The 144,179-nt window shown below is 45.2% G+C and overlaps 1 protein-coding gene across 4 annotated transcripts; it reads right to left on the reverse strand.

The window, feature by feature from the left end:
• Positions 1–1,327: 1,327 nt before the first annotated feature.
• ENPP6 (ectonucleotide pyrophosphatase/phosphodiesterase 6) lies at positions 1,328–96,191 on the reverse strand. Of its 4 annotated transcripts, XR_011072163.1 has the most exons (9): positions 95,863–96,191; positions 52,138–52,317; positions 31,478–31,589; positions 26,790–26,931; positions 25,462–25,641; positions 22,738–22,875; positions 7,985–8,108; positions 5,634–6,048; positions 3,394–3,422 (listed from the first exon to the last, which is right to left on the reverse strand). XR_011072163.1 is itself a non-coding variant. In XM_068532257.1 (8 exons), the coding sequence occupies exons 1-8, from the start codon at positions 96,101–96,103 to the stop codon at positions 3,217–3,219; spliced, it is 1,323 nt and encodes a 440-aa protein (XP_068388358.1). In that variant the 5' UTR covers positions 96,104–96,191; the 3' UTR covers positions 1,328–3,216. The 4 variants fall into 4 exon arrangements, 3 of the variants coding, with proteins under 3 accessions (XP_068388358.1, XP_068388360.1, XP_068388359.1); XM_068532257.1 differs by lacking the exon at positions 5,634–6,048 and having other exon boundaries at positions 1,328–3,422; XM_068532258.1 differs by lacking the exons at positions 3,394–3,422; positions 5,634–6,048 and adding an exon at positions 7,411–7,679.
• Between the last annotated feature and the right edge of the window lie 47,988 nt (positions 96,192–144,179).

Raw genomic sequence — 144,179 nt, forward strand, 5'->3', positions numbered from 1 at the left:
CAGACAAAGAGAGAGAGTATCTGCTGTGTAAGCAAGTCTCCTCAGTGATATTCATTCTTTTTCTCCTTCAACACATATTTATGGGACATTCATGAAACATTTGAGGTACTGCACTAGGTGCTATTTTATGATTTCGAAGCAACACACAAGCATAACTTCCACAGCAGAGCCCTGAGACCAAGTTTCCCATGTTTTATAACCAGGCTGTCAAGGCTACCATCTCTCTTCCTCCTAGTAAGTAGTTTACAAGAGCTGACTTTGGTCTATCACAGATTGCTTACAAAGATTAAACACACTATCACATTTGGAAATCTCTCGATATTTACAGGAATGTAAAACACTTTCACAGAAAATTCATAAAAGAGCTGTGTGTCTTGAACAGCGAGTTTGTCTGATAGCACCGTTGGGGATCTTAGACTCACAGGGACTTGGGTGTGGAGAAGCCTCTCCATCACTGGGGCTTACAGACCCGCTTTGGTTTAAGAAGGGCGGGAATCTGACCCAGCTGGGATCAGTAGCCAATGCCAGCCTGATGGCTCCTGAAAAAACTGGCAGGTTATGAAGTTGCTGTCAGGAGACTCAGGTCTACCAAGGTCAGATCAGAACCCATCTCTCCTGAGAGCAAACCCAGACCTTAGAGTCATGTGACTTAAAAGTGTTGTCCACGCCAGATCCTCTGAACCTGCAGCTCTGGAAGACCACATGGAGCCTGCAGTCCCAGGAAGTTTGCAAACTGCTGTCTGTGGCTGAATTCAGACCTGCTGTGGATTTCCAAGAGCCCTTTAAAAGTAAAGAGAGTTGGGACTTGAGCCCAAGTCTGGGCTCTTGAAGGCTAGAAAGAATTTCCTGGGCCTGCTCTTATTTAAGTCTTCAGAAGTTAACTGAATTGGGTTCTGGCGATTAGGCCTATGGGCAGGGAAAGTAGCCATTCATCTTATCTTTAATTTAAAGATCATTCCTTTCATCTATCTTCGGTATTGGCAGGTCAGTCCAATTACCTTCCTCCTGGAATTAGCGATGAAGTAGTAAAATAATCCAGGAGAAAAGGCGTGTGTAATAGTCCTAGCAGATGTTATTCCGATGGAACAAAATGCGTTTAGAGAAAGTAGAATTTTCCTTGGGAAAATGACATAACTTTAAAACAAAAATCAAAAGAAAAAATTCTGGCCAAATAATTGAGCCACTAAAATACATGCATTGCTTTAGGTAAAAAGTTTTTTTTCTCGATTCAGTGTCTGAATTTTCTTTATTATTTACCAATAGTCATGATTCCAAAAGTATCTTATTCTCATTTATCTATGCAAGACTACTTATTGAGTAACTACACTTTGTCAGACAAATATCTGAAATTTTATTATGTAGCGTGAAGATGTTAAGGATGAGGGAGGGGAAAAATTGGTACAACAGAGCAGGAAGGACAAATCCAAGACCGTGTATGTGTTTGTACCCCTCTGGACTTGGATGATCCATTTTTAATTGAATCACTGGGTTTCTCTTAGGTCTCCTTCCTTCACAAGGGAGCACAGTGGGCTGCACTGGATTCATCAGAACCCAGTCCTTTAAGGAGAAAGAAAACTTTGAACAATAGATGCCTATTTCAACAACCGGCGCCAATGTTCTGAAAGCACTAATTGGCTTTCAGCCGGAGAACAAAGGCTGATTTGCCTTTCCAATTGATTCGATGGTCTGCTGGCACTTTAAAAACCCATTACATAACTCCTTAGAAATCTTTTGTGAAGATAAATTTGATATTTTTAAGCAGTGATCCTTTAGCTCTCATGATTCAAGGCCCAGGAACGGTTCCCAACCTTCATGAATCAGGGTGAGCATAGATTTTCATTTTTCAAGGTAAACAACACATGAGGGCTTCATCGTCCTGACGAGACCTGATCTTTTGCCTTTTCCCGACAAAAAGCCTCATTTGCAGATGTGCCTCGTTTACTGCAAACTCAGCTTTAATGCGATGATATATGTATATGACTCTGATCATATAGAAACGCAGTTATCCCTTGTTTTGCAACCAGAGCTCCTACAGCAAACTTAGAAGACTAAACTAAACACGTTTCGTCTCAGGCTCGGTGCCTCTTCTCCGGGGTTTCGTAAGGTCTCTGAGGTGGCCCTTTGACCAAACTGTTTCCTCATCCAGGGGCTAAGTGCTTAGTGATTGGGATCTGACGCCATCACGTTGCCTCCGTTCCCCGTGCCCCACCATTTTCCTTGGAATTCTGGGTCACTCAGGGGTCCACTCTGCTGTGGTGGTTAAATAAGCAGTATTCCGGGACGCTGGTGCGTCAAACTTACGCCTAATTGCATCACCATTTCAAGCAATGAAGTGAGATTTCTTTAAGTATGTCCACACCATCATCAGCCAGACACCCCTTTCCCCGCCCGTGATGATGTCAGGGGTCGCTAGTGTCTACACTCTGTATGGGGATCCAAAGGGAGGCAGCCTCTGAGTGAGCCTTCCCACAGGCAGACGGGCAGGCAGGCAATCCGACGCCTGCCGCGTGCATGTTCACAGCATGATACGCTACGAGGAGGCTCACGGAAGCCCGTATCTATTGTAAACTTTTCTGCTCCTTAAGGCAGGGAGAAACTTTCGTGCACTCAGACTCTGGGAAGGAACGCCTATCTTTCACTTTGTTCCATGAATCCTGCAGTTCCCATTGATTTTGATTGCTGGGTGGGCCAAGCTAAGATATGCCCTTCCTGGGACTTTGTATAAGGTGAAGAAACCCCACGAGCTGAGTTAGAAATAGCAGCTACCGCTTCACATGGGCCTTTGTCCCAGACGGCAGGAGCAGTACGGGATGGTGGCCGTAGACCCTGACAGTGGCTGCCGGGTTTAGACAGGGCACAGACAAGGGCCTGCTTTGTGCAGAGCAGGACAGAGAGGGGCCGGGGGTCCACGGAATACCCGCCCAAGGTCTGGTCGCTACAGGGGTAGGCCCTGCTTAGGTCATCTGAGTACATGGAAAGAAAGGAGAAAATAACCTATAGTTGAACAAATGAAAAGCTAGGAGTTTCCTTACTTCCTTAAAAAGCAAAGTGTTTTTGTTTTTGTTTTTGTTTTTTTAAGAAATAGGGACTTTTATGTATAGAACCATCCAAGACTAATATATTTACAATTGTACGGCCTCGATTGAATTGACGAAGCTATTAGTGAAATAGGAAACGGCAAGGCCTCCCCCGCGGAGCACACACTGCGCTAGGAGTTCAGGACAGCAGCGCCAGCAGGACCAAGGCCAACGTGCAGGCGCCCGGCCGCGCTGCCAGGGCCGAGCTGGCCGGGTCCTTCAGCATGCACGTCACCCGGGACCAGGACCCGTTGTTGGGCAGGGGGGCGACACCTGCCACGTTGCACATGACGTTGTAGACATCCACGGATCTGATGGGAGCGGCTCTGAAGTTGGATTTGAAATCTGAAAGGGAAAGGCAAGCAAAGGAGTTGTCACGGTCACTCCTGGGCAGGGCAGAGACAGGGATGGAGTCACAATGTGGAGGAATTACATTCAGCATCCAGGCATCTTGGGACTGGAAAATCCGCCTCGTCCGTGGGGCCTGGACAAGGGATTGTGAACCTGCAAGGAGATCTGGAAGGTTCTAAGTTATGATAGGAGGGTGCTTTCTATGGCTCGTGGAGATGTTTCTTTGAAAGACAGATCAGACAACAAACTCTCTCTGTGCATAACTGTGCTTCCCTTGTGACAACAGAGCTTTCCTTGGGGACCCAAGGGCCGTCTGAAGCTGCTCATTTCTGCAAGCACTGCGGAGCCGCTGTGGTCACAGAAGGTTGACTGTCCTGCCGGGCTCCCCAAACCCAATCCAGCTGCATACTCTTCTTCCAGGACACCTATCTGGCAGGGACTGGTTAGCCTAGGTGCTCCCCAGTTCAAGAATGTTTCCCATTTTCCTGCCACATGGAGGTCCCAGGACTGGATGGAACCTGAAATTATATAGTTTCCCCAGTGTGCCTAATTCACAAGCAAAAGCAACGGTCTCCTAAATATGTTTGGAAGATCAGTTGAACGTTCCTTGGGAGCCTTTCAGTGGCAGATAAAGTAACTTAGCTGTGGGGAAAATAAAGAAACTGGTAGTGGAGTTCGAGACCTGAGTGAAGGCTCAAGGGAGCTCATGGGGGAGAGGGCTGTGCCTCTACCCAAGGCTGTGCCAGACTGCACGGCGACACAGGCCCCCGAGGGCCTGGCTGGCTATTCACAGCTTAGCAAGTTAAGGGTGCTGAAGGAGGGACTTCAGTCCATAGTGGACCCTCTCTTTCTCCACAGGAGGCAGAAAAGATGCTGAATGAAAAGTGTTTGTTTAAAGAGTGAGTATGAGACTTTAGTAATATTCATACGCAGCTTCACTTTTAGGTTCCCAACCAGAGCTTCCAACAAAGTACCCAAAACTTAAGAAGCTGAATTCAGGAAGGAGTTTTATCCATCAATAAAGGCCCATGCATGTGACTTTTGTCCCTCTAAAAAAAATTTTTTTTAAACAGGTAGTTTGGGGGCTGTAAAGCCAAGTTTTCTATCTTAGAAAATAATCTTTATAATTGCTCTGCTAAAATGATCACATATACTTGATTTAAAAAGCAAACAAACACCAACAGCAACATAGCCCAGAAGTGTCCACACCAAATTCTACTCTTGTATTAACCCTGAAATTATAAATACAGAAGGAAGCTACACACTGAAAACTCTGCCACAGCGTATGTTAGACCCAGGGCAACTTCCCAAGTGGCGGGTTTTGCTTATTTTGAAGAATTAAAGTTGAATTCAGTATAAAGAGGTTCACGGGCTCTACAACCAGCCTGTAGCCACTTACTAGCTGGGTAACCTCAGGGGACAGGCATGGAGATGGCGCCTAAATCCTAGTTCCAGCCACACTGTATGTGCTCAGTAAATGGGAGCTGTTGTTAGTAATAGAATAAACGCCCAGCAGGGGAAAGTACGGATTGAGAACAGTCACCCTATAGGTTATTTGCAGGGTTCACTTTACTTTTAGGGCAGGGAGGGCAGGAGTCAGCATCACCTCAGGGTAAACACTTACTTTACAAAATCCAGACCTCCCTGGAAAGGAGAATGCAGAGGCTGCCCTGGAACGCCAACCCTCCCATATCAAGGACAACCCTACAATCAGAGAGGGTGGTGGCAACGCTTCCCCAGCGAACAGTCAGCTGCAGCTGAGAAATCGGTGGCAAGGTTGCCCCAGGGACGTGGGAGCGACTGCTCTCCCTCTGACTTGCCGTGGACCTGGATGTGAGATCATCCTGCCACATCACCCGGTGGCCATGTCCTGTCACACGGGAGGGTGGCAGACAATAGCATATCCAAGACAGCCGTCCCCAGCCTTTCAAACATCTCCTTCTTTAACATTTGGCAAGAAAATTTGAGATCAAGCTCTACTGACAAAAAAAAAAAAAAAAAAATGTTAGAAAAGATCATCTTTTTATGTTGAAAGTACAAAATCAAATCCGGTACACGTAAGCAGGAAGGAGGACTGGGGTTTCTTTCCCACTCCATCTGGTTCACGGCTTCCCGGTCTGCAGGGCTGGGATTTGGGGCCCAATGCAGAGATGATCCAAACTGGAATGAGAGCTTCTAGAAAATTCCTGAACAGCAAAACAATACCTGATCCAATTGGGAGAGGACAGCCAAGCCCTGTTAGCTCAAGATGGTGTCTGAACCTGGAATGGGAATCCAAGTTATTTCCATGGGCTTACATTCTTTGGATATTTAAACTGTTTCTCCGAAAGAGAGAAGGTTCTGGAGGCTCCCGCTGTGCCTGACCACCTTGGGCTGCTTTCCAAGTGAGGCTTGCTAGCTCGCTGGCAGCTCACTGAATCACACTCCTGCTGTCTTATCTCGAATGTGGAGTTCTCCACGGCAAGATTAGGTTGTTCAAATTAGAAACTGGGATGAACCAGAGAGAGGCTATCTTCCAGAATTACTTCCCTTTCTCTTAGCTGGACCAGACTTCCTGGCTTCTGAAGCTGTATCTGGGCGGCCGCAGCGGTGCTCAGCGTCCTCCATGAGCGAGAAGTACCTACAATTAATCAGGAGGGATGCACCTTTATCTCAAAGTGCAGCTAGATAGCTATGAAAGGCCTCGCTCTTAAATTTTCTTCTGAGTAAACAGTCAGTGTGTAAAGCTGTTCAGTCTTTCATGAGAATTAGAGCCAGAAACGTGATGGTTTGCGGGAGGCTCTCGAGGCTCTATCTGCCTGCAAACATTCTTGCAATTAGCCCAGTCCATTTTCACCAGGGGTCGTCTTTCTGTCTATAAAAGACTTAGGCTTTTAGTTTTAAAGGAACGGATGATGGGGGCCTTTGCTAATGGACAAAATCTCCCCCACTGAATTTAAGCTATTGCAGCTTTGGGTACTTTGTTTAAAGTTTTCGGTTTGACGCTAGATGTGCTTCTGCTTTAAAATCTGCCCGAGACTCTTACTCAGAAACACTCCAACTGACAACTGTTTTGCATTCATGACCTGATCCCTCTCTTCTGGGGAAGGAGAGGCAATGTCTTTGAATGAGCGCCCTGCTGGCTCATGTTCCCCCATATAAAGGCCGTGGCCCTGGAATGTCTCTAACCTGACGGAGCAGCTGTCACCTCAACAACATCCTCAAGGCTCCATCCTGAGTTCACTTGGCCTTTGAGCCGCGCAGCTCTAGCCCGGGGCTTGGCTAACAGGGAGGCCCTGTTAACTGTTATGGGTTGATGGCGTCATGCTGGGGCATCCTCTGACCTCGCTCTTAGGCCAATGTCATGACCCCAGTTGTGCTCTGTAAGTGTTTGCTGCTACTGGTGCTGCTGCTTACTCAAGGACATGGGAACCTGGATGACACGTGGGCAACGATTTGGACCGACATGTTCCCTAAGCTCGGGCTCCCAGAGGCACCCAAGGAGGCTGCAGAAGCTGACACCTTGTAGTTCTCAGCAGCTATTTTGTGGTAGGTAGAGTGGCCTGAGGCGGATGGAATGAAGGGGGCTGACGCTTTTCTCTGTCCTGTTACATCAAGGAGAAGGGCAGGGCTTCCAGGTGTGATCTCTAACCTGTAATTTGAAAGGAAAGCATGGACTTTCATGGGCTGAAACATTTTGATCAACATCCAGGAAAAGGAACTTGGAATATGGAGACTGGGGTAAGCTTATTATGTTTAATAAGGAGTGTGGACAGCAGGCAGGAAGATTAGTAGCTCACGAGCCAGTCCACTGATTGTTGATGGCTGTTGATGGCTTTTTACTCTATTGTTTTTAAAGGGGGTATTCAGATAGTAGTATGATCTTTAGAGTGTTTGATAAACTTTTCTAAAATGTGAATTTACAGTGCTGTGTTTATTAAAGCAAATAACCAAAGAGGCTCTCTCCACCTCCCCTCTCTTCCTGCCCTGGGAATGTAGGTCAAGGAAGGCACAGTAAATTTGCTTTCATCCAAGACATCCCGAGTCATTCTGGCTCATTCTCAAAGTCAGTTACAGAATCATTTCCTAGCCTGCCCTTGAGCACATCCTAGCTTCTGGTGGGCCCTAAACCAAATGACCTGCACAGGGGTGGGTGCTCTAGCCAGGGAGGAACTGTGGAAGAGTCAGACCCTGTGAAGCGATCGTGTCAACTTCAGGACGCGCAGCTGTCAGCAACCTGGTGCCTGATAAGCTTTCCTGGACATCAGATGGCTGTGAGAGAACATTTTGATGAATTAAGTAAAAAATGAATCATAAACACGTGGAACACTTTTTTCACTGCGCTCGAGATTTAAAACTTACAAGGAAAAGTATTTGGCCACGTTTGCCAAAACCAAGAAGCATTTGAAAGCCAGCCAGCCAAAGACACTTCATGGAGACCGGCTGGGTTTGCTCAGCTTTGCTCATAAAGAGGGTCCATAAAGAAATCACTCCAGCTTTACTAGTGCCGTCAGCCCCTGCTGGCTGACGCTTCCTTAGGGAGGGATGACTAAGAGAATTTGGTCATGTCTTCCTACCGGGTCCGAAGGCCAGGAAGATGCCCCTCATGTCCCTGAGCTCGTTGTCGTATCCGTGCCATCCGCGCTGCCAGCCTTCCCTCTTGCCAGTGCTGTTCATCCAGAATGGAAGCGTCTCTCGATTCTGAAATCAAGCCAGGCACTTACATCGCCCTGTGTCCAGACATCCGGATGAGTGAGCATCCGGTCCAAACTACCACCCAGCGGACTTCCTGCTCAGCGGTCTCAGTCAGGGTCATCCGACCTCAGCTGGATCACTTCCTACTCCAGGTAGCTCAGACCTTTGGAGACGGCCCATTAAATTGCCAAAGAGCTCTAGTTCTGAAGGTATCTTCTTATATCGGGCTGGGCTGTACCTCGTAAGCAGTTTTAGAGTCACTAAATATAGCAGGTCAGAGACAGAAGGGACGTGAAAGTCTACCTGTGGTATAATAAAAAATATAGTTGGCCTTTGTCCCGGGTTCCCTGGCCCAGGATGCCTAAGCCCTTGGGATGTCCTGAGTGACGGGAGTGTTTTGTTATTGGAAGTGCGCCCCGGGCTCCGATACCTGAGCTTATGCTAATGAGGTGGCTCGCTGGGGTAGGGAGCTACAGAGCTTCAGGCTAGCGACTGCTCACCTGAGGAACCAACCACAGGAGGAGAGGGTTAGAGCTTTCAGCCACATCCTCTGACCTCTGAGATTGAGTTCCGCCACGTGGCCATGCCATCGCAACGAAACCCCATATAAAACCCCGGGGACAGCGTGGTCCAGGGAGCTTCCGGATTAACGAACACACGGTTGTGACGGGAGGGTGGTGCACCCAGAGAGGGCCTGGGTTCTCTGCACCACTCACCCGCATACCTTGCCCTGTGCATCCCTTCCACTTGCCTGTCCCTGAGTAGCATCCTTTGTAATAAGATTGTAATCGTAAGTATGGCACCTTTCTGAGTGCTGTGATTCATCCCGGTGAGTTATCGAACCTGAAGGGGGGTTGTGAGAACCCTCAAATTTGCAGCCAAGTCGGACACAAGAGTGGGCAGCCTGAGGACCCAGGACTTGCGGCCAGAATTCAGATGTGCAGGCAGTCTTGTGGGACGGAACCCCTTAAAGTGTGTGTCTGCTCTAACTTGGGGTGATGTCAGAATTGAATCGAATGGTAGGACACCCAATTGCTATGCGAGAATTGTTGCTGGAAAACACAGCGTCTAATCGGATCACTTTGTTTCTTTAGTACAGCACGGAAGCCCCGAGGCAGCCGGCTCACCACAATCCCAGGGCGCCCATCGCAGGAACCACCCGTCCTGCTTTCTTCCAGCTCCACCCCGGGGGGGGGGAGGGGGGGTGTGTGACTCGGAGCATATTAGTCCCCTCCTCTCCATTTAGTCAACATTTGAAGATAGCACCCGTGTTCCTCTGCTCCAGGCCTTGTGTATCTTCACTTTCTTCGACCATTCTTCACTCAGGATGGCTTCCAGAACTTTCACTGCCCTGTCACCCTTTCTTTCCTGCAAAACTAAATTTTCTTAAGACTGCAGCTGCTTACTTGAGAGACAACAAGCTTAAAGAAGGTTTTGCAAATCCTAAGGAGGCTGCAGCCAGTTGGACACAACCTGAGCCCTTCTTGGCAGACTAAGCCTTCATTTCCGATATTCCAATCATCTTCTTGCTCAGCACAGGGTTTAATATTACAAGTTTTCCAAATGCAGGAGGTAGAACTGACTGGTCGTGATGACTGAGTGGAAGCAGAAGAGCTCAAGGACCAGGGGTTTACAGGTTGGCTCACAAGACTCGTAACAACACGTGTATTTTGTGTGCTGTACGGTTCACCAAGAGCCTCCCCCAACATCCACTTAATCATCACCACCTCCCACTGTGGACGGTATTATTTTTCCTACCTTGGCACAGAGAGGTTAAGTGACACTCTTAAAGTCACACAGCTGTTGAGAGGCAGGGCTGGGATTGGAATCCAGGTCGACAGTCTCCTGGTCCTCATGCGCCTTCCAGGACCCCATAGCCAGAGGTCGCTGCAGGGCTCCTGCCAGCACTGGACAGTGGGCTGTCCCTGTCCCTTGCCTCTTCACTCACTGAGTGGTGGCCAGTTACAGAGTATGGAGATGAGATTTTGGAATAGGATGTGGGTTAAATTCCACTTGGCCACTTTCCAGCTCTGTGATCCTGGGCGAGCTGCGTGACTTCTCCAAGCTGCAGCTTCCTTGCTGGATGTGATAATACCTGGCTCACAGAGATTCTGGAGGATAAGCTGGCTGTGCGCTAAGCCCGGAACACAGTAGGTGCTCCATAAATGGCTGGGGATGGCCACCAGATGCCACTGGCTGCGGGGCAAGGCGCTTGGGTCCTGTGCAGCAGGGTCGAACCCTCCTTTGCTTATTTAGCTGTCATATCGCATTGCACACCCAATCCAGTCTCACCCCATAAATCACTCCCTGGCATTACTGCTTTCCAAATCACACTGTTTCATTGACTCTCTGTTTCCTGAATTGCCGTCATCCCCTATCCCGCCTTCTCCAGCTGTAGCTTGTATTTTTCAATGGGAATATATTTATTAACTTACTGCATTTCTGACTTATTCTGTTTTTTGTTCTTTGTCTGGGTGATGATCACAACACGTCCCAATTTAATCTCACATGCTGCCCCCCCCTCCCCCAGTCTTTAGTGATTCCTGAAGAACTAGGTAGAACATATCACTAGTGCTGTCACTAACCATGAACCCCATGGGACATACGTGTCCCGTGACCAAGGGGCAGGTGGAAGAGAGATGAGGACTGACGGCCTGATTTTAAAATTCCAGCTTAATTCCACAGTTACACACACACAGCAACAACAAATCTCAGCCCTGAAGGTCACTGGGGGTCTGTCTGATCATAGGTCAATCCACTAGTTCTTATTAACACGACAGGTTGCTCCAGTGAAACAACTATTCTTACTGATTTTAAAAAGTAACAGTAAACTGGCTGGTTATGTGAGAAGCTAAGTGATTGAACGGATTACATGACACAATCTAATTACATTATGTAATTAACCTCAAGAAGGTGCAGGGATGATCTCCTTCCTTGTCCTCTCCTGGTGGCTTGCACCGTTTCGCTGGGTTCTGTATCCCCCTGCAGCGCAGGCCTGTGCAGCCGTTGACACACACCACACAGGGGCAGCCCTGCGGGTGAGGCGCCCCAGACCTCCCCGCTCCAGAGCACAGTCCCCAGGCTGGGGGTCCTCAAGCTACTGGCTGAGTCTCACCCCTCCTGACCCTACTAGGCCCAGGGACCACCACACAGCGCCACCTAGTGACATCCCGGGGAGGTGCCCGAACCCTCCAGGACGGCGAGCATAGAGGGGTCTGTGTGTGAGCGTGAGTGTGTGAGCGTGAGTCTGTGTGTGAGTCTGTGTGTGAGCGTGTGTGAGCGTGTGTGAGCGTCTGTGTGTGTGTGAGCGTGAGTCTGTGTGTGTGAGCGTGAGTCTGTGTGTGAGCATGTGTGTGTGAGCGTGTGTGTGAGCATGTGTGTGTGTGAGCATGAGTCTGTGTGTGTGTGTGAGCGTGAGTCTGTGTGTGTGTGAGCATGAGTCTGTGTGAGTGAGCGTGTGTGTGTGTGTGTGTGTGTGTGTGTGTGTGTGTGTGCGAGAGAGAGAGAGAGGAGCCACTATGAGGAGGCCACCAGAAGGCTCTAGCGCAGAGCGCGGGCAGCCCTGCGGCTCCCCAGTAGCGGCCCCCAGGGAGCTCTGAGCGGCGGAAGGGCTGGCACAGAGGAGGCCCTGCGAGGCCGGGGGACCTTGCGTAGTGACCGCACGTGGGGAGGGCGTGAGAAGAAAGCACCGTGAGGCTGGCGGAAGCAGTGAGGCGGTTTCTACCCGAGGTTGTGCCAGTCCCACAGGGTGACCGACTGTCCCGGTTTGTCGGGGACTGAGGGGGTCCAGGGATGCAAAACTTCCTGTTTTAAAACCGGGACAGGCCTAGGCGAACCAGGACAAGTTGGTCGCTCTGTAATGAACACTCTCTTGTCAATTCAAATAAAATCCTCACCAAGTCCATTTGTTCAGCACCTTCCAGTACCTTCCGGGACCCTCCTCTGTACCTGGGAGGACAGCAGTGCCGGGACGCCCCCCTTCAGGAGCCCCTAAACTAGTTCGTCATTTCCAACAGGAAGGACGCAGAAAGAGTTCACAGGAGGAACACCGTGAGGAATGGTTGTTATTACGTTTATAGACGTGGGTTCTTTTATTTGGTGCCTGCGTTGTATTTTAGTGCCTCACTCCACTACCAGCTCACCATGAAATGTCTACCGGAAGCTTGCTGAACTGGGGAAGCCAGGAGATTACTTACGAGATGAGAGTTGTAGTTTCTAGACTAGATCTTTGTCTCATTCATCCTTGGCATTAAAAAAAAAAAAAAAAGTAGCCTTCACTGTTTACCCCCAAATCAGCAAACCAGTTAACGAAGTTTGTTCAACAATTGCCTGGACCTCCTATCTCTTTGACTTGCCATGTTTGGATTCCTTTCTGCTGCTGAGCTGCGATGTCTCGGTAGCACAGTCAGAAACGGGGGTGGCACTGGGCACGAGGGTCGGGGTGGAAGCGGGGATGGAAGGCTGGCAAGAAGCAGAGGGTGGCCTGAACAGTCTGTAGTCATTACTGTCTGTCTGCACGTGGCAGAGGCACTTGCTTCCATAAACTGTCTGGTCATTTACCCGCTTTGTACTGTTGCATTTGGGGAATATATTAGCACGTATATTTCTCGCCGGCTCCTACCGATTTCCCCTCGGCGTAGATCAGAAAATGGTTACTAAGCCACAGAGAAGAATACTCCTGAGGGGGCAGGAAATGTTTTCCAGCTCCAGGAAAACATCTGGACTCCCGGTCTTGCCTTGCACCCCAAAATGGCTTCTCTTGGGGCGGCCAAGGAGGTGGTAATCCGTTCTTCGTGGGTTCCCTCCTAGGCCGGAGGTGCCGTTCGGGGTCTTGTCTGGGTCCCCCTGCTCCATCTGGGTGACCTCCTCTCCCGTCTTCCCCCTTGAAACTCACCGTCTACACTGCTGGATCCCAAGCCGGCTGTGCACACAGTGCCCTGAGCGTATCCCGGCTCCCACCTTGGGTATTCGGATTCAGCAGCTCTGTAAGGCAGGGACTCTGTCTATTTAATCATCGTCCCCCAGGTGACCGGGATGCCTCGTCTGACCTGGAAACCGCTGGGAGTCATTCCCCTGGCCCTGTCCTGCGCCGTGTTCAGTGAGTAGCCATCGTTTCCTGAGAACGCTTCGCGTTACGCTGGGCTACCGCGCCTGAGGTCAGAGGCCGTGCCTCAGGCCCCTTCGTGGGGTCCCACACAGCAACGCAGGGCCTCCCTCCCAGAGAGAGCACAGGCCCTCCCCGCGGCAGGCGCGGAGTCCAGCACGGAATCGCTCACACAGGCTGCTTTCCAAAGAGGAACCTGGGCGGCCAGCCGGCTTTTCCCACCTGCCATCTAGGCTCGTTGGCCAGCGCCAGGTTCACTGTTGGTTAAACATTTTGACCATCACCCCTCGTGTCAGCCACTAAAAGTGTAATTCCTGTCGAGGAGTAGGGTCAGGGGCCCGAGGGTCCCCTCCTCCTCTCTTGATGAGGCCTCTCACCCATCTCTAGGGCACTGGGGAACAAAGTTGAAATCTGGTCCGATTAAACTCAATAAATAAAATGTGAACACCTGTCTAAGGTGTGTGAGGGGCCTAATACGAATGAAATCTACGTTATTCCCCTAGGACAGGGTTATAATAGCGACTTCCCACGCCCTCCACGTTGCAATAGACTCACATCATCTCAGTCTGGAAAAGGCACCCGGTGATGTAGCAGAAGTGGCTTCGATTGGAACTCTTGTGGAAGGGAGCGCAGTCTGGCTGGCTCTGGGCTTTTGCTGCTAGGGTTAAGGTCGCGCTAGGCGTCTGTTACAAAGCACTGTGTCTCTGGTTTTGTGGCATCGTCATTTTAAACCCTCCTCCCTAGAGGCTTCCTGTGGGGACGACTCCTTGAAGCCCCCCAGGAATGGTGGTCATGAACCTTCAGGTGTGTGTTTGCCATGCACCACTGCAGAGACTTGTCCCCCAACGGTTTATCTTTCTCCGTCTTAGAAGGCTGCCTCTTTCTAGAACAGAATTTAATTGCTCAGGCCTCAGGCCCTGGTCTGACCCTGGCAAGCCAAGCCCGCTGCCACACGCAGCCTAATCCTGGAAATGGAAAATGCCAGACAGCAAAATCAGCAGGGACCAAGGGCGGCAGAATTCCTTGGAGTGGAGGGAAGTGTTGGAGGAGAGCACTGAGTGGACGGGCTTTCTTTTATTCTTTTCTCCCCCCGGACCACGTTTACTGAAGCGTGCCAACAGCGAGGAGGGCGTCTGTGTGCTCTCCGACATGCGTACCAATGACCCTAGTCACCCCGGAGAGCAAGCAGCTTCCAGCCCCCAACGCCAGCCTCCTGAAGCTCCACTACTTGGGCCTGGACAAAACCACTCCAGCTGCCACTGAAACCCAGAGGCCGCATTCTCCAGCTTGTCTTGATTTCCCCAAATATTTTGGGTTCAGGCCTAACTGCCATTCAACCCCGGGCCTTAGAATTGAGCCCGGCATTTCATATCCTTTGCCAGTTTTCAAAGTAAATCTTTCCTCTGGAGACAAATTCGGGCCTCCCTTGGAAGCTTGGGCCTGAATTTGCCGCATTTCCCTCCACTCAGACGAGAGTCCAGAAGATCAACAATGAAGCACCCTGTCTCACAATCTTTCGCCAGCTTCTGGCTGCACCTGGCTACCTTTTTGAGCACAGTGGCATGAAGTGGGCACTGCTCAGGAGAGGCCGCAGGAATTAGCCCCTGGAGCTGAGTAGGGACTGGGGAGAGCTGACGTATCTGCCCGCCCTTGGGCCCCAGTTGTGGGCTAACTGAAGCTAGGACAATTGCCATTAGTGGTTTCAACGCCTTTTTTTCTGTTGAAATCTCTTCTAGGGCTACTAATAATGAGCCAAAGTTAAAGGCCTGACTCAGCTTTCCTCTCTGTCTACTTGGTCACTGACTTACTAACCTACAAAATAAACAACCTGTCAACAAGTGATCAAGAACCAACTGTCTCAATATTTATGAATTCATCTCTTAATTCATATATAACAAACATGTACTGAGTTTCTGCCGGGTACTAGGTTCCACAGAGGAAAACGAAGGTCAAGACGCCACAGACCTGCCCTCAGGGAGCTTCCACCCCAGCAAGGAAGAGTTCAAAAGCAGACAAACAAAGGCAGCACCTGGGGAGTGATTCAGGGTTTTGTGAGATTCCAAAAGGGAGGAAATTTTCATGGAAGAGATGGTATTTGAGTTGGGCTTAAAAAACAGGCGGGAGTCAGGAAGGAGAAGGCACTCTGGATCCTACTGATGGTTTACTGGGCTACTGATGGTACCAGAGCCCAGCGAGTACAGGTGTGGAGAGCAGGTCAGGAGAGCATGAAGTATGTTGGGATCCAACCACTTGACACCCAACGCCTGAGCCCTGCATTAGAAAAATCATTTTCACAAATATGAAAATTCTGGTTCAAGCATGTGCAAATCTCACATGTTGGTGAGAGGAAAGGAGAGGGCTGGTTAGGAAGAGTTTTTTGCATTGTGACAAAAGCAAGAAAAAAATGAATGCCGATGTTAGAACTTTTGTGAAGGAGCTGAGACTTATCTCCAGACCCCACTAGGAATCAGAAGGGTGAGTCCATAATTCCAATCCACGAAATCAGAAATACCTTGAACATTTTAGTGGAAGATTTGAAGGCTCTTTGGAGAACTGGATGGACTTCGTGCTTAACGGTAACATCTGGGTTGTAATTCTTTGTCACTCCTAGCTCTGTGACCTTAGTCAAGACATTTAAAACTCTGAGCCTCACTTAACTCAGTAAAGTTGGGATAACATCCGCAATGCAGAAACAGTAAGCAGGGGACACTTAATTCAAGGTAGCTATTATTACTGTTGCTGCTGTTGTTGTTGACCAACATTTTTAAAAGACAATTTTCTAGATACATTTATTATCTGAAAAATGCACAACAACTGGATGCACGTGTCATTGAAACTTCTGGGGGCGGTAGTGGGGAGCGCATTCTAAAGGTTCTAACGATCCGTGATGAAGAAAGATCAATTTTACAGTGCTCGCTGTCACTAAGGAAAGGTGTATGAAAAAACACTGATAGGGCCTCCCTGGTAGCGCAGTGGTTGAGAATCTGCCTGCCAATGCAGGGGACACGGGTTCGAGCCCTGGTCTGGGAGGATCCCACAGGCCGCGGAGCAGCTGGGCCCGTGAGCCACAACTACTGAGCCTGCGCGTCTGGAGCCCGTGCTCCGCGGCAAGAGAGGCCGCGACAGTGAGAGGCCCGCGCGCCGCGATGAAGAGTGGCCCCCGGTCGCCGCCAACTAGAGAAAGCCCTCGCGCAGAAACGAAGACCCAACACAGCCAGAAATAAATAGATAAATAAATAAATAAATAAATAAATAAATAAAGTGTACAATTTAAAAAAACAAAAACGAAAAACACTGATGGTCTCTGTATTTAGTGGCTAGACATAAGAAGTATAAGAACTGGGGGGGACTGCTCACGGCCCCAGATGCTCGAACTCTGTTCTTCTTGTGAGCTGCGCGTTACAGCACCCCGAGGATTATGGAGCACGCCCCCGCCTTGCTGAAATTCCCGATGGTGTTCCCTTGCACTTAAGGTGGGATTCGAAGTCTTGCCCGTGGCTGGGCCTCCTCAGGCCCCGCCGCCCCGGACAGCCTCAGACGTGTCGCTGTCCCTCTCCTCACTCCCCACACGTGCCGCTGGGTCCATCCCTTCCGTTCCTCTAACGCTCAAGGCCCTTTCCTGCCTCAGATTCCTCCAGCACCCCGCTCCGTCGGCCAGGAGAGCAACCCCTTCTCCCTGCCCCATCGACGGCCACTCATCCTTCAAGTTCCAGCCTGGAGGTCGCTTTGTCAGAGACCTTCTGCCCCTCGTCTGAGTCAGGCTTCCTCTCCTCCCAGACCGTCTCTTTCATAGCCCTCTTTCTCCATTGTAACACAGTGCACTTTGTAACTGCATGCTTATTCCTTTGTATGGCATGCGTGCTTATTTCGTATTTGGCTCCTTCCCTGGGCTGTGAGCTCCATGAGGGCAGGAGCTCCCAGGGGCGCCTTACTCTCACTGGAGTTAGAACTTTGGTAGGTTACGTGGAGCAGGCACTCGGCAGATGTCTGTTGAATTTAGCAGATGAGTGATTTTTTTTAGGTATGTGGATTTTGGAAGAAATGTACCTGAGTTTGGCGGAAACTACCCACCGAATTTCTCCACTTTGCATCTTGCTCTGTTGTTCCTATCTATCCCATATGCCAAGGACATTTAGCATCACTGGACCAGCCTCCTGAGGGCCCGTGGACCACCCTAGACATTGTGACCACCTCAGTCTGCCCCGGCCCCTTTCCAAGTGCCCCCTGGTGGAGGGATGGGTGCAGAGCATGGGTGAGTGAAAAGGGCTGTGAGAAAACCACGTGGGCTGGGAGAGCGAGGCCACCTCGTGCTGGGCTCAGATGCTTCGGTGAAAAGCGTGACCCTCGCCCCCTGGCAAGGACAAGCAAAGAGAGGGTCTACAGAGGATGGCGACCAGGTCTCAGGGAGACAGAGGGGTGGGGCCTCCATTTAGGGAGCCCTGTTTCCATCCTTGAAGGAAGGAGCTCGGTAGGTGTGACAGGCTGGGGCCTAACCTAGGCAGGTGGCCTGTGTCTTTTGCCTCTTCATGGTTAGTCCTCTGGGAAGATGAACACCTTCAGGTTTCTGCCCCTGCAGCGGGGGAGGCCAGAGGAGGGACTGGCCGTAGTTGGAAATCTAGTCTGTACATTAAGCAGCACAGTGAGAAGCAAACTGGGGGAGCCACTGGGCAGGGAGCTTGCTTGTATGATGCCAGCCGTCACGCCGGATACTTGTGCAATTCCAGGTGACAAAGTCAACAGGTTTCCCTCTCTTTATCTTTTTCAGTGACAGCTCTCCAAGTGACCATTAAGAAAAGAAAAAAGAACTCAGTTGCATCTTCCTGTTAGAGCAGCTGCCGTAGAGTCCGCAAGACTTAAATCGGTGGCAAAAAGTTGGTGTTTATATGGGAATGGCATTTTTGCCAAGGAAGCCAAATCTTGTATGTTTACGGGATGGTGGTTGTAGGGAAAAAGGAAGGGCAGGTGGGATTCTATTTTATTGGCCCCAACCAGCATCGATTTGTCCTGACTCAGCTGTTTTCCTAATCATGTCAAAGGCAGAAAAAAAAAAAAAAAAAGACTCCTCTGCTATCCAAGCCTGGACCCAGAGAAGTCGCTTTCAGGGCTGAGAATTCGCCCTGCTGCAGATGCAAAGTGCAATCCAGGCCGTCCTCACCCGGGCTGTGCACTGGTGTTCCGGTTACAGAGCAAACACAATGTTCTTTTACCGTGTGCGGAGAGATTTCGCAAATAAGGATGTGGGAGATTAATAGTCCTGGCACAGTGCAGGAACAGGGAGCTAGAACGGCGTTCTCAATTCTCTATAGTCAAGTAGGTATAATAAACAACAGAGAGATGTAAAAGAAAAATGTCTAAGACAGCAGGGAAAGAATGGGCACTCGTGTTTAGGATTTTTCAGAAGATAAAGAGATAAAACCCCAATATTAAATCTAAGCTGGCTCAGAAATTATAATTTTCATATATGAATCTTAAAAATAAAAATCCGTAAATTTGAAGACGGGAGTAAAATGATCAAGGTATTCAGTCTAGGAAACTAAGGTACCACAAAAGATGGACTAAAAAAATACCTAAATTTCTCTCAGGACCAGGGACCGGCATGATTTTCTAAAGAAACATTTGTGTTTTTATGTTACAGACACTGTAAGTTACATTGATATAACTGATTGCACCTTCTTCCTTGAGTTGGCAGCTAGGAAGCTCAGAACCACCTTGTGTTCCATTCTACGTTATGGTAAGTGATTTTCAGGACTAACAATATCTACAATGCAGAGTCATGGAGAGAAACAGAAATCGTAACTAGGAGATACTTAATCCCAGGTGGCTATTATTATTGTTGCCGATGTTGCCAACCAACATTTTAAGGAGAAATTTTTCTTGACAGATTTTTTATATGTGCAAAAGGCAGAATAACTTTACATTCACTCCATTGAATCTCTGGGGGAGGAGTCATCCTATAGTATGTAATGAGCCAGGCACGATAAGGGAAGATTAGTCTTATAATACCCATTATTACTAATTAGAGCTATGTGAGGTGACATTGACAGTCTCTCCATTTAGGGGGTTAACACTAGTCCTTCAGAACTAATTTTATTTTTTCTCAACCTATTATCTTCCTTCTGATTTCTTTCTTTAAAAAAAATTTCTGCATCAAGTATTTTAAAATTACCTCAAATCTCCTTTTTGAAATAATTATATATTTTTAAAAAGCTCTTCAAGTCATTGTCGGTAGCTAGGCATTCTTCCTTTCCGTTCTTATGGCTTCTCTCTGCTTCTTAAGCCATAGGATGAAATAAACACCAGGTAGCCCTTGCTAACTGGTTGACTCTTGGTTCTGATTTACACAAACAAATGTGTGCGTGTGTGTATTTGTGCGATACATACAAAAGTGATGATATGACATGATATGATATGATATGATATGATATGGTATATATGATATATGTGATATGATATGATATAATATATAATATATAGTGTACAATTACCGTATCGCTTCACTCTCAACAGACAGTGGAATATGCCAGTTTCCTGCAGGGGAGCAGGTACTTGGACCTCAGCAGGTGGACGTTGGGAGGCGGGGCGGGTACGAGGGAAGTGGAGCCGGGGCAGGAGGCGGCATCGTCAGACTCATCACTGGGCTAAGCGGCCACCGCCACTCAGAACGTTAGCGACGGTGCCGTTTGTCCTCGCTCTCCTCTCCCCTCCTTTTCTCTGCTGATCTAAGTTTCAGCCACCTTGTCTGCCTGATTCCCAGCTGCTGTATCCCACTGGTCTTGCGACTGTGGTCCCCTGGCCTGCATCTCAGCACAGTAGCCTATCTTAGGACCAAAGCGGACTCAAGGCGGGAGTCTTCTAGCCACACTGGTGAGTTGAGTGATGAGACCTAAGGGGAAGCTTGCTGGTGGGTTCTGGGCTGAGGCGGATTTACGGTGCAGTTGCAGAAGCTTAAGCATCAGGACGTCTCACTTGCATGGGTTTCTTCCAAGTCCCTGTACCTAATGTTATATTCATGATTATTATTTTCTTAAGGAGAGACCTCCTCCCCCCAATTTTGTTATAATCGTGAGAGTCCCACAAAACTTCTCTCTGCCTCTGACTCTGGGATATGTTATTTTGCTCCCTAGTAAAAGTATGAGATGTACAAGAAGAAGCAACATCCCTGCTTTCCTGCTTTGGGATGAACTGAAGGATGTGATGCTTGGAGCTACAGCGGTTATCTTGTGCTCTGAAGGCAAAGCCAAAAGAACTGCAGAAGAACTGGCTCAGGGCCTTGATATCGAGTTGCTGGATGAAGCACCCTGGAACTTCTTAGCTCTAAACTTCTAGTTATGCGAGATAACGAATCTTTATTACTTACGCCATTTATTCAAGCGGCCTATGACTTACAACCGAGAGCATCTTGGCTGATACCCCAGGTTTCCCCATCACTGTGTTTTAACCACTCAATGGGAAAACGTGCGTCGTCCTGCCAGATGTGCTAATGCCAAGGTGCTGTATTGACACTTCAGATGCTTCCAGACTGAACCTTCTCTGACAGCACGTACGGCTGGAGCAACTTCCCTGGTGACTGTCCACCCCCTCCTGGAGGAACTGCGATCGCTCCTCGTGAGCTGTCCCCTGTCTTCACGACACCCTCCGGCTTGGCCACTCTCCCTACGGAAGCCCGTTGTGCCAGAAACTACCTCAAGTCACCTCTGTACCCCTGCAATCTCCCTCCCTGCCATGGACCAGCCTCTCAGTGTGGCTGATTTCAGCTAAAACGTGAGAAAGGAAACAGTAGAGGCACATAGTCCTACAGAGAAATGAGTGACAGTTAACTGTGGATTAACCCTCAGCATCTATTCGCTTCTGAAAACTTAAGACTCTAAATTGAAAAAGCTGCAAAACGTAAGCCCTTTCGTACGGCTTGGGAAGCTGGCTTTACGGAATACAGCTGAAGAGGCACCGGCAGTCAGGTGACCCACTTGACTGCACATGTGTTCAGTGCAAAGTCCTAAGGAAACCACTGTAGATGAAAACGCTGTGAGCCTAGAATAACCTCACTCCAGGTGAACTTCAAACAGCGTGATAAAGTGACCAGACGCATTAGGGCGCTTAGAGGAGAGAGCGTTAGGGGGCAGAGGGACCTTCTTGGAAACTTCCAAAATCACATGGCATAGGAAGCCAAAGCCTGCTGACCAGAAGGACCCAGCTTGGCCGCGGAACAGTGCAGCTGACATTTCTGACCAGTTCTGCTTTGCTTCCTCAGCGACCAGCGGCTTCTCTGGTCTGAGAGCACACAGGAACAACTCAGTCCCCTCCTGAACGACTGAGGTTTACGTCAGGGAATCCCCGTTTCCCACACGTGGGTCGCTAGATGTCCACCCGTTTTGCATGATCAGTATTTCTGCTGATCGCCACCTGCCCTCACTCTGGCAGACTGAATACCGCTCTTAGGCCTTATACAGTCGTCCCGCGGTATCCACAGGGGATTGTTTCCAGGACCCCCTCGGATACCAAAATCTGTGGATGCTCGAGTCCCTTATACAAAACAGCATAGTATTTGCATATAACTACACACATCCTCCTGCATATTTTAAATCATCTCTGGATTACTTATGATACCTAATAACAGTGAAATGCTAGGTAAATAGTTGTACATACAATGAAAATGTAATGTAAATGGTTGCCAACACCCAGCAAATTCAAGTTTTGCTTTTTGGAAATTTCTGGGATTTTTTTCCCTGAATATTTCTGATCAGTGTTGGTTGAATCTACAGAGGCGCAACCTCGAATTTGACCGTACTTTGTTGGCCTCGACCAACAGCTCTCACGTGCCAACATCTGCTACTCTCTTCTACCCTGTAGTCTGATCGGTTTGTAACCCAGCTTCACACTCATCCCGACAGTGACCCAGGCCCTGTCTGGGAACTGACTCTAAACAGGACATGACTGCGGATTCCCCTCTGGGGTGCCTTCCCAGCTGGCCGGGTATCAGAAGCTGACGCAAGGGCCTGGTCAGCTTGGAGTCCAGGCGGGCAAGGAGGAAGCTGCTGAAATCATCCGGGCACCAGGCAATTAGGGTTTGGGCCCAAAATGCAAGATAAGCTCTGTAAAATCAAGTGGGCAAACCAGAGACCTGGACCCGTGGACTTTTGTTTGCCAATCATTTCTCTTTAAGGTGAAAGCAAAGCCGAGCCTCTCCTGGCTTTTCGCTGCCCTAAAGCAATTGCTTTGGTTCACAGTAACTGTTCCACTTTAAACTGAATAGGTTACACTGTAAGCCTGGGTAACTGAGTTAAGGCCCATTTGTTAAAACACAGCAAGTCTGGAGCCATGAAGTCTAAGCCATGGCTCTGGGTCGGAGTCTCCAGTTTGCGTCTACAAAGTCACCTGACCAAGCCTTTGGATTCTCTAAATAAGGAAATAATACAACAAATGAGACTTAAGCAAAAACGAAATTTTTCAGGTGGAAAAGGTGAATAATTATTTACCTTTGGCTGTTTGATAGAATTTGTATAATGAATATCTTGTCATATGTTTTATATTTACCTCAGTTATGAACCATCCTTCATCGGCCACTAGGGTCAAAGGAGAGACAAATTTCCCTTTCTTGTAATAGAACCTGCTCGGGATGGCCTCCTTCTCGTAGACAGTCATGTGCTCCACTGTTCTCAATCTGTCATATATCTGCAAAGATAACCAAGAATGACCAGGTTTGCGTTCTCTCTCTTAAATGTATGTGAATATTTATTGGACCTGGGGGAGAGGGAGGACTTTATAAAAACTTATTTATGTCAAAAATACTATAGTAAAATAAAAAGGTGAATGAGAAATTGGTCTTCCTGATGTTAAATACCACCAAGATCAAAGAAAAGCATTTATTCTTTGACTAGACCTAGAGCATGTCCTATCTACACCTGATTTTTTTAAAAATAAATTTATTTATTTTATTTTTATTTATTTTTGGCTGCGTTGGGTCTTTGTTTCTGGGCGTGGGCTTTCTCTAGTTGCGGCGAGCGGGAGCTATTCTTCGTTGTGGTGTGCAGGCTTCTCATTGCGGTGGCTTCTCGTCGCGGAGCACGGGCTCTAGGCGCGCGGGCTTCAGCAGCTGTGGCACGCGGGCTCAGTAGTTGTGGCTCACGGGCTCCAGAGTGCAGGCTCAGTAGTTGTAGCGCACGGGCTTAGTTGCTCCGCAGCACGTGGGATCTTCCCAGACCAGGGCTCAAACCCGTGTCCCCTGCATTGGCAGGCGGATTCTTAACCACTGCGCCACCAGGGAAGCCCTACGCCTGATTTTAAAATACTAGTGACTGTTTGCCACTAATTACACTGCTAATTTTCTGATGAAGATGTAAACCCTGTACCTCTTTCCAATATTTAGCAGCAGCTTGAGTCTTTATGACTAAAATTAAAATCAACCGGCTGGTGTTGATTTGTTGGCCCTTAGCCAAAGCAGGCATATATTCCTGGGTAGAACTGAATATAAAATTGAGTTTATCAATTCAACTCTGGAAAATAATTAGTATTTAGGCTGTTTAGTAGAGAGTTTCTACTGGCCCCAGGAGTTATGATTTCCTACTTAAGAAAATCCATAATTCTTAAGGAAAGTAGGGTGCATTACTAGAAAGATTTTGGATAAGTGAAAACTCTGATGGCACATAACGGGTCTCACAAACTGTTGTGTCCATCACGTGACAAGCTGTCACCCAAACATAGCCCCAGTTCTGAATAATCTACCAACTGCTTTAGGCAGCTTGCAACTGCCTGATGTACACACCACATTGGAGGAAAGAAGCTCTTCCCAGCTCGTGAGCTGCTGATACTCTAGCATCCTGGAGACGCCATGTCCCTAGGTGCCAGATAGGAGATAACGGATGACGTTCCTTGCCAGGAAAACAGAACTTCTTTGCAAGAAGCCATTTACTGTGGGACCTGCCAACGTGTAAAATACTCTTCCCAGTTTCATGCTTAAGGAGTTCACGAGAACCCTGTGCAAACATATTCAGCACCTCCACTTGCTGGCCGTGGAGCCTGAGAAAAGGGGGCACCCGTCGGGGGAAGGAGACAAGGCTGGGGAGAAGCCGCATTGCGGGCACGGGGTTCCTCAACCCCAGACAGACAGATCTCAGACTCTCATGTGGGAGGGAGCGGCCAGGGCTGGGAGGAAGGTCTCTCTCTGGGCCAAAAGGGACGGACCCCAGCCTACACCAGTGCTCCATCAATACCAACCACGTCACTGCCGTGGGGAAGCAGGCCCAGCCGAGGCTGATTCCTAGCTCCCTGCGGATGCACCGCCCCTGGCAGCGGTAGAGGCCTCCCCCAAGGAGGAGAGCGGTTTTCTCCGGGCGCGGAGAAGGCCCAGAGCCTGTGCTGGGAGACGACCAGGCCACACGGGGCAAAGCAGGCCACCGGCGGTGCCACTTGCTCCTTCACCTTCTCAGCGTGGTTTACCCGCCACTCAGAGAGAAGGACTGTTCGGAGGGAGGGGTAAGTAGGGGCCTTGCCATCCGAGCGTGCCGAGTCCCCGGGAGCCCTGCCCCACGTCATCTGCACGCCGTGGGAACTCCGCCACACCCTCGTGGGGACGCCCCCCTCGGATGGTGATAATCGCCATAGGTGACACACACATCGTCCCTGCAGCGGGCCCGGCATGCTTCTCCGTGCTTCACGGCCGCCCGGGAGGGCAGCGACAATGTCGTCAGCACACACAGCAGAGAAGCGGCAGGAGGCCGGTTAGGGAGCCGCTCAGCTGCTGAGAGCTGGGGTCTGGACCCCGGCCGGCCGCGTTGCTCCGAGCTGAGGAGCCGACCCACGGCGCACGCGGCCTCAGCCTGTGTTCGTTCGTCACCTTCTTCTCTCCAGTCCCTGATGAGGACAGATCAGACTGGCGGCTTTCCTCCAGAGAAGGGCCTTCTGTGCAGGCTTCCGCTGTCCCAGCTGCGCAGGAGAAGTGCTGCATTTTGGCCAAGAATGAAACGGCCCTGTAAGGGGCTAAGCCCTGAACGTGCTGAGCACCGCACGCCCTCGTCTCGTTTCGGGTCCGCTAACGTTCAGTGCCCGTTTCAGAGAAGAGAAGACACAGGAGGAGGAACCGCTGGCCAGAGGCCACTCGGCGAGGAAGCGGGCAGGTGGGTCGTCTGCCTCCAGAGTCCCGGCTCCCGGGGCTGCTCTGTGCTTCCGCCTTAAAGCTACACGCAAAGACTCAGCAGAGTCATGGCCTCTGAGGGTGTGCTCTGCCCCCGTCCCCCCCCCACCCTGCTCCCCCCATCTTGCCTCAGAGTGCTTCCCGGGTGCCGGCCACAGGCTCACAACTGGCCCTCGGTCCTTCACCTGCTGTAGGTCATGGAGGCTGACGTACTTATCCAGCTCAATCACTTTGTCCATCCAGAAGATGTCAGTCATGCCGTGATCCGAGAAGATGATGACGTTGAGGTCGTCCTGCAGCTCCCGCTCCTGTGGGGAGACAGAGGCAGTCGGGACGGCGCCCGGAGGGGAGCCTCTTACACCGGCTGTCTGCCAAAGAGGTGTTTTCAACTACAGGTTATAGGAGGAAGCCTTCTTCCCCAGTTCTGAATTTAATCGTCTGCTTGTCTGCCCTGATAAGACACGGTTCAAAAGCATCGCAGAAGTGCCGCGGGGAAGGGACGGGAGAGCTCAGTGCCCAGCCGATTGGTGCCGCACGTAATGCAGACGAGGCGCCAGCCTTTTAAGACAGCCCTTCTGTGTTCACCCTCTTTGGGTCTCTCAACCAGCTTGTGTGGGAATACGACAACTGTCACTCGCCCGTTCTACACATGTGAAACATTAACCCCACCAAAGTTTAAAAAAATAACATTTTAAGTCAAAGACAAATATCATATGATATCACTTATATATGGAATCTAAAAAAATGATACAAATGAACTTATTTAAAAAACAGAAATAGACTCACAGACAGAAAACAAACTTATGGTTACCGAAGGGAAAGTGGCGGGAGAGGGATAAATTAGGAGTTTGAGATTAACATATACACACTACTTATATAAAATAAACAACAAGGACCTACTGTATGGCACAGGGAACCATATTCAATACCTTGTAATAGCCTAGAATGGAAAAGAACCATATATAATCTATCTATCTATCTATCTATCTGAATCACTTTGCTGTACACCTGAAACTAACACACTAACACAACACTGTAAATCAACTATACTTCAATAAAAAATAAAATTTTAAGAAGTTTAAAAATAATACTTTGCTTAAAGTCATTTAGTAAGGGTATGGCAGGAGCAGGGAGAGAACCCAGGCCTGGGTTCCACACCCACACCAATCTGGTTACCAGACTGAATGGTTTGGTAAAGCATCAGGCCATCTCGCCAGCTGAGCCAGGCGGTAATGCAGATCTGGGTCATCTCAGTGCCACTGGCCTGGCTGTAAGACAAGGGAGCTCGTGGTACCTGGGGAGGCGTCGTGTGAAGAAAAGAGACCCCTCAGACCCTTGAGCTGGCCCAGTCAGCTCTCAGCAGTAAGAAGGAAGACGTCGAGGGGTGTGACAGTCAAGGAGACGGAAGAAGAGCGACAGAGGGAAGGTTAGCCCCGTGGTCCTGGTTTTCGGTCACCTGGATCCACTTGGTCATGTACTTCAGGACGGTGTCCACAGCCCTCAGGGCTTCCTTCCTCTGCGGCGACGAGGGCCCGTAGTGGTGGCCTTCCACGTCGATGCGCTCGTAGTAGATGGCTACCAGGTCCGCCTGGCCACTCCTGCGGAGGGGGCGGGCAGGGTGAGAGCTGAGAGAGGCCCTGCCAGCTTTCTCCCCTCCCGCCCGGCGGTCCTGGCGGAGGCATGGGCGTCCTCCCGCCCCTGCCCTGTGGTCCAGGCACAGCTGATACCTTAAAAAGAACAAGGCGGTTCTCCAAGGGAGAGACAGGAATACTGCACCAAGACGTGCCAGTCCCGAGCACCCTGGTGACAAAAGTCAGAGAGCATGCTTATGGGTCACCTCCCCTCTCAGCTCATCATGGCCCAGGAGTCGGAAGAGGTGGCAACAGGCAGGGGACAGTTCTGATAACTCTCCTCACCACCGGCTGCCATCAGAAGATCAGAGAAAAGAGAAGCGATCATTCAAAAAACGTCTCCTCGGATACGGAGGGTGGGAGGGAGACGCAGGAGGGAGGAGATATGGGGATATATGTATATATATAGCTGATTCACTTTGTTATACAGCAGAAACTAACACACCATTGTAAAGCAATTATGCTCCAATAAAGATGTCAAAAAAAAAAGTCTCCTCCATTATTGCTGGTCTTCGAGGAAGCCTCTAAATAAAACACTAGACTGTAGGTTTCACTGACCCGCAAGAATAAGAACAAGCTTTACCAGGCAACCTTGCAGGAGGCAGACAGGTTTGTGTTTGTGTTCAGGGCCTGACGTCTCTGGGGACCCAGGAAGGGTCAGCTCCAGGGTGGGCACAGGGTGAATTCTAGCACTGACCACACTTTCCGCATCCCAGAAAAACGCCCCCCTCGGCCAGGGTACTGGTGGTAAAAATCCAACTATTTAACCCTCCGTGCGAAGCTGAGACTGAGTGGGAACTAGTGACAAACCTGGAGTAGGAGGCTGAGGGAGTCGGGGAGGCGAGAAAACACCGTGCGATGTGCCCCCTCCTCCGCACAGCGCACAGCTTCCCACTGTGACTGCCCTGCCCACAACGTCCCCCAGAGCACCTGAACAGAGCAACGACGCTGACGACGGTGATGGTGCGGGTAGCAGTAACAGCAACTGACAGAAGAGGAAGCAGTGGAAAAGGAATGAAGGCTAACTCCTCCGTGTGGACTTTAAGGGTTAATAACTAATCCTCTTGGCAGACGGCCTTATTTCTCTTGAAAAACTCTATTTAAACAAACACACAAGCGAGGCGGCCTGGTCTCTCCTGGGGTGGTCTCCCCCGACACTTGGACTGAGAGAACGTGTATCCTCAGCGCCTGTGGTGCCTTGGGCCTTGCAATGCACAGAAGAGGAAAAAGAACCTCACAGTAGCTCCAGAGCGTGGTTTGCACAACCCCGCCCATCCTTCCGGCCTCAGGAAGACGGTGCTTCTTCCAGGAAGCACCCCTGATGCCCGGGCTCAGCTGGGTGGCCCTCCGGGGCACTCCCACGGCTTTCCTGGTTCATCTCTGGGTTGTGATTTTTCACACTGTGCTGTAATTGCCCATTTATGTGTCCTTCCCTCCCCTCTAAATTGCGGCGTTTTTCACCCTGGGATGCATTCATTCTCCATCGTGTCTCAGCTCAGCCTAGGATCTGGCATACAGTAGGAGCTCTGTAACTGCCAGTTGAAGGTATAATAATAGTAAGTGCTCAATAAATGATAGTTATTCTAGGTCAGGCACTATGTTGAGGGCTTTCCATACATTATCCTAATTCATCCTCACAGCAACCCTATCAGGCAGGAATACATTAAACCCGGAGTTCAGCACTGGTGCCCACATCACACAGCTCGTGAGAAGTGGAGCCAGCACTGAGACCCAGGTGGAGCTCCAACACCCTGACCCAAATACTCTGAGAGAACTCAACAGCCCACACCAATGGGGAAACATTCTGCTAAACCCAAATGACCATGCGGAAATGGTTCTTATTCTGCTATAAGAATCCCACCAACCCCAAGAAAGTGGGGCGTGAGACAAGGCAAATGCAGCAGTGAAACTGAGTCACTTTCATTTCTCGGCATGAGCTCTATGTCTGCGGCTTGGATGTGCCTCCAAATTCTGGATCTGAGATGAAAAGCGTCCCTAGAGAAAAGCATTTGCAGATTTTGCAGATGAGGAAATAGGCCAAAAAGGATTCTAGGCCTCACAGACCTCTGAGACATGGCTAGGACTGGAAATGTGAACTTCCCACGTCCAAGGTCAGAACACATGATTCCACCAGCCCGGGCTTTTGAATGTCCACACCGACTCCATTCACTACACGGGGATCGGTTCCAGAGAATGTTCAGCCTGGCGTCTTCCTTCACCATGGTCATACTTGCCAAGAGGGCACAACTTTTAATGGTGCTGTGATGTTCTCGTACCCTGAGGTGTACTTCATCCACAGTTTGGAGGATATACTGGTTTCCAGTTAAGGGAAATTGCTAGTCAAGTGTTCTTTTCTCTTTTTAGAACAAAACAGACTGGCCCTTCTTTAACAAATACCATGTCCACCCTCCTCCACAATGGGGATTGGGGTAAGTTATTATTTGGTTGTTTCTCACAAATAATATTATCATCATTCATACTCGCTACTCTATGAATGACTGATACAAAGGCCCCCTGCATCTACAGACAGCAGAGAACAAAAAGTCACTAAGGGTTCCACACGTGTGCAGGCGGTAGGGAAAAGTTCTAACCTGGGAATGGCATTTTCATACATATCCCTGAACTCTTTTGAGGCCCATGTTCATTACACTGAGGGACTGATGCCATTTCCTCCACCACGTGTGACATAATGGAACTTTCCACAAAATCTTGCCCTCGGATATGTCTCCGCATTTAGCTGCCTTTTGTACTTGTGCCTGTAGCGTCCCAGATGCGCTGGTTCACACAGAACATCCTATGTTTACGTGTGTACACTTCCAGGGTGGGGCTTGTATGTGGGAAAAATTTCACAAGGTTTACTGGTTGCACTAAAGCTCAATGAAATGCTTTCAGGTCACTACATTTTAGACACTTCACCTTATTAATACAGCAGCCACTGGGCTGGCTTCTTTAAGGCTATTTGCCTTAAATCTCCGTGTGATCAGAAAGCTAGTAAGTCTCACAGATTTGCCTGATGGCTTTGTGTTAGGAAGCTGTCAACCCCAGATGCCAGGAACACTGGAATTGCGATGCTTGGGATTCGGGGATTTATACACATGCTTTTTGTGAAAGACGTCTATGTTCGAGCTCATTGATTCATGAGGGACCAGAGTCTTCAAGGGCTAAGAGCTCTTGCCTGTTGGAGTTTAGCTGACAAATTCTTGGTGGCCAGCTGTTTTCCACATGGGTCTGGTCTCCATCACTGGTCAGCTCATTTGTAATGGAGCGGTTGGGTGAGGAGTGATGGGTGGAAACGCTTGCAGATCTGTTATTGGCCATTTATAGCTTTCAGCCCAGGAACCATGCCAGAAGGACATGTGGCCATCAGCCCAATTACCTGAGAGCTGCAAGGGGCCCCCAACCCTGGACTTCAGGGACACCCAGATCTCCCATCACCTTAGGATCCTGTCCAGATTTCTTTTCAATGTAAAGAGTTCAGAATGTCACATCCATTTTCCTTACTGAAGTGGGTTGGAGAGAATTAGGGAGAGAGAAATGGAAGTAGTTTAAAGGAATGGTTGAAGTTGCTGAGTGTTAAAAAAAAAATTGAGGGACTTCCCTGGTGGCACAGTGGTTAAGAATCTGCCTGCCAATGCAGGGGACACGGGTTTGAGCCCTGGTCCGGGAAGATCCCACATGCCACACAGCAACTAAGCCTGTGTGCCACAACTACTGAGGCTGCGATCTAGAGCCCACGAGCCACAACTACTGAGCCCGTGTGCCACAACTACTGAAGCCCACGCACCTAGAGCCCGTGCTTCACAAGAGAAGCCACCACAATGAGAAGCCTGTGCACCGCAACAAAGAGTCGCCCCCTCTCGCCGCAACTAGAGAAAGCCCGCACGCAGCAACGAAGACCCAACCCAGCAAAAAATAAATACATACATACATTTAAAAAAAAAAATTGAAAACTTAGAAATAAGTCAGTTTCCCTGACACACTCTTGTGTGCTATTCAGACCATTACTGATTTCTGCATTTTTCAAACTGGGTGTGATAGTTCCATGTGGAAGAGAAAAAAAAAAAAAGGTTCTATGTTCTAATATGCTAATAGGCTTTGTACATTTCCAAGAAGATGGCAGAGTAGGCAATTTTTCCAAACTTATTCCATCAAAGATCTTCCTTCTTTTGTCAAAAACTTATATCTTCGGAGAGTCAGGCATTCACTATATCATGATTAGAGAAACGCTGACATTCACATTGCTTCTCTATTTTCCATCAACACAAAGAAGAAAGTCCTAAACCCCTGGGGACTTCCTTGCTCTCAATTCAACGTTTCCAAAGAGTGCCCCTACCTAAAATTACTCAACGCACAATCATTCTCTACTAGAGGGTAGCAATCACCATGTGAGAGGCTTACTACCTCTCTGAGACATATTTCACCTATACCAAGCCTTCTTAATCCACTTTAGCATTCATTATTGGTCCTGGAAACAGGAAGAACAGTGGCATGGCTAAGGATTTGGGACACTTACTTGAAGAAGTCAAGAGCATCGCTGACTGCATTGGCAAAATTGATATCCGTTGGGACATTTTTATATTCTAGGCAGTAAGTAGGTCTGACACCAAGAATCTCAACCTCACAGCCTAAGAAGGAAAAAGATGGTAAACGGTTACTTTCTTCAATAATCAAGGTAGGGTTATGAGCCTATTTTAGGAAGCAAATACCATTAGTCAAAACAAAAATTTGTGTTCCTTTTCATGAAATAAAAGAATGTATTATTGATAAGTGGTGTATTTAACTCTAATTTTGTTTAACTGGAGCAGAGGCTCTTGAATGTCATTCCTATACAGCACTGGTGTCTCATGACAGGGACTAGCAAAAATTGGTTAATGGTTGTCTTTCCCAATTTGAAACAACAATAACAAAAATTAGTTAGTACACAGAATGTCTCAATTAAAACTTTTTTCTATAGATTTTTTTATAACTACTAATTCTTCTAGTGCATCTTTGCCTATTCTAGAACCAAGTATGAGGTAATATCTGATTAGCCTGGGAATAAGAAACTAAAGACTTCACTAGTCTAACTGGACTCAGAAGTACTGCACTGATGGGCAAGTCTAAAAATCACTGAGTTAAAGCAAGGATCCTGAGCCATGCCCTTACCTCTCCCAAAATGAAGTAAAAGAATGAAAGGCATTCAGATGTTAGGAGCTGCTGTGGCCTCAGCTTTTCTGCCCCAGGCCCCTGAACAAGTTGAAATGGTTGCCCCGAGGAAGAGACATCCAACCTCATTATCAAAAAATAGGGCAGGAGAGGAATGTGCCAGTCTCAGTTTGTTAGTTGGGTGTATTTATTGGGCACCTACTATGAACTAGTCACTATGTTCAGACATAGTGTCTCCATCCTGTGGCATCCCAGAATCTAGCCTAGGAGGAGGAGGATTCCGTGCAAACAGTGTAATAGTTGAAGTCTAAAGTGAAGTGCACATTTACTGGGTGGTGAGGGAACTCAGACAAGGCACATTTAATTCAGATGTTATTTCCTTCTGGAAGCTCTCCTCGAATCCCCGTGTTGGGCTCAGTCTTACAGACTGTGTCTGGCCGATGCGTTGGGGTTAGAAGTGGGAAGAAAGGGACGTCCAAGCAAAGACAGTAGCGGAAGCAAAAGTTCAAAGTGAGAAACAATAAGGTGTGTGTGTGTAGAACAGCAAGCACGGTAACGTTCCCAGGCAAGGGGGGTCTGGAGACCAGATGGTGAGCTTTCTTGTAGCCCAGAGAAAATGATTCCCACTTACACTTGGTATGATCCTTATGAATCCTATAAAATAGCTGATGGTGCCTTCATTTTACACAGGAGGAACTGAGTCGAAAAGGTGAAGAGACTTCCCCATTGTCTCAGGGCAATAATGAGGAAGAGCTAACATTTGAATCTAGTTTTATCTGACTCCAAAACTTTAGGTATTCTTTTAAAACAGTATCTGACGAATTCAGATGTGCAAGGAAAGACATTATGGACATTAAGGACAGACAGACATTTTTCCATACTATTAAGAGTTACTCAAGCTTATCAAGAAATAAGTCAAAATAAAAGAACCCAAGAATGAATAAGATAGGGTTTTAAAATAAACAGCAGTAAACGATGAAATCACAAAATATAGTTAAGTATTAGTAATATTAATGTAGTTATGTGAGAATATTTTATTGAAAAATAAGGTGCATATTTTAAAAAAATGTTTAATGTAATAACCTGGATCTAAAGTTCCCAATTATTTCAACAAAAATGAAAGGAAAAGCATTTTCATTGTTGTTGGAGGGAAGGGGTGGTCAATATATAGTATTCATTCTATAGATTAGTGTTCAGACATTGATTTAAAAGTTTGGAATATACAGAAGAAAGTTGTATGCATAACTTCGAAATTACTAAAGGAAGAAAAAGAAGCATACAAAATTAATCAAATATCAAAGTACATGAAAAGTAAAAAAAAGGAAATATCTAGGAAGCACTAATATTGAAAGCATAATAAAAGAGAAAATCAAATATATTCATTTCAAAATAAATGTGAATGGGTTGCACTCTACAAGAATGTCAACATGAAGTAACTATAAACTATTTTTAAAATTTACAGGTTAAGTAAAATGACATAGCAAGGTTAGATATAAAAGAATAGACCAAATAAACTCCCCCAAAAGTAAACCAAAAAAATCAGCTCTATCAATAGTATTAAAGTTGATTATGGTCTCAAAAGCCTGAAACAGCTACAAATCCACATTAATAGTTTAGAATGTAAATGAGTATTTATATATCATAAATATACACAAATATACATAATTATTATTAAAGAATTCTTATAAGAATGGAATTGTTATAAAAACACAAAAGTTGGAAAAACTGATCATATCCTCATCCACAAAGAAAATCTCATTAACTTCCAAAAGAGTAGAAATTATACAGCACATTGCATATTATCTGACCACAGGTAATAAAACTGTAAATTAATTATAACAATTAACTAGAAATAAATCCAACTCCTTATAAATAAAAAAGAAAACCTTTATGAAACGATGTAAAGGGGAAATGAAAACTTGACTGACAGGCTAGTTATTAACAGTGAAAATTCTACATTTCAAAACTTCATGGGGGGACTTCCCTGGAGGTCCAGTGGTAAAGAATCTGCCTTGCAGTGCAGGAGATGCAGGTTCAATCCCCCGTCAGGGAGCTAAGATCCCGCATGTCGCGGGGCAACTAAGCCCACGTGCCACAACTACTGAGCTCACACGCCTCAACTAGAACCCGCGCGCCACAACTACAGAACCCACGTGCCCTGGAGTCCGTGAGCCACAACTAGAGAAGAGGAAACCCACACGCCACAACTAGAGAAAAGCCCGGGCACCACAACAGAAGATCCCACATGCCTCAACGAAGATCCTGCGTGCTGCGACTAAGACCATATGCAGCCAAAAATAAATAAAATTAATAAATAAATAATAAATAAATCTTAAAAAAAAAAAAACTTCATGGGACACATTTTCATTTAGGTCCAAAGCAAATCAGGAGCGCTGTCATCACCGCTATAATTTGTTACTGTTATAGAACTTCTTATCAAGGCAATTAACAACAAACAGAAATGTAAAATGAGTGCTGGAAATCAGGAGGCATGCATGAGTGTTCCTCTATGGGAACATTTTTTTTTAAATTTTGTCTGTAACCCTTGGCAAAATACTCATTTTGCTTCATGACACGGTACAGAACACATACTCTCACAGAGGAAACAGAAGTTTCACTAAAATATGAGCAAAGCACGCTAATACTTTTCTATTCTATTCTATTCTGTTTTATGTGGGTTTTTTAAAACACTGGTTAACGATCCACAAATTGATGTCACTGTCCGTTATGAATCAAGACCAGTGTTTGAAAAACACCAATATGAGGCACACAACCAGGAGTGGATTTCGGGGTCACTCTGCTCCAGAGTGGCAATGTTCGGCAATATTTATATAATTTTTATTGTATACATGCTTTTCCTTGAAAACCACTTCAGAGAACATATTCTAAGAAAATAAGTTTGTATATACAAGCACCTTTATTACAATATTATTTAGAATATAAAATGAAGAAGCAATTTAAACATTTGGTAATAAAGGTATGGTTAAATTACACACATCCAAATAATGAAATACCATGCAGGCATATAAAATTATTATGCCATTTGTATTTACTGCCATACTATTTTAAGTGAAAAAAGGCTAGTAAATAGTTTGTGAAGGATGATCTCATTTTTGTAAATATTTAAAGCATATTTAGGGCTTCCCTGGTGGTGCAGTGGTTAAGAATCTGCCTGCCAACGCAGGGGACATGGGTTCGAGCCCTGGTCCGGGAAGATCCCACATGCCACGGAGCAACTAAGCCCATGTGCCACAACTACTGAGCCTACACTCTAGAGCCCGAGAGCCACAACCACTGAAGCCCACACGCCACAACTACTGAAGCCCACGTGCCTAGAGCCGGTGCTCCGCAGCAAGAGAAGCCACCGCAATGAGAAGCCCACACACCGCAACGAAGAGTAGTCCCCGCTCACTGCAACTAGAGAAAGCCTGCGTGCAGCAATGAAGACCCAACACAGCCAAAAATAAATAAATAAATAAATAAATTTATTTTTTAAAAAAGCATATTTATGTCTAAGAAAGAGTGGAAGTGAATATAACAAAATATAAGACGGTAAAATTTGTGTGGCTGGCTTGGTAAGACTTTTTTTGGCTAAACTGAAGCCATTCTGAACTTCTTTCTTCCTTCCCATCCCTTACTAAAGAAAGAGGAAAGCTTTCTCATCTGCCCAGGGTCCCTTGTGAGTAGGAATGGTCATGTGACTCACTACTGGCATTGAGATCTGCTGAGATGCTTAGAGTGGGAGGCTGTGCTTTGATATGAAAAAATTAACATGAGTTGCTAGCACTACCTCTTTTCTTCTTTTGCAGTTTGGAATGTAGGTTGTAAGGACATGATCCCTGGACCGGCAGCAACCATTCTGAAACCATGAGTCAACAAGCATGAAGGTAAAAAGTTAGTACGCTAATATAGAGCAGAAGGATAGAAAGAGCCTAGGTTTTTAAAATGACATTGTTAAACAGCTGAACTACATAAAGTACATACTTCTTATGTGATACAAATAAATTCCTATATGTTGAGTCACTGTTGGCTAGGTTTTCTAAAACTTGCAGTAGATAGTTCATAACTGATACAGAAGGATCACAGTTGACTTTTATATTCTTATTATTGCTTATTGAACTGAACTAACTTTCCTAAAATAAATATCTGTTATTTTTGTAATAAGAAACCAAAAACATGTTTTTAGTGATAACTTCCAGCTTCCTTCTAATATACCCATTAGGACACAAAAGTTCTATTGTATGAATATCCAGTTTTTAAAAATTATGAATAATGCTGATATAAACATTCTTGTACATGTTCTTTGATGCACTTAGGTATGCATTTCTGTTGTAATATGTGTAGGAGTAGAATTGCTAGATTTGGGGTATGCATATGTTCACCTTTATTAGATAATGCCAAATAGGTTTTCAAAGTTGCTATATTAATTTGCTCCTCCTGGCACTATATGAGACTTTGTTACTCCACCCTTGTCATCACTTGGATGTATAACTATTAATTTCCATTTAAGAATGACTTTATTTGAAAAAAAAAAAAAAAAGAATGACTTTATTTGCATCCCACAATCCAAATATCCGTAGTTACTTCTTCTTTGAACCATGAGTTATTTAGAAGTCTCTGGTTATTTTACAAATATATAGAATTAAAATTTTTCTTTTTATTATTGATTATACTTTAATTACACTGTAGTCAGAGAACACATTCTGCATGATTTCATACAGTTCCAATTTGTTGAGAAATGCTTTATGGCTAAAATATGGTCATTTTTGACAAATGTTCCATGTGTACTTGGGAATAATGTGTATTTAGTGGTAGTTGGGTACAGTGTTCTAGTAATATCAATTACGTAAATATGTTAATTATGTTACATAAATTTTCTGTATTCTTCTGGGTTTTTTTTTTTGTTTTTGGGGGGGTTTTTTTTGTTTTTTTTTTTGTTTTTTTTTTAATTTATGGCTGTGTTGGGTCTTCGTTTCTGGGCGAGGGTCTTCTCCAGTTGCGGCAAGTGGGGGCCACTCCTCATCGCAGTGCGCGGGCCTCTCACTATCGCGGCCTCTCCTGCTACGGAGCACAGGCTCCAGACGCGCAGGCTCAGCAGTTGTGGCTCACAGGCCCAGTTGCTCCACGGCATGTGGGACCCTCCCAGACCAGGGCCCAAACCCGCGTCCCCTGCACCGGCAGGCAGACTCTCAACCACTGCGCCACCAGGGAAGCCCTGCTTTTTTATTTTCTTATATTATCAGTTACTGAGAAAGATGTCTTAAAACTTACTATCATTGTGAACTTACCCATTTCTCCTTTTGGTTTTATCAATATTTGCTTTATTTATTTTGAGATTGTGTAATTAGGAGCATGAAAATTTAGAATTATTACAACTTCTTGGTAGACTGAACTTTATATCAACGTGAACTGTCTTTCTTCATCTTAAAAATAGTCTAAGCTTAGAGTCTGCACCGACTGATGTTATAGCTGCACCAGCTCTCCTTTGCTGAGTGTGTGCTATGTCTTTTAAAAATGCTATTACTTTCAACTTTTCTGCATACTTACATTTAATGTACATCTTTTATAAGCAGCATATATTAGTTTTTACTTTTATCCAGTCTGATAGTTGTTTTTAATGTAAATTTCTATTAAAGTTTAACATAGATACATACAAAGTGAATAAATGATACGTGTGCTGTTCATCCTGACAAAGTAAATGCAGCTGTGTAGCCAGCACCCAGATCAGGACACAGAACATAACCTTCACATACAGGCACCTCCTCATGCCCCCTTTTAGTCACTGCTCTGCCAAGTGTAAACACTATTCTAACACTGTAGATTAGTTTTACCTGCTTTTGAACTTTATATAAATAGACTCATTCAGATTAATTGGAGTATTTAATGAAATATTAGTTAAAAAAAATAAACGTTTACTTGCAATGTACTTAAGGAAATTTTTATGTTTAAATCAGCCACCTAAATACATGTCTTGTATTCATTACACATTTGACAGTTTTTCTCTCCTTTCTTAATTCCTTTTGGATTATGTATGTATGATTATTATTGTTCCTTTTCCTCTCCTCTATTACCTTGCTATTTGTAAATTTTAATTAATCTCTTTCTGGAATAGTGCCCTAGAGATGATTTTTAAAAATTGAAATATTGGTCAATCGAAATCTAATATAAATTTGCACTCCCACAACTTCCCAGGCAATGCAAAGACATTTGAACACTTTAACTTTGAATTTTACATTTCTCCTACCTTCTGTGCTTCTGTTGTCATGTATTTCCATTCTGTATGGGTTTTTGATCTAAAAATTATTATTACTACTATTATTATTAATTTAGTTTTTCCTACACATTTACCCTTTCTGTGGCTCTTCATCCCTTCCTCCATCTCCGTGCTTCCATTTGTGACAATTTTCCTTCCACCTTAAGAATTTAGCATTTCCTCCACTCTAAACGTGCTGGCAATAAATTCTCTCAGTGTTCTGTCTCTAGAAAAAGTCATTATTTTGCCTTCCTTTTTTAAAAAAAAAAATTTACTTATTTGGCTGCGCTGGGTCCTAGTTGTGGCACGCAGGATCTATTTCCCTGACCAGGGATTGAACCCAGGCCCCCTGCATTGGGAGCACGGAGTCTTAACCACTGAACCACCTGGGAAGTCCCTTGCCTTCATTTTTGAGGGATATTTTCACTGGATATAGAACTGATCATTATTTTTCTTTTATCATTTGGGGATACCATTCTATTGTCTTTCTGGATTCCAGTATTTCTGTTGGAAAGTCAGCTGTCAGTCTTATCCCTGCTTCTTTGAACAATTTTCTATTGCTGCTTTTAAGTTTTTCTCATTTCTGTGGTATCAGCAGTTCTGAAATTCATGGGTTTCACAGCACTTCTTGAGTCTATGATTTGATATTTCTTGTCTGTTTCAGAAAGTTCTCAAACTTTATCTCTCAAATATTACTTGTGTCTCATCCTCTCTCTCTAATCCTTCTGTGGCCTCTTCACTATGTCCCATATGTCTCGAACATTCTTTTCTGCCTTTTTCATCTTTTTGCCTATTTAAGCTGGAGAGCTGTCTTCAGTTATAGAGTTCACTTTTTAAAAAAGATTCTAGTTTACTAGTGCAAGTCTCCATTTTGTCATTTAGTTCTTTTATCATAGCTCTCTTTAAAGTCATATCAGTATCTGGACTAGTGGGTTTGAGTCTGTTGTCCACTATTTTTCTCTTGATTTTTCAGTCAAGACTTGTCTGTTTATTTCTCCTGAGTTTCCAGTCAGGACTTGTTTTCCCATATTCTGGTTATTTTTTATAACTGAATGCTGCATATTGTATACGAAAAATTGTAGATATCATTTGACACTCCATATGTTGTTATCTTTTTCTAGAGAGCACAGGCTTTTTGCTTACAAAGGGCACCTAGGCTATAGGCAGACCGTCTTAACCCAGAGTGGATTTAGCCAGGGATTAAGATGACTCAAAGCTCAGCTTGGGCTTTATGAAGGCTTCAGTCCTCCAGAGGGTTTCACCCCTAGTTTACTTCTAGCTCCTTCTTACTCCAAGGGCTTTGTCCTTTATTGTCCCAACTGAAAGTCTAGGATGTTTACTAGATCTCTTCTGCTTGGTGGCCCGTGAACTCCAATTTTTGTCATTTCCCCCGTCCTGTGATTCTGTCAAAACCTCAGTTCAGTTTCTTAGTCTCTCAGCTGCTGCTTCAGCGATCAGTGTTTAAATGCAGGGGAGACATGGTGCCAATTGCCAGATACACCTTGTTCTCTAGGTCTTAGTCTGTCTCTGATCCATCACACTGTGTGCGCGTGCACGCGCGCACACACACACACGGAGTCCAGCAGCGTTTTCAGTTGTTGCTGGCGAGAAGAGTTGTTTCAAAGTGGCTTTGCCTGTCATTGTACCAGTGGAACCCCAAATTTCAATAAATGATTTTTTAAAATAAAAAGTTACATTTTATTGGAAATGCATCTCATAATGAAAGGAATAGGATGCTTTTAAAAATCAGTTTGTATATCCATGGATGAATATGACTGATCTCTAGAATGAGACAAGTTCAGAATCCATTCTATTTGTTAAATCTAAGTGATAAGAAAGTTGTTTACATAAATAAGTAGATGGAAATAGAAGTACTCTGTCATTTAATTCTTTGAATGGCTTCTTTGAATGCCAACATTCACATAGCGATCTATCATCATAAATTTTTAAATCGTGTTTCAGCTGACAACTCAATTAAGTTTTTCTTAAATAATTTAAAAGAGAGCATTGGAAAATACTTGACTATTTTTACGTTTTGTTATTTTGTCACTAGATGCATTCTTTTCTATACACCTACACCAACATTTTGAACTGTTTCTTTGTTTGGCCCTGGAGGCTTTTATATACTGAGGCGATGCACCTTAGTAAGGTTCTTGATTGCTGAGGGGTACTCCTTTCTTATATAAAGTAGGAAAAGGACATGTTTTTAATCAGGACAATTTTTGCAATATATATGAAAGTTGATGACCTTAAAACAGATTCCCTTAAAATTAATCTTGCTCTTGGAAATCCTTACAGTTTGAAGACCCTGAACCAGGAAACTAGGCATTAGTGCTGCTACTCTAAGGGAACTGTAAAGTTCAGAAAGCAGCAGGGCTTAGAGTGGTGCAGGCAGTTGGAGGTAAGGTATGACTGATAGTTGTCATTTATTCTCAGGGTTGTTCCCCAGCTGAAGCGCTATAAGCTGAGCAGAGAGAGGGAAAACCTTCACTGCAGAGCAAACGGAGCATTACTGCTTACTCTTCAGATAAGCAGAGAGCCAGACAGTGGAGTGAAAAGATTGTGTCTCAGCCCAGCAGAGGTGCCCTGACGCTGCAGACACAATTAATTTGGATTGAAGCTGCATACCTTCACGTGGCCCTGAGAAGGGAGAGACCGGTACCCAAGTTCACAAAAACTGAGGCAAGTGCAATCATTCTGCGCTCTCTGTCCTGAATGGTCTCTCCCAGGTGAAATCTCCAAAGGCAAAAACAGTCACCAGACCTCTAATCTTGAAACCCAGAATGAATAAAAATGACTGGCAAAGGAAACAGCCAGCAAGCGATGACAGATGCCATGATGCAATGGAACATGGAATTAGTGAAAGTGGTAGATTTAGAGAGAGCAAGGCTCATTATTCCTGAAGAATCAGTCTGGGGGCTTCGTGTTGTTTTCCTTAGTCTTTACCTGATGGAAATCATCAGACTGGAAGGGGTGTGCTGTGTGGATCCCACGAGCTATTTCTCTAATCAGGAGTCTGTGGGGCCCTTTCTGGACCCACCGTGGGCTCAGTCTGTGAACCTAGGCGCACTGCTCAGCCTCTTGGGCTGTTGCCTCCAGGCCATTTTCATGGCCTCCCAGGGAGTGTGGATCTGGTCAACTGAGGTCCTTCAGTTCAGCCCACCGTGCCTGAGGAAAGCAGGGATTCCTGAATCTCTGCACAGGGGTCTGTGGGGAAACAAAGGCAGTAGCCTGGCTTTTGCAGTTTCAAAGACCAACCAGGAACTTGGCAGTAAGATTTTGGTTTCACCAGTGCTTCAAGGGCAGGCTTTGGCTTTACTCCATCTTATTTCCTCATTGCTCCCAGGGAACTTGAAAGGGAATTGACCTTAATTAGGGCTCACTGTTCAGGTCCTCATCTTATCTCTGTCTAGAGTCTGCCTTCCTGCTGGATAGTCCCGCCTCAGCAACCTAATAAATATATCCTGAGCAGAAAATACAGAGTTAGAGGGAACTTAAAGGACAACCAAAGAGGACCACCACTAAGCCCATGCATCCTTGTGCCAAAAAAAATTTTTTTAAGTCACTTCTTCTTCAAAACACTTAACTTACATCTGCTAGACAATTATTTTACTATATCTATTTTATCATGGCAACATGACTGTCACAGACCAAAATATTGTCAAAATAAATATGAAAATCTATGAAGACTATAGTGTGAGCCACACCCCCGTGGACGCAGCATCCGGGCACAACGAACAGCTTTCACGGCCCTTCACGGCAGCCTTACATCAGTGCCTTTTATTTTGCAGCTGAGAAAACAAAACGCCTGAGATGGGAGAAGTGACTGTCCCAAGGTCTCCTTGCCACCTAGTAATCAGCTTCCTGGCTCTGGTACTTTTCCGCTGCTTTCCTGACTGATCCTTGCTTCCTGCCAACTCTCTCCAAGTAAGTTGAGCCCATGAAAATCGCATTTCTCTAAACTTCCTAGAACACAGGTCCCGCCTTCCAAGTGCCGCTCGGCTTCCAACTTCCACACACCTTGTGACAATAACCCCTGTGAGCTGCATTTTATGTGATATGAGGCAGGTGTACTGCGGTTGAATATGTGTCTCAAGAGAGCTTATTAAAACAGCTAAAGTCAATTAACTCTTAGAAACATGTAACCTTTTCCAGGAAGATACATCTGAGGCACAGGAGCTTATGGGGACAAGTCCTTGGGGAAAGTGTGGCCTTTGATCTCAGAGACCCTTTCCCAGGTCAGCCGGGCCCACAGGGCTGGGAGGTCTCTTCTGATCTGGAGACGGGGGTGGTGGGCTGGCCTGAACACAGGATGCCATGCAGACTGGCCTTGTGCACAGGAGCAGACAGATGAGACGAGAAGCACTCATCCATTAGAGCAGATTCTGGAAACTCAACTGAAAAGGACTCACTGGGCATAAAAGGTGACTAACAGGAACCTGAGGGCAGAGGGGCATGTGCCTAACCCAGGCTGGGTGTCTGCTTTAGGAAGGCAGTGGTGAAACCTTAGCAAGGCATCATGAGGCCAAAGGTGAGATGCGATCTCTGCCTCTGTGAGTCAGCTTTAGATGCGAAAGTCTCTGTCCCAGGGTCAAGGACCGCACTCCTCCCCAGCAGGCCCAGGTGAGGAGTGAGGGACTCCTAGTGCCCCTCATATCAGCCACGAGCAGCATCGTTGGGTCAGAGGCACATGCCTCAAGGTCATCTAAATCTTGCAAATGATTGCATGATTACAGTGACGTCATGCTCCCCAGGGGGAAGGCATCTCGACTGCTGCACACGTGGTGGTCCCCACCAGGGCCTCCTCCCGGAGCAGGTGGCTTCCTGGTATTTGGATCCAAGAAGCCTGGGCCTCCTCGGGATGCAAGATGCCGGCAAGCCCTTGACCCCAGGCTCAGCCTTGCCAGCGGCTTTGCTAGAACTCTAGCGCCGACCCAGGGATTCCTCATCCCCCAGCCCTCCAATTCGAGCCTGTGATCTCAAGGTCTTACAAACTGCCCTTTTCCTCCCACCATGTATCTGGGGGAGCCTTGGTCTCCCCAACTTCTGAGGTGGTTCTGAACCACTTCCAGGAATGGCTGGGAGCAGGAGTGAGTGCTGCATGTGGCCCTGAAAAGCCAACGCTCTGCACACCTTGGGCAAAGAGCCCGAGGGCCGCTCCAGTGGCCACACCTCCCAGCAGTCAGCGCCGCCTCTGCACAGAGCCCTGAGTGCACAGCTCACCCTGCCCGTGGCTTCTGGCCCCCAGCCCTGAGACATCAAAAAGCCAGACTCTGTCCTCTTTCCCTCCTCTGATGACCCAGTGGCCAGATCCCTCCATCCACCCCTTTCCTGGGAAACTCCTTTCCTGTGCCTGACTGGCCATGATGGCCTGTCTCAGAAATCTCATGGCGATTTAAAACAGGACTTGTGTTTCACTCTGTGGCCTTTGCTGCAAGTGTGTATTTGAATCCCTGATGTGACCTTGCAGCATTATCTTGGGCCAAGAGTGACCTGGCCAGAGCTTCCCCCTCCCCCCCGTGCACCCCATGTGACGCATTAGAAGGACACAGGCTGAAGCTCCCTTTTAAGAATCTGGGGGCAAGGGTGGGGTTACTATATAGCTATTAACCATATGTTCTGGTCAGATACTCTATATATCCTATCTCATTTCACATGCCCAGCAAGCCTGAGAGGTACACGTAGTCATTCCTGTGGGACAGATAAGGAACCCGCCGCACAGAGAGATTAAGTGACTGTCCCCAGGTCCCACAGCAAGGAAGTGGCTGAACTGGTCTCAGCTCTTTTCTCTCCGGTCTTTACGTTCCCCTGAGGTTCCTCAGGGGCTCCATCCAGTACAGCAGGGAGAACAGGAGGGGAGAGGCCGGGAGGGGACAGAGCTCTCTGCACACAAAGGGCTCTGGTGAGGTGAAAGCACCACGTCTCTGTCCCACCCTAAGGAATCCCTCTGACAGCCGCGGCCCACCAGCTGGGAAAAGCACTGCAGAGGCGGCTGAGCCCCCTTCCCACTGACAACGAGGGTGTGTTTGGTGCCGAGGGGGAAAGTGGAGCAGACCTGGGGGTGGGTGTAGGCCTGCCTTGGCCACCAAAAGCCAAGCCTCCAGCATTCTCTACCGGGGACTGAGTTTCTACAGGAAGTCCCGACTCTGGGCTTTTTTTCTTCACTTTGTCAGGATCCCTCCCCCTGAATCCCTCCGCTCTCACCCTGGGCAGTGGGGGGGGGAGTTGAACTGTCGAACCTGGGATGGCCCGTGGGAAGACCCTCCCCGGCCTCGGCCAAGCTCAGGGAGGGACCCTGCACGGGGCGTGGACGCAGGCAGCCCCGGCAGAAGCCCAGGCGGCTTACTGTGTCCCGGCTGTGTGTTCAGGGAACTTCCACGCCCCCGTCTGTAAAGTGGGGATGACAGCAGCCATGTCTTAGGACTGCTGCGGGGATTGAGTAAGATTATGTCTGCGAAGTGCTGAGTTCACTTCAGATGCTCAAACTACTCATCTCTTTTCCTTTCCCTGCTGATGTCAGGTTTCACACAGGCCAGCGCCAACGACACAGGGTGACCCTGGGGACTGGGGCGGGGGGGGCGAGAATGACGGGAGGAGGCTTCTTGGGACAGTGCAACCGGCAGAGATGGGAGTGCGGGGCTGGCAGCCATGCCGGGGCTGTGGGCACCCAGGGCAGGCACGCCAGGTCTGTGCACCGGGCCCACTGCAGAGGGCCTCTCGCTGTAGTCCTCAGCCCCTCGCCCCACACCAGAGACGTCGGAGCCTCTGAGGATGCAGCCTGGGCTCTGATATTTCACAATGGCCTCAGGGGATTCGTAACGTACCCAGGGTGGAGAATCAGCCCTAAGGAGGGAGAAACAAGGACACACATGTCCCTTAAACGGCAAGAAAGGAAGACCCAGCGGGAGTAAAGAGGATCATGACCTCGTCCAAACTGGATTACTTCCCAAAGGCCTCACCTCCAGACATCACCACATGGGGGACTAGGGCTCCAAGGTACGGATTTGGGGGGCACGTTTCAGTCCCCACCAGTGTCTGCACCCTTATTCAGAGAGGCAACGGCTGATCACAATTACCCGTTTCAGACTTTCTGTAGCAAAAAATAAACTTCCATTGGGTTAAGCCACTGAGACTTTGGGGCTTATCTGTTTCTGCAACTGATATGACCTAAAACACCTTTGTTCCTTCAATGCAAGTCCCTTTACATACCAGAGCCCAAGTCCCTGGTTCTTAAGATCTGGCCATTTCCAGCTTCCGATCTCTTCACTCCTGCCTTAGTCACTCAGCTGCAACCTTGTCGTATTCTTTGTAGTTTCAGGAACACGACATGCCCTTGCCTGCTCGTCTTTGAACCTTAGCACACGCTCCTTCCCTCTGCCTCAGATGCTCCTAGAGATCTGTCCCACCTGCGCATCCATTACCGTGTCTATTACAGTCCCAGCATCATCCACGGTGGATGGTGACTGCTGACTCCTTGTCTGGCCTCCCGACCTGAGGAGACGTGCTTGTTCATCACTAGACTATACGAACTCCCAGCGGGAGTCAGGCGGTTCACTAACCAGAACAATAAAAGATGTTTTGTTTTTGGTTTTTTTTTATGTTACTTTTCCTGTTTAATTGAAAATCGTCTTTGCGGAAAGAATCATGGCAAATTTTATTCTTTGTATACTTTGTTTCCTTCAAAACCAGTATTAGATGAGGTACAGTGATCACTGTCGCTATTCAAGCAGACTCTCCAGCAATAGAGGGAAACTAAAGGCTACCCTGGGGTTACTATAACGGACCTTTCTTGAGACTAAGTTGAAAAATGTTAAAGAAATTAACAGCTACAAAGTTCAGAGCTTGCCAGCGATGCCCCAGACAATAAATCCAGACGCTGTCTCTGCCGCCCCGCAGTGTCGCTCGACAGTGAGCCCAGGGATGGCCACTCCCCTCTTGAAACCATTTGGTTCCTCTGGTCTCTGTAACAAGAGGGGCCAACAGATTTCAGCTGGTGTCGCTCTCCAGTGGCTCCTCCCCTGCCTCTCAGGTGACATCAAGCCCCTCATCAGATGCCTTCAAAGGATGGCATCACTCTCCTTGTACTTTTCCCAGCTCTTCTGGCTTTTCTCCTGCTTCCCGAGGAAGTCCATCTTTGGTTCCTCCGCAGACTCACTCGCCCCATCTGATCGTTAAGCATGAACTTCCTCCAGGCTGTGTCTGGGGCCATCTCCTCTCTTCACGTCAGCTCTCCCCCCGCTGACCTTCCTGCCCACAGCCTCACCGGCCCCGGGTCCTCCCGAGAACCACACGTCTGTGTATCTCCAGGCCCTGGCAATTTTAATTCCTAAATATGTCCCCAACCCACCCACTTCTCCCCACTTCCTTTACCTTCATCCACACTATTCTCACCTCTTTCCTAGGTCTGTGCAGTACCTTCCTGACGGGTTAGTCGCCCCTCATCCAGCCCCTCTGGATGCCTATGTTCCTTTCTCCACGGTGCTGCCAGAGTAATCTTGCCAAATTCAAATATGTACTGTCACCTTCTTCCTTAAAACCTTCCAGTGACTTCTTACTCCTCTCAGGAGAAGAATAAATTCTTCAGTTGGCCCATGGAGCCCGGCCTGGCCTCAGCTTCTCTCCAGCCCATCCACGCCACGTCCATCCCTTAACATATGCCGTTCGCTCGGTCTGGATGCCCCTTCCCGCCAGCTCCCCCGCTCCCAGCCCCCTGCCCTACCCATCCCCTCAGGGGTTAACTCACGTCACCCTCTGGGTGAAACCAGATCCCCTATTAGATGAGGTCATAAGGCAATATACTTTTCACTCTTATACTTTAAACAAGTGGACTTTTCATTTCTATGGGCAAATATTAGATTATCATGCGTCCCCTTGACTGAATGGATGGCAAGTTCTCCGGGGGGCTGGGGGTAGGGTGGGGAGAGTCCGTATCTGGTATTGCTCACAGTCGTCTCCTGAGAGCTTATTACAGGGCCTTGAGTCACACCCTTTTAAGATGCTTTATGAAGAAACAGATTTGCCATGATTTGTGAAGAATGGAAGTTTGTCCCTGGATTTCTCTTTAAGGCTTCCTCGTTACCGTAACGGAGGATGCTGAGAAACTATGGGCTCTTTTGGCCAAGACACCACCCTGCAAAAGGAGACTGGATGTGGCTGGACAGCTCGGAAGACTTTCGAGCGCCGGGGGAGTCGCCCCTGCAGGCAGCAGTCCAGAAGGGCACCACCTCCTTCCTCAACTTCTCTGCAGCAGAAATGGTTGACGCCTAGAAATCCTGCAGGATGCTTCTGAAGACAGACCACTTCTCTGAGACAACCTCTAACTTGCAATGTGAATTTGTCATCTTCTTGTTGCTGACGCAGACAGACAACAGCAATGACGCAGACCTTACCCAAGTTACCAACAAACAAAGGAAAGGACTCAAGGTGAATCTGACCCAGAGAGTCTTAGAGAATTTTAACCCAAGCCTACTCTTGGCAGACAACATTAACTAGAGGAGTTTGGGCTTCACTGATACTTTAGTGAGTTTCTAAGACGCTTCCCTCACGTTGAAAAAAATCAAATCAACTAGACATTATACATATGTATGTATTGCCACGTCAAAGGCCACCGGGCAGTCCTCATCATTGTAGTCTGTTGTTTTACATGAGCACAAAATTGTGTGCATAGTATGTATGCGTTTGTTTTTCTAATAAAAAAAAAAATCCATAGTTTTTATCAGCATCCTAAGGAGGTCTTGATTTACAAGTGTAGGAAGCAGCAAACTACATACAGAATAAAGCCTCTTCTGGTCCTAAAATTACATACATCTTAAAGCTTAATGCCAAATTGGTGGCAGTGTTGGAAAATTTAGTGAAAATCTGGACCCCCTGTATTTGATTGTTAAATATTTGCCTGAAAAAAAATTCAGTTTTTATGCAGATATTTGGAGTCATGTAGATAGAGTCCAAGACCTTGGCTGTAACGTTAACCCACACATTTGCATGATTGATGCTGGGCTCCTGACCTCCTCTGAGCCTAAGTGCATTCATCTAAGTTCAGCCCAATGGAAGGTTGTCAGGGACCCAGCACAGCAGGGAAGAGGAAGATTCTGTGAACAACCACAATTCCTGATCCGTAGTCAGTACGTGCCTCCTCACGCATCCAGAGGAAATCCTCTTGATTTTAACAACCAAAACTTGACTGGAGCTGAGTCAGATACCCACCTGTTAACTCCCCAGCCAGCCCACCTCTGGGAAGTAGGGGAGGAGAAGCCAGCTGGAAATGCGTCTTTCCCCACATAAAAGGTGTCTTATTTGTCTCAGTACCTGCACAGGACGGGAAGAGGCCAGCAGAAGACCCCAGACCCACACCCAACACCCTCCCGGGGCCATATGAATGGTTGCCCCCAACTCCTCCTGACCGCTTGGCCATAAGGAGTTAATACTGCAAAATCATGACTGAAGATGTAGAACTGAGAGTCTTCAGACCCTTACTCCAAAGAGTTTTTAAACTACAGACTCCTAAAAGGCTGCTGTTTTTTGTTCCTTTTTTTGTATTTCATGATAGCCATCAGAATAAACTTAAAAACTGCTGCCATTATGTAAGGGAGCATCGAATGTCCAAGGAGTTCAAACTCTACTTCCATGCAATATCTTATCTATGTTTATATCCTCCTACATTCCCCCACTTCACCTCCTCCCCCAAGGCATCCTTCTCTTTGGGTTGCTCTTGATATGAAGTGAATATTGGAGCCTCTTCTTTCCCCCCACTTCAATGAAACTCCTTTGACCTCAAACCAGAGGGATGGAATAGGGGAATAAAATGAGTGAATGATACACACTCAGCTCTCATCCTTTGCAGAGCACCCCTAGGTCCTGGTGACGCTGGTCCTGGCTGATTTTGGGGAGCCTTACCCCCCAGATATTTGAGTTAGGGCCTGGGATCATTCCCTGAGGCACATTTTCCTCTGCACAGTCCCACGGCACCATTGGGTGGGGTAATAAAGGGTCTGTTTACGATATTAAATTTCTTAAGGCTTGAGGTGGGGTCTTTTGGACTCTTTACCAGTGATAAATTTTTCAGTCTGCTGCTTTATCTACCTGACAGGAAGACTTGAACTACTGCCATTTCTAAATTGCACTTCTAAATATTGACTTAATGGCAAGACTCGAAGTGTCATAACACAGCTCACTGGAGCAATAAAGATTTTCCAGGCCTCATCAAGAGGTCTGTACAATGTCCGGTGGGGTATGGAGAAGGAAGAGGAGGATTTGAGAAGAAAAATAAAACCGAGTCATGTTTAGAAGAAATGCCACTGCACTTCACTAAATCTTGCAGAGACAAATGAACACTCACTGGGCTCTGAGCTGTGGCCGGAGGGGACCAAGGTGGAGGGAGAAAGGACAGCAGTGATGGTTAATCCCTCAGCTGTCGACCAGCAAGAATGGAGGGGCCAGAGCATGCCTGGCTTGGGCTGGGCGGCAGGGCCTTCAGAGACAGCTGGTTCTCAGGGAGCCTTTATTTGTGGATCCAGTTTAGAAGGACTGGACAGTGTCTAAGAAACAAGAGACTTTTCATCCAATTTCTATCAAGACTTCAACACGGCCAGATGGTTAGCTAATCTTCATTTAGATCACTGAGGAAATTCTAGGAGGTTATCTGTTTTAGCTTCTGCCCTCCTGATAGGTAACACCATAAACTGATCTCAAGGCGTGTTTGTCACATCACATTAGCTGTTGAACTGTGAATCAAAGAAAGCGATTGGCCATTTCTTGCCCTTCAGGAGCTATTTTGGAGGAGCGACAAGATATTTTACATTCACGTTAGCATTGAGACTTCGTAGCTACTCAGTGATAAATAAATTCAGATTGCTGATTATGATTAAGGAGCCAGACTCTCCAGGATGAGATAAAGAGTGATGTTCTGTAATACAGCTGAGAGAAGTCTGAAATATGGCAACTGTCTCCTTTAAGATCTTCCCCGCCTTTCCACGAGCATTGGCATCCATGGCTACCCAGAAGGCCATCAGAGGAGACTGTATGTGGAGGAGGCATGTGGGGAGCTGGGAGGAGATGCCAGGGGAGGTGGTCTTCAGAGCAGGAAGAGCTCAAGTTCCAAGACACAGAAAGTTAAATTAACCGCATACCCTGGAAGATGGCCCTTATGGAATCGGGACAATATTCGTCTTGATGGTCCTCAGGTTCGTTTTGAGGTGGTCCCTGAGACCGCGTGTTCGCTTCCTGCCCCTCCTAGGCCTATGCCTGTGGGCCCTTGTGTTTGCTGATGATGATTGCTGAGAATGACCTCAAAGTGCAGCAACATCTTTTGCGATCTTTTGGATCTCATCACATTGGGCTGAACCTGAGCTTGGCTCCTCTATCAAGTCTGATTAGCTTGGCTGATGCACCCACTTGCTTTCTTAACCTTACGTCCAACTCCGTGAAAAGTTGAGCCTCCATTTAAGGTAGAGTTCTCTTCAACCCTTCCCTTGCTTGAAAGCTTCTTCTTATGTCAGCCCAGGTAGCCGCTATGGACCGAACCCCAGGCGTCCTCTGAAGCAACTTCAGCACGCCCCCGACACTGCATCTGCCCGCAGAACCAGCCTGTCTGTCTGTTCTTCTGCCGGGTTTTGAAGTAACGCAGCTGCCCTGGCCGTCCTGGGCTCACCTGTGGATGCCAGTCTCTGCTCTGCGGCAGCTTTCAGGGCACTCAGCACAGCGCAGCTGTGGGTCTGCTTTCCCTGCTCTCCATCTGTCCTTGCTTGACGCTCCTCCTCCGAGAGCTGGCACAGCCTTGAGCCCCCGGAGCAGCTCTCCATGTGACCACCTCCAACCAGCATCCTCCAAGCTCTCGCTCCAGGCCCACGTCCTCGGTGTGGGCCGCCTGTGACTCAGCCTGGGCTCACTCCTCCTTCTCGCCACACTCCCCCGCCCCCCAGAACCCGCCACGCTCTCACAATTCCATCAGGCTGCCGCTGTCTCCAGCCCAGGCCAGCAAGATCCCTCCAGATGCTTCTCCCCACTTATCCCTTCGTTTCTTCTAGGCCTCCCTGATCTCTTCTTCCACAATGACAATCATCAGTATTACACCATGAAGAATTAGGAAAAACATGTCTACAGCCATGCGCATGGAAAAGTTATATTGTCCACTCACTAGGAACACATCCTACCAATGGGAAGTCGGTGGTGAGTTGAGTATTCTGTTGTCACTGAATCCTGTCATCCTTAATGAAAGAGTTTGGCTGACAAGATGAAAGTCTCCTGAAGCCTCCTCACAGCAGCCAGGGCAGTCTGTATGAGTGTTTTCCTCCCTCACGGAAGTAAGTTAAGTACTTTAGTTTCTCATTGATTTAGGATGTACAGGAGGAATATTAATATAAAGGGACTTCATTTAATGCACAACCAAAAAGTTGTAAGAGCTTTGAATCCTCTTTTCAGTATTGTAGGGGAGCTCAAAATCTGTAGAAATGGTACTCCAAATTCTTTTGTAAAGCAAATAAGCACCCTATAATTTATCTCTCCAGTGTATCCAAAATTTTACCCACGAAAACGCATGATATACTGCAGAAATATTGCTGAACCAAGGGAATTAGGAAATGGCATTACGTCTGGTCTGATGTAAGAGAGTTTGAACCAAAATTTAAAGAAACATGTCCACAAGACATTTCTTGAACAAAGACCCCATTTTCTAAATCCTGGCTTGGTCTCCAAACACGTCTACATGCTTTGTTCTCAGAGACTCCAATGGTGCTTTGAGATTTGGAAGGCTGGACAGGCCTGGATGTCAACACACTCACCTGGCCAGTAGTACATGTAGACCTTCCTTTTGGCCTTGGTCAGAGTGATCCACAGAGGTTCTGATCCATTCCACCAGAGAGGCATCAGGCTGTCTCTGTTGACCCCTATGTCAAATGACTTGTTGGTGGCGGGGTCCCACATGTAGTTCCCGATCATCTGATGGACCTCACAGTGGCGACCTACGTTAATGAAAACACAAGGCTGTCAGTTTATTGCTCTGGTATTTTTACATTTCATCTTTATTTTCTGAATTTAAAAGCCATTCAGGCTCATTTAGGGAGCACAGAACAGCATAAATAGTTACTTTTGATTTTTTTTAAAAAATCATAGATGTTTCTTCTCTCTTAGATTGTACCAGAAAGGCAAACAATCCAGTAAGAAGTCCAATATTGATTGAGGATGGGGACATTTTGAGTGAAGTTAATTTGTCACGTCTGAAGCTATTTTAAGTTAAACTGAGGGCATCGGGTGTAAAATCTGACTCATTGTTCGTGGCTTGACGTCTGAAGAAGAATCAGTGTGGACGCTGTAGATTCCCTTGGGACGTGGGTTATATTCTCAACCCAGAGCTCTCCCTGCACCCTTTCCACACCCTCCTCCCACCAGATCACAAATCTAGATGCTGTGGAGTTTGCTCCCTTTTTTCCTGGATAAGAGGAGTTATCACTTCAGCGCTGAACAATGATAGAACCCATGACATTTGGAACAGGATGGTGAAAAAGAGATTCTACTTTTTTTTTTTTTTTTTGGAGGGATACTAAATTTTATTTTATAACAGCTGTATTGAGATATAATTCACTTGCCATAAAATTCATCCTTTAAAAGTATACATCCAGTGCTTTTATTGTATTCACAAAGTTGTGCAACCATCACTACTGTCTAATTCTAGAACATTTTCATCACCCCCAAAAGAAACCTCATGCAAATTAGCAGCCACTCTCCATTCCCTCCTGCTCCCAATCCCAGGTAACCATTCATCTACTTTCTGTCTCCATGAATTTGCCTATTCTGGATATTTTGTATAAATGGAATAATACAATATGTGGCCTTTTATGTCTGGCTTCTTGCATTTAGCATAATGTTTTTAAGGTTCATCCATGTCGTAATATCTATCAGTACGTCATTGTTTTTTGTGACTTAATAATATTCTACTTTGAAACACAAAGCAAGAAAACAACCCTCCCAAAGGGGCGTTACATAGAGACGAGGGTTGCTTCTGTTGGTTACAGAAGTGAAAGACACAGCACTTGGAATCTTTTGAAACATTAGGCTTAAATTATTTACTTTGGAGCAATCTGTTACATCTTTAAAGTAAAAATAACACAAACATTGGCACGTGCATCAAAAATTGCTGCAATTTTAGTGAGCGTCATTTGGCATCGGGCTGAAACACGCTTCACAGAGCTCACTGACTGTGCTTAATCAAAGTGGCTTTTTTTGCTTGCTTGTTTGTTTGCTGTTGTTCTGTCTTCTTGCCAGCAAGCCCCCCAACACCCACACTTTATTTTTAATCAAAAAAAAGGAGAAACCGTAAAATAAAATTTTGAAAATTTGTAGACCCAAAATATCTTAAAGGAAAAACATTTTATTTCATCACAGAAATCCACGCATTCCACAAATGATGCTTTCAACTTAAAGCCCAGACAGCCAAACAAAACGATTTTTACCCAAAGCTGTAGAGTTAGTTTTTTGACCCTGACTGAAGCTTTCACATGTAAACTGATAAAATTTAAAAATAAAAACTTTGAGAAAATGATCCAGTGATTAAGGAACTTCTTAGTTTTATTTATTCCTTCAACTAACATTTATTAAATGCTCCTATGAACTATACATTGTGATAAGTGTAGAGACTCAAATCTGAATAAACGTAGTCCCCATCCTCAAGTGCATTGTTATGTAATACTCAACAAAGTGTCCTCTGCATAAAAGAGACAGGTCTCCTGGGAGGGGCTAAGAAGGGGACCACGTTGTAGTCTTTTTTTTTTTAAATAAATTTATTTATTTTATTTAATTATTTTTGGCTGCGTTGGGTCTTCGTTGCTGCACACAGGCTTTCTCTAGTTGAGGCGAGCGGGAGCTCTTCTTCGTTGTGGCGCGCGGGCTTCTCATTGCGGTGGCTTCTCTTGTTGCGAAGCACGGGCTCTAGGTGCACGGGCTTCAGTAGTTGGGGCAGGCGAGCTTCAGTAGTTGTGGCATGTGAGCTTCAGTAGTTGTGGCTCGCAGGCTCCAGAGCGCAGGCTCTGCAGTTATCGCACACGGATTTAGTTGCTCCGAGGCATGTGGGATCTTCCTGGACCAGGGCTTGAACCTGTGTCCCCAGCATTGGCAGGCAGATTCTCAACCTCTGCGCCACCAGGGAAGCCCAGGTTTTCATCTTACTTGGAGAATTATGAGGATTCTCACCAACTCGGGTGCTGAGGATAATTCTTACTATTAAAAGTAGAGGCATCCTTCTTATTGGTTCATGTTCAGGATATATGTTATCCTTTCTGGTGTATCAGAGTTTAACAATATTAAGGGAACCTGCCTCATGAGTAAAAGTTCTTATCTATTTCCTTAACGCAAAATACTGCATCCCTTATCTAAAAATTTCTATCATCCTAATGATGCTCACTCACCCTTTCCACGAGGCAAGGTAATCATGATAATAGTCGTGGGAAATGTGTCCTTTAGGGTCTTTCTCTGTAGTTGCTCTCTAGCGCTCTCCCAAGGGCAGGGAGGGCATCTCACCTGGTGCTGGTGTGTACAAACTCACAGGAAGGGTGAAAATTAGAAGGGGGTATGAAAAGCATTACTGAAGTCAGCAGACCAAAAGGAGCCTCTGAATGAATCGCCAGGAGAGCGTCGGAAGGGCTACAGATATCAGATACGGGAATAGTAAGGGAAGGTACCAAGTGGGTGTGTGTGTGTGTGCAGGAGTCTCTACTTTTAACTGGAACTGTTTCAACTATTCTAGAAGGAATGCGTGAAACCCAAATCTAAGCAGGGGCCTCACGTGATTCAGTTTTCAAAACGTGCTACATTCAGAGAAGCATGAAGCAACTGAAAATATTTTTTTAAGTACTTATAACCTTTACTTGTATATCTCAGAACCCCACAATATCATTTGATAAAATTTCCCTCTTCTTTCCAGCACTCAACGTTCAACACTCTAGACCCAAAGTGTGGTGCAGGCTCTCTCACCCTCCTTCGCTCTTTTCCTCATGGGTAAAATATCATGGCCTCCTTTAGATTGTAGAGCTGTATTATGACTGGATTGTGGGGTGGGGTGTGTGTGTGTGTGTTTGTGTGTGTGTGCGTGTCAGAGAGACAGAGACAGAAAGAATATTCTCCCAGAGAATTTCTGCTAAACTAAATTCTCTACCTCTTACACTTATTTTTTTTAAACACCCGTAAGGCCTCATTGAGGAGAGGTAGGATCCATGTGTGCAGTTAACACACAGTTCTACCATATTTTTACGTTTCGGATGGTGAAGCCTTGTTTCCTGTGGATCTCTGGCCCCTTAGCTTTTCTCATAATGGGTCTTCTCTCCTCACCATTAGGTAGGATGTAGCATTAGCTTTCATGTTTTCTTTTCACACCAATTGGCTGTGGTGCCCGTAGACTCAGGTGAGCTTCCAAGACTTGAATTACGGCATCCTTCAGGGAAGCGTCGTTGAGACAAGGCCTCCAGAGACGGCTTTGGCTCCTGCTCCCGCCCAGCATCCTGGCTGGCCCAGGCCGGCCCGGAGAGGCCCATCCATTCTAAGGGGAACTCAGACCCACGGACGTAAGTGATCCATTCCCACTCCCCCGAGACCCGACCCCTCTCCAAAGGCTGGACGTGAGGCACCAGCACGGAGGGTCCTGCCCACTTCCTGTGAGTGAATGGTGCCGAAGAAGATCCTGGGACCAGTGGTTTTCCTTATACGATTAAAGGGTTTCCAAGTGTAGAGGGAGCTGTTTCAACAAGAAAGTCATCTCAGACCCCTGTTTAGAAAGTGGGTTTTATTCTTTTAGTGGATTGGGCCTTGAGTTGAAGTGAGAGGGTGTGTTCTTCAAAGGCTTAATCACAGATTCAGTGCTAGTCCCCAGGGGCACCCCTTTGTTCTGGGAAGCACTGCCTTTCATGGAAGCCGGCAGGAGACGTCCGCTCTCCACCTCATCATCTGCTCGAATCTCCTCTCCCAGCTGAGCTGATTTTCCTTCCCATGAATATATTAAGGCTGGTAGTCTGTGTTCCTAACAGTATGAGTCTGCTCTTCCTCAAGCTGGTTTCCTTACCTACCCAGGCCCTCTCTTGCTCTTTGGTTTTTATTGCTTGGCTGAAAGAACACAGCACAACACAACATGATGTACTGGCTTCTGCAGCCTACAAGCTGTGGTCTCCATATTTCTGCCTGACCTGTATCTATTTCTATGCATCTGCAACGTTTCTTGATTTTTCTCTGCTTTGGGCTTTCTAAGCAGACCTTGCTGTAGTTTGATTATTTGGACCCTCTGCTCAAGGCGTCAGTAGAAACTTTCCTGACACCGTCACAAACCACAGACCTCAGGTGGTTTTCGGGTGTAGGGTAAGGAAGGTCTACTTCCGCTCCTCGCCCTCCTCTTCCTCCTCCAAATGCAGCTCGGTGGGTCTTTAAGATGTGTGCCAGGAGGCTCAGTACTCACTGTGAAAATGCAGGCAGCTCCTGGTACAAACATTTCCAAACACAGATGAACATTCTTCTCCCTTTCCCCCCCTTATCCCTAAGACCTAAGAGTTTATAGACTTATTAATATAAAAAGTGGCAGTCAGCCGGATACTTGACGGAGCTGTGGACTCCTAACCCATCTGTAGACCCCACCTCAGCTCAAGAGCTCCTGCATTTGACTGGGAGCTGCTAGTGGCTCTCGTGCCGGCGGCCGGGGCGGGGCCGCTGTTTGTCTCTCTCAGTGGGAGCTGATGCAATAGCGTCCATACCTAGAACTGCTGTTAAGAAAGCAGCAGGATATGACACCTTCATTTTTTATTCCTCAAAGCCTTAGACAGGTGTGTTCTGATGTAATGACCATCACCAGAAGTTTCTTAGCAAGTACCCATAATCCTCTGCACCATATTCAATATATCCAAACATCTGAAAAATGGCTGGCATTCACATCAAATGAGATGCTTGAGGATCTGCCTATTTTACCTGGAACTGGGAATCAATAAGTTTGCTGCTAGTCTTCAATCCGTCTTAATCTTTTCTCATTATTTTCAAACACTGAACGTTAATTCCCTTTATGGTTTCTTACTTCATTTATTCTTTTCTTTTCATTCACTCAACATGTGTTTATCAAACAATGTTTACATGCCAGGTATACAAAGATCAAAAGATGTGGTCCCTGTCTTTGAAGTGCTCAGAGCCCAGTAGGGGCAACAATAGTGGTTAAGGGGACAGGTCTTGGTGTCAGAGTGCATAGGTTCAAATCCAAGCTCTACTATTCACTATCTGCATGACCTTGGGCAGGTAGCTTAGACCCCCTGAAGCCTCAGTTTCCTCATCTGAGTAACGGGCATAATAGTAGTTACCATGAGACATATACATAAGCAGTCCTCTCTCTGCCTGGCAGTATGGGGCCATAGAAATGACCATGCTAGCTGAAACCATGCAAGGCTATCTTAATAATCAATGGGGAAATTACAACTGTTCCATGACCTTTAAACTTATTTGTCAAAATATTTTAAAACTCTCTTACTGTAGGTTATAAAGAAAATAGTGAAATTAATATTTATTAGTACACTGTAATTTAAAACATTAGGAATATTGAGAGTTAAAGAGTTTTACTTATTTAAAAAGAAAAACCTTATCAAGAAAGGTGTGAACAGTGCTTGACTTCCTCCCAAGATGTAAAACAATACAAGGGAGCATCTTTTCTATACTGAGGCAAATTTTCAGACCCTTTCTAAGTGGGATCATCTTCAAACATTTTATCCTGTGTGTTTTCAATGTCATGAAATATGTCTGAGACTTGTTTTAATGTGGAGTAGTTTTGCTGGTGTCACTTCCTCTAGGACATCTCCCTCCTTTTCATCACAACCCCTTTCTTCGTCGATAAGTTCGCCTTCACTAAGCTCCTCTGGCTGCACAGTGAGTCTCCAGTGGTGCCAGTGTCAACATTGCCATGGTCAACTATTTCCTCTATGATTCCAAGTCCTTTTGATTCAAATCCTGCAAAGTTATTTGCACAGTAAATGCAAAAATTTCTGCCACACCACACACATATTACTTGCTGTCACTTTCTGCCATGATGCTTGAATGTTTTCAGTTGCATGTTCTATGTCATATTTCCTCCAAAATTCAGCTAAAGAAATTGCATGATCTCCCACTGTAGCCTCAATAGCCTGTCCAAAAGTCCATCTAAGATAATAGGCTTTAAAAATTGAAATAACTCTATGGTCTATTTGCTGGATTACTGAAATTGTTTTTGTCATAAAAAGAAAATGTTCACATCTTCAGGTGTCCAAGAGCATCAGGGTGACCTGGAGCATTAACCAACAGTAGCAGTTCATTAAAAATTAAATTATATGCATTTATCACTGGAAGACAAAGAGGCAACACAAGTATATGCTTTGCTGTCTGTGCATGAACTAAATAACAGATGGGCAGCAACCAATCAGCAACAGACCTTGAAAGAAGTGATGTGATTGGTCACTGATTATGATGCACATTTGTCATTTACACAGTGATCTGTGGACTGATGAGCTAGGAATGAAGTTTATATTTTATGCTGCAATAGTTACAATTAAGGTTGCCAGATTTATTTTACTTAATATACCATGGTAACTGAAATCTGAATCATGTTGTTGCAGAACTGGTATTATTTAGCTAAACTGCAGTAACTGGATTTTGTGCTTACCCAAACAGTACAAAGGGAGGACCGTGCGTGTGTACACGCACACATGTAAATACATATATGACTACGTAGCGCACGGTAAAAACTGTTACAATTAACTTATTATTATCAGGGTAGAGAGTCACAAAACAAATGTAATCTGGAGATCAGCTGGAGCCTCCTTTCTTTTGAGCTCTCCACGTGATCTGTCCCAACCCTGTTTCCACCAGATTCTTGCACTTCCCTGTGACACTCACTAACTTGCAGGCATCTCTACTTCTAGCTTCCTGCTCCCATAACATATGGCTCCCCAGAAGTGAGGCTCAGTGCTTTACGGCATTACACAAAGAAACCCACTCACGTGACACAGTCATGAGGGGGGTGAACTTTACTGGGGATTCAGTGGGGTGCGGAGGGGAAGATTGAGAACAGTGCAAAGAACTTCAGATTGCGTGTTAGACATCCAGGTTCTTAGAAGTCTTTCCGGCTACCCCCTCCAGGGCCTCTCCTTGGCCCCGTACGGGGAAGATCCTCGCCGTGTGCATCTTACTGACTCATCTCTGCTCCATTCTCTGTTCCACAGCACCCACCTCCGAAATTTCTCTCCGGGCGTCAAAGTTTTCTCAAAAGCAATTAGGCCCCCCAGAGCTCCTGCTCAACTCCTAAATTCGCATAGCTCATTAGCTTATAGAATGCTAAAAAAATATGGGGGCGGGGGGGGGGTGGGCAGGAAGAAAATAAGGAAGGAAAAAAACAAAAGAAAGTGTTTCTTTGAACAGGAACCGCCGACTTTAGAAGGTCATTCTAGTCAGAGTTGGCAGGTTTCTTTTAGCAAAAAAAAAAAACAAAACAACAACAACAACAAAACGTTGGAAGCTTCCCAGTTAAATTTGAGTTTCAGATAAACAATTTTTTACTGTAAGTATGTCCCAAATAGTCCATGGAACATACCTCTGCGAAACGATTATTTGTTGTTTATCTAAAATTCTAACTGAATATCCTGTACTTTATCTGGCTACTCTAGAGAAAGCATCCTTTATTTGTTCCTACTTCACAGTAACAGTAAAGGAAAAGAAGTGGAATCAGGAGGTGTGGGCGGAGCCCAAAAGGAACGTAGAATGAGGAGTGGCAGAGACTGCCTGGAAGAATCAGAGGAAGCTTCTAGAGGAGCGGGGAGTTGAGAGCTAAGTAGGACGTTTCCGGGCACAGAGAGCGCTGCAGACAGAGGTGACGGCATGTGCAAAATTATGATGGGATTGGGGGGTGTGGATACTTCTTATTCAGGTAAAATGTAGAATAATCTTGCTCTCCATCACTCAGGGTTCCCTTTCCTTGAAAGGCGAGATGCTCTTAATGATATGCTGAGCTAATACAATTCAAGACAGTCAGAGCTTCACTCAGCCAAGGTCCTGGCACAATACATCGATGGTCATTAAAGGGGTGATTTGCAAAGGGGTGGCCAGGGTCCTGGGGAGCCAAGAAGACATGGTGAAGCAACCCAGGCTTAGTGGTCGCAGGGAGCCACTTCCACCCACCCTGCACCTACCCCCCAGGCTTGAAGAGCAAGGGCAGCGGGTGTGGCCAGCAGGGAGCCTGGGGGAGATCGATACCCCGACTCTGCTGTCCTCCCGCTGTCCAGCTGAGGCACTCCACCTCCTGGGGCTCCAGGCAGGCCAGGGAAGGGGGAGTAGGGCAAAGAGGCAAATAGACAATATCCAGCACAACCGCCAGAGAAAATCATAAGACATGGATTTCTCAAGAAAATCATGTTGACCTCTTGGGCAGGAGTCCTTAATTAAACATGGGAGACGACCTGAGCCTGAGGTCCCCGGCAGAGGGTCTTATGAGTGTGTATGATGCCACACACATCTCAGAAATGGAAGGGACCTCAGCTGGCCTCCTGGCCTATCCCTCCACCTGTAAACTCAGAAGCGAGGAATGACTCTCTGCATTTTATATATATTAGCTGCAAAAGGGCTGAATATTTTGCTCACTGCCCCAGTGCTAATAAATGGTGTGTGGGGTGCAGGGGCAAAGAGAACACGAACAACTTGAACTTGAATCACCACTCTTTCACCTTTCATGGCTGCAACAGATTTAATGGTTACATTTGTATTCTGGAACATAAAACTATGCTGATTTCAAGATGAGACCTCTTGGCTGTTTTTTAAAACCATTTACTTATGTCTCTAAACACACATGCAGAAAAACAACTACATAGCGAATTGTATCACTAAACACTCAGGTTCCACAGCCAGTGAGGAATTTCTCTATTATACAAAAGGCTTTCTTAATTCTTGGTGTATAATCACCTTTACAAAGTAATATTAAAGCCATTCGTTGTGTTTTTCTGACGTCCATGTGTTTCCATTAGATGAATATGGCTGTGTCTACTAGATATCAAAATAGCCAGGTGAAAAGTGAAAAATTAAGTTATATTTTAGGCACATCAATTCAGCCAAAACAGAGAGATATAAATACAGGTTACAAAATATTAATACAGACCTTGGAAATGATTCTTTCCTTAGAACATATACATTTTCACCCAGAGGCAGCACTCAGGTGAGTTCTGAGTCCACAGCTGCAGGCGGGCCTCTGGGGCCACCCGCTGGAAGTCCGGGTTACAACCATGTGTGACGGGCACACGGAACAGGCTGCGGGCAACCTCTCCATCTCTGGGAGGTGACGGGTACGATGGAAAGAGGACAGACATGTGGTCAGACAGATCAGAGTTGGGGTTAAGGGGTCTTCCCCCTTTCTAGTTGTGCGAATTGAGGCTAATCTTTAACCGCTCAGAGCCTCATTTTTCCATCTCTAAAATGGGAATAACATTACTTCCCTGGCTGGATTGTGGTGAGTATTAAAGATAAAAATAGTTAACACGTGTGTAATGTTTACTATGTTCCAAGGATTGTTCTAAGTTCATCTGTTACAGGTTGAATTGTACCCTCCCAAAAAAGATATGTTGGAGTCCTTAACCCCCAGGACCACAAAATGTGACCTTATTTGGAAATTGGCTCTTTACAGAGATAATCAAGTTACTGAATAAAATGAGGTCATAGGGTGGGCCCTGATGTCCTTATAAAAGGGGAAATTTGGACACAGAGACAGACATGCACAGAGGGAAGATGATGTGAAGCCACAGGGAGAAGACGGCCATCTACAAGCCAAGGAACACCAGGAGCCACCAGAAGCAGCAAGAGGCAAGGAAGGACCCTCCCCTAGAGGCTTCAGCGGGACCACGACCCTGCCAACACCTTGATTTCTGACTTCTGGCCTCCAGAACAGTGAGACAATACGTCTGTGTTGTTCTAAGGCACCCAATTTGTGGAATTTAAAGCAGCCTCAGGAAACTAACGCATTTAATCTTCACGACTGCCCTACGGGATAGGTATTATTGGTAGTCCTACTTTACAGGTAAAGTAACTGAGGCCCAGAGAGGTAGCTCGCCTAAATTCTCACACCAGTAGGTAGAGTGGAGCCAGGATTCAACTGAGGGAGGCTGGACACAGAGTCCTCGCTCTTAACCACCACGACCCACTAACACTAGTTCACCAGTGTATGACCTGGCATCTGACACAATCCTCAGCCTTAATAAGCCCACGGAGAGGGAGCTGCTGCCACTCTGTGCTCGCTTTCATGCCATCTGTAGAGCTTCTGCCCTCAAGGACAGGATGACTTCAGGGGACCGTTCAGTCCAGGTGTCAGGTTCCGGGGATCGGCCCACTCAGGAAGCACTTTACCTGGGGCACCGCATGGATGGGCTAGAGGCCAAGTTAGACTCAGGAGGGGTCATAACCTGAAGGCCGAAGGCCTGAGCCAACTTGACGGGTGTCTGCTGATCAGCTTAGGACTAGTTACCAGCTCTTGGCCACCTTCCATGTATCTAAAACTAGGTGCTTTGCGCTTCCATCTCATTTAGTCTTCAACACAACCCTAAGAGGTAGATAACACTGTCCTCATGTTGCAGGTGGGAGAACTAAGGCTCAAAGTGGCTGAGTGGCGAGGCTAGCGCCACGCAGCTAATAAGAGAACAGAGCCCCAGTTCAAAGCCAGGTCTCACTGACTTAGTGCCCGCGCTCCTCCCAGCAGCTGCTCCCTTCTGGGGCTCACCAGCCCCCCAGGGCTTGGTCATTTTAATAGAAATTGCCCCACAATCCAGGACTGCCTCTAAGACTCTCACCAAGGTAACCACACGGAGGTGCTCAGATCTCCAGAAAGCCAGATGCTCCTGCCTCTTGCAATGGATTATCATGCACAGACTTTACCATAAATATCTCTGAAGGAGGGAAGGCTGCCAGACGAGGGATACGAACAAAGCGGACGGGAATCTTACCCTCCCTCTCCCTCTGGAAGGGGTCCAGCTGTGGAATGAGAGGCTCCCAGAGGTCTGAAATCTGGAGATCTCAAGTTAATGGGTGCATTTCAGAGAGTGAACGTATGTATACACATCACCTCAAACTGACATGACGCCAAGAGGTAACTACACACCGGATCCAGAGCCGGGCAGCCTGAACACGTTATGTAAGCCAGACTTTCCCACCACTAGACTCCTCTCTGAGCTTTTCCTTGAGCATTTGGAGGGTCTAAAGATGAGTTTAGACCCTGTTTAGACCAGTGAATTTTCAAATAACTACTTGATACCCAAGAGACTTGAATTAACAGTGCATTGCTCAAAGTTAGCTACGTAACGTACAAATCGAAATGTGCTTTATGGATCACCTCTGCTAGGGAATATATCTTATTTTCTTAACTTGTTCAAAGACAGAATTAGGTATGTTATAAAGAAGTGGTTTCCAATGAAATATGCAAGATCAAGCTGAAAGAAAAGTTCACAATTTGCACATTTTTAAACGCAACTACTGACGTATGCGCCAGACCCAGTCCTGATCAAGTCTGAGTCACAGATATTGCAAGACCAAGATAACAGGCTTTGATTATAGTGTGAAGTATATGGACTGCAACAAAAATATCCCCAAAATGTTAAAAGGGGAGATATTTTTTGATTAGAGATATTCATGCTCATAGTTTTGAGGTCACTGGACTCAAAAGAATGTATTGTTTTATTTTTCTGGCGTGTACTAACTTGGTGCAATTATTTAACAACTAGAATACAGGGACAGAAACAAAAATTATTTTCCTGAATAAGGACAAAAATGTGAGTTTGGGACTTCTTGTTTTAAACACTCTTTTTTTGGGGAAAGCTAATTTTTATCAAAGTTTAAAGAAATTTCCAGACAATTTAATCTATCCTCACCTCTGTGCAGAGGTGGAAAAGAGCTTGAATTAATGACTGCATTTAAGATGGAATCCCTTTTGAAACACACTCCCATTGTACTAAGTGTTTCTAGGGACTTCTAAAGATGGTAGGTGTTTGGAGGGGGAAAGTCCTTATTCCCAGCCCTTATTCTTCCATACACGAGAGAGACCCAGCCAATACCTCTATCCACAAGCTTCTCCACTCTCTCCCCAGTCATAAAGCATCCATCTCCTCCCCATCCACTCAGCCACCCTCCCCTCCCCAGTGACATCCTGTCGGCCACATTCCTCACGCTACTGGGAGTGGTTACTTTGGCATAAAACAGGCTCCAGCCCCCTCCTATCCTGTCTGCCTTCAGGTGGTGGAAGGCCCCTTTTTCATTCCCTCCCCGTAAATTCACCCAGGACAGGAGTCCTCCTTGCGCCAGGGCAGGGGGTTTCTTTAGTTCTCCAGCTGTCCCGCCTGTGACTGGGGCAGGGGTGGGATAAGGATGGGGAGTTCAATGCTGTAAAAAAAAAAAGGGGGGGCACATTTTGGTCTTGGATCCAAGCCACGTTCCCCAATCCATCTTTTCAATTGGTGTAGAACCTGGAATGGCTGATGGGTGAGCTCCAAAGACAGGTACCAAAACATTATTGGATCAACCATTAATGTCAGGAATTGATAAAGAATGATCAAATTCAGCTATTCAGGTGTGTGAGGTAATCTGCAACTTTATTGGCTCAATCTAGTGTGAACCAACCAATCTACAATAAACAAACAAACAAAAACCTATGTGTGAAGTATGATGCTGGCCCATCAAGTTCACTGTCTTGGGTCAGGTGTGACCACAGAATAGCGAGACCAGTCTCCCAAGTCACGAGAGGAAAAAACAGTTCAGGTCATGGCTGTAGCCACAGCTTATCTGCCCTGATCAACGAGCACCAGCCATCAGCATATAAACAGACAGTGTTTGGAGCTGACACTGCACCTGGCCTAATGATCTGTGTATATAATCCTCCTTGGGTGCTCTTAACATATATAAAATGCGTTGAAAGATAGTTTGCCTTAGGGATGAAACAGTAACTCAAATGAGCAATTCATCACTTGAATTAATGACTGCATTTAAGATGGAATCCCTAGCCAATCACTTGGCTAGGTGTGAGAAGTATCTTTTTGATATACTGATAATTTCCCAGTCCAAACAGTAGACACCTTTGGAATAGAGGAGCTTTTTGAGTTAAAAATAGAAGCATCAGGGCTTCCCTGGTGGCGCAGTGGTTGAGAATCTGCCTGCTAATGCAGGGGACATGGGTTCGAGCCCTGGTCTGGGAAGATCCCACATGCCGCGGAGCAACTAGGCCCATGAGCCACAACTACTGAGCCTGCGCGTCTGGAGCCTGTGCTCCGCAACAAGAGAGGCCGCAATAGTGAGAGGCCCGCGCGCCGCGATGAAGAGTGGCCCCTGCTTACCACAACTAGAGAAAGCCCTCGCACAGAAACGAAGACCCAACACAGCCAAAAATAAATTAATTAATTAATTAATTTTAAAAAAAATAGAAGCATCAGGAAGGATGAAAACTGGCAGGAACTGAGGACCTATGAGAAGCACGTGGCCTAGCGGAGAGCATTTGGGGGCCTACCCTGTAAAGGGCAACCCTGTCTCGTATTTACATACCAACTCCTGAAGCAGACTCTCAAATCCCCTTGAAGGAAAAAAAAAAAAAAGCACTACCACTCATTACCATTGCTCAGGAAGGTTTGCAAGGAGTGAATCCCAAATTCAGAAACTAACCACGGGGCTCTGGATGGCTGAGAAAGTGTCTCCCCTGCGCCTGGGAAATGCCTGGCCTGACACTGCCCTCTACTGGCCGTCACAATAATCTCCACCACCCGCAGCCTCACCCACGGTCTTGCTGGGCGCCACGCACCTTTAAGAGCCTCGCGTTTTGTCCTTGCATCTCACGATGTAAAGGCACCCCGGAATTTCTAGAGCTGCTTGTGAAGATACTAAATATGCTAAGAATTCAGGCCGAGGCAGAGAGCGTGGCCAGCGGGGCCAGGTGGCCACACCCACAGGGCAGCCCCCTTAAGTCAGTGCAGCAGACGTGAACCGTGCGCCCTGCGGAAGAAGGCGGGATCCCCTGGTCTGGACTTGATTCCTTCTAGGTCTCTGCTGTGTTTCCACGTCCTCATCCCCATACTCCACTCCATCCTAATCCTCGTTTCATTTCACTTTTCTTTTCGGGATTGTTGCTCCTGTTTGGTATTTTATTATCCTTGACCCCAGCCCCCTATCCCCCTGCTTCTCTTATTTCCTCTTTCGGTTAAGGTCAGTGATCTTTTCCTACCCCAATCCGTAATGGTCACTGCAGTGGACATTTAACTTCTCTAGCACCCTTTGTTCTTTTAGGAGCAGCTACCACTGCCCCTTGGGAAATTCCTTCCCTCCACCCCCTACGCGTGGTCCTTTCGGGAGCTTACAAGATCGACCTCTCTAGCGGCGGGTTAGTGGGCATCCATCCCAAGCTGTGCCAGTTAGAGCGCCCACCCCTGGCCACAGTGACAGTTGCTCTAGGATCCAGGCTGGGCGGGTCAGAGCTGTGCGCCCCGCACTCATGCTGGGAGACCCAGCTGGGAAGAAGTGCCCCCAGCGTGAATACACGCTCCCTGGGGGGAGAAATCCAGGCTGCAGTAGGGGCGAATGTGGACCATGTGGGCTGTAGGAAAGGAGCAGCGGAGGCCGAGGTGGCGGTACGGTCCCCGCAGGGTTGTGCCCTTAGCTCTGCTCCTAGCTCCCCCTGTGCCGCTGGGTGCAGGGACTCCAGAACCTTCTCTCTGTCGAGAGTCACAGGCTTGGATTTCCACCACGTGCATCCTTCACCTTTTCCGGGACTCAGCTCCCTGGAGCTGGCACACGGGCTCTGTGGGCCTTTCTGGGCACTTTGCCCTCTTCCCTCTGAGCTCACGGTGCCTCGCCCGGACATGGCTGCTGACTCAGAACCACTTTCGGTGGAGGCCCTGGACCTGGGTGGTGCGTGGCCTCTGAGCACCAGGTCTTAGCAGTCTCGCGGGGCTCCTTCCTCCAAAGCCTACTCACCCATGGCAAATCGCACACATCAGTTTGCTTTAAAAGTGCTCATGGTCTAAGTCTAGGTTCGCCCCTGCTGAAGAGCTTAGATACAATTTAAAAGTTCTCTATTATGGAAATTTTCAAATGTCCAAAAACAGTATGATAAACAACAACAGAGAACATTCTGCCCTGGTTTTGTATGTTTTCCTTCCCCTACTGGAATATTTTTAAAGCAAATGCCAGACATCATATCTTAAATCTTAAATACTTCTGTGCCTATCTCTCATACTGAAGAACTTTTTTAAAAAAATGACACTTTTGTTTCATACCCAACAAAATGAACGATAATTCTTCGACATCACCTAGTACCCAGTCCATGGTCAATTTTCCCTGATTATCTCAAAAATGCCTCCATGCAGTTGGTTTCTTTGAATCAGGGTTCTAACAAAACGCACATAGTGTATTTGGTTATGACTCTTGGTCTCCTTTAATCTGTAAGGATTCACCTCTATTTTGTTTATTTATTATTTATTCACCATTTATTTATTGATGAAACTGAGTCTTTTGTCCTGAAAACGTCTCATATTCTGGATTTGGCCAATTAGAGCATCGTGGTGTTATTGACATGTTCCTTCAGCTCTTGTATTTCTTACCAACTACTAGTTTGATCTAGAGGTCTGATTAGATTCAGGTTCAATTTTTTAATGCAAGAATCCATTACAGATGGTGCTGTGTACTTGCTCCTGCACCACGTCATGTGCTCAGAACATCTGGTTGTCTCGCTTTTTGTTAAGCTTGATCTGTGGGTTTGGATGGTGTCAGGCTAATCCATTTACTATAAAGTTTCCCATCAACCTTGACCTAATGGTTTTAGCAACCACTGATGATCCTCACCTACATCCATCCCTTTTATAAGGGTTCCCAAGTGAAACTATTTTCTGAAAACACGTTCTTTTTTGATTCTCTCTTTGCCTGAATGTCCCTTGCGTGGAAGTGGGTGGGTGTATCAGTTATCTACTGCTGTGTAACAAACAACCTCAAACCTTCAGTGGCTTAAAACAACAACGATCATTTATCCCACTCACAAATCTGTAGTTTGAACGGAGGTTGGAAGGGAAAGCTCTTCTCTGCTCTATGTGGCATCAGCAGGGGCAGCTCAAAGGCTGGGGGTGATGAACACCTGGGGGCTGGAATTATTTGAAGGCAGTTGATGCTGGCTGCTGGCTGGCACCTGAGCCAGGGCTGTCAGTTGCTATACTACACATGACCCCTCCACATGGCTGCTTGTCTTTCTCGAAGCATGGTGACTGTCTTTCAAGGGTGAGCAACCCAGGAGAGCAAGGAGAAAATACTTGGCATTTTTATGACCCAGACCCAAATGTCACATAGCATCACTTCTGTTGTACTCTACTGATTAAAGCTGTCACAAAGATCCATCTAGTTTCAAAAAGACAGGGCACCAGAGACTGTCTTAGAGACATTCTAGTATAAATACCCATTTCTGGAGTATTTATTATTTTCAAGGCACAATGTCAGGTACTGTGACAAGCACAAGATTAGTAGGACCTGATCTCCGTCCTTAAGGGCCCTACAATTCAATATGGACCATAAGACAAGTATAAAAAACGTCACCCAACACTGATGTGAAAAATGCCAAAGGAAAGTATAAAGCCCAGTGGGGTCTGAAGAAGGAAGACCTGTTTTGGCGCTCCACCCAGGGAACCTTCAGTTGGTCAACTCTGAGGGACACTTATAATTCTTGTAACTCTGAAGAAAGGAGATGACAGAGGCTCAGAGCCTAGAGGAATTTTAACTGAGTTAGAAATTAGAATAAAGGAAGCAGGAAGGGCAAGACGTAAAGAACCAGCTCTACTGGATAGTGAGAGAGGAAGCTCTTAGAAGAGGCCCTAAGTACTTTTATTGAAATAAGATAGGATATCAATCAATCAACCAACCAATTACAAAATAATAGATCTTAATGTTTTAAACCTAGGCTAAGCTACCAAAATATACAAGGTACTATGTGCCTGCAACATGCTTAGTAATAACCAGTGAGAACCATATGAGAACAGAAGCTTTTACTATGTTCCAAGCACTGTGCTGAGAGATTTCCAGAACAATATCATTGTATCTTCACATTAGCCTTATGTGGCAGATATTTTACAGGTGGGAGAACCGAGGCTCAGATAGGTGAAATAAGTTACCTAAGTTTCCCCTGCCAGGATTGGAACTAATCTGTATTTAATTTGCACCCCAACAGTATTTTAAAATATGATGTTTAAATGTGGTACATGCACTTGAGTTTACTGCTCCTGATCTGAGATACACTGGGAAATTCCCAGGGGACATGGAAGGGGCGAGGTGGTGACTTCAGACACTCAGCGTATTGCGCAAGTACCCAGGCCTTGGGGTCCACAGAGTCCATGTGGAACCCCAGTTCCATTGATCACCTGGCTGGTCGACTTGGGGGCCTCCCAATTTCCTCCTCTTTAAAATGAAGGAAATGTAACCCACGCACCTGCTAACTCTGTTTGCTCTTGTCTCTTGTTTTCACCCCACAGCAACTTCGAGGCAGAAATCGTCACGTCTATGCACACACTGGAAATAATCCACTCCCATGAAAGCATCAGTGAACAATGTACTCTTTACCGAGGGTTTCCTAACAATACACTGTGCGCAGTGCTTACTCCGAAACCCCCGTGAGATACAATTTCCAAGTCTCTCTTCTCGGCCTCGCAGCTCCCAGGACCCCACTCTCTCTCACCCCGCACCCTGCTCAGTTTTGGTTCCTGACTCCCTCCCACCCACATCTGTCCCCTCGGCCCCTCGGCCTCTCAGTCCCTCTCCTTTGTCTTTGGCAAAGGTCTTCAGCTCATTCCATCCCAGTTTCCAAACCTGCAAACCCACACCCATCTCCCTGCTTCAGCAAACTAAAACCCAGCCCCCTCCCCAATCAGCGAGGACTATAAACAACCCGTTCCTTTCTTCCTCTCACAGGGATGATAGAGAGAGAATTCATGTAAAAGAATCGCATAGTAATCCCTGAGTTGAGTTTGGGATTGACGTGTACAAGCTGCTATTTTTAAAATAGATAACCAACAAGGACCTACTGTATAGCACAGGGAACTCTGCTCAATACTCTGTAATAATGTAAGCAGAAAAAGAATTTGAAAAAGAATAGATACATCTATATGTATAACTGAATCACTTTGCTGTAAACCTGAAACTGACCCAACATTGTTAATCAACTCTACTCCAATATCAAATAAGAATTTAAAAAATAACTCCTGAGTTAAAGGCAGCTGTGATTTTCATAGCAGCCCTGTTTTCTCCCTTCTACACCACTACTGAGTTGATGCCAAGGGTAAGTGACAGAAAAGCCCTAGGCTTGGGGCTACCTCTGCAGAAGAGGGCACTTTATCACACCACTGGGAGAAAGCAAAGCCGGTGCTAGAATGGGAATCTATAAGTTATCAACTTGTGCGCCAAAAATTAGGCACTCTCTCTAAATGGAAGCTCCACCAACTGCAAAGCTGGAGCTGAATTCTCATTCCGGAGTACTGAGAAGTAGGAGCCCACTTGCATCAAATCTGGTCTGCACTCCCGCCCACAGAGGGCCAGTGCATATGTGAGAAGAGAACTAGAAGACCCGGGCCAGACCTGCCACAAACCATCACGCCACGCTAGCACCACTGTCCCTCCAGTGGCACAAGGTCAGGTGTCCACACAAGTGGCAGGTTGTGTGTGGGTGGGATGGAGGAGAGGACAGGTATCAGGCCACAAAAGCCAGTACAAAACCATCTTATGAGCCATGTACCATTGTTACCTCCACTGAACAGAGACTAGGAGAGGCTGAGTATCCCAAGGTCACGTAGTTGGTAAGGGGTAGAGCCAGGAATCCGACTCCAGGACCAGTGCCCTTGGCCATAGACGAAGGCCTCGCCAAGCATCACCTTTACCATCACAGCCAGCAGGTACCACATACGGAGTCTAAGTCAAGTAGGATACTAGGGGCATCACCAGAATTCTTTTTTAATCCTCACATCGACCCTGTGAAGAAGATACTACCATCATCCTCTTTTCACATAGGGGAGCAGATAGAAGCCCAGAGGAGTCAAGTGGCTTATTCAAGGTGCTGAGGGGCCGGGAGAGAAGATGTGTGCAGGTATCTGACCTGGGGTGTAGCTCCTGAGTGCCGTGCCACGCTGCCTGTCCCCCGGGCCACAGGAAGCACACCTCCCTCTGCCCTGAACTGCAGGAAGGAAGGACTGTGCTGGGGACCAGAGCTCTGGGCACCACTGGGTGGGGGCATGAGCTATGAGTGATGAATGTTCTCAGGCTGGGGGTGAGGGGTCTAAGGAAAACCCTGTTAGAGTTGACTGAACCTTTTTCACAGTGACTCAGTGGGAAATTTCATCATGAGAATTAGCACAGGATTATGAAAGCATCAAAGCATGAGCAACAGATATCTGCATACCACCTTTGCTGCCCAGGCCCTGAAGGTTGTCACTGACGGGGGAGCATGTGGGCCAGAGGAAGGAATCTGGGCCTTGGCCTTGAGAGACTCCACCTTCAGCTACAACCTTCTGAGGCTCAGTTTTCTCATTTCTAAAGTGGGACTAAAAGAATCTCACCTCTCTGGACAAGATTAAGAAAAACTAAGGATACAAGAGTCAATAAATATGAAAATGTTTGAGAACTTTTTGGAAGAAAGATGCTACGTAAACGTGGTGTGGTGTTTGTGCGTACTATGCGCACGCCATGCTTGTATATGTTATCGCACCAAGGGATTTTTTGCTTCCTATTAGTACTAAACCAGATTTTTTACGAATATCTTCTTTCAAGGAAAGTTCCAATTTAAGCCCTCAGATTTCCCCCAGACTAAGTTCAATCAAATACGAATTTTTTTTAAAAAAAGGCCAAACACACAGAGAAATAAATCGTGTGGCTCAGGCAAGTAGTTCTCAGCCAGTGTCCCTTGCCTTCCTTCCCTAGTGAAAAATCATTGCTGGAAGCAACAGCCCGGCCAGCGATGCTACTTTCCATCCACCCTTGCGTCTAGGTGGAGCCATGACCCGTGCTTTGGTCAATGCAAAGAAGGCAGAAGTGGCAGATTCCATTTCCAGGCCTGGCCCACAGAGACCAGCTCTGGGATCCTCTACGGGCTCCCCTGTCCACGAGCAGAATGTTGGCGCTCAGGGTGATCTTGGAGGCCACGTGTTGAATATGGCAGAGCCTTCCTCAGTCAGGGTCCAGGGACCTTTCAGGAATGACAGCACAGAGCAAAGTCCCACCTCAATCTACCAGCTTGATGTTATGGGAGTAAGAAAAAAAGATCCAGAGTGTCAAGGCACTGCGAGTTTGGAGTTTAAGTGTGCAGGAGTTGGTTCTACCTTAACTAATCCGTCATTGTGAGGGTCAGCAGAAACAAGAAACCACAAATTTAGCACCAAGGGCTTTAGAGTTTGGAATTATCATATTTAGAATATGAAATAAGCCTTATGACGTGTTTAAAGAAACAAAAGAGAATCAAAATTATCGAAGGGCAAAAGACTATCAAAGATAACCAGGCAGGATTAAGAAGGAATCAAACAGCACTTTGGACATTAAAAATATAATCATTTGAATTAAAATTTGGTGGTAAGCTAAACAGCAGAATAAACACAGCTGAAAAGACAGTGAAATGGAAGACATAAATGAATGACCCAGAGGAAAGAGATTAAAATATGAAAGAAAGACTGTAGTGGGCTGAATGGTGGCTCCTCAAAAGATTCGTCCACTCAGAGCCTGTGGATGTGACTGTATTTGGGGAAAGCTTCTTTACAAGTGAAACGAAGGATCTGGAGATGAGATCATCCTAGATTATCCAAGTGTCCTTATAAGAAGAGGAGACCCAGACACACAAAATGGAGAAGGCCGTGTGGAGACGGAGGCAGAGATGAGAGTGATGAATCTACAAGTCGAGAACACCGAGGAATTCTGGCACCACCAGAAGTTGGGAGAGAAGCACAGAATGTTCTCCCTCAGAGGCTCTAGAAGGAACCAACCCTGCCAACATCTTAATTTTGGACTTTTGGCCTCTCGAACTGTGAGAGAAAAAATTTCTGTTGTTTTAAGCCACCTAGTTTGTGGCAATTTGTTATAGCAGCCCTGGGAAACTAAGACAAAGGCTAAGAGATAAGGAGAATTAGAATGAGAGGTTCTATGTTACATCTAATAAGAGACTCAGAAGGAAGAAGAGGGAGAGTGGAGGAAGGGCAACATTATAAGAGATAACAACTGATACTTTCCCAAACTGATGAAATACACAAATCCTTAGATAAGTAATCCAACACATCAAAAAGCAGGTTAAATTGTAATACCGAAATTCATACCAAAACAAACTGTAGTGAGAATGCTGAACATCTGCTTCTTCACAGTACATACCTGGGAGTAGAATTACTGGGTCATGGGTAGTATTTTCCCAGGACAGTTCTGGTTTACACCTGTTGTTCCTGATTCTTAGCTCCTTTTCCATTTTCAAAAGTGTCCTGATTTGCACAGATTTTGAATGTCACCAAATCCCCCCACAGAGACAAACAGAGCAACACAAACATCCCATGGACAACATCTATGACAAAGCTAAGTGACAAATTCTCCCTGTGAACCTCTAGGTAAAAGCCTGTGGGAACAACCCAACCAAGGCTACCAAGAGCCACCTGGTGTCAGCATCCATGCAGGGCAGCAGAGGGAGAGCTGCGGAGACCCTCTTCTGGAACTGCACGGACACCTTAGACCTTTTTGCACTTGTCACCCTGTCCTAACTTGCATGACCCCTTGTCCTAATTTGGATTTTTAAAAATGTAGTATTCTTGCCAAAAAAAGTTTAATGAATCTAACCATGAAGAAAAATCAGACAAATCTAAAATGCAGCCAGTTTACCAGATAACTGTCTGGGCTTTTCAAGTATGTCAACATGGTGGAAGTCCAAATGAAACAAAAAGGCAAGGGTGTCACTCTTAATGGAGAGCGGCAACTGAATGGACTGCTTGAAACTTGATTAGATTTTTATTTTAGAAAAGGTTATAAAAGATATTTGGTTGGCAATTGGGAAAATCTGAAAATAATTGTGGTCATATGTGACAATATTCTAGACATGCCGCATTATTGGCGGAGCAGGGGAGATGAAGTGTCATGATGTTAGCAATTGACTTTCAACTGGTTCAGCAAGCACAAAAAACAAAATAAAACAGAAACCTGTATTTCTCAAGTGAGAATAAAAGCAAACATGCCAAATGTTAACAATTAGAGAATCACAGCACACGGATACTCATAATACTATTTCAGCGTTTTTGTAGCTTTAAGATTTTTTTTTTTTTTATTATAAAAACTTGGGAGATATCCATATGATGGAATACTATTCAGCAATAAAAAGGAACAATTATGGACACGCCACCAGGTGAATGAGCCTCAAAAATATTATGCTCAGTAAAAGAAGCAGGACCCAAGGGACCATATATTGAATGACTCCATTTATGTGAAATATCCATGAAAGGCAAAGTTAAAAAGACATAAAGTAGATTAGTGGTTCTCTGGGGCAGAAGTGGTGACAAATGAGAAATACCAATAAATGTGCACGAGGGGTAAGACCTCATGAGGGATGAGACCACCAAGATGAGAAGAGAGAACAAGCAAAGACCAGAGAACAAGAACCAAACTCTTCTTGGAGCCTCAGTGTGAAGGGTTGGCAAAAGAGAAGTCAGTGGAAGTTACTAGAAGGGGAGATTGAGAGGAGGATGGAAACTTGGGACCCAATAAAGAGACAGTCTGTAGAAGGCAGGGATGGTCAAAAGGTAAAATTCCACAGAGAGAGGTTGAAAGATGGCATTGGATGTTGCTATTAGAAGGTCTTGGGTGAACTTAGGAAGAGCAGTGATGGTAGAAGGATGACATCAAAAGTTAGACTGCCATTCATACATCTGCCCGACCCCGCTTCCACCCTCACCCTCGCTGGTCCCTATTCTCTGCCCCAGTAGCCAGAGTGCTTTTCTAAGATGAAAGTTATATCATACCACTCCTCTACTCAAAACCCTCCAGTGCCTTTCTCTGCACTCAGAATAAGGTCCAGAGTCTGCATGACCTCCAGGGACCTGATGTGGCCTTGTGTTAGCTCAGGCCCTTCAGGAAGGAGACACTGAGAGGAGATTAGACATGCATGAAATTTACTGAGGGAAGCAGCTGTTACAGATGAAGAGGAGGAAGCAGGAGTAGGCGGGAGAATCCTCCACTTGTGAAGGTCTGACATTTGCGAAAGGACATGGAGAAGGAAGGGACTGGGAAGAAAGGGCCTCTGCAAATGTAAGAAAGTTTGGCCAGATTGATGGGGGTCCTTCAGCCAAAGTCACCCATTAGAGGAATGGGCAAAGGTAGGACCCCGGCCCTGCTCGGTCATTGGTTAGGATCAGCCTGGGAGAAGTGGGGCTTCGGCACCAGCACAGTGGTGGGCCCAGCAGGCAGCAGGGGGACCGTGGGTTAACCAGGCTCCCCGCAGCTGGACATCGGAGCCGAGCATTTCTGTGGCAGCCACACCACTCGTTAGGTCCCAGGCCTCGCCTGCCACTCTCCCCATCACTCACTTTTGTTGTGGCTACCCTGGCTCTGTGCTCTCCCTCCAAGATCCCCAGCATGTGCCTGCCTCTGAGCTTTCGTCCTTGCTGTCCCCTCATCTGGAACTCTTTGTTGTCACATATCTATGTGGCAGCCCCCTAACTCGCTTCAGGTCTTTGCTTGAATTCTATCTTATCAGAGAGGCATTTGCAGACCACTCTACATAAAATGGCATTCTCAGCGTTCTCGGAGCCCTTAACCTTTTTCACTTTTTCCATAGAATTTTTTACTACATGACATTATTTGTTTATTTGTCTGTGGCACTTCACAGGAATATAAGTTCCATGAGGGTGGAAACTCTGCCCTGTTTTGTTCATGTGTATCTCCAGTTCCTAGAAGAGTGTACCTCTGGGCTCACGAAAGGCACTGGATGCTTTTTGAGTAAAAGATAAATGAAAGATGAACACCTCTCATGTCCACATAGCAAGTGCTCTGGGAATATTTATGTAATGGATGAATGAGTCAGGCACTGTTCCAGGAGCTGGGGATACAGCAGTGAACAAGACTCCCCACTATCACAGAGTATACATTCTTTAATTAAAATAAAAGACTGATTATTGGATGCTAGAGTCTAATAGATCACTTATGGAAGCAGAGGTATCTTGTCATAAGTCTCTCTGAGCTAACATTAAAGGCACATGCTCTCATAAGAGCCTAACCCAGGAAAGAATGTAACATGGCCATGGGTTGAACAAGCCCAGTGGTCTTTGCTTTCATTCTCACGTTTACGTTTCGATTCCAGAAGTCAAGCGTTGGTTTTCATTGTGCCTGAAGCCTTTCCCCGTGGTGTCTCCTTGCGAAAACGTTAACTGAGCTCAGCTGCGGTGGGGAGATTCCGCAAAGCAAACATTTTCTTAAAATACCAACCCTATTCTAGTTAACAAAATCAAACATCATTCAAGTTTTTTGCTCCAAGTAAAGAAGGTCATTTCTTCACCAACTGCCGTTTCTACTCCTCCCAATATTATCTGAAGCTCTGGAAACCTATGTTCCATTTGTGTCATCGTGGGCACATGATGAGAAGCTTCCATCCTGAAGCCGCACCTTGGCCTGACCACTCTATGTTTGCTGGTGGTCGCTAGGAATCCCCTCCGTGGGAGCACAGACGGGCATCTCTTGTAAGATGTAAAGGGAATTCAGGAGAAGCCACCTGTGAAAAGTGATGTCAAGTAGCTCCAGAGGTTGGAAAATTTAGGAACAATTTAGCTTCAGGGAGAAGCAATTCTGATGAGAAAAGATTCAGGAGAATGTATTACCAATTAAATGGTGGAGACATTTCAAAATAAAGACATCAAACCACAACTGTGAGATTCATTGGTAATCCACTGGGCCCACTGACAGGGCCATTTTTGCATTTTATTTGTTTCCGTATGTGATAGAATAGGTACTGATACCATGTAGAAGTCAACATCTGGTCTTATTAACACTTGACTTGAAACTGAATCCATCTAGAAAGATTGATAGGAATCGAAATGACAGGCAAGGTGCTTAAGCAAGCAAATGTATTTGCCATTCTTTTAAAAAACTTCATTTCCTGTATTTTCCATCTGTGACCCACCAGGGCGGCCACTCGGCCTGTCAGGCTGTTTCAGAGGTTTGGAACCCAGCAGCTCTGTGTGCCTGGCGGGCCAGCAGGCCCTGCGCGGGGAAAGTGGATTGGAGTTGGTACAGTAAACAGTTCCCCCTGGCTACACCAGAGAATTCTTCCCTCGCCGTCCTTCTTTCCCTGCCACCGCTCTACGTGGGGGTTATTCCAGTGAAACAGAGGGGGATGGAGTCCATTAGGCTTTTCCCAAAAAAGAATTAAACTTTGTTCCTCAGGAAAACTGGTAGTGAAGGATGTGATTTTAAGTAGAAATTTCTGGCCTAGGCTTCTAATCCCCCAAATCCTACCTCAAGCCAGGCCATTTTCCCCCTTTTTAAAATCATAACTCTGAATCTTAACAGGGCGAGGCGTGGGGGGCAAAAACTACATTCCTGCTTTGAAAAATAAATGTATGGTCGTCTGGCTTCAAATGCTAACCGCAGCCGCAGTGCCCGTTTGGTTCAGTAGCGACGCAGTGAAGAGGGGCACGGATCAGCTAACAACACTGCCTTCCCCCTGACGTGAGCCAAGGTCAGAAGGTTCGGGGGAAGCAGAGCAGAAGTGGTCACGATGACAGATAAGAAAGAGGACCTTGCCACAGCATTTGAACTCACTCCTCGGAGCCCTAAACCCCTTCATTTTTTTCAGAAAAGCAACTCGAAACCAGAAAGACTTTGAGGCCAGCGGGTTTAGAAATCACCATAGCCGGACTTGAACCAACATCTCTTGCTTCTAATCCATGACCCTTCTCAGGCAGACAGCATCAAGAGACAGGGAGGAAGTGACCAGGCCAAGCCCAGATCGGCACACGAACACAGAGAGGAAGGGGACTCATGTGAGGGGAGAAGTGGTTACGTCTGGCCGTGACCTGAAAAACTATGAAATATGGCGAAGTCAAATACAAGGTAATCTTCTTTGGGCAGAAGCATTGCCTTTTTATTTCACGTTATTAAGAAATTCATATTCTCCTGCTGACCACAAAACCACCTGGAGGTGGAAGCTGGGCAAATAGGATACCTTCTACCTCACACCATGTCGCCCGAGGGGACTGCTGTTTCTGAGAACTGTCCCAGACTCTCAGTTATAAATGGCTGAAACTCCCAAACCTGAAATCTCTTGGGAATAAGATTGAAGTTGTTTTAAGCCACCAGAGCTCTGGATTACTCACCAATTTGGAATTTAGTGAAAAGGTAAACCATAGGAGTTTTAAATTGGGTATCTACTTGCCTCTTGAAATATTTGACAGAGTTTGCAAAAATACTTAATTCTACCCATTTCTGCTTTGCATTCCTAAAACCTGTCCTGGGTTGGGTATGGATTGGGGCTGAGGAGAGACAGTCGTAGGGCAATGTCTGAGGCAATCTTTGCCACGTCCATCTGGATTTTTCATCTGCTGTGAAACTAAAAAGGTCCCCCTTGATGGCCTAGCAGCAGGGACTGCCCTTCTGTAAGGAGTGAGGGGTAGGATGGGGCAGAGGATAGCTTAAAAGGAAACTGGCTGAGTATTTAGGATAAAGCAGCTTCCAAGTAATTTTAAAACAAACACAAAGAGACACTTACAGAGTTCCTGCTAAGTGCGAGGGTAGACAAGACACTTGAGTGGGCGGGTCCTGCCCTCACCGGGACCACCGGGACCTCCCAGGCCCCCAGAACCAAGCGTACTTACATGCAGCTCGTCCCGAGCAGCACCTCGGTGGCCTGGGTCAGTGTCCCAGATGGGGTTTCTCAAAAGAAGCCTGTTTAAACCGTTCCTCACAACTGTTCAGCCGTGGCCATTTGAGATAAGTAGCTAAGTGTCTGAGGTTGAATCCTCTCTTTTGTACTCAACCCCAGAAGCGCTTATTGTTCGTATTGTTCATTGAGACACACAAAGGAGGGTTTAAAAACAGAGTTGTCCGTGAGGCTGCCTAGTCTGGAAGAAGCTTGGAGGGGCCGTAACACATGCACTGTGGAGTCTGCACGTACAGGCGTGTGTCATGTGCGTAATGCAGCTACAAGGTCACTGTCTGAGGGACGGACACTTAGATGGCCACACAGGACGGTGCTGCTCTGAGAGCCACTTCTTTGAAGGCAGGAAGTCCTAACAAGAGCACAGGATTTTGTACTCACAGTTCTGCCATCCTGGGGCTCTGTGAGCTTGAATGAGTAAGTTAAGAGCTCACACATAAAAAGAAACGAAATTGAGTTGTTTGTAGTGAGGTGGATGGACCTAGAGTCTGTCATACAGAGTGAAGTAAGTCAGAAAGAGAAAAACACATACCGTATGCTAACACATATATATGGAATCTAAAAAAAAAAAAAAAAGGTTCTGAAGAACCTAGGGGCAGGACAGGAATAAAGACGCAGACGTAGAGAATGGACTTGAGGACATGTAGAGAATGGACTTGAGGGGGAAGGGTAAGCTGGGACGAAGTGAGAGAGTGGCATGGACATATATACACTACCAAATGTAAAATAGATAGCTAGAGGGAAGCAGCTGCATAGCACAGGGAGATCAGCTCAGTGCTTTGTGACCACCTAGAGGGATGGGATAGGGAGGGAGGGAGGGAGACGCAAGAGGGAGGGGATATGCGGACATGTGTATGCATATGGCTGATTCACTTTGTTATAAAGCAGCAACTAACACACCATTGTAAAGCAATCATACTCCAATAAAGATGTTAAAATAAATAAATAAATAAATAAAAATAAAAATTAGGACATCCAAAAATAAATAAATAAATAAATAATAAAAATTAAAATTAAAATAAAAGAGCTCACAGCCTCGGTTTCCTCATCTATAAAACCAGGATAACTACGCCCACCTTACATGGTTTTCTGAGGACTGACTGAAATACTATTTGAAAGCACCTGGGACTAGGCGCTTTAGACACATGGATGTAGGAATCCGGCAGACTTCTGGGAAATGTACATCCTGTTCCCTCTTGACTAAATCTGGCGGCTGTAACAAAGGAGGACAATAGGAGTGCTGCAGAGACAGAGGCCTCCATCGTCCTCACAGACTCTGACTCCACCAACCAGAGGCTGCATGGTGAAGACGCTGAGTGAGGGACTGGGCTGGGGGAATGCAGAGGTCCTCGTTCTGGTCCTGGTTTATCCACTTCCTGGCTGGGTGACCTCACACAAACTGCATCTGCTCCCCAGACTTGAGTTCTCTCATCTGCACATTTGCCCTTACGTAACTCCCAAGGTGATTATAAAGATCATCTGAAGGTATCAAGATTAGAAAGGAAGAAGTAACTGTTTTTACTTGCAGGAAACATGATCTTGTAGATTCTTGTGATGCAGAGAATCCTAAGGAACAGGATAATTCCACATAATTCCACATAATTCTATCAGAACTAATCAAATCCAGCAAGGTAGCAAGATGCAAGATCAACACCCAGAAATCAGCTGAGTTTTCATACACCACAAAAATGAAATTAAGAAAATAATTCCATTCATAATAACATCAAAAAATAAAATGCCTAGAAATATTTTAAAAGAAGTGCAAGACTTGTGCACTGAAAATTATAAAGCAGTGTGGAAAGAATTTGGAACCTGAATAAGTGGACGTCTCATGTTTATGGATCAAAAGACTTAATATTGTTAAGTTGGCAATATTTCCTAAATTGTTCTATAGATTCAACACAACACCTAACAAAATCCTAGCTGGATTTTTTTTCCAGAAGTTGAAAAGCTCATCCTAAAACTTATTTGGAAATACAAGCGACTCAAAATAGCCAAAACCATCTTCAAAAAGAAGTAAGAAGTGGGAAGACTTACACACCCCTATTTCAAAACTCACTACAAAGCTACAGCAATCGTGATAGTGTGGTCCTGGCATAAGGATGGACATAGGAAGTAATACTGAGAGCCCAGGAATAAAGTCTTAACATTCATGGTCAGTTGATTTCCTACAAAAATATCGAGAAAGGAATAGTTTTTTCAACAAATGGTGCCAGAGCAACTACCTCACACCATACACAAAAATTAGCTCAAAATGTATTGCAGACCTAGATGTAAGAACTAAAAGTATAAAACTCGCAGAAGAAAACACAGGAGTAAATCTTCATGATGTTGGATCAGTCAATTACTTCTTAGATATGACACAAAAAGTACAAAAAGAAAAGACGGAGATATTGGACTTCATCAACATTAAATGCTTTTGTACTTCAAGACACTTCAGGAAAGTGACGACAGCCTGGGAGAAAAATGTTTTCAAATCATATATTCCATAAGAAATATATATCCAAAATATATGAAGAACTCCCAAAACTAATAATAAAAAGACAACCCAATTTTTAAAAATGGATAGTAGAATTTGAGTAGACATTTTTCCAAAGAAGTTATCAAATAGCCAATAAGCACATGATGTTATTAAGCATCTTAGTTCTCAGGGAAATGTAAATCAAAACCACAATGGAATACCTTGTCACTCCCACTCGAATGGCTATAGTAAAAAAGGAAAGACAATGACAAGTGTTATTGAGGATGTAGAAAAATGGGAACCGTCATACAGTGGGAATATAAAATGGTACAGCCACTTTGAAAAACAGTTTGGCAATTTATCATGTTAAATGTAGAATTACCATATGACCCAGCAATTTCATGCCTAGGTATCTACCCAGGAGGAATGACAACATATGTCCACACAAAGGCTTGTACATGAATGTTCATAGCAGCCTTATTCATAATAGCTGAAAAGTGGAAATGACTCAAATGTTCATCAGCTGGTGAATGAATAAACAAAGTGTGGCCCATCCATACAATGGAATATTTTTTGCCAATGAAAAGGAATGATGTACTAATACAACATGGATGAACCTCAGAAGCATTATGCTGAGTGAAAGAAGCCAAATACAAAAGAACACATGGTTCCATTTGTATGAAATGTCCAGAAAAGGCAAATCTTTAGAGAAAGAAAAGATTAGTGGTTACCTAGGGCTGGAGGTGAAACTGGGGAGCAACTACCCAGCCCAAGTTTTCCTTTTGGGATGATGGAAATACTCTAAAATTTTATCGTGGTGATAGTTGCACACCTCTGTAAACATACTAAAAGTCATTGAGTTGTACACTTACGATGGATAGATTTTATGGTATGTAAATTATTCCTCAATAAATCTATTAATAATTTTAAAAGATCACTTGAGAGCACAACTATAGAGATCCACATATAGGACCTCATTAGCATATCAAGACTAAGTTACATCCCTCAGATTCCCAGCTACACAGTCAAATACCAGCCCCCAAGTCCTCCAAATGCAGGCTTTACCTACAGAGTCTTGTCCAGACTTCCCATCTCCCTACTGGTCTCCAAACCCTGCTGCTACATGCAAAGCCCCTTTTTTGTTTCTTCATTTTAATTTTTCTGTTTGATAATACTGTCCATCTCCTACAGAAACTTTTCCTTTCCTTGATTACTCTGACCCTGTTTGACTCCTGATTTTCATTTGAGGTCTTTGCTAGAATGTTCTGTGATAGGTCTTTACTTCTTCCTTGTCTCCTTTCCTGTCTCTTCTTCTATGTCGTGCTCCCTAAACGTAAGAAGGTCCCCCAAGGTTTCATCTTGACCTCTTTCCCTTCTCTTGACACAATCCTCCCAAGGAGCCTCAAATACTCACATAATTTCCACCTCTATGAGGACAACTCTGAAATCTGTATCTCCAGCCTTCATGGCTAGTAATCACCACCCAGGCGTCTTGCAAGTGCCCAAAGTATGAGACTTAGATACTGTATTGATGTATTTTATTGAAACATTAGCCAGTATATTCCCTCCCATCATGTTTCAAGTAGGTTTCCAGTCCCTTTTGTCTTTGGAGAGCTGATATTACCTGCTGGACACGCTCCTTCCTTTGGGACTTTTTATCATCTCAAACTGAGCTCATTTAAACACACGGTGAACATGACTTTAAAGGGGAGGGGAGGAAGGAAGGCATATATGCCTTGAGGGAAGCAAGGAAGACAGGAAAACAGGACGGGCTACGTAATTCTGGGGACTTGACTCCCAGGCTCCTTCATTCTCACCTTGGATTTGGATGGCCTCTCCCAAACCCACACTGCTCAGAAATGTCAGAGTAATCATCTCAAAGCCCACTTCTGCTCTCCAAACGCTCCCCATCGTTCCCGCCTCTGCCCCTTGACTTGAGCAACGCCATTCACCCTCTCGGCCCTTCTGCCAGGTTTCAACCTGCCCAAATCCTTCAGGCTTCACTCAAACACCGTCACCTCAGCAAACCTTCCCTCTTCACCACACACCCTTAGAAATGGTCCCCGCATCCCCTGTGCCTACTCTCTCCTTATTCTGTCCTGGCCTATGACTATTGCTTTCTGCACACACTGAGTTGCTCAGCTTAACTGCAAGCTCATCCAAGACAGAGGCCATGTCCCTTCAGAACAGCACCTCTCGCCTAGGAAGTGATCATATATCCCCGCATAGGGAATGATCAGACACAAATGTACTTTATGAACATACGTCAACATTACATGCTGTTGTAATTACCAAATTCTGTGGTGCAGACATTAAGTGGTAAAGGAGCCAGCAAATGGATGAAAATGAGATCTCAGAGCGCCATCCAGCTCTGAGATGTTACTATCTGTGGGTCAAGGCCTTGTAGAGGCGGGACATCTTATTTTGGCTTCAAAGAGAAAGATGGGTGGAGGGCAGCTGGGTCCGGGCTGGGGTGGAGGCTCGGGGGTTCCAAGGAGGATGGGAGTAGAGCGCTTCCAGAAGTAATAAGTAGTGTAAGCAGAGGGAAGGAGTGGGCGTTACCAGAGAGGCCTCCAACCAAAACAGGGAGGTCAAGAGGTCATCCTCCCAAATTCCACTCCCGCAGGGGGTTCACAACTGGCCAGCAGAACCCTGATGATCCCTGTGTTTGAAGGGTAGGAATCAGTCTGTTTCCACTGACGGAAGCTCCTGAGGTGAGATTCACCACACAGCTGGCTGGTCAGTTCAAAAGGCTAGTCAAACAGGTGGTTGAGAATTGAGTAAATAAAGGCATTTTTGTTTCCATTTGATTATTTTAGCTTTTAGCAGCTGTTAGCACAGTCTGAGAGTGAAGTCTTTGGGCTGTGACTTTCTTATCTGTTCCATCAGAGCTTGGTGAGGTCACTTAAGGCTTGGAAGCACAGCAGCCAGCCTCCGATGACCAGCCAAGGCCTGGGGAGTGGGGGGGTGGGGGTGGGCGGGGATGGCTGAGCTGAGTCCAAGCACCCTCCACCCCCAACACACACAATCTTCTAGGCGCTTCCACCACCTTCCTGACCGGATCTTTGATGAAATCTACACACAAAGCTTCTTCGAATCCCATCTCCACTTCGGCTTACACATCTCGGGAGACATTAAGGAGGGTGAGAAAAAAGCAAAAGCAACCCAAGGCAGGGAAGCCCAGCCAGGAAAGAGAGGAGCGCTCAGAGAGCACAGGCAAAGTGGCCAGCGTGGATAAACAGGCAGGAAGGATTGGAAAGGATTCCTCAGCTTCCATCCCTGTACATGTGAGACAGGCCAGACTCCGGCCTGACTCAGAGGCCTGCGTTTGGTGAGGTTCTGCCCTTATACAGTTGCTGGAGCCGAATCTTACGTCCCAGTCTCTGTTCTGCACAATGAGAAAATAAATGCACTAGCATTCCTAAGCATCTTCTGCTTTTCACATTTTGTAATTCTGAATGTCTCTGGGGGAAATTTTGGATTGGGACGTAGTGGGTTTTGTTACATAGTTCCAAGCTCATTCATACGGTTTTAGTGTTCTGTTTTACACCGACAAATGCACACTAAAATGGACTATGAAAGTCACACACAGAAACGTACAGGGAGGGGTGTCATGTTTTGGGGTGAGGCCAGCTGGCTAAGCTGTGGGGGAATGGGCCAGACTGGGAGTAACCAGAACCTGGAATTAGATCCACCCACAGAGCCCAGCAAAACCGGGAGAGCCTCGGGTGCTGGGAGGTCCAGGCCAACAGGCTGAATGTGGCGGGGGGCTCGTTTGGACCTGGGAAGGAGAAGCACAGCCCACGCGAGGATGAAGGAGGGAACTCAGACGCCTGCAGAGTATGGCTGGAGGAATCCAGAATCCAGTGAGGTCGAAACAGCAGTTTGTTAGAAAATAGTGGGACCTCAGCAGATGAGGTTCAGCAACAGGACTCCAGAGACTTAGAAGACAGATAAATAATATAAGGCTTCCACCATGGGATCGAACACAAGTCCAGTTCCTGGCGCCGAACCAAAGAAGTGCGACAGACACGAATCAACTGTCTCTTCTGAGCAAGCTCTGGGCCCAGACGCTTTGACTGCCCACGTTCCACTACACTCACTGTGAGTGAGTGTAGACCAGCAGCAGGGTAGACTGCCAGACGGATGGCCTGGGCTCCAGCAGGCGAGCGGCCTTCAGAGGCTGGACCCAGGTGGGGTCCGGTAGGCTGTCTCTCGTCCCCCCTCAGAGGGAAGCCCCTGACTCCCTGCCCACACTCTTTCTGCCCCACCAGGGCTTGCCAACCTGCTGCCCGTCAGACGTTTTTGTTGGGCAACCTGGGGTGAACAGACAAGGCTGCTCTACCCAAGGGGATGGGGCGGGGGACCAGGCCCCCGAGCACACCTGTAACCCTCTCACGGCCCACGCACACAGGTGCAGACGCTCTGCTGCAGACGCTTACGTGAGTTCTCACGATGAGCGCACCTGTCCTCCTGACTCGGACCTGGCACCACAGGAGCGCTCACTCTTAAAGGCGGCCGCCCATGGGAAGCTGCTTCATCAGGGGGTGAAGGCTCGGCACCCCCCTCACCACAAGCCTATCTGTGATTTCAGCCTGGGCAGCCCTTCGTCCAGATGAGTCTGCCCCACGTGGCTCTGTGACCTGTTTGTCAAGCCCTCGCTCCTCTCCTCGCTCCGGAAAGCGCCAAAGACAGGAGTAGGTTATGATCAAGCACAAGATCTGACGCGAGCCAAATGCTACACACAGGACGCAGAGGAACCCCAGACCTGCCCTGGGTCCTCGCCCAGGAGACCGTGGACACAATGGCCTTATTCACGGACGGGGACTCTGAAACCCCAGTGGGTGTTGTCTAAAGTGTCTCTGAAATAAATGTTAACATGCTGACCCAGGCTCCCTCTGAATCCATTCTAAATGTTCTTTAACCCATTTGTGGCGTAGCACTGATGAGGAAGCAGGTCCTGAGAGCAGCCTTGGCAGGAGGCCTGTGGTCCCATCAATCAGCAGTGGGGAGACGGGAGGGGGAGTGAGACAGGAGACCAGCCTGCTATGGAGACCACCTGGCTCCAGGAAGGGAACCTCCTAAAAGAGGGTTTGCTGTGCTTATAATCAAAGACTTTCACCACAGCTCTGCCCGCCAGCCTCTCCGTCCCCTCCTGCAGGGAGTACATTTCCAGCAGCCGAATGAACACCCTGGCATCACAGTGGAAGCCAAGAGAAACATACTTTTTGAAAAGTGGCACTTCAGTGTCGAGAGGTCTGATGATGGGAGCTGAAATAATGATGTGCCGGGAGAGATTATTTTTGTAAATTCTTGGAACGCGCTTTTTTCTCCGGGCTCGAGCTGGCCAGCCGGTTTCTGCAGGCGGCTTACTCAGGACCCATTACACACACCATAGCTTTAAGTGGAAACGTGAAAAGATGTTGTTAGGTGTCTCTGGGAAGTAAGTGACAAAACTGAGACAAGAGTTCATGCAGATGAGAAGACAGATTTAATTGTGTGTTTGTGAGAAATGTCCTCTACCAGCCGTGGGGCAGGCAGAGAGATGAGAAGTCCAGATACTGGGGTCCACTGGAACCCACAGGAGCAATTTCTCTCCTTGATCCCCATGATTATTCTACATGTTTCTGGAACTCTCCTTTAAGAGATTGTCTCTGATCCCCTAAAGGGCCAACTCCAGGTGAATATCTTAATCCAACCTGAAATCTATTCTGATGAAAATTTACTTTGTCAAATAAACAGCCATCCAAACTTTCCCATCTTTGCTTATAGGAGCCCCAGACTGCTGAATTTCTTGTAGGCTTGGAATTGATTCAGGTTCCCTTCTTTTCAGCTCTTCCATATTCACTCACTACCCAATCAGCAAGTTCTGCCTCGAGGGCACTCCTCAAATTCAACTCTTCACTTATAGCCCATCGGAAAGAACAGATGCTCCAACGTTTGAAGCAGAAAAAAAGGAAAGGTGGAGCCTACTGAATTATCTTCAGTTTAGCTTTCAAAGCTTTCTATCAATTGCATGTCTTTTTTCTTTTTTTTTAAAACAAATTCACCTCTCTCTCTCTAACCCTCTACCCTATACCAGGATGGTGAATGGGTTTAGCACCCTTCCCTCTGTCTTGTTAATGTGTCTCTGACTTTATTTCTCTGACTTTACTTGTGCCATGTCCCTCATCAGAGTCTTTATAGATTTTTTTTTTAAGATCTGGCCCAAAATTTATCTCCACTAAAAATCTTTCCAGTCATCTTTCAATGTTTATTCCTAGATCCACCTTCTCCATGGAACTGTTCAAGACCATTATAACTCCCAGTAAGACCTGTCTCCCTGAGTTGCAGACACTTAATCTCTATGCCATTCGTTTAAATTAAGACCTACAAGTTCCTTATAAAATGCCCCTAATATCCATTCAGTGCATAAATGTTAAATATATTCCCACCACCTCTATGTGAGGATTATATATCCTGAACTATTGGCGTCAAGCTTGGCAATATGATTTGCTTTGGCCAATGAAACGGGAGTAGATGTGACTTGTGCCACCTCTGAGCGGAACTTTTAAGCATCATTACACTGTTCGCCATTTTCCCTCTTCCCTCTGCCATGCGAGAAGCACGTCTCATTTAGAAGTGGCTTTTTCAGCCTGTGTCTCAAAATGAAGAGGAAATGGGGCAGTTAATCCTTAAAGTCCATGCACATGAGTGAAAAAAAAAATCTTAGTTGTGGTAAGCCTCTGATAGAGCTTGTTACTGCAACATGATTTAGCCTAATCTTATTGGTAAAGTGGGTAATATGTACAATTTTTATCATGGTGGTTTTACACAAAGTTTCTCATTCTGTCCTCACAACAAGCCTATTGGGTAAGTTTTAATTTCTCCATTCTACTGCTAAATAATATTAAAACTCAAAAGCACTTGTTCAAATCCTGCAAGTCAGAAAGTGAGAGAACGGATGAAATTAGATCTTTGGCAGCAAATCCATAGCTCTTTCCACTATACCATGTACTGTGGGTTGAACTGTGTTCTCTAAAGAGTTATGTTGAAGTTCTATCCCTCAGCACCTGTGAGTGAGACCTTATTTAGACACAAGGTCTTTGCAGATGTAATCAAGTTAAGATGAGGTCACGAGGATGGGCCCTAATCCCGTATGACTGGTGTCCTTATAAGAAGGGACACACAGGGAGAACGCCATGACAGTGAAGCAGAGATTGGAGTGACACTTCGATGCAATCTACAAACCAAAAATACCAATGACTGCTGGCAACACAAGAAAGCTAAGAGAAAGGCATGGAACAGATGCCCCCCCTAGAGCCTTCGGAGGGAGTGTGGCCCTGCCGGCACCTTGATTTCAGACGACTGGCTTCCGGAACTATGAAGGAATAATTTCTATTATTTTAGGTCACCGCATTTGTGGTAATTTGTTACAGCAGCCTAGGAAACCAAACACCGTGACCACCTCAATTTCAGGGCATAAACCATCAGAAATTCTCAGGAAGTAGGTTTGGGGGTGGAAGTGGTGTGTCTAAAGAAGCCTTCATTCTTCCATTGGCTGCCCAGTGTCCCCATCCTGCCTGTGTTAGTTTCCAAGAGCTGTCGTAACAAAGTACCACAGACCAGGTGACTTGAACAACAGAACTTTATTTTTCACAGTTCCGGAGGCTAGAAGTCCAAAATCAAGGTGTCATCAGGGTTGGTCTTTTCTACAGCCCTCTCTCCTTGGCTTGTAGATGGCCACCTTCTCCCTGTGTCTGCACATGGTCTTCCTTTGGCACCCATCTGTGTCCTATCTCCTCTTCTTAACAGGACATTAGTTATGTTGGATTAGAGCCCACCCTAACAGCTCCATTTAACTTAATTGCCATTTTAAAGACCCTATCTCCAAATGCAGTCACATTCTGAGGCACTGGGGGATAGGACTTCAAGATATACATTTGTGTGTTGGACAAGGAGGACACGATTCAGCCCATAAACCATTTCATGTTTTCAAATATCTAAGGAGCCTCTCATGAGCCTTAAGCAATCTGGAGTGGAGACTGAGAGCGCAAGACGGCCTGACCCTTTAAGTCGCCAGACCCATCCCTGGGTCTGACAGCCAGGACCACACAAAACGTCGCCTTCGCTGTCCTCTCACAGCTGTTCACACGGTTCTGAACCATTTGCCTTGTTCATGCTTCACTGACGCCTCTGCCTTCTTGGCTTCGGCAGTCTTGGCTGGAGTTAGGCTCTGTCTAGGGCTACGCTGATGACTAGTGTTTTGCTGCACCCCCTACACCCCAGGCCTTTGAGGCCCAGCACCCTCCTCATGGGTGACTCTCCTTTCAACCCTCTTGCAGCCCCTGACCTTATAGTCAAAATGTAAAACAAAACTGATAGACATATTTTGAGGTTATATAAGATTATTAGGCATAAATGGTAATCGGTTCACCTAAATATCTGTTCATTGTTTTCATAAAGCAAAGCATAATTTCAGTCTTTTCCTCTGCCTGCTAGTTTCGTAGTATCTAAAATCAAAATATTAATCAAGTTCCCTGAAACTCTGAACGCTTTAATCATTATTATAATGCTTCTTCACTAGGATAAATTTTGTTTGAAGACAGAGCATGACAAGTGAAGGGAGGGTGGCCAGGGAAGACGTATCCACTGCAGTGACTTCGGGGAAGAGATCTAAAAAAAAGCAACAGAGCGAGAATTCCCTGGCGGTCCAGTGGTTAGGACTTGGTGCTTTTACTGCCGAGGGCGCGGGTTCAATCCCTGGTCAGGGAACTAAGATTCCTCAAACTTTGGGTCTTTCTGGGGAAAAGCATTCCACACAGAAGGAACAGCAAGATCAGGTGTCCTGGGTTGGCCACCTGCCTGGAATAGGTGAGGAAAAAAGGGAGGAAATGGTGGGGAATGAGGCTGGAAAGGGGCTGGGTGACCTGGGGCCAGTTCTGTAAGAGCTTGAATCTACTGGAGGGTCTGAACAGAGGAGTGACACCATCGGGCATGTGTTTTAAGAGGACTAGTCTGGTTCGCATGTGAGACAAACTGTAGGGCAGAGAGGGTGGGGGACCAGGAGCTGTTGGGAAGCTCTAGGCTACCGAGGGTGCGCCCTCTGGCCAAGGCCCCAGGGACGGAGGCAGGAGAAGCAGAGGCTCTGCGATCCATCCTGAAAGCGGAGCCGACTCAGCTGTGGGAGAAAAGGTGGTGAGGAAGATGAGGAGGAGCCAACAGAAGGGACCGAGGAGGAATCAGTGAAATAGGAGGAAGCAGAGAGAGGAGGGCGTCCTGGAGCGGAGGGCGCTATCTGGAAGGAGGCCACCAAAGCGGAGGACTGACCCTTGATTACCAGGAGGCCACTGCTGAAAACAAAAGCATGACGGGGTTCTGCAGGAGAGAGAGTAAGCGGGGAGCAGCGGGCACCCCAGACAGAGGCATCTAAATCCAAGGAAGCCAAGCCCTGGGCTGAAGAGCCCCGAGCAGATGCTGACCCAGGGGCAGGAGAGGCCAGGGTGCCCCGGAGAGAGGCCGTGTCCACGCTGCTGGGGCTGTGGGCGTGCAGAGGCCGCCACAAGTGAAACTGAATTCTCCAGAAGGCTGAGGATGTGGGCTTTTTTTCAAAACATGATTTCTCAAGTACTTTCTGCACTGATTTCCTTTGGTCCAAGTGACAGCCGGTTTTAATTTAAATCGGCTATTTTCTTAAAGGCAAGGGAAAGCTTGCCTTACCCGGCAATCCCTCACTCCAGAATGTGGGGCCTTGATATCTGGGAAGAATTTGCTTCACGTGTCATTTCTAGGAGGGTGGTCAGAACTGCATCGGCACAGATATTAATTCTAAGCAGTTAACATCCTTGGTTTTGCTTTGATTCCACTAGAGGATTAATCAAGTGCCTTTATCCAGGCTCTGGCTGCTTCCTGGACTGGTCATAAGGGGACCTCTGTCCTGGGTCCCAGGTCATATACAAAACCTTCTGGGCATGCCAGGATTCGGGTCGGGGCCCTGTTGGTTGCTGTATAAGAACTGGCCTCTGAGGCCTGCCCTCCAATCTCAGCCCTGCTACTGAGGTTCTTAGGTGTCTGCAGTGAAGTACCCAGTCTCCCTGCACTTTATTTACCAGTTTCTAAATGTTAACATGATAATAACATACTGTATAGCAAACATCTCAGGATATGTTCATCTCCTGGCAGATTATGTTCGGGAAGATTAAATTCTAGACCAGCTTCCCTGCTACTCAGGACATTTCTGGGCCACCTTCCCCAAACACTTAATCAGAAGTGCTCAAGAGTTACAAACAAATGTTGCCATTGGCTTTGGCAAAATGATGCTACCTTATGCTGCCTCAAAACACACCCGACGTTTTCTCTTATGCGTGATCTGCATTGAACAAATCACTGCTTTTTGTCCGTGGATGTTATGTTAAACTTTACTTAAATCAAATGGGGATTTACCTCAAAGAGAATAATTTTACAAAAAGATCCACAATTAAAGATGAAAACAGTAAGCTTCCCCATAGCAGTTACACTGTGGTTATATTTTAACTAAAATTAAGTTGATCTACAGACAGCTCTTCAGAAAAAGAGCTTATGCATAAAGTAAGATATTATGATAAACGCCATGCTTGGGGCTGTTTATTCCAGCTCAGAGCTCACCTCCTTCAAAATGCTTTCACACGCTACTCCGACCGGAAGAAAATTCTCCTCTCTTCTGGTCTTGCATAGCATATTAGGAAACTACCCGTTGGTCCTTTGTGCAGTAGTCTGCTAGGGCTGCCCTAACAAAGTACCACCGACTGAGTAGCCAAACAACAGAAATTGATCTCTTGCAGTTCTGGAGGCTGGAAATCTGAGATCAAGGAGTCGGCAGGTCTGCTTTCCGGTGAGACCTCTCTCCTTGGCTTGCAGATGGCAGCCTTCTCACTGTCCTCATGAGGTCTCTTCTCTGTGAACGTTCATCCCCGACGTCTCTTCCTCTTCTTAAAAGAGCATCAGACATAGTGGAGTAGGGCCCCACTCTAAACAGCCTCATTTAACTTAATCACCTCTTTAAACACCTTGTCCTTAAATATGGTTACATTCTGATGTACTGGGGGTTGGGATTTCAACACATGAATTTTGGAGGGACACCGTTCGGCCCTTGCTACTCATTTGAGATATTAGTAGGTACATGATGTGTCTCTCCTGCTCAACTTGAATGTAGGCTCCCTGGGTGAATGGCCCTGTTTTAAGATTCTATGCGTTCCCAGTAATCAATTGTTCGATGGATCTTCTTTCTTGCGGGGGTGGGGGGGGTGGGGGGGTGCGGGGCACCAGGCCGCACAGCTTGTGGGATCTTAGTTCCCCGACCAGGGACTGAACCCAGGCCCTGGTCAGTGAAAGCGTGGAGTCCTAACCACTGGACCGCCAGGGAATTCCCTTGATGGATCTTCTTGATCACTACTGGAATTCTGTTCACATTTGTCCTGATGCAAACACATTTTGAAGGAAAAAAAAGAACAGTCACGGTGGCTTCATGTCGATGACTGGGCTGGATGATTTCCACGGTTCCTCACACGTCCTGTGACTGTTCGTTTCCCATCACCATCCACGTGGCTTCCCATGGAATTCTCCTCTCTAAAGATCAGTCATTTGCTTAACTTCTAATATGTAGGCCTCCCAAGAGGTGCCAGTCCTAACTTTTTCTAATTTCATGTCTGCTTCTGGCAACAGCTGAGATTCTGGCCCGATGAGGACCCAGAAGCTGAGGAAACTGAGGTTCAGGGCAGTGCGACGGCTTGCCCAGTCTTCCCGACCCTGCAAGGACTCCAGCCAAGCTCTCCCAGCTCCCAGGCCAAGTTCCTTCCAATAACCCATCATTCCTCATTATGCAAAGAGAAGAACACCAAGGGCTTTATGGCTTATGGGCAATAATTCATGTAAGGAAGTGAGATCACAGTCTGTCTTATAAATTCTGAGGAACCTTAAGACAGCATATCTTTTAGTACCAAAAGGATCTAGCATGATTCTTTCGTTGGTTCATAAAACGTTCATATGCTCAAACCATATGTTTAACTACTATTCCCAATGGATAGATCCTTCCTTATATGAAAAACAGAGGAATTTTTCAACATCAGGTGGAAAAAGAAGCATAGATATTGGGGGAAATAGTCTAGATTTCACGCTGAGTCAGTCCCAGGGCAGTGGAGATGGCAGCATCCTGATGGCCAGGCCACCCCAGCCCACAAGCCCACTCCAAGCCTTTATGTCCACTCAGTAGGTACAAGACAAGTCACACCCAAAGACACTGGCACATGAACATGAGTCTTGCTGGACACATCCTACATACAATATTGCTTCTATAAAAGTGAAAAAGCCAACTTAAGTACCAAGCAAGCTTTCAAGTCAGATCATACATTTTACCATCAAAAACTCTAAAGGCGTAAGCTGTATGGAGAGCCTGTGGCTTTCTCGGGCTAGACTCGGTTTGAAAGTAAAGGTAAGATCTTTGTCAAACATTCATGGGACCTGCACTGTCCCACCACGAGAAGGGCCCTTCTGTCGTGCCTAGACCAGAGAACATACCCTCAGCCTGACAAGAAGTGTCTGCGTGACTAAGGCTTTGTGCAAATTAGTCCTCGTGCTGATATCAGGAACGTGGATCTGACAGACAAAGGGCCGAGTCACTGGCTGCGTTTCTCCGCGGAGACTGTAATGGTCCCTTTTTGCTCGCTCGAGTCTGACTTGCTAAAACAGATTTTGTTCCTCTTCCACTGAGATTGAGAAAAGTGCACGTGGCAGTTCATGAATCGAGCCTCGCAGCAGGGCTGAGAGACAACTGGTGTCGGGGTGGCCGCAGGTGTGAAACTCCCTGGACAGAGCTGAAGTCGGCCTGTGACACACAATAACCTCTGTGTGTGGCCCGCAAACGGCTTCCCTGCAAGGGCAGATCCGTGCCAAGGGAGGACCAGGAGACTTTTGTTCATCTTCTTTATCTGAGAGATGCTGATTGTTTGTCTGTTGGGGGAGATTTTTGAAAATGAGCAGATAAATTCCTTGCTGTGTGCCGTCTGGACTTTTTTTTTGCTCTCCATGCCTTTATTTCTAATTCTCCAAAATCTCTTTCCCCGTTAATTTTATGGCATTTTTATGTACACATGCATACCGTATCCATGTATGAAGGCAGAGATAGCAACTTGTCTTTCCAGGATCCGTGGGCTTCGCTGTCCTGTGAAGATCCACAATGAGATACAAGAGTTCTCATCCCCTTCCTGTGAACGTAATTGATAGTTTTCCCTGTGCTCAGAGCACACAGCTAAAGCCCTACATAAGCATCAAGAGCAGCGCATTCTTACCAGCCTCCCCGGACAGCTTGCTAAATTCTTTCTGAGCGCCTCTTGCTGGCCCTTACGAAGGTTAGCTGATAAACAAACCGGAAGCTAGGACTCTCACTGTGTGAGCACAGATAGAGGATCAAATTCGTGGAATCACATTTGGCGTGCTGGCAATCCCAGATGAAGGTCATTTTTAGGCAAAAGTCAGCTTTTCCAAACCTAGGCACAGTCTGGGTTAGCTGGGGGGCTGGGTTTTGTTTTGTTAACAGATGCTAGAAGTTAAAAGTGGGAATCTGAACTACACATCAATTTTTTCTTCTCCATGTCATTTTACCTGGCCCCAAAAGGCAAAAGAAGGAGCAAGTAGCATTGCTAAGTAATACTTCAGGATATGACCTGAAAATTCCCTCCGAGTCATCCAGGAATCCCACATGTAACTTTCATAATCTAGCACATTGACAAACAAGCCAAAACAGCTCCAGGATGACAGATGACTGCAGGGCAAAGGGACAGAAGGAATCTGATACAAATGAAGACCTGCTGACTTTTTAAATTTGAACTTAGAAAATACGGAGTAGGCTAGAATTTTTTATTTGTAAAACAAATAACCACTTTAACAATCATCTATTCATGTAGTTCTCTGTTCTCCACACTGAGAATCCAAAACAGGTCCTGGGGATAACTTTTGGAAAACAACACACCCATGAAAAAAAAAAATCTCAGCCAAGAACACACACTTCCTGTCTATCTCTGGTGTCCCAAAGGATGAGGGAAACCTGAACATTTACATGAGACTCGAATGCCAGGAGCTAACTGCTACCGTTGGACTCCAGCCCGCTCCTCCCCGCCCGGAGGAGGAGGACTCAGTACTCACCAGTCATTAGGCTGTAGTAATTGGGGTAAGAGAGACTGGGAAAGTCTGGGGTCAAGTAATCCACTTTTACCCCCCTGCTCACAATCTCTCTGAAACCAGGCAAGGACTCCAGGGCCTCATCACTGATGTAGTCAGAGCGAAAACCATCCAGCAGAAACACCAGGAGCTTCCGGCGCGCCGGGGCTGGCTGTGCCAGGCTGAGAACAAGGACCAGCAGGAGGGCCCCGAGCTTCTCTGCCATGCTGCCAGGAGCCCGCCCGAGCACGGCTGGCACAGCCGTCCCTTTGCAGAGACTGAGGATGGAGAATCTGTAGCTATTCTCTCTTCTAGGGGCTGGACCTTGACTGCTGGCCTTCCTGAGCCAAGTTCACTTTCAGAATTTAAAGGTACAGCACCCCCTTTTAAAAACATCTATGCTCACCCTTTACTAGAAAGCCCGGAGATCGACCCCTTCGGAGAAGCCAGGTTCCCAAACAACCCAGAATTAACACCAGGGGAGAGAGTGCAACCTTATTATTTGGGGCGAATGTTCCAGAAATACAAGCGCCCACAGAGAGGTGGAATTTTAGAAGATGACAGAAGTCAACACTAACTCTGCAGCTGGGCTAACCACAGGGAGGAGCCAGGGGAAAGGGTAATCTCTTAATTTGCTGTCATCCCACGTCTCTGCCCGATTTAAACTCTCTCACTGACTTTTTCCGCTTACAATTTAGTAACGCAAACCTCTTAACTCAGGATGTAAACAAGAGACCATAACATTCGTCTTGGGCATATCTGTGGACTTTTCAGCAGTGCCTCCATCTTCATAGCATTTAAAAACAAATTATTTGTCTATGTCTCAGCCACTTATTCTTTTCGTATGCATCTCTATACAGCGCTTATTGCTTTACTTTTCAAGTTGCCCGTGTCCAAACCCAGCTGTAGGAGGAGACGCCTCTCAGCAGAGCCATAGAGCCAGAAAGTTCCACAGGTGAACAACAGAGGTGGGGGTCATTATGGCAGACTGGTCTGAGGTAGCATTGCCCCAAGAGGGCAGCAATCAGACAGAGAGCTGGAGGACGAGAGTTTGAGATGGACAAGCACAGCCAGAGATAACCATGAGGCTTCATGACAAGAAGGACCAGGCAGAGGAGGGACCGGGAGCCTGACCAGGAGGTCGGTGAAGGGCAGCAAACACAGGTGGGTCAGTCAGGAGACAAAGCACTAAGTCCAGATGCCTGCGGTTCCCTAGGCTGGGTCTTTCATTTGGCAGAAAATTAAATATAAAGGCTTGTAAAATGTGCATGGCCCATAGCAAGCCCTTAACAAATGCTATTTTTAGCATTATAACCGTTGCCTGGATCCTGGTGAAACGTGCAAGGCCCTGGGCAAAGCTTCACAGGGACTGAGGGCGGTCAGACACCAGCCGCTCTGATCTTAATCAATTCTACAATGGCTGTCACCCTACCTCCGCCCTCTGCCTGTGCCTTGTCTTCTTATCCTGTTCTATTGCATTTAGAGTCAAGCCCTCACATGAGACCACTGGTCACTTTCTACATTGTGCTGGGAAAAAAAAAAAAAAAAAAAACGCCTTGGCCAAATTACCATTCCCATCTCAGCTAGCTGAGACAAGGATCAGACTTCATTCTCCCAATAAAAGTAATGCTTTTCACAATTAAAAACACAAGAGAAAGAGGACAGCTTATTCTTAATTTTTTTAAATTTGAAAACACAACGTTATTCTTATCTCTTTGAGTTATGTTGTACTGTTATTCTAAACGGAAGGAAAGAAGGAAGGAAGGAGTAAAGAAAAGGGAAAGGTGCTGAAGCTGACGCGCCGATGGGCTGCCCTGGCCGTGACCGTCGCACACACACTGAAAGAACTTCCTCCGGTAGGGAGGGCCTGAGGAGGCAGCAGATAAAGCTAGATGCGCTGTCAGTTCCTGAGTATGTCCAGCGTAGGGGACTATGGAGATGGCATAATAACGCAAACCCACATGGACTGCCTTGGGGGTGGCCCCTGAGCTCCCTTGGGGAGAGGTTAAGGACTCCAAATGTTAAAGATAAATATAAAAGGGGCATCCACTTTCCTCCGCCTCTAGCGGGAGGCCCAACCCCAAATACGGCTCCCTGAGTGCCTCACCCAGTTGTTGAGGTGGGGAATCCTTAACTAACAAGCTCCAAATTAGAGTGTCCACAGATCCCCAGAGGACCCCACGGCTCCATGGATAGTGCTTTGATGCGTCCGGGTGTGGGCATTGCTGCTGTGCACTATATTGTTTTATGATGAACATATTGTTTTATGATAATGTTTAGAGAGTTTCTCTAAAGTTTTGGATCAATAAATTACTGTAAATAAGCCTCTTTAATATACATACCAATATATGAAGGAAGAAAGAAACACATGGGATGGAATTCAAACCAAGGAAATCCCAGCACTGCCTCCACTCAGACTCCTGGTCTTATATTGCCCTGTGGCCTAGAAAAGGTTGGAAAGAAAAGCTAAAAGCCAACAAGGAAAGACAACAGATTAGAAAATGTGGTTATTATTAAGTGCCCAAAGTCCTGTGGTCCAAGACCTTGTATGTCTGTTACCTGGATGTCCTCAGTTGGGGGTGGTCATCAGCACCTAATATGTAAAAGCGCTCCTTGCCACTTGTTTTTCAAGGGTTGACAATGCTATAAAGGTCGCTGCCCACAGGAGTTTAACCCAGATAATGCAGAAAAATGAAAACTTTCCTCCAGAACTTGGAAGGAGCTTCGTCCTGAAAGCTGTTCCAGGTCTTGCTAGGGACGTGCATGAGCTCTCAGGAATGTGCTGTCCAGATGGGTCAGCACTCTGGCGCCCTGCCTCCATGGAGACGCAGATGAGATGGAAGGAAGGAGTCCTGGGCTTAGAGAAAGAAGACACGATTCTAGAGCCTGGGTTCTGGCAGGCATTCTGCAACTGTGTGATTCTGCGAGAGTTGCTGCCTTCCCATGCTTTAATTTTCCCCTCCGAAAAGTGACAGAGGCTTTAAGATCCTTCCCAGAGTCAATTAGAATTCAAAAGTTGTGACCCAAGTCAGCCCATGTTAGCCAACATCAGCCTTCACTGATCCTGTTAATCCATCACATTTTTGCCAGCCCATGTGGGCCCATGTCAACCCTTACCTTCCCTAGAAATCAGCAGTCTTAGATCCTCAAAGTTCTTGCCCTAACGCCTGACCATGGCAAGTGTCCCACCTGCCCTCTCTCTGGTCAGGCCTTGGAATTAGAATCTTAATACATTTTAAAAAGTTGAAATCCTACAGAACGTGTTCTAGATTCAGGATAATATTCATCTAAAATTAAGATTAAATAAAGACATTTTCCGATAAATGAAAGCTGAGAGAATTAGTCCCCAACATACCTGTACTACAAGAAATACTAAAGAATGTCCTTCAGGTTGAAGGGAAATAATACAAGATAAAAATTAAAATTTACAGGAAGGGAATAAAGAGTATTAGTATTGGTAAATATATGGATAAACATAAAAGAGTATATATTTTTCTTTTCTTAATGTCCTAAAAAATTGTTTAAAGTAAAAAATAACACTATGATGGGATGTATAAATTTATAACTAATGAAGAATTAAAAGATATAAAAAACAGTAGCTTAAAGACAGGAGTAGAATGTTTAAATGGAATTAAATTGTTGTGACTTTTTTTTTCATTTATGAAATGGGAAAAGTCAGATGTGAAGAATAAAATCTAAAGTGATCAAATAGTAACTCCAACTAGATTGTAACAAGGATACATATTGTAATGCCAAGAGCAACCACTAAAAAATACTACGAAGAGGCATAGCTAATAGAGAAGTAAACTACCTCAACATAATAAAGGCGGCATATGACAAACCCACAGCTAACATCATACTCAACAGTGAAATGGGAAAGCTTTTCCACTAAGATCAGGAACAAGACAAGGATGCCACTCTCACTACTCCTATTTAACATAATGCTAGAACTCCCAGCCAGAGCAATTAGGCAAGAAAAAGAAGTAAAAGGCATCCAAGTTGGAAAGGAAAAGTAAAATTGTATGCAGATGATACGATACCACATATATAAAATCCTAAAACCCCCCCAAAAAAAGTTAAAAAAAAGAACTAGTAAATGAATTCAGTAAAATTGCAGAATACAAAATTAACATACAAAAACCAATTGCTTTTCTGTACACTAGCAATGAATTATATGAGAAAGAAATAAAGAAAACAATCCCATTTATACAATAATAGCATCAAAAATAATAAATTATTTAGGAATAAATTTAACTAAGGAGGTGAAAAATCTGTACACTGAAAATCACAACACATTGATGAAAAAATTGAAGACACAAATAAATGGAGTGATATACTATGTTCATACATCAGAATAATTAATATTGTTAAAATGTCCATACTATCCAAAGCTAGCTACAGATTCAACGCAACCCCTAACAAAATTTCAATGGCATTTTTCACAGAAATAGGAAAAACAATCCTAAAATTCATATGGAACCATAAACGATCTTGAATAACCAAAGCAATCCTGAGAAAGAAGAATAAAGCTAGAGGCTTCACACTTCCTGATTTCAAACTTTATTTGAAAGCTATAGTAATCTAACCAGTATGGTAGTGGCATAAAAACAGACACACAGACCAATGGAATAAAGTTGAGAGCCCAGAAATTAACCCACACTATGCAATCAACTGATATTTGACAAGTGAGCCAAGAATACTCAATGAGGAAAGAATAGTCTCTTCAATTAATGATAGGAAAACTGTATCTTCCTATACAAAAGAATAAAATTGCACCACTGTCTTACACCACTCACAATAATTCACTTGAAATGGATTAAAGACTTAAATGTAAGACCCAAACCCATAAAACTCCTAGAAGAAAATATAGGGGAAAAGCTTCTTGACATTGGTGTTGGTGCTAATTTCTTGGATACGACACTGAAAGCACAAACAACAAAAGCAAAAATAAACAAGTGGACTACATCAAACTAAAAAGCTTCTGCACAGCGAAAGAAGCAATCAACCAAATGAAAAGGCAACCTATGGAATGAGAGAAAATATTCACAAACCATCAATCTGATAAGGGGTTAATATCCACAATATATAAGGAACTCAACATTTCAATAGCAAAAAAACAAACAATCCAGTTTAAAAATGGGCAAAGGGCCTGAACAGTCACTTTTCCAAAGACGACATACAAATGGCCAACAGGTACACGAAAAGATGTTTGATGTCACTAACCATCAAGGAAATAAAACTCAAAACCACGAGATGTCACCTCAGACCTGTTCAAATGGCTATTACCAAAAAGACAAGCGATAACAAGTGTTGGTGAGGATGTGGAGAAAAGGGGACCCTTGTGCACTGTTGGTGGGAATGTTAAATTGGTACAAATATTATGGAAAACAGTATGGTGGTTCCTCAAAAAATGAAAAATAGAACTACCATATGGCCCAGCAATCCCATTCTGGGTATATATCTGAACGAAATTAAATCACTGTCTCAAAGAGATATCTGCACCCCCATGTTCACTGCAGCATTATTCACAATAGCCAAGACATGGAAACAACCTAAAAGTCTATTAAAGAGTGAAAGTATAAAGAAAATGTGGTACGTATATACAATAGAATATTATCCATAAAAAGAAGGAAATTGTGCCATTTGCAACAACATATAAAGACCTTGAGGGCATCACATTAAGTGAAATAAGTCACAGAAAGACAAATACTGTATGTTCTCACTTATATGTGGAATCTAAAAAACCAAAATCATAGAAACAGAGTAGCATGATGGTTGCCAGGGGCTGGGGGTGGGGGAATTAAGGAGATGCTGGTTTACGGGTACAGACTCCCAGTTATAAGATAGTTATAAGATAAATAAGTTCCAGGGACCTAATGTACAGTATGGTGACTGTAATTAACAATTCTCTATTATATTCTTGGAGGTTGTTAAGAGAGTAGATCTTAAATGTTATTCCCCACAAAAAAAGGTAATTATGTGAGGTGATGGAGATGTTAACTAACCTTATTGTGATAATCTTTTCATAATATATATCTGTAGTGAATCAAAACAAAAGAGAGAAAGAACACTCCGCAAAGTATTAGAATTAAAGGTAAAAAAGAGTAAAAGGCAGCACTGAAGAAAATTCGCACAATAATCATTCTACTTGTTCCTACTAGGAAAGTAGTTTTATCTGTGCACACTCTAAATTAAACGGTCTTCAAGAACATACTCTGTATATAAAAGGCAGCTAACTAATCACACAGATTAGTTACGCAGATACTACGCGGACTATCTAAGAACGGTGAGCCTGACTCCTAATCCCATGCTCTGGTCCTAGCTGGCCATTTCATGGTGGGGAGCAGGGCCCCTCTCTTGATCACTGTCAGCAGTCACTGAGGGAGAACCCACGATCAGCCTGCAGAGGGAGCCTCCGACTCCCACGTCTCACCCCTCCAGAGTACAGACAAGGGCTGAACTCACCCCACCAAAATTCTAGTCTGCAGGACTGGGCTATTATATATCTTCTGAGGCTCCTCATATAATTTTGATCAAAAGCTAGGCTTGGGAACCACTGCTGACAATGACAGCAGTGGACAAGCAATGGACAAGCCTGAACAAGGTCACGTCATCATCAGGTCTGCATTTTAGAAAGCAGGCTCTGGAAGCCATGGGGAGGCAACATCAGTGCCGGTGGAAGCAAGAATAATAACATCCATCTTCCTTGATATTAAGAACTTTACATGCAAAAATTCACTTAGATCTTCTGATAATTTTGTAAGGTAAGTATCTACACCCCGAAAATGCAAAGAAAATCAAGGTTCAGGGAAGCCTAATGTCAAATAGCCTGAAGTGTCAGAACTGAAATTCAAGCCCAGGTCTCTTTTATAGCTTTATATTTTAGGGGAATACATTCAATTTGTGAAATTAGGAAGAAAAATCAAAGACAGTGTAAAAGAAAAAAATAATAAACCCTAAGTATCTTTAGCTTACCTTGATTAAACTGAGAGGGGGGAATAGAAAACCACCATTAGAACACTGCAGAAATAACTGTCACAGGCAACATCCACCGACGGATGCTAAAATTAGTGGGAGAACCAGAAAGTGAGGAAGTGTACAAAAAGCAAAAGGATGGGGCACACCAAAGGGACATGGGAGCCAACCTGAAAGAGCTCCCAATTGCCAAAACCAGAATAAAATAAATGATGCAGTACTGGAATATTAACCCAAAGTATAAAATACATACACAAGTCCATACTGGTATAAACAAATAATTGAACAAGCAAATAAATAGGGAAGAAGTGACAAATCTTCCTTACAAAAGAATTCTAGATAATACATGCTGATGCCCTCACGGCAAGAGGTAGTACTTAACCCCTACCTACTCGCCATCAAGGGTAGGCTAGACCTAGTGACCCACTTCCAAAGAAGAGAGTAAGGAAAAGGGAAAAGCAGTGACTGTGCAGTGGAGAAATCTGGCAAACACATCACCCAAGTGATGGAGGTTAATATCACCAGTGATGTCATGCAGACCTGATGTACCCCCTCATATAGCAAGATGAGACTGGCACTTCTCTCTGTGGTGTTCTTTCCAAAACTCCAAAACCCCAGTCTAATCATGAGGAAAACACCAAACAAGCCCAGACTGGGGGGTATTCTACAGGATAACTGGCAAGGACTCCTTAAGAATGTCAAGGTCGTGAAAAACAATAGAAGATCAAGAAACTGTCACAAACCAGAGGCAGCTGAGGAGACATGACAACTATATGCAGTGTGGCCTGGGATCCTGGAACAGAAAGAAACATTAAGCAAAAATCAGTAAATCCAAATAAAGTTGCTTAGCTATTAGTATTGCACCAATGTTAATGTCTTAGTTTTGATAATCGTACTCTGCTTCTGTGTGATGTTAACCTCAGGGGAAGTTGGGTGAAGAGCTATGGGAACACTCTGCCTTATTTCTGCAATTTTTCAGTGAGTGCAAAACTTTTCCAAAATAAAGTTTAAAAATTGACATTGAGGCTTCCCTAGTGGCGCAGCGGTTGAGAGTCTGCCTGCCGATGCAGGGGACACGGGTTTGAGCCCTGGTCCGGGAAGGTCCCACATGCCGCGGAGCAACTAAGCCCGTGTGCCACAACTACTGAGCCTGCGCGTCTGGAGCCTGTGCTCCGCAGCAAGAGAGGCTGCGACAGTGAGAGGCCCGCGCACCGCGATGAAGAGTGGCCCCCGCTCGCCACAATTGGAGAAAGCCCTCGCACAGAAACGAAAAACCAACACAGCCAAAAATAAATAAATTAATAAATTAATTAATTAAAAAAAAAAAAATTGAAATTGAAATCAGAAGCCTGGCATCAATAAGACAAAAGTGTTTTTGAGAATACAAAACAATGGAGAAACAATTGCCCTTGTTTAGAAGCTAGGAGAGAAGGTTATCTCAAATATACACAGTCAGCCCTCCGTATCGGCAGGTTCTGCAGCCCTAGATTCAACCAACTGTGGATTGAAAATATTCAGAAAAAAAATTCCAGAAAGTTCCAAAAAGAAAAACTTGACTTGGGGTTAGTAGATGCAAACTATTACATGTAAAATAGATAAACAACAAGGTCCTACTGTATAGCACAGGGAACTATATTCAATATCCTGAGATAAACCATAATGGAAAAGAATATTAAAAAGAATGCATATATATTTATAACTGAATCACTTTGCTGTACAGCAGAAATTAACCTAACATTGTAAACCAACTATACTTCAATTAAAAAAAAAAAAAAAAAAGAAAGAAAAGGGAATTCCCTGGAGGTCCAGTGGTTAGGGCTCCAAGCTTCCACTGCTGGGGGCCCGGTTCGATCCCTGGTCGGGCAACTAAGATCCTGCAAACCACGTGGCATGGCCAAATAAATAAGTAAGTACAGGGGAAAAAAACTTGACTTTACCACTCACTGGCAAATACGTATGTAATATTTACATTGTATTTACGACTACTTACATAACATTGGCATTGTATTAGACATACGAGTAATCTAGAGATGATTTAAAGTGTACAGGAGGATGTGCATAGGTTATATGCAAGTATTACAGCATTTTATATAAAGTACTTGAGCATCCACGGATTTCGGCATGGGGACAGGGGAGGGTCCTGGAAACAATCCCCTGTGGATACCAGGGGAGGACTGTACATACTACCACCACGAGAATGAAATCTGAGTTATTCTGCATCTTGTCATGGTAAAGTTTCTAAGCCTTCTTACTGAAAGAGGCAAAAGATTTTCTGTATATCAAAATATTTGTTCTAGTGGTTCCAATGACAGAAAGCTTATAACACTGTGACCATGAAAAAAAAAGTTTGTTAAAGGAAATCATGGATGCTGTGCTACTCCACTGTGCCCTAGAGAAGCTGTCATATGTGACAGAAGCTGTCATATTGTACAAGGAGATATACACACGGATATTTATTGTTGCAGTGTCAGTAATGGCAAAAAAAAATTAGAAATAATCTAAAGGTTCATGAACAAGAGTATGAATAAGCGATATCAATATTCATAGAACAGAACACTATACAGCCGTCCTAAAGAATGAACTAGACATAAATGTCTAGTTCTTGAAGATCTCAAGAATAATGGTGAGTGAGAAAAACAAGTTGCAGATGGATACACGCAGTATAGAATATTAACATAAAAACATGCAGCACGATATTCTATATAATAATAGTACCAACACCACAGAAATGACAAACACCAAACTCATGATTGAGGTTTCCTCTGGAAAGGAGAGAGGAGAATGAAATCAGAGAGAGGTACACTGGGGGTTTCAACTTTGTTTGTAATGTTCTATTCATTTAAGAAACAAAACAAGGAATTCCCTGGAGGCCCAGTGGTTAGGACTCTGCAATTTTACTGCCCAGAGGGCCCGGGTTCAATCCCTGGTCGGGGAACTAAGATTCCACAAGCCTCAGCGTGGCCAAAACAAAACAAAACAAAACAAAACAAGAACATGAAGTGTATATATATGACAAAAGGCTACAATTTCACAAACGTGAGGGTTGGTACAAGGATGTTGTTTATATTATGCTCTTGGATTTTATGCAGGCCAGAAACATAATATAACTTGAAAAAAAATCAGCAGGCCCTGGTGATGAATTGAACATGTGGGTGGTAAGGGAGAGAAAAGGGTCTTGGATGATTCCCAAGGTTCTGCCTTCAATGACGCAGTAGTACATTTGTCAAGATCGGTGCTGTAGGAGAATCGCCATCTTTAAGCAATCACCTCATCATATAAATCAGAAAAAAGAAGCAAGTTAACCTAATTCAAACCATGATCCAAGGTAACAAAGGAACTTTATCTTCAACACAGAACTAGGGAAGTGATCTCAGCAGAGCCATCAAGAGTGAGCAATTCTGAGTCCTGGCTCAAATACTCTTGTACAAATGACCTAATGTTCTCTCTTTACATCTTTGCTGGATAAATAGAAATCATCATGTATGCTGAGGAAAGTAAAATGGATTATTTAATAATTACATAAAAGTTGAATGTAAAAACTCATGTAAAACCAACAGAAACTCCTCAATGTTTTTCTTTTTAAGAAAACTGAAAAAATGGTTAGTCAAAGGAATATGTTTGAGTTTACATTAAATACGTGAAATATGAAGGGAAAATACAGTAGCATGTAAACCTTGATAAAGAATTGGCACATCTTGGTTGCTGCCAGATGGGAAGAACTGCTTTGAAAACAGTAACTAGAATCACAGAATTATAGAGTTGTGATTGGAGAAATAATCTAGTGGTAATCTGTTAATTTCGAAGAAGAGAAACCTGCATGTCAAATAAGTATAAGCACTTGCCTGAAGGATCGCAAAGGTAAATAACGGCAGAGTCCAGAGTAGGTATAATCTCCCATGTTAAAGCTTTTTAAAATTTCAACTTTATTCATTCTGCCTCTCTTCCCACCCCACTCCCTTTCATTGTTTATCTGCCTGAAATATATTTATTTCCTGCTTGTAATGGTCCACAATCCCTTATTTGAAACCCTATATGGGGCCAGCTATGTTTGGGAGTTGAGCATTTTTCTGATTTGAAAAGGTAACATGGTGCGTGTAGAATATATCATATAAACACCTGCAGCTTTAGAAGCATCACCCGATAACCAAATCCGTTAATACTTCCACAGAAACAATGTATACACGTTCACACTAAGTGGGATAAATAAAGACCATAAGTAGCCTCCCATTACATCAAGGTGAGTGCATGCCACCCAGTGAGTTCAGATAAGATCAGGATTTTCCTCAAGTAAGTTATCAAAATCTCTACGTTTTCAGAGCCTTTTGAATTCCAGAATTGTGGATAACGGCATAGGCTTTATGTTTGGGAGAAAACTCTAAATGTATTAGGCAAAGATATATACTTTGCTCTTAGTCTACAGGGCGTGGTGGGGCCACGTCTGTGCGGAGCGTGGTTGGAAAGATAGGAAGGGAGGGGTGGAGCCAGTCCCACGGCTGCCTGGGGTCCCTGCCAGCTCCATATCTAGTCCACGGTGTCCTTTCAGTGAACCCCATTTCCATAAGGGGGTCTCAGGGAGATGGGTCTTGGCACCAACAACCAACAGTAAGACCAGTAGCTGTCAAGTCACATAAAGTACCTCTTTTCTACCCAGGGCCTCACTGGTGGGTTCCAGAAAGAAGTCTCCAGTCCCCCTCCTTGAGAAACTGAAACGAATGTTAATGATGCATCTGCCTTAACTGGTTCAGGCGGAAGCAGAAGTGGCCCAGGTCACCTAGGAAGATACCTTCTAGACCTATGTTCATCCAGGCAGAAGAGTTTGGTCTTGCTTTGACCCAAGCTCTCCCATGACTGCAAGGGGCTGACCCCAAACGTCCAGTTACTTGGAGTCTATTCAGTGAAGAGATCCACGGATTGAAGCAATTTGCAAGTATGAATTCATTACAGAGACAGTTTATCTTATTGAAAACAGTGACTAATTTTGAACACCAGATGCTGTTATTATGCAAAATATGTGCAGCACTCTAACCTTATGCTGTACAAGAGCTAAATGTACATATCACAGAGAATGTATATTCCAAGCCAATGTTTGCTGCCTGCAACTGAAGTTTAATTTTAAACCTGGTTATAGAAATCTATATAGAGGAGTTCAGCCAACTTATCAGTTAATTGGAGTAGCCTCTTGATCAAGATGACACCATTTGCCAATAAAGCAAATGTGTTTACTTTAAAAAAAAAAAAAAAAAAAAAGGAACAGTCAACAAAACCTTTAAAGAGCCTGATGGGGATGTCATTTCTAGAAATATGACGAACTAAATAGCAAGACTGACCTGCCTGCTGAAAACAACTGAAACGCCAAGTGATTTCATAGCAGAGAGCCTTTTACCTCCTCGAAACACATGAGCAATATGGCACATCCCTGTTAGTGACCATGGTTTTTGCGCTAATTCTTCCAGGTTTGAATCAGAATCTCTGCGTGAGTGTAAGAGACAGAGGTGAGGTGGGCGCGTGTTATTATCCAATAAGCCATCGCACCTCTGAGATACGCCACACAGGGCAGCAGGCTCAAGTCACTCGGCTTCCTTCCTACTGGGCCCAGGCTGCAGCCACTGGAGCCCTGTGGCTGCTCTGTCTCCACGTCGCTTCAACTACACTCACATGATCTCCACGCTGGACATTCTACCTCACGGAAAGCAATCTCTTTAACACGGAAGTTGCATTTTTTTAAACCAGGAGATGTCAGGAGCAAGTCTTATGTCGGGAAACCCAGGACTCTCTAACAGAGAAAACACGCCCTGGTTCCCATTTCAGAACAATATTGTCAGAGGACACATGGTTGCCACAGGGCTTGTCTGGGGGAGCAGTGGCCTCTGTTTTAGACGCTACATGACAGCACTTGAAATCTTTGGGATTCTGTTTTTATACAGAATCAGTTCTAACAACTTGTTGGGCTTTATCTCCACAAAGTTTACCATCAGGGAGAAAGAGAAGTTTTGTTTTTTTTTTTAACGATAAGCTGCCAATGGCTAAGTAAAAAGGACCTTCGCGTTGAGTGGCAGGAGTGACTATGGAAGAGGGAGCCGTGGGTGATGGAGTTGTTCGCTGAGGCCTGCATTGAGGGTGAGCGCGGTATTTGCCCCCCTCATTGTCCACCTGTTACGTCTGCCCTGGATACCATTTTAAAACACAAACAGGATTTCATCTGTCTATGAGAGAAACATGAGAAATGGCCTCAGTTCTTCAAAGAGCTGTCTCCCTCTAGTGGCCAAAGATTTTTTTTAAAAAAGCCTCAGAACCCTACAAAGGAGCCTGTGTCCCCTAAGAACATAAAACCACTCATCCTGGTGGGGAGTATGCAAACAAGCCTTGAATTTGGAAACATCGTTATAGCATGTACTTTTGTAAGTTTCCTCACTATAAGTCAGGAATAATGCCAGTTTCAAAGGGTTATTGTGAGAAAGTGCCTGAGCCCCATCAGATGAGATCAACAGAGGCGCACCACAGGGTCACCGCTGGGAGGCTGGCGAGACACACTCGCTGGCGACGTGCTGGCTTTGGCACGGAAGCATAGAGGTCCAAGAGCAAACGGTTATGTGTCATGAACCCTGCTTGTCACTTCCAAACAGCGGGAACCAAGAACCCTCAGATCTTCAGAAGCCAAGACTATGGATGTCCAGGTTGGCTACAGAGACTGCTCGTGACAAACTGGGGATGACTCCGTGGTAGGCAGAATGATGCCCCCACAGATGCCCATGGCCTAAGCCCTGGGACCTGGGTATAGGTTACATGGCAAAGATGCAATTAAAATCGCTAGAGACAGCACAGGGAACTCTACCCAATACTCTGTAATGGCCTATACGGGAAAAGAATCTAAAAAAAAGAAGAGTAAAAAAAAAGTAGATATATGTATAACTGATTTACTTTGCTGTACACCTGAAACTAACACAATATTGTAAATCAATTATACTCCAATAAAAATTTTTTAAAAATAAAATAAAATGGGCTTCCCTGGTGGCGCAGTGGTTAAGAAAACGCCTGCCAATGCAGGGGACAAGGGTTTGAGCCCTGGTCCGGGAAGATCCCACATGCCGCGGAGCAACTAAGCCCGTGCGCCACAACTACTGAGCCTGCGCTCTAGAGCCCGCGAGCCACAACTCCTGAGCCCGCGTGCCACAATTACTGAAGCCCGCGCACCTAGAGCCCGTGCTCCACAAGAGAAGCCACGGCAGTGAGAAGCCCGTGCACCGCAACGAAGAGTAGCCCCCACTCGCCGCAACCAGAGAAAGCCCGCGCACGGCAACAAAGACCCAATGCAGCCAAAAAATAAAAATAAAAAAATTTTTTTTAATAAAATAAAATAAAATAAAATTGCTAGGGAGATTATCCTGGATTGTTGGAGTACATCCACTGAAATCAGAAGGGGAGAGGGAAGTAGAAGAGGCGGTCAGGATGTGCTGTGAGGGCTAGAAGACCTTGAACCACTGCTGCTGGCTTTGAAGAGGAAGGAAGAGGGCCACGGGCAGAGGAATGTGGGCAGCCTCTAGAAGCTGGGAAGGTCGAGGAAACGGACTCCCCCCAAGAGTCTCCAGAAACGAATGCAGCCCTGACAGCATCTTGATTTCAGCCTTGTGAGACCCATTTTGGATTTCTGATATCCAGAAGTGTAAGATAATAAATCTGTATTGTGTTAAGCCACTAAATTTGTAGTAATTTGTTACAGCAGCAATAGGAAACTAATACATGCCCTAACTGCTATCCCGGAGGAAAGAGCGAATACTGTCAGACCTTGAATTTACTCTATTCAGAAATGACCTGCCAGTAAGCCTCACCATGGACTCAGAAGACTCAAATCTGACCAAGTTCAGATATAAGGACATGGACCCCATAGCGTAGTTACTCAGCGCTCCTCCCCATCTTGAGAGGGATTGGTCTTGCCATTCTCCCTAAGCCTGGCCAGGCAGCAAGCACATTCACGTGTGAAATCTATTTCTTCTCTTGTAGAATGAGAGGGCTGGATTGAAGACCCTCATTGGTCCCCTAGAGCTCTACAGAGTCTATGGATCTACAAGGCCTTAGCCTTTCAAGCAGTCAAAGTAACAACAGCGATACTTCTGCTTCTGCAACTCTATCTGTTCCATGATGGGTTCATCAAAGTGAGACAAGGAAGGCTTTTCTGGCCATTTACCTGGGAGCCCAATCCTTCCTGCCCAGGAGAAAAAAGGGAGGAAACAACGGGTGTTGTTCCAGACGGCCCCTGCTCCGCTCAAGGCTGTGCTTTCCCTCAGCTTCCCCCGCTCCAGCTGGAAGGCAGCCATCACGGTCTCACAAGTTCACACACGCTGCCGGGGGGAAGGCTTGAACAGAAGCGCCCCCGCCACTGCCAGGCTGCTGGGAAACAGGCTCGAGTTGCCACTCACAGGGGGCTTCAGGCTGAGCTGCCCACGGCAGCAGCAGCACATCTTCAGCCTTCTTAACCGTCTGCAATAAACTGGAGGTTTGGGACCTGCAAAGCAGGATACTGTATTTCACGAAACCCCACAGACCCCAAATCACTACCCTGTGCTGACTAAGCGTTTCCTAAGGGTGATACATTTCCAGAATGAGTTACAATACCTTTCATTCTCCAAGGTGGACAGTTTCGTGCACATGACAAGCCAGTGCACATAAGGCTGTAGCTGGGCCTCCCACGTGACTTCTGTGGGGAGCCACTGCCATTTACTTTGGCTGAGTCTTTCCGGAGGACTTTACTGTCGAAATTCTCACTCTGCCTGCGTGGTCAGTAAATACCCTTTTCCGGCTTCATTCCAGGCTCAAAACCAGTGAGGATAAGTTTACTCATGGGTTTGATTCAGCTGCCTCTTGTTCCTATGGAAACCCAGGCTGCTCCATAAGCCCAATTCTCTATTCCTACTGCCCAGCCCGCCTTTCAATGGCAACTTTAAAGTAGATTTTCACCTTCCCTGGGTATTAACTTTGACTTTCAGAAGCTGAAGTAGCTTTTTGGAATGTATACTATCCATTTGCAAAGAACTCACAAAGAGCTGAATCCAAGATAGCCATTTTACACCGTGTGGTCTTCAGACATGGAAGCCCACTCAATCGTGAAGACGAACCTGGTGAATTCTCCAAGAAGAGCAAGTACAGCTGTGATGAGAAGGATGCTCGACTGCAGAGTGCTGTGATTGATTGGCAATGTCTGCCACAGGCTTGGGGGAGGCCGTGGGGGGCGCGTGTTCTCCCCGAATCAAACACTGTATGTCCACTTCAGAGCAAAACAGCATATTCAGTCTGTTATTCACACGGGCCTCTAGAAGTTCAGATCCAGAAGTTCAGGGGTCAAGCAAGAAGGTCGCCGCAGTCACTTCTGATCCAGCCAGGGCACAACAGCCTTCTAGAGTCAGGTTCCTTGGGGCACGGGCGCTGACGGGTCAAGCTATATACTTGTCTTGAGCATTTGATATAAACCATTAAGAGTTAGGCCTGTCCTTTTTTTTTTTTTCTTTTCTTTTAAATTTATGTATTTATTTATTTTTGGCTACGTTGGGTCTTTGTTGCTGTGCGCGGGCTTTCTCTAGTTGCGGTGAGCAGGAGCTACTCTTCGTTGTGGTGCGCAGGCTTCTCATTACGGTGGCTTCTCTCGTTGCGGAGCATGGGCTCTAGGCGCATGGGCTTCCGTAGTTGTGGCACGCGGGCTCAGTAGTTGTGGCTCACCGGCTTAGTTGCTCCGCAGCATGTGGGATCTTCCCGGACCAGGGCTCGAACCCATGTCCCCTGCACTGGCAGGCGATTCTTAACCACTGTGCCACCAGGGAAGTCCCTAGGCCTGTCCTTAAATGGGGGCAGGGAGTATCTGATTTCCCCTTCCTGGTATTGGAGACTCCAGGAGTCTTAACCAGGAATTTTGTCGTTGCTGCTGCAAGAGAAGGAGAGCTGGCCTGAGTTCACTTAGGTGCAGTGTGAGACTATCCTTGGGGAGCATGGAGAGCTCAGTGTACCCTGAGAGGGGACAGATGCAACTGGGTCCAGGGACAACCATCCTAGAAGGTCTCTCCCACAATCTCTTGTGTCTAATCACTCTGTCGGGACTTCCCTGGTGGCGCAGTGGTTAAGAATCCACCTGCCGGGGGCTTCCCTGGTGGCGCAGTGGTTGAGAATCTGCCTGCCAATGCAGGGGACACGGGTTCGAGCCCTGGTCTGGGAAGATCCCACATGCCGCGGAGCGACTAAGCCCGTGAGCCACAACTGCTGAGCCTGCGCGTCTGGAGCCTGTGCTCCGCAACAAGAGAGGCCGCGATAGTGAGAGGCCCGCGCACCGCAATGAAGAGTGGCCCCCACTTGCCGCAACTAGAGAAAGCCCTCGCACAGAAACGAAGACCCAACACAGCCATAAATAAATAAATAAATAAAAATTAAAAAAAAAAAAAAAAAAAGAATCCACCTGCCAACGCAGGGGACACAGGTTCGATCCCTGGTCCGGGAAGATCCCACATGCCGTGGAGCAACTAAGTCCATGTGCCATAACTACTGAGCCCACGTGCTGCAACTACCGAAGCCCATGCACCTAAAGCCTATGCTCTGCAACAAGAGAAGCCACCGCAATGAGAAGCCCGCACACCACAACGAAGAGTAGCCCCTGCTTGCTGCAACTAGAGAAAGCCCGCGCGCAGCAACGAAGACCCAACGCAGCCAAAAAAAAAAAAACATCACTGTCGTTGGCTCCAGACTCTCCCTCCCACTGGCTCTCCTAGAGAACCAGGCCTACTCTGTCAGCTCCGGAGCCTCTAATTCCCGATCAGCAGGACTGACTCCTTCCTTGCACTGCAAGTCAACGAAGTCCGGGGAGGGATTCTCATGGGCCTGGCTCACACGGGTCGACCCTCGGGACCAGCCACTGTGACCAGAGCTACCGGGGTCTGATTGGCCTGACTTGGGTACAGTGCCCACACCTGGGTCACTTAGCTCTGGGAAGGGACAGGCCTGAGAACCCACAGCTGTTCCCTGAGGCCCACTGCTACTTATCAGGGTCCCTCTTGGAAAATGAGCAGAGTGACCACGGGTGACCCCTCACTGCAGTCACCACCCCACCAGCCAAGACTGGGCATGGGAAGTGGGGGAACAGCCCTCAGCTTATAGGGTAGATTACAGGGGTCAAAATCATCAAAGCCCCAGAGCCTTAGGTCATGGAAATGTGTCCAAAACATGGAGTGTGAGACAGAGAGCATCAACAAAGGAGGAGTAATAATCATAACAGAAGTAGTAATAGTAGTAGTAGTAGTAGTAGTAGTGGTAGTAAGAAAAATAATAATACTATTCATTGAGCAACTATTTTGTACCAAACATATAAGAAGCACTTTGCATGCACTATTTCTAATCCTTTACAGTCCTGTAAGGTGGGTGCTATTACTTCCATTCTGCAGTAAGGAAATTAAGATTCACAGACATTAAGAGACTCTCCTGCAGCCTCAGAGCTACTAACAAAGACACTAATACTTAATGCACATGACTGCATTAAGTATTAATTGTTTTCATTAATTACTAAAGAATTAGGTGAGATAATATACATGAGGAATCTTTGCAAACTACAAACGTAAGGCACCATCACTGTTACACTATTTAAATTGACTTATGTTTAGAAGCAGTGGCCTCAGTAAGGACAGCCAGCAGAGCTGCGGCTGAAAGTCACACGAAGCCACATGGGAGCAGCAAGAACAGGGTCTTTGTTATGTTTTGAAATTTCCTGTTCATGACTCTGGCGGAACAGAGATATGAACACTTGATGAGGTTTTAAAAATAAAACCTCTCCAAAATTCAAGACAAAAGCCTAATTTCCTCCAATCTATTTTTTCCAGTTATTTTAGAATTATTTTAGAAAGATGAATAATGTTCAAAATATTTCCATACCGTTAGCCACCTTTACATGCTCAGACGGTTTTCAATTCAATGATTCTTTATTGAGTACATCCTGTGTCAGACACTGTGCTAGGCTCGGGGGACTGCTGTCCTTGAAAAGTTCCGAGGAAGTCACTTTCTAAAAACTATGAGGATGTGGATTTTTATGTAAACCACTGCTCACCGTCAGCATCTAATCTGAGTGCTCGAACGTAACAGTGTTCTGCACAGGTTCTAGGACAATCTAGTCGGTGAAGGGAAACGCTCCAGCCAGAAGGAGACGCACGGAGACCTAAGAGAGAGAAGCATTGTCTCCACGGAAGACAGCTTCCTTCTGTATGATCTACACTCGTGAATACAGAGCAACAGCAGAGGCGAGCTTCTGAGAATGAGTGGACAGAAAACACAGTGCGTAACACAAAGTTTTGTGCAGCCAGAGATCGCACTCAGTAAGTTCGCTGGGGTTGCTTGCTGACTCACTTTGCCTTAATTCTCTGTCCAAAACAATGCTGTCGGTCCTGGCTTGACTGCAGCTAGTAACAGGCAACAGAAAAGCAGTTGCTTTCTTTAACTAACTATACAATGTTAATGGACTATATACTGATAAAAGCAAAGACTCTTTAACAGGCAACAGATTATAGCTCCGTTTGAAACAAATAAAAAAAGCATTTAAATGTAAATTCCTTTAGTAGGTTTATAATTACTGTCTAAACAAATAGACTTGTTTCCTAATGAACAGGCCACATTTTACATATATTTCTAATCTTAAATCAATCAATGATTACCAAAGTAAAGTCACTTGGTCACTTACTTTTGGGAGGACTTTTTTTTAAGTGTTATAATCACTGATGGGAGGGAAATTGAGCCACAGGCTTCTTGAGCCTGGAAGACATTCATCATCTTTGGCCCAGCCATCTTCTCTCTAGGAATCCAATCTAAGGAAATAATTAGAAATAGAGAAAAGATTTAGGTATAGATATGTTCACATTAGTGCTGTCTATTATAGCAAAAATACTGGTTATAAAATTACATTTTATCAATAGAATTGAATACTGAAAAACCATTAAACATCATGTTTTCAAAACATATTTTGGAACTATACAATATAATGTTTACAAAAATAAATAGGATGAAAACTTTCTAATAAATAAAATGTCATATGTAAGATACATAATAAATTTATTTCATGTAATATATTTAATAATATATATTATGTATACACACATATATATCACTTAGGAAAAAAAGTGTAAAGAAATACACTAAAATGCTATCAATAGTTTTCTCTAGGTGGTGGGATTCTGAGTGGTTTTTTTTCCTTCATATTGCTTTTCTGTTGAGTCAGGCTCTCACACAAGCCTGGAGATCTGCCAAGAAGAAAAGAACATGGTGGCCAGCTGACACAAATTGGATGGTAGACATGTGTGACGATTATACATCCAATTCTAAAATAATAAACTAACATTATTTTTAATTTCTTAAAATAAATATTCAGTGGCAGTAAAAAAAAAATATGATCATGATGAAAAATTTGGCAAGTACAGAAAAGTAAAAGAATCAAGGAAAGAATCATCCAGAATTCCACCAGTCAGAGTGAAATGCTGTTATCTGTATCCGGAGCTTGACCAAGTTAGTGGCTGTGAGCTGCGCCATGGAGTCCTGAATTCTCCATGCAAATGCCTCAGGAGGCGTCACAGTGGAGAGTGGGGACTGACCGTGTCCTCAGTCCAGTGGGGCGCCGGAACAGAACCCCTTCCCCACTTTGGTCAATCCATTTGCACGTTAGACTTTCACCTAATATTCCACGTGAAGAAAGGCTCCATGGAAAACTACAAAAATAACATTTGGATACCTCCATATTAAACCTGTTCCCTAAAGCTAAACATTTAGGTTGCTTCCAGTTTTCTCTAACATAATGGAAAATTGCATGAATAGCTTTGTGCAGTAATCTTTGCCTATATTTCTGCCTCTATAATTGAAATTCCAAGAAAAGGGTAATGATCATTTTCAAAGCTCTTGATGTTACCAAGTTGCCCCCAAAAGGTCAACCTGTTTATAATCCCATCCACCTGCCCATCTCGCCACACCCTTGCCTAAGCATAATTAAAAAAAAAAAAAAAAAACTTTGTTAATTTGATAGATTTAAAATAAGTCCCTCATCGTGCTTGGCCGTTTTAAAGATTGGCTTTCCTCCCCCTTAGGTACCACTTCCAAGAACCCTTCCGTCAGCAAAATCTGCTGCCCATGGTCCCTGTGAAGAGGACACGGGCACCCACCCCTTCCCTAGAGTAACCAGAGCTGTCCAAGGAGGCTTGTGCTTGGACATTTTCTCACTGGGTCCCAGGCCAGCCCCATGACCCGACCTCAGAGCGACTGAGCTTGTAGAATAAGCTGCCCCTGAGAAACGGCAGGTGCCAAGGTCTAAAGTCCCTCTTCCTTCCCGAACACTCTCTAGAACCACAGAATCTCAGAACTGGATGGTGCCCTTCAGAGACTCATCCTTCAGGCCTCTAGCTATATAGATGATGGCTCTGAGCCCTGAAGAGGGAAACAAGTATACAGTCAATGGTACAGCCAGGAAGAGACCCGGGTGTCCTGGGAGTCTCGGCCCAGTGTTCTTCCCACCACCAGCCTCCAATATTAGAGGCATCTAATAACCATCAAGCAGCGACCAAAGTGAGCCCTGACCCTTCGTCCTTCCATCTGATGACACTCTGGGAAGGGTCTGTCCTCATTGTCCAGACATAAGAAATCGAGAACAGGAACTTGGAAGGGTTCCCGACCCAGGGGGCGAGCGGAAGCCGAAATCTAGTGCAAGTACAGGGGTAGAAAATAACAGCAGAAAGAAAACAAGTTCAGAGAGGTGCTTCCCAAACTGGTGGGTTCTTAGAACTCAACTTTAGAAGTCAGCCTTCAAATGGCCACTAGGTGGAGCTCTATATTCAAAATAAAATCTTAATCCTTTGGCTCTGAACTGGCTTTCAACTCAAACGGCCTTAGCCTGACAATGTCAAAGGCTTATTGCAAGGATTTGCTCACCAAGCCCACTGGCTCCCAACCAGATTTTTTTGCCAACCTGCAGTCTACAGTCTGTAAGGCCGCCATGAGCTGAACTTTTTCCATTTCGGCCCCTAGATTATTGTCTTAAAAGTAAATACAATGGAGATACACATATATATTGAAAACAGAACCAGGGGAGATACAAAACGTGTTTATCGCAACAAAGAGAATTTTTAAAATATATTTAAAATATATTCTAACATAAAATATATATTTAATATATATTATATAAGTAAAATGTAAAATACACTTACATATTTATTTTATGTATAAATGTATAGGGTACATATTTAAATGTATATTTATCTACTGCATTTTATATATAATTGTACATATTACATATTTAAATCTCTTTCTGCTGTTGAGTGATAAATACATAGTTTGTAACTCCAATTATATATAAAACACCTGTTGAATATATTCTATATTACATATATTAAATATATATTTTATATAATAAAATATTTTAAAATGTATGTTTAAAGTTCTCTCTGTGGTTGAGTGATAAATACATGCTTTCTGGCTCCAGTGGTTCTGTTTTCCCCATAATAATCACCAAAAACCCTGGGAAAACAGAATAGCCTTTTTATTGACCTGTTCAAGGTTTTTAAAATCTATGTTTCTCCAGCCCGTATTTGTTCAGACATAGTTGAAAATAGAAAAGGCAAGGGGGAGAGATTCATTCAAAGAGAAATAGGCACTTGCTGTTGATCTTCCCTTAATCAGGACAGAAAGCACAGAGGAAAATAAGAGAATCTACTGTACCTATGAGGAAGAAAGGCTTTAAATAGTCTCAACCAAATATGTAAATATGAAACTTCTCTTCGAATTTCCTTTAGTGCCAGTTCCTAACATACAGCTGATTGAGAAAAAGTATTTAATATTTTATAATTATTTATGCTGCTTTGAGGAAAATCATGTCACCGTCTCACATAAAAAAATAATACATTTTTGTTTTGTAATGAGATCTGATCAGCAACCCTAAAATGCAACTTCTCTCAGCTGCCCAGGGAAAAACAAAAACAAAAATTTACACCATCACCAAATCTAGGCTTAACAGATAATCTAATGGAAAATGTAGACAAACTCCATTAATGGCACGGCAGACAGAACTGGGTGGAAGGAACACCTACCCACAGTCTCCTCCTCAAGCACATCCAGGTTTCACTTCAGGAAACTGAGACCACATAAAAGAAGTTGCAAGATATGTTGTACAACCCTGCAGTCTGCCCTCTCCTTCCGGGACCCAGGATCTGAGCCCTGAAACAACCAGAAAATCACACATAAGTTCCTCTTTCGTTGTGATTCCACTCCCATCCCATTCCCCTTTTAATCTATATTCATTCAGAGATAGGAAGAACTTTAAAAAACAAAAATCCTGTGCAGAAAGTAGAAGGAACTGGGGTTAGGCTCATCACATTTTAGGAAAAACAGTGCCCACAAGTTCTCTAAGTAATAGAAGAGGACGAAATATACTGGTTAACAGTATATTAGAAACCAAAGTTTTCCATGCACTTCTTGGACTCAGAATACAGTATCAGAGAACCAATCAGACAAGGGAGGAGAAGTTGGCAGTCTGGTAAAACAGAGCTTCTACAGGTGAAAGTTGGCCAGAAATTGAGAACAGGAACTTGTATTGTCCACCTACCCTCTGGCTATTGGTCCAAGAATGAGATTCCACACAAGGGGATGTGACCAAGGATAATCAGCTCGCCCTATCTCTTTACAAATACTAGCTCTACACAGATGTCACTTCATTTAAGGATGAACAAATAAAGGCGGAAACCCTATGGAAGGAGCTAATTCTAAAAAGCTACAAAAAATAGGAAAGGGATTTTATCTTGATGATCCAGAAGAATGGTTTCTCTAAAAATAGTCTACAGCAGAATCCAGAAGATTCAACGAACTGGCAACCTCTATAGGATATAAAAAGATATAGCCTCTATTAGGCAAGGGCAAGAAACCATAAAGAAAGAAGAAGTGAAGATGAAAATTGAGTGATATGAGATAAACTAATGCTTTCAACAAGTATTTATTAAGAACCCATTTTGAGCCAAGCACTGTGCTAGGGGTGGAGAATACAGAGATGAGTGAAACAGACATAATACCACTTTGGATGTAGGTTATACTTAGGTGGGGTTCATGGACAATACAATAATAAACAAATAATTTAAAATGTGAGGGACTTCCCATGTGGTCCAGTGGTAAAGAATCTGCCTTACAATGCAGGGGACGCAGGTTCGATCCCTGGTCAGGGAACTAAGATCCCACATGCCGCGGGGCAACTAAGCCTGTGTGCCACAACTACTGATCTCACGAGGTGCCTCAACAAGATCCAACGAGCCGCAGGCAAAAATAAATAAATAAATAAATAAATAAATAAAATGTGACAATTTCTATTAAGAAAATGAACAGGGTGCTTATTTAGGGAATAACAGGGGGTACCTACTTAGATAAAGTCGTCAGGGAAGGCTTCTGTACAGGGGTGGTATTTCATCTGAGTCAGCTATGAAAGAGCAAGTAAAGCGCATTACTGGCAGAGAAAGCAGCAGGTCTTAGGGTGAAAAAAAGTGTTCTGCGTGCTTGAGGAACTGACAAAACACCAATGTGCCTGGCGAATGGTCCAAGATGAACTTGGAAACATAAGCAGTGGTCAGGTCATCTAGGACCTTTACAGCCAGGAAAAGCACTTTAAATTTTAGGCACAAAAGGAAATTGACTGCAAATGTGTATGTGTATGTTTGTGCATGTGGGTGTATTTGTCTGTATCTATTTGTGCACATAGATACATGCATATACATATATTTAAATACATGCATACATTATTCATTGCTACGGTATAGAGAACACACGAGAAGAGACAATAAAGGAAGCAAAAAGACGATCTTAATTCAGGGATGAGATGATGGTGCCTTGAACTGAGGTGATGGCAGTAAAGATGGAGACGAACTGACAGTTGAAAAAAATATCTGGAGGTTGAAACAACTGTAACTACTGCTGGACTAGAGGAGGTCAGGAAGGGCAGCAAGGCATCAAGCATGACTCAGGTGTCTGGCTTGACAACGCAGATGAATACGAAAGAACAGTAAGAAAGACTAAAAATGCAACAGCAAAACTAAAACCACGCTGCAGGTACTGAAGAACAGAACTGAAATGGCAGAAAATAGAAGGTAGGCTGTGAGGGGCAAACTTGAGAGACTCTCCCACAACGCAGAGCGAAAGAGAGCAGAGATTAAGAGATGAGAAAGATGACAAAGAATACAGAACTCTTTTCTGGATACTTGGTATTTCTAAAGAAGGAACCAAAGCAACTGAGTAAAAACAATGATCGAAAAAAAAAGAATAGTGTCCTGAAATGAAAAATACCTAAGTCTAAAAATGTAAAAACTCATTCTCTACCAAGGAAAATTACAGTCCAACATCTGGATATTTCCTTGAGAAATGCTTGAATTTACAAAATAAGTAATCAGATTTTTTTTAAGTTACCTGGAGAGAAAAATGCAAAATCAGCATGGCCTTAGACTTTTGCTCCATAACAGTAATTACCAGAAGGCAATGGAGCTACATCTAGAGGTTTGAAACATAATAAGTTCGACTCAACAATTCTACAGGACTTCCCTGGTGGTGCAGTGGTTAAGAATCTGCCTGCCAATGCAGGGGACACAGGGTCGATCCCTGATCCGGGAAGATCCCACATGCCACAGAGCAACTAAGCCCGTGCACCACAGCTACTGAGCCTGCGCTCTGGAGCCAGCATGCCACAACTACTGAGCCTGCGTGCTACAACTACTGAAGCCCGCGCACCTAGAGCCCGTGCTCTGCAGCAAGAGAAGCCACCACAATGAGAAGCCCGTGCACCGCAACGAAGAGTAGCCCCCACTCACCGCAACTAGAGAAAGCCCATGCGCAGCAACAAAGACCCAACGCAGCCATAAATAAATAAATAAATTTATTTATTTATTTATTTATTTAAAAAAAAAAAAAAAACAATTCTACAGAAAGCCCTCCCTGTTACTCATGTGAGAAAACAATAAAAAGATGTGAACACATCCGCAAGGGCTAAGAAAATACACTATCCACATGTTTTTACCCACAAAAAAATTACTCAACTCCTCTCTAACAAGGGGTGACTCAAGAATGGAGAAGTTATGATACAAAAAAGTGAATGGGAATGTTTTAATTTAATCATAGAAATAAGTCTAAAAAGTTGTGTTAAATATATTTTCAAAATAGAAAGCAAATAAAATCCTCCATTATATTTGAAAGAAAAATTATACAATGAAAAATGTAGTATACTACTAATAAAATTCTATCTAAAATCCTGAATATCTACAAAAATTGGGAAAGGTGAGTGAAAATTTTGACAGTGAGTGAAAATACTCTGATTTGTTTTACATGATTGCATAATTGCTGTGAAGAAAATGAACAGGGTGATGGTTTAGAGATTAGTAGGCAGAACTACTTAGATGAAATAGCCAGGGAGAGTCTCTCCAAAGAGCTACAGTTCCCTGACTCTTCGGTAGGTGAAGCTGAGGTTCCAAAAGAAGGACAGGATATTTATATGTTGATCCCTTAGTATTTAATTAGGTCCAGAACTGACCCAGTTGGAATAAGATGACACAACTGGAACTCATAACCAATAGAGAAATGGGAATTAAAGGCAACTTATTTCTTAATTCAGCCTTAGCTGATATACAGGTGGTTTAAGAAGATAGATCAGGCAGCCTATCCTTCATCTTATAATTACAATAGGGTAATGTTTGGTGAATATGTACAAAACTTTTAGCATATCAATCAAGGTAAATCGATACTTATTTTCTGTATCTTGTCATCATAAAGCTGAACAGAATAGCTGTTTATAAAGAAGGGCAAAGAGCTTTTCTGTAATATTGAAAAGTCTGTTTTCACAGTTTCAAGGGCAACTGGCTTATAACCATTACCCATGAATATTTATTATAGGAAACTACAGTGAAAACCAAAACTATTTATTATCAGGCTTTTTACAGAAAAAGTTTGCCCACCCCTGATCCAAGTGGATACTAAACTCACCATTTTTATAACTTTAAATGAACAAGCAATGTTCTACAACAAACATTTCTCCTATCATCCATCTATCTATTTACCAGTCATTCTGGGTGGGGTAGGAGGAGGAAAGACAGGTCAGGTAAGGTAAGACTGTCCTTATCCAATGGGCAGAACCAAAGCAGAGGAAGATCAAAACTCCAGTGTAGCCCCAAGACTGTCCCACCACATTCCTCCAACTTTCCAGGCAGATTCTAAAAGAAGAAGACGTCCAATTAGTGCCAGCTAAAATTACCTGAAAAGGTGAAGAGCTTAGCGCAGTTTCCAACAGCTGGGGCCTGCGACCTGAGCCCAAGTCAGCCTGGGAAGAGAATTCGGATGCTTGTCAGAGAGACCCATGCTCGCTCCCTTCTAAGCTTGTGAATTCTGTTACCATTTTCCTTCTCGTGCCATTGAACAATCTTTATAAAAAACTCTTGATTGTCTTGACTGAAATCAGTGGACAAGCATTCTTTTCTTTTCCAGTATTTGCACTGGGATAGCTCAGATGATCCAAGTGCTCAATGAGGCCAGGCGTGGTGGCTGCAGCATCTGGGAGAACAAGGGGCACACCCAGGTGGGGAGCTGGAGAAAACATATCTGGGGCAGGGCAGTGGGCAGGAAGGGCCGGGGTTGAGCTCCTTCCCACAGGATTGGCTCTCCCATGCTATAACAGGGAGGGCCTCTCCATCCAACAGAATTCCAGGAGTCAAGTTACATGTTGGGAGAGATGAGATGGGAGTCCACTTGGTACTCTGTGCATGGCGTGAAGAGTCCTCTGGGAAGTCAAGTGGGTAGAGATGCCCCCTGGGAAAATGGTAAAGTGAGAAAGTTAAACATTGTCACATGTAGCCAGGCCCTGCCCACAAACTTCGGGCATCCGGTGGCCACAGACTCAAAGCTTCATGCCAGCTTGAGCATCTTACTGTGGCACCCCACCTAGGCCTGTCCTAACAATGCCCATGTTTCAGATCTTCCTAGACCCTCAACCCTCTACCTCTGGATTCCATGTTTTCTATGGAGACAGGTCCTGCTTTCTAGATTTGTGACCATATTCTGATAAATTCACCACAAGATCGAATGAAGTCCCTGCCACCCTATGTGTAAGATATTTGAAATTTTTGTAGATATGCCCAGTCTTGAGAAGAAAACTGAATGCTGAGAATTTCTGGGTCATTTCCTCAGTATTGGATTTCACTAATGGGTTTTAGTCAACCCACACAGAGGCTTTGTGACTGTCACATATGAATGTCACAAAAATAACAGAAACGTGCTCTCAACTTCAAGGATGACCATCAGAGACCAATAACCATGGTAACAACCAGAGGCACCCTACAGAAGTGTGGTGGATTCTTCCAGGCCCTGACATGAGCTTCTTCATTCTTTGCTTCTGCCCTCCTGCTTTTCTACTTCTTTAATTTTCCTTTTCCGCGCTTTTGCTTGATTCCTTCCTGCCCCCCCATACTCTGAAATTATACCTGGAAGACAGGTGCATGCCAGCATGTCAGCCCCATGCGGGCCGGGAGGGGGTTTTCTGCTTTGTTCCCAGCTGTGCCCAAAGTACCAAGAACTGTGCCAAGCACACAATGGGAGCACTGTTTGGTGAATGAATGAATGAATGAATGAGGTAGCTAAGGGCCCCGGGGACGCTGTCACCGTCATCGCATTTCTAACGCCCACCAGGGTTGCAGGCCAAAGACTATTGCTTTCTTGATGCCTCACAGGGGCACAAACAATCGGTAAATGTTTTCTAGAATCTCACCCCTCCTCCAACAAGTCTTCAGTGAGATGAAATAAAAATTCCCTTTCCGAATCTGTATTTTTGGGTACCATCCAGTTCTCAGTCAAGCCAAGACCAAAGCTTTGACTCTTGGGATGCTTCAGAGCTTGAAGAAGCCCTTGGAGCTCATGTGACTTCCTGCACGGGTTTCTATAGAGAATTGGAAAATTGCACACATGCCTGTAAGACCATTAAGTTACCTAGAGCTCTGTTCCTCCAGCTCCACACGTATTCAGTCTGTAAAAATGGCCCAGCAGAGACTCCACGATCTGCCGCAATCAGCGGCTGTCGTAAAGTGCGGCTGCCGTAAAGTATGGCTGTCGTGAAGCGCAGTCCCCGAAAAGTGTTGCTGTCGTAAAGACGGGGTGAGTCCTCCTCCTTTCCCTCTCCCTTTAGATCAGTTTTCCAGACCTTCCCTGAGCAGTGGATGCGCACGAGGCAGCTCAGAAATGAACATCCTGAGGGGGCGCTGACCAGACACTCCACCAAGCACTTTTCCTGCGTTTTCTCATTCGATCCTTCTAAGAACCCTCCATTATTAGCCCGTTTCCCAGATGAGGGAACTGAGGCTTAGGTGGGTTAAATGGCTTGCCCCACACCACAATTAACTAAGTAGAGGAGTCCGGACGTGGACTCAAGTCTGCTTGGCACTAAAATTTGTTCTCTTAACTTTTACAGAAAGTTCCAGGTGTGAGGTGACAAGAGTTACAGGTGTTTGGGCTCTGCGCTCTCAGGAAGAGTCTTCGCTTCAGAGAACAGATGCCCCCCTTGTAAATATCTTGCACACTGAAACTGCTGGCAAAAAACCCCCACGGTTTTTGCTTCTGCATGTTTTGTTGTAAGCATGTAGCAAAACCGTCTATATTTAGCATAAATGAGTGTTTGTGAGTGGTCCCGGGAATCTAAATATAATGTATTTTGTTTCTAAGTTACTAACAACTAACTTACAAGGGGAATTTTGGTCTTTAGCCTGTTTATTAAATCAGGCACTTTCTGAACTTTCTTCTGCAAGAGGAGGAAAGAAGTGACCGTTCACTGAATGTTCATCGTATGCCGCCATTGTACAGAATGCGTCCATCTATTCCAGTAGCCCAAGGAGAGAGGCCCTTCCCTCGGTTTATAGATGAGGAAATGGAAGCTTAGACACAATGAGTGGCAGAATCAGGATCCAGACCAAGTTCCAGTGCCAAAGCCAGCCTGTTTCCATGGTTCCTCTGAGCTGGCTGGCATCCTCCCCACACTGAGCATCTGGGGCAGGCTGGAAAGCAGGCCACCACGCTCCCAAATGCTCTCTCAGCGAGCGGGAATCATGCGGTCAGGGTGCCCAGCACAACGCAAGCCCGAACATCAGCTGTCTGTGTTCAGTGGGGCTGCCCTGAGAATCGGAGGGATCACCGCTTGAAAAACCACCGTTGAAGGTTCTCAACATGAGGGGGACCCCCTCAGGCCGGTGACGGAGAGTCTCCCCTGGACCAAACTCCAGGCAGGCTCCTCTGAGCCCTCTTCTCAACTATACCTCAATTTTGTCCTATACAGACTTGAACAAACACTAACCTAGTTTCTCACAGCTCAAAGCCGCATCCCTAGGTGACCCTAAGCCCCCCTTAAACTGCCAGCTTGAGAAAACTCAAGGCTGACAAAGAATTGACTGTTCCAGCCAACACCTGCATGCAGGGCCCCTGGCTCCCAGCCTCTGTGGGAAGAGGCTAACTTCACGAAGTGCCAGTTGACAAACCCAGGTGGGTTTCACGTGGACCCGTCGGCCCCGCCCTCACCTTCTGTGAGTTCTCACTTCCCTGACTCTACTGAGCCCTGCTCACCGCCCTGTGTATTCCCTCATTCTCCCTTTAAAACACTCAGTTACTTCTGTAAAAGCAAAGTTGAGTTCAGTTCACAATGGGCTCTTTTCCCTGTGACAGTGGTATATTACTGATTAAAATCCATCCTTCCCACTTTAACCAGTGTCCAGCTTTGTTTGTCTTTGACACCAGTCAGCCGGGGCAGGCACAGCCGCCCCTCAGTGACTGTCACTCTTAATCCACAGCCCCCTCCCAGTGCCCCCTCGGCCCCTACCCTGACACTGGTCCTAGCAGCCACTCTCCCTGGCCTCCGCTTCCCGCAGCCTCCTGCCTCTCCCACACCTCCTCCTGGGTTTCCACTTCTCACTTCTGGGAGGAAAAGTAGGAGTGGCCTGAGTTGGGTTCTGGCATGAAATAGAAGAGTGTTTGGGCCAGATGGATGTTCAGGTCGCTGAACTAGCCCACCTGAGCAATACTCGTTCAAATCCTACAGAGCAGCTATTAAGGGGATTGGGAGGAAGCAGCTTACTTCCGAGAGCCCAAGAACCGGGTGCTGCAGAGAAGGGAGGTGTTGCTGGAAGCTCTGGCCGCCACGCCGTGGTGCTGTTGGAGCGGCCCCTGCAGGGCTCAGCGCCCCGCGCTGGGGAAGGAGAGGACGCTGGTGGGGAAGGAAGAGGGCTTTCGACTCCTCAAGGCTGGCATCTTCAGTCTTAGCTGCCTGCCCTTCAGACCACTTCAGTTATCTGCAGATGGGGTGTCAACTGGGAGTTTCCATGGGAGTTGGGTAATTTCCAGATAGCTTAGTGTTTCCTCCCCAGCCGTGCACAAGACCAGATATATCTACTGCTTTCAAGTTTTCAGAAGAAGAGTTGGGGACCTGAGGTTTTGATGTGGCATTACTTTGGTTTGTGATGAATGTCAAGGGCGTGTAGCCCAGCATCTGAGCCAGGCTCTTCCTTGTGAACTTGGGCATGTACTTGGAATCTCTAGACTCAAGGATGTTCATCTGTAATGTGAGGTTATCGGAGTTATGACATCCAAAGTATCTTTAAACTTTAAAATAATATTTGAACATTTCATATTTTTATATTTTCCCAACACTATTCTGGGCAAACAGTGGTAGCATAAGAAGTAGAATTATGGAGAGATTACATGTGAGTCCTGGAAAATTCTGGGACTCTTTCTATCACTTTATGACCCATCTTCCTGCTGTATTACATCCAAAAGAAATATAAATCTAACTCCAAAAGCAGTGAGGGCAAAGTCATCACCCACCTTAGCAAAATTTCACTAATCCCAGAAGCTTCTCAGCCAGAATTTCTCATCTTTCTCTCACCCTTATCTCTTCCCAAGTTTGTGAGATATTCTTTTCCACCTAAGGGAACCTCCTGTTTCTGTCTTTGCCTGCACTAAGTTTTTCAATTTTTCCAGCTTTACATATTACCACTGAAAGGGAGGAGAAAGAGGAGAAGGTCTTCCTATACTTGTGTCTGTCATATATGAATCTAAACACACATGTAACAATATCTTCCCGGGAGATACTGTTTTCCTTAAAGAGCTAGCAATGTAAATCCTTGACCTTTCAACACAGAGTTCCTCTAATTTCTCAAGGCAGTTTAGATCAGTGCTTTTCAAACATTTATGTGCATTGGAAATCTGCAGATCCTATTAAATGCAGATTTGGATTCAATAGTTCTGGGGTGGGGCCCGGGATGCTGCATTTCTACTAACCTCCCAGATGATAGCCGGGGATACTGCTCATCCTTAGACCTCACTTTGAATAGTATGGTTTAGATTACCTCATTTTTTCTCTAATACCCCTGGAAACATTGAAGTGGAGTTATCACAGTTATTTTCATTACTGCATTTGTCATTTTACAATCAGGCAACCTAAGGAATCCTGGTTGGCCTGTGATTTCATCTCCTCTTAGCTTTGAAGCCAGAGTTGGAGCTCTCTGGCCAATGGATAGTCTGTTGGAGATGGTGCCATGTGGAGGCTTTTCTAAGACAGAGACGTGTTGTCAGAGAGACACTAGTTGGGATGTCTCTATGAATCGTTAATGAATTGGGGATCTGGCTACTGTTTGAAAGAGTGTCTTGAATTGGTTTCTTGGAAGATCCAAGGAGCCTCCGTTTAGGACAGTTCTCAAATGCCACTGGAGCATCAGGCAGGTGTGAAAGATTATTTTCTGCGGAAGAGAAAAGGCAAGGAAGGGCCTTGAGATAATGGGGAGCCCCTGGGCTCCTCTTTCAGCTGAATCTGCCTGCTCTCATTAGCATAACTTCCCTTATAGGCCTGAACTGAAAAGGGAAGTTGGTGGATTCAGCATATGGAGGGGACTATGGGACTGGGACCTGAGTCTGATGTCAGTAGAGAAGGAATCAGTGATCAAACTGCTGGCCAGAGAACATTCGGGAGGGGAAAACACCAGCCAGCTGCGTTCTTCAACGTTATGTGAAATCAAAGCATGTCATAGCTAAAGGGACCTCAGGGATCATCTGGTCCTAAGCCTCCATTTGCAGATAAAGAAACTCACCTCCAGGAAGTTGGGTGATTTTCTCAAAGTCATAATATTAGTTGGGGATTTTAGCTGGCTTTTGAACTCATGGTCCTGAGCTCCTTTTGCACTTGAACGTGTCAATCAACTCTGACACATGAAATTAAGTGTAAAAACAGTTCTTCCCAAGAATGAATTTAAACTCTATTTCTGAAATTCTACAAGCAGTGGCCAGGAAAGAAATCAGCAACAGAGGCCATCACCACGTCCCCCAGAGCCCAGCTGTGACACCTGCAGGCAACTGCATAGTTTGAGGAAGGCTTAGATTGTTCACGCAACATGTCTCTCCAACAGAGAGCTGATTTCACCACACCCGGGAGCGTAGTTAATTCCCACAACAGCCCATTAAGTGGATAATATTAATCCCATTTTACAGATTAAGTAAATGGCTGGAGGTCATACATCCGCTGACCTGGGACTCAGACCTGGGTCTGCCTTCTCCCAAATCCTGCGCCTCTTCTACCCTCTGCCTGGCCCCTTGCCCTGCTGTGCCCTCCTTGAGTTGCCAGGAGCATTGTCCGGAGCCTCTGGGAACAGGACTTGGTTTTCACAAACATTGGGAGAAGGAGTAGAATCCAGGGGAAATGAGACCTATAATTCAGCTGCTGGGAGAAGCAAGATAAAGGGAGGACAAAGCAGGACAGTTAGTGGGGAATGTTTGCTTAGTGCCCAAAATTTACTGAACAGTTTTTCCTCTCTGCTCTTGTTTCTGTGAAGGGATCATTCAAGGTACTTTCCAGCAACTGTTTGAGACTCTTGTTTTGATGAGCTGGAACAATAGCAATTATGTGGGTGGTGGGAGCCCCCTTTCTCACTTTTCTTTCCTTCTTTCCTGTCCTGACCCCAGAGGCAGTAAGTCACCCGTATACACCCCAAGAGTGTGTCAGGTCAGGGTAACACCCGGGCTGGTGCTACCATTCCTGTATAGTGCCTCCTCAAGGCTTCCTGCCCTTCAACAGCATGGGCTGAGTGCCGGTGGGGGGAAAGGCAGATCTCTACCATAACGATGACATCTTTGCTCCACATTTGACCATCAGGCTGGGGTTTTGTTTGTGTCTGCAGTGAGGTAGTCAGCTTGAAAGCAGATTCCTATTGGGAGAGAGATTTTTTTCAATTTTTTAAGTAGGTCAAAAACCAAATTAGATGACCCAGATCATTTTCCACACAGATAGAGAAAATCCGCCCATCCTTCAGTGACAGCTAAGCTGGTTAGGCTGTAATCCTTAGGCAGAAGGATGTCACATGGAGGAAACAGGAAGCCCAGAACCTGTCGCTTCTAGAACTGAGGGGTTACAGGAGGAAGGGAAGGAGATAAAGGAGGACAAACTCTGGGGCTTTGGTTTACCTCTTCTCTCAGGACCAGTTCTTAGGAAGAGAGGAGCTGTAGAAACACCCAGATCGCTGAAGGAAGGCTGGAACCTCAGGATTGGAAATCCACGTCTCTGGGCAGAGGAAGGGGAAGTTTCAGGTCCATGGGGAACACCAACCTTCAGCTCAACGCCATATCCAAAATGGCACAAGGTAATGGCAAGTGGGTGACAGATAAACCCAAGGCAGGGCTTCTGGATGCCCTGGGCCTGTGTGTGGCTGGAGTCCAACAGTCCTAGGTGCCACAGGAAGGGAACACAGCCATGCTAAGAAAGCCATCTGCCAACAGAGATCTCGGATCACTTCAGAAAGGCCTTGGTAATTCCAGACATCAAGATCAGAGAAAATGGCCAGGTCTCCAGACTCCACTGGGGGCTGCAGTATAGCACCCCAAAGGGCCAGATGAGGCCAGCAGCCCACACAGAAGGACCTGTGCAGGAGACAGCCCAACCCAGCCACTTCATTGCACAAACTGGCATGTAAATAATGGACACGAAATGAACCTAATCATCCCCTCTTCCATGAGGCTGCAAGAGCCACGCCTCTCCTCCATTACCAGGTATACCAACTTCACCAGTTCATTCCACCTGTCGTCCTGAAATAATTATTAATGGTGCTCTCTTTCTATCTCAAACATGTCCCAAATCGATCTGGCATGTGTGGTTATAGAATAAATAATATAGAATAAGGTACATATTGTGATTCCATTTATTAATCAGAAAAAAAAAAAAATCACCTGTATGTCTCAGGTTTCTTTGTGTTTGCACATCTGCAGAGAACATGTTTGGAAAGGTACTGCTAACAATGGTTACCCGGGCAGTGGGTGGGGATGTGGAAAGTGTTGTGCTATTTTATATGCATGGCTTGTTGTACCAGTTGTGTGTGTGTGCGTGTGTTTTAAAGTGGCCCCTTTGGAGGATGAGTTATAATGGTTACTCCATCCAGGATACAGGCATTGTCTTCAGGAAGAGCCAGGCAAGACAACAGAAACTGAGAGCCTGAGCATTTCTGCTAAAGGGACTGAGCAGTTTTCCCAAACTGGGACAGTTTATATTATTGCAAACAGACTAGGTGCGCCAGCTCATTCTAAGCAGAGTGTAGTTTGTTCTTCCTGTTACCCAGTGGGGGTGGGCTCATAAGGAAAATCAGATGAGCCAGAGAGAAGCACTTTTTTCTGTGCCTATCTGAGCACAGGGTGAGTAGTTTTTGTGACCATGTTGGAGTTGAATCTGACTACTAGTTTTGAAAGACCGGTTACTCATTTCTTCTAATTGACAGAAATTATACTATCCTTTTGTGAGAGCATGACCTGCGATATTTCTCATTTTAGGGTTTTGCTTTTGGTCCACACTCAGGCCCATAACCAGTGCTAGATCCCAACGAGTGAGAGTGAAGCAGCCCATCACTGGGCTGCTGATGGGCCACAGGGGACAGTCACGGGGCCCTCAGCTTTCAGAAGGTCAGGCGGGGCTGGCTGGACAGTCACTTCCAGTCTGGAGAAGCCTCTCCACGGGCCCCAGTGGTTGGGTAAATGTTAGCATTCGCCATGTGCACCATGACATGAAAAACACGTTGGGAAGCACCCCCGGGGCACTATTTCACAGCAAATGAGATTTTGTGAAGGGTGACTGTGTCAGTAGCAGTATTATTGACAACTCTAAGAACACTGTGATAAAAGCTGCCCTACCAGTTGTTCACACTTATAATTTTAAGTGGAAAGGAACAAGATAATTATTTTCAGTTTGAAACCAATTGTTGAGTCATTTCGGTAACTTAACAAACTGTCTTATTCATGTTTTTGCTTTATCTGATGTTTAAGTGTTATCATAAGATATTTGGAAAGGCTTTTCTGTCAGATGTGCTCCAAAAGATATGTAAATGTGATGAATTTGCAAATGAAATGACAGTGTTTGAGGGAATCCCATGACAAACATCATTGACCCCCTTAAATATGTTAAGTGCATTGTCCCACCTTTTTATATTCAGATTTCTTTTTAAGTATTTCAATTGCTTACTGACAGACTTTCCCAAACAGTAGATATTACGAACAACAACACCAAAAAGAAGAACAGTGTCACTCACATCCAGTTATATAAAAGGTTAAGTCACAGCTCACTGCAGTGGCCCACTGACAATGCTCCCTGGAGGGAATTCAGGATGGAAAAAAACAGGATGAGGCCCTCTGTGCTTTGGATAAAGGGATCCACCGATAATTAAGATGCGTATCTCAGGAAGAATTCTAATGACTCCAGATTCTTGCATCTTCCCAAACATAGAAAAGCACTAAAATCATTAACCAGAGATGTCTGTTCTTTGTGATGAGTAGTGATCTTTTACCAAGATGCATGCTTGACTACATGTATTTTCCAGCCAAAAAAAATTTATATATGTATTGGCTCCTCCCCTACCTCTTCAGATCAGTTTCTCTGAGCTACTGAGAGGTTGTTTCCGGGGCTATAGCCCTCAGTAAGTTCCCTGAATAAAAAACTGAAATTCACAAGTCTTATGCTGTGCGTTGTTCTTTCAATCTTTGACAATATGATTGTTGAGAATGTACTTTACTAATAAATAAAATAATAGGACTTGGAAGTTGAACTTAAACACTTAAGGAAGAAACAGCTTATTTTAAAATTTTTGTAGCCTTCAATAAGTTGAATACTAATTTTTAAAACCAAACGGTCCCTGAGTAATCTTTTCTGCGAAAAAGGACCCTAAGCCCCCAAAATTTACCCTGACACACACATTGGTTTTTTAGTGGAGTCAGCCTTGTGCAGAGCAAGAAGACAAACTAGCCCATCATCACTTCACCCTTCTGAACTTCAGTTGGTGCAATGAACTTCAATGAACGAGAGATGTTATATTTAGGATTTCTTCTTCTTCCTCCCTCTCAGTCCTAAAAATTCAAACACTGGGTGTCAGTATTGCTTAAAAGCACAGACCTGTTCTTAGAGTCAGGATGTAAACTGTTGAAGTAAATCCATTGACAAATCACCCAGAAAAGCTTTTAAATATGTTTGTAAGCTTGACCACAGAAACAAAGCAAATTGTTATTCCGATCTCTGAAGCTGGCGTGCAGGTTTAACCAGTTCTCCCACCTGACCAAGGCAAGTCTGCAGTTCTGCCAGTCTGCAGACCATGGGCAAACAGCTACTTTCCCACCACATCTGCCCCTTCTGGGAGCTTCCTTTCCATGCAAGGGACCACTTGTTATAAAACCAAGGAGGGACTTTGAACTGTTTGTCCCCTTCACGGAGGGTAACTACTTCATGCAGGTATGAAAGTAGGAGAGAGGGGAAAAGATTTTAAAACAGCAGAGGAAAAATGAACGATGAGAGGAGTGAGTTGAACTTACAAGCTCACAGCTTCTGGAATCATTCCAAGCACCTGCAACTCACCTCCTGCATCAGAAATGCGTCTTCCTTGTTTCCCCCATGCCCACATTTATTATTCCTCTTCTCTATTCCCACACTCATGTTGAGATTTTGATTAGTTTGTTTGGTTGGTGGCTTATTTTAATTGTTTTAACCACAGTTGCCTAGCACTTAGGACCCAGATTATTTTCCACCTGCATTTGCAAATTGGACTCGTTATCCCCTCCCCTTGTCTTATCTCACTGCTCTTCCCACCCTCCACCAAATGGGAGGGCACGAGTTCACTCGAGATCCAGTGCTGCTGGAGCTGGGCAGTTAGAAATAAAGAGCATCGCCATTTGTGAATGTGGAAACCTCTCTGGTCTTTTTCTCCTCCAGATTCATAGTCTCTCTCTCTCTCTCTCCTCTTTCCCATCCACCCTTTTTTTCTGTTCTCTCTTCCTTCTTTCTGTTCCTCTTCCATAATGTAAAATCTATTCCATTGAAAGGTTTCTCTCTGACTAATTCTACTATGGAATTTTCTAACATTCATTTTTGACTTTCAAAGGGGCCCTCACTGTATTGTGTGACATTTGTCATGATTTGATGAATATGAGCGGTTTCTTACTGAGCCACAGAAAAGGGGCTTATAGGTGTTAACCACCTAGCTTTGCCCTCAGAAAGTGACATGGGGCTCTGCGCTCCATGGAGTTGCACGTGGAATGCACGTTACTATCCAGCAAAGCGGGGCGGGGGGCGGATGTCACTCTCTCTACTCTGAAAAGATCTTCCAGCAGGAGGAGACATATGTCCTTGGCCTGACCAGGTTCCTGCTGAAGCAGGTGGAGGGAGGGGACCAGACCACCTCCAGGATGATCATATCCAGTGAAGAAGCAGATCTTCTAGGTAGAGCTGGGCCGACTCCAGTTTGATCCTGGACTCCAGAAGGGTCCGGAACAAGGAGAGGTTGCGATGGATTCATCCTCGGGGGCGTCATTGGCACTTCACTTCCATCCTCCACTCGGCTGCCTGGCCAAGCTTTTTTCCTCCTCCATTTCTCTAGCCCTTGGTTACGCTGTCATCTTAGTGGGGATCATCATTTCAGTCACCAATATTGTTGACTTTGGTATTAGTGAAGCTTTTAAAAATCCTTTTGGCTAGCACTCTCACATTTTGTCATCTGACATCTCTGCTTTGGACCCATCAGTTAACAGGTATTTAATAATGTACACATTGTTTCCTAATCTGCTTTCTCCCCTTGACAATTACTGTGAACATTTCCCCTTTGTTATTTAGTAGACATGTAAATATTATTTTGATGGTTGTGTTGTAATCCATCATGTGATATCCCATAAAGTATTTCTTGCTGTTGGACATTCAGGTTATTTCCAGATTTTCACTACTCTAAATAATGCCTCCATAAATATTACGGTAGCAAAAGCTTTGCAATCATTCTTTCAAATATTTTTAAAATACATATGTAATAAATGAACACATGCACTTGGTAAAAATTTAAAAATTACAGATATGACTAAAGTCCCCATTTAGTGACTAACCTCAATCTAGTCACTGTCATTCAAATAGAAATAAATATTGTTATTGGTTAATGCATATCTTCTCTTTTTTAATGTGTTTACATATATGTTCATGTATCTAAATAAAGTATATAGTGCTGGATAGTTTTTATTTGTGAGTCTGGGAATGGTGCACAGATGCTCACATGCTATATATATTCACTAGGCACCATGTCTTGGAGACGTTTCCATGTTTGCACATGAAGATCTGGAACCCTCTCTGTAACTGTTGCGTAGGATTCCATAATAAGGACAAATCACTGTTTATTGAGTTAGTTCCCTACTTCTGCGTATTTGGGCTCTTTTTAGTTTTTTGCTAAGACAGACGATGCTGGATTAGATCTTTTCCTTGTGCACATGTGCAAATGCTTCTCTGGTGAGATTCAGAGAAGTAGAATTGCTGGGTCATAGAGAAGGCACATTTTTTATTTCAAGAGCTAAATTGCCCACCAAAGTGGCTGCACAAGAAGGCTCCCACCAGCGAACAAATGAGGGTATGTGTGTCACTGCCACGTCATCCACGCTTTATATGATCAAATTTTGGATTGTTGCCTCTCTGATTAAAAACGGATCTTATGGTATTTTACTTGCGTTTCCCTGATTTCTAAAATACTAAGTATCTTTTCGAGTTTACTGGCCTTCTTAGGTCACATTCCTGAAAATTTAATTACTGGGTCAAAAGATATGCAATGTGTGTGTGTATGTGCACATCTATATTTCTGTACGTATATATGTATGTGTGTATCTGTCTATTATCTATCTCTTTAAAGGTTATATTTTTTCCAAAATGCTCTTCTGCAATAATTGAACCAAACGTATACTCTCACTATATAAACTCTATTTTTTCATACTCTCTACAGCACTGAGTTTTAAATCTGTTGTTGTTTTGACAATCTGGTGGGTAACTCATTATATAGCATCTCATTTATTTTAAATTGTTTTCATTAAGAATAAGATTGTCTACTTTCTTATAATTTAGGGCAGTTTATATTTCCTTGTTGTGAATGGCTTATTTCTTTATTTCTCCCATTTTTGTGTGGGGTTTTTTGTCTTTATTTCTGTATGAATCTGTAAGACCTCTTTATACGCATTAAGAATGTTAACCTACATCTGAGGGTTCAATAAGGTCCAGATAGTTCAATAAAAATATTTTTCCTATTATATTAATATATAATATAATACATAAATATATTATTATATAATATAATATATAATAATATTCCTAATAATAATAGAAATTCCTTACAGGGTAGTAACATGCTGCCATGGAAAGGGTCCCTGGGAAAATCCACTTGGGGAACTACAGCCCCTCAAATAAAAATTTTATAAGAACTGTCTTCCTTTGGTTTCTATATTGCCTCCTAATTTATAAAGCGTCCTGACAGCATGTCACGATAAAGCAGCGGAGTTTGAATGCTTGAATGTGATTAGATGCCAGCCGTTCGCTGCTAAAGGTTCGGTCAGTGACTTATGCCAGGTCATTGTAGGTCCCCAATGCCTGGCCACTCTTCACAGGAGCCAGGACTACCCCCCACCACCACCAGCTCACAGGAAGCGGGCAGAGCTGCAGCCCCAGGGCGGCCGCTGCTGTCTCACTGGCTGGAGCCTGCAGCTGCCACATCAAGCTGGAGCCACAGTGGCAGCTCCTTACTTCCCTCGCTTGCAGGGAATCCTCCCTTTCTCCCAGTTAGAGAAAGTTTGCCTTGGTTTTACGTGTTTCTTGAAAGTCTCTATTTTCTATACGAAGGAGAAGAATAGGTTCTAGAACTAGAAAGCTAGTTGGTAACGAAATAAACATGCATAACGGATAGTATGTAAACTAAACTGAAGGCAGACTAACAAGATTGTTTTAGGACACAAACTCTAGCCTGGATTCATTCATGGCAGGTTCAAAGCCCAGCTCCACCCTGACTGACACACAGCTTTGACACAGGGCTCAACTTTCTCATCTGTGAAATGGGAATCATATGGGTGCCTGCTTTAAAGGCAGTTGTGAGGATTAACTGAATTAGTTCACCTATGGATTCTGGCTCTACGAGAATTCGTTGTGCAATATCTCTAATCACAGTTTCTCCATCTATTCTCAGAATAGAGACAGATCTCTGTATGTAAACTACGCTTTCCAAAGTAGTAGAAAGGGGCACACGGGGACGTATAAATTCTTCGGAAACACCGTAGCTATAAAAAGAGTCTGATATGAGTAAAAGGACTTTTCTTGTTTGTCCTGGATATGACATTAGGTTTTTTAAAAACCCTCACTTCAGTTGAGGAGTCTGGCAACCACGGATTACCCAACAACGGTTACTATGGTTGCGAGGAGGAAGCAGAAGGAACCTCCCAGCAGTGTTTACTAAAGAAAAGGGAGCCAGTAGCTCCAGTAGTTAACTAATGACTGTGCTTTGTCCTTGAGACTATAAGACAGGAATGACTGCAGAACGTGCAGAAAAACACAGCCCTGCCCTTCAAGGAAATCACAAGACGCATCTCTGCTCCCTGAGAGGAGCCATCCCCAACTCCATCAATATCTCCCCACACAGAGAAATATGCCCAAAGGGCCCGTCTTCAACATTGTAGCTGATTCTCTGCCATAAGTTTCACTATCTTCTATCATGGTGTTTACGTTCTTAGCATTTGAGGGACACTGTTACTCACGAAGTGAACGTGGATGATTCATACTGGCCCAGATTTCTGGATTAATTTCAAGAATTTTGGAAATGGGCTGGGGGGTGGGGGGGGAAGAATTCATGAAGTCACTGATGCTCCCTGACCTATTTAAGGCTGTTTTCAATGATAGTTGGTCATGATCTGTGAAATGGGACTATTGACAGTTATTAAGGGAGAACGAGCTTTAGTTGGACTGTTTTGGCTTTGAATTCTGTCTCTAGCCCTTAGAGATTGTGTGACACCTACTAGTTATTTAGAATCTGTGAGCTTCAAATTTCTCATCGGCAAACTAAATACAACACCTATATTGAATATCACACTTACAGGATCTTGTGAGGATTCGAGGTGGTATATGGAGAGCAATGAGCATGGTATGTGGAATACAGTTGCCTTTTGTGGCAGGCTGAATAATGAACACTCAAAATGTCCACATCCTCATCTCTGGAACCTGTGAATGTTACCTTGTATGGCAAAAGGGACCTGCAGGTGTAATCACATCAAGAATCTTAAAATGAGGAGGTTATCCAGGTGGGCCTGGTGTAATTACAAGGACACTTATATGAGAGAGGTAGGACATCAGAACAAGTAGTAGAGGCAATGTGACCACAGAAGCAAAGACTGAAGTGATGTGTCCTCTAGATGCTGAAAGAGGCAAGGAATGGATTCTCCCCTGGAGTCTCCAGAAGGAATCAACCCTGCCAACACCTTGATTTTAGTCCCATGAGACTTATTTCTGGCTTTGACCTCCAGAGCTGTAAGTTAATAAATTTGTGTTGTTTTAAGCTACTAAGTTTGTGGCAATTTGTCACAGCAGCAATAGGAAACTAAGACAGATTTCTAAAAATGGTGGTCATTTTCATTATCAAGCACAATAGTGTTTATTCAAAATGTGGAAAAATGTTTGGGACTTCCCTGGTGGTCCAGTGGCTAAGACTCTGCACTCCCAGTGCAGGGGGCCCGGGTTCGATCCCTGGTCAGGGAACTAGATCCCTCATGCATGCCACAACTAAGAGTCCACATGCCACAACTAAAGGTCCTGCATGTTGCAACTAAGACCCAGCACAGCCAAATAAATAAATATTTTTTTAAAAACGTGGAAAAATGTATGAAAATTGTAAAGTGCCAAGTGAAGATTATTACCACCAGTGTTCCTATTTTAGTCTGCTTTCATTTAAATCAAGTCTGTTGCTTCTAAACTTTGGGGGTTTTTTTTGTATTTTTTAAAAAGTATTTATTTATTTGGTTGGTTGCATTGGGTCTTAGTTGTGGCAGGCAGTCTCCTTAGTTGTGTCATGCGAACTCTTAGTTGTGGCATGCCTGTGGGATCTAGTTCCCGGACCAGGGATTGAACCCAAGCCCCCTGCATTGGGAGCGCAGAGTCTTAACCACTGCACCACCAGGGAAGTCTCTAAACTTTGTATTTAAATATTTTCCTATTATTGTATCCATGGATGGCAAAACTACACTTCCATTCTTTTTACCATTTTCCAAGAAGAGGTATGTCTTAAGAGACAGTCAAGTATAGCGTCATATAACTTGTGCCAACAACTTGATCTGAACACAAAAGGTAAATGGAGTTAATGAGTAGGGAAAAGACAATAACGCACTCAAGTAGACAGAGGCAGAGACCGCCAGGAGTCTCCCAAACGTCCATTCTCCCCATATTCTATAAAGGTTTTTACCTGGACGCATGACCACCCAAATATGGACTACGTTTCTCAGACAGCCTGGCAGGTAGGTGTGATCATTGACTAAGTTCTGGCCGATGGAACGGAAACAGAATTGACATATACAACCTCAAGGAAATGTCCTTAGCGGGAAGCTCTCTGCCTGGCTCCTTTTTGTACCTCAATTATATTGGCTGGATTACAGATGTGATGGCCACTTCCAACCACAAGACAGAAGCCAAGTGTTAAGGATGGTGAAGCAACAAAATAGAAAGACTTGTTTCCTTGATAACTGTGGAGTCAACATATGAAAATCAACATCTAGCTTGTTTGAGTAGCTGTTTTTATTTATTCGGGAGGGGAAGGAAGCCGTCATTTGCAGTCAGACCATACCCTACTTCTACAGTGCTTATTCCAAAACTTGTTTTACAGGACTGTTACTATTACTGCTTCCTAGTAAAATAGAACTCCTGGAGAAAGCATGCATCTTTATCAAAAACAGGGAGAGAGAAAGCATAAAAGAGATTTAATTGTACCATAAATAAGTCATGATTTTCAGTCATTAAGACAAGCACAGATAAATTAAAGTCGATGGTGGTAAGTATGGAGGCCTGATGAGTAGCTCGGAAGGTCAAGTGGTGAAGGAGATGAAAATTTAGAGAAAAACTCAAAGGATGAGGAAAAGGTTAGCACTGAAGATAGATCCGGGAGAGCAAGATGTGATTACACATCTACAATCTCTTATCTGAAACCACTGAAGCCAGAAGAATTGTGAACTTTAGATTGTTTCAGCTTTTAGAGATAATACTGTATATTATATATATGTATATATGTATGTATTATCTATTTATGTATGCATTCATTTTATGTATATCATATTTTTACATTATATATATCTACATATTTATAGTATATACTATATATCGATAATATCTCCAGGGAGATATGGGAAGTACTCTGAAATCAAACATTTTCAGCAGCAAAACATATGAATATTCATACTAATATTTTTTAATGACCAAAAATAGCCTCACATTAGTTTAGGTTATGTTTTTCCACCAAAGGTGTTTGCTGGAAATTTATTTTTTTAGAAAACAAATTAACAAAAACTTAAAACTTTAGATAAGGGATTGTGACCCTATATTATGATTTCCAATAGCAGGAAAAGGGTGTACATGAAGGAAAGGTAATGACTACAGAAGTAGAGGAAAATTGTCCCTGGCTTGAAGAAAGGCTGAGTCTACAGTTAGAAAGAGTTTAATATGTTCCAGGCTGGATTGATCAAAAGAGGGATATCCTAGTTTTAAAAAATTCTGAGCTCCAAGGACAAAAAAGAAACATATTACAAAGTTCTTGACATTTAGAACAAGTTACATACAAAAGGAAGAATGAGCTGACATTTTACTTCTTTTCTGCAACACTAGGGATCACAGGAATACTGGTAAACATCACAGAATGCCAAAAGAAAAGAACTGCAACCCAAGAAATGATGCAGCCAAGGTATCATTCCCTGTTGTGGTGAAAGAGAGAGATCTGCAGATATGCAAGCACTCAGAGACTATAGCACGTAGATATGGAGCTTAGAGATGGAACTGGAAAATGATTGAAAAATCAATGTACCAAGATATCCTCTTGTGACCAGGATGAAGTAACAGGAACCAGATTTGCCCTTCTGCCTGAAACAACTAAAAAACTGCACAAAATTTGTACAACGGTTTTCAGACATTGACCATCAAGCATCACAGGCTAGTGCTACCTGAGAGAAGGGAGTCATGTGATTGACCCAGCTCACTGCCCCGGAGAGAGTTTCTGAGGCACAGCCCATGGATGAGAACCCTGGCTGAGCCCAGTGGTCACCGTGCATGGCACAGACAGGGATGGGATCCTGGGACCAGGCAGTTAGCGTCTGCAGGGCAGGGCACCGGCGATCTGCAGAGGCTCACTCTCGAGACTTTGGCTGAACACTGATGAGAGCCTGCCTATGAGGAAACCACACAAGGCTGGAGAAAGGGAATACAGTTCACCTGGTGCAGAGTCACTCCTGTTGTGTACCTACTGTCTATGGCTGCTTTCACAGTACAAGAGCAGGGCTGAGTAGTCTGGACAGAGATGGTGGTACAAACCTCCAGTTATCAAATAAACAAGCCACAAGGGTTTAATATACAGCATAAGGAATATGGTCAATAATACTGTAATACCTTTGCATGGGGACAGATGGTTACTAGACTTGTCGTGGTGATTATTTCGTATTGTATGCAAATGTCACGTCACTATGTAGAATGCCGGAAACTAACATCATATGCACGTCAACTAATGTCAATTAAAAAAAGAGAGAGAGAGAGAGAGACTGTGTGGCTCACGAAACCTAAAATATTTACTATCTGGCTCTTCATTGAAAAAGTTTGCTAAACACGGGATTAGAAAAAAGAATACTTTTGAATTGAGATACTTGGGCTCAAATCCCTTCATCACTGCGTGACCTTGAGTAAGTTACTTAACGTAAGTTTCACTTTTCTGTCTGTAAAAATGGGCAAATAGAGGCACCTTCCTCAGACACTCATACAGTAGTTGTGAAGGTTAAATGAAGTAAGAAAATGAGCTTTGAATGGTGTTCCCAACCACGCAGGGGTGAATCCTTCCCTTCTCTAGCTGGCGCCCGAGCCCAACCTGGTGATGGGAAAAGCAAACGTGCCCGTCCCCCGGCAGGGAGGGAGCCCTCACTCTCAGGGCTGTGCAATCAATTCAAGGATGCTATGTCCTCAGCATCTCTCCGGCCTCACCTGGTCACACCCCTCCCCCCGGGGTGCCGCTCCTGGGCTGCCCCACAGCCATCTCCCTTCCTCAGACACCCCGCCATTAATTCTAGTCACATGCTGACTTTGTAATCTGGTGTCTGGGAACAAACGCCCTCTCCTAGGGGTACCCCGTGCGAGAGAACACTGGCTGGCTTGTATGATTACGATATTACACAACTCTGCTCGGTCCCCGTCCACACCCCCATGACAACAACAACTACACCACTGTTTCAACCAAAACCTGCCGAAGAGTGCGCCCAGGGCAGGTGTAGACACAGCCCCCAACTCCTGCGTGCAGAGACCTTCAGGGGCAGCTTCCTGGGGCCTCTCCGCTCGGGCAGAAGTTCTTTAACCAAATCCACTCCACAGCTTTTCCTGACGGGCTCCCCCGCCACCCGTGTCCCTCTTTCCTGAGCACCCTGCCTAGGCAGGAATTCCTCTGGCTTTGCTGCTTCCTCTGCACCTGCGCGTTTCCAGCGTGGCCGTTATTATCGGGATGGGATTGATTGCTTAGCAGGTCTGTTTCTCCCACGAGGCCGTGGGGTTCTGCAGGGCTGACCTAGTCACCTCACCCCACTGCTTAACACCCCTCCAGGACCCTGCCCTGCCCTTGGGACAAAGGCCTGGTTTCCTTAGAATGGAAACTTGGCCTTTCTCCTGTTTCAGCCTCACCTCCCCAGTCCCTCCTCTGGCTCCATGCTCGCTACACTTCTGCAAAGAGCCATATTCCCTGTTGCCTCAGAACCTTCCCCCATGATGTTCCCTCTGCTGCCAACAGCTATTCTAACCCCTCTTCTTCTTCCCCTCATTTGATGAATTCCGACGGTCCCTCAGGCCTCCAGAGCCAGTCCCTGTTCCCAGGGACCATGTCAAAATTAGGCTGGCTTCCTGGATGAGCACACGCCACGTGTGGGCCTGTCGTGGTCATACCACATTGCTTCCAGCCCCAGTGAAATCACAGCCTTCATGAGGGTGGGTGTACGCATCAAACTGTGTCCCTCCCCAAACTCATATGTGGCAGACCTACCCTCTGTTACCTCAAAATGTGACCTCATTTGGAGACAGAGTCTTTACAGAGCTAACCAAGTTGAAATGAGGTCATTAAGGTAGACTCTAATCCAACATAACTATGTCTTTATGAAAAGGGGAAATTTGGGAGTTTCCTTCAAAAACTAAAAATAGAGCTACCATATGATCCAGCAATCCCATTCCTGGGCATATATCCAGAGAAAACCATAATTCAAAAAGACACATGCACCCCAGTGTTCATTGCAGCACTATTTACAATAGCCAGGACATGGAAGCAACCTAAATGCCCATCAACAGAGGAATGGATAAAGAAGATGTGGTATATATATACAATGGAATATTACTCAGCCATAAAAAGGAACGGAATAATGCCATCTGCAGCAACATGGATGGATCTAGAGATTGTCATACTGAGTGAAGTAAGTCAGACAGAGAAAGACAAATATCATATGATATTGCTTATATATGGAATCTAAAACAAGGGTACAAATGAACTTATCTACAAAACAGAAACAGAGTTACAGATGTAGAAAACAAACATGGTTACCAGGGGGTGGGGGGGAGGGATAAATTGGAAGATTGGGATTGACATACACACACTACTATACATGAAATAGATAACTAATAAGGACCTACTGTAGCACAGGGAACTCTACTCAATACTCTGTAATGGCCTATATGGGAAAAGAATCTAAAAAAGAGTGGATATACATATATGTATAGCTGTTTCACTTTG

Source organism: Eschrichtius robustus, chromosome 21, assembly GCF_028021215.1.
Source record: "Eschrichtius robustus isolate mEscRob2 chromosome 21, mEscRob2.pri, whole genome shotgun sequence".
In the NCBI taxonomy this organism is placed as follows: Eukaryota; Metazoa; Chordata; class Mammalia; order Artiodactyla; family Eschrichtiidae; genus Eschrichtius; species Eschrichtius robustus.

What these genes read in the sequence shown, in the direction of transcription:
- ENPP6 (XM_068532257.1), bottom strand. Translation starts at nt 96,103, where the DNA reads ATGGCAGAGAAGCTCGGGGCCCTCCTGCTGGTCCTTGTTCTCAGCCTG. An exon ending in CTACATGTACTACTGGCCAG is followed by an intron (nt 31,590 to 52,137) that starts GTGAGTGTGTTG and finishes TTTCCTTCTTAG; the next exon opens with GCTGTGAGGTTGAGATTCTT. An exon ending in GATGCTCTTGACTTCTTCAA is followed by an intron (nt 26,932 to 31,477) that starts GTAAGTGTCCCA and finishes CCCCCTCCGCAG; the next exon opens with GAGTGGCCAGGCGGACCTGG.